Source organism: Anolis carolinensis, chromosome 2 (genome assembly GCF_035594765.1).
Source record: "Anolis carolinensis isolate JA03-04 chromosome 2, rAnoCar3.1.pri, whole genome shotgun sequence".
NCBI classification, from domain to species: Eukaryota; Metazoa; Chordata; class Lepidosauria; order Squamata; family Dactyloidae; genus Anolis; species Anolis carolinensis.
Genome location: NC_085842.1, coordinates 94,804,030 through 94,915,905, shown reverse-complemented (window position 1 = coordinate 94,915,905; position 111,876 = coordinate 94,804,030). Strand labels below are relative to the sequence as shown.

The following is a 111,876-nucleotide window of genomic DNA, read 5'->3' as shown; positions in this document are numbered from 1 at the left end:
TGTGGGCAATTGCAACAGGAAGGAGGAAACCATGAACATGAACAAAATCTGGCTACCAGTATTAAAAAAAACTCTAAAATCAGGACAATAAAGAACACTCTGAAAGCAGGTCAATTTCAGACATGAAACTATCAGAGCCAGCTAACACCTCATAACAAAGGATTCCCCTCGACAGGAAGCAACCAGGCCTTGAAGCTGCAAGGCTTTTCAATGCTAATCATGGTGATTATTAATTGCAACATTTACATTTGTCTCAGGCAGATAAGAGTTCTTTCTCCCACCCTGGACCTTCCACAGATATATAAACCTCCCTTGTCTAGTTTCTTACAGACCTCACAACCTCTGAGGATGCCTGCCATAGATGTGGGGAAAACGTCAGGAGAGAATGCTTCTGGAACATGGCCACACAGCCCGGAAAACTCACAGCAACCCAGGAATACTTTTTTGCAGTTATTTTCAAAACATTACACCCTCCACAAGCTGAGAGATGCCACTCATAGAGAAGTGTCTCTTGGAGAGAAACTTGGGAGCGAGAAACTGGCACCCACCCCCGTGCGTTCCTGCATCGAGCCTTACATAAAAGTCTCATTGGAGAGAAAAGGTGCAAGCCTGCTGATTGCTACCAACCATTGTCGACAAGCCCCCTAATAATCATACACACATACACACATAGGGATACACACATTTGAGAAGGGAAGGGGTCCCTTTGCGGGCACTTACGGGACATACAAAACACAAACAAAGCCAACCCCCTAAAAGCGCGTTACATAAAACTCGGGAGCCGCCCCGCGGGATGGAGTCGGAGAGCGCGGCGATTGGCTGCCGCCTCAAGCCCCGCCCCTGTTGCGAAACCGACGCTGCGGAGCGCGTTTCGTAACTCCAGGAAGACCCGGTGCGGGACTGAAAGGAAAGGGAGGCCGCTTCCCAGGAGACAGGGCAAAGGGCGAGGGGTTTGGTTGCCTTGCCTGCCCTGAGTCAGCCTTCCTCGCCTCTCCACCAAACAGCCCCGGCTCCCACTCCGAAGGCCCCTTCTGCACTGCCCTCTGAAATGCAGATTATCTGCGTTCGACTAGATTGTATGGCAGTGTAGAAGGGCCCTTTCCCACACACAGTATTAGGGCCTCCTTTTGGAGGGTGTGGCTGTATTGTAGAATTAATGCAGCTTGACACCTCTTTATGGGTGCATATACACAACAGAATTACTTCAGGGTTGCTGTCTGTCCATGTTCCAGAAGCATTCTCTCCTGACGTTTCACCCACATTTATGGCAGGCATTCTCAAAGGTTGTGAGGTTTGTTGGAAACTAGGCAAGTGGGGTTTATATATCTCTGGAAAGTCCAGGGTGGGAGAAAACTCATCTGAGGTAAGTGTGGATGTTGCAATTGGCCACCTTAGCATTGAATGAGGAGCTTTCAGATGATGTAGTGGACTAAGTGACTCGAAGGTTGGGTTGCTGACCTGAAAGCTGCCAGGTTCAAACCCCACCCAGGGAGAGTGCAGATGAGCTCCCTCTATCAGCTCCAGCTCCATGCGGGGACATGAGAGAAGCCTCCCACAAGGATGGAAAAACATCAAAACATCGGGGCGTCCCCTGGACAATGTCCTTGCAGACGGCCAATTCGCTCACTCCAGAAGCAACTCAAGTTGCTCCAGACATGGAAAAAAAGCATTGAATGGCCTTCCAGCTTCAAAGTCTGGCTGCTTCCTGCCTGGGTGAATCCTTTGTTGGGAGGTGTTATCTGGCCCTGATTGTTTCATGCCTGGAATTCCCGTTTTCTGAGTGTTTTGCTTCATTTACTGCCCTGATTTTAGAGTTTTTAAAAATTGGTAGCCAAATTTTGTTCATGTTCATGGTTTCCTCCTTTCTGTTGAAATTGTCCACATGCTTGTGGATTTCTATGGTTTCTCTGTGTAGTCTGACATGGTGGTTGTTAGGGTGATCCAGCATTTCTGTGTCCCCAAATAATATGCTGTGTCCAGGTTGGTTCATCTGCTCTGCTATGGCTGACGTCTGCACTGCCTTTCATGTTCCTTGATTCATCTCTGCGTCTCTCTAGACTTGTCCACAGCTGCACGGTATAGGGTAGACTCCTGCAGTGGTGAAAGGATCCCTCTTGTCCTTTGCTGAATGTAGCATTTGTTGGATTTTCTTAGTGGGTTTGTAGATAGTTGGACAACTGCAGAATTACTGCAGTTTGACACCACTTTAACTGCCATGACTCAATGCTGTGGAATTGTGGGAGTTGTAATTTAACAAGGCTCCTGACTGTCTCTGTCCAAGAGTGCTGGTGTCTCACCAAACTACAATTCTCAGAATTCCATAGCATTGAACCATAGCAGTTCAAGTGGTATCAAACTGCATCAATTCGAGAGTGCAAATGCAGCCTAGGGGCCTTTCTACACTTCCATATAATATAGAATATCAAGGCAGATAATCCATATTATCTGCTTTGAACTGTATTATCTGAATCAACACTGCCATATACAGTATTCCAGGTCAAAGCAAATAATCTGGATTTTATACAACTGCATAGAAGTGGTCTAAGGCTGGATCTACACTGGCCCTTTATCCCAGTATCTGATCCCATATTATCTGTATATCCCAGATTATCTGGCAGTGTAGACTCATATAATCCAGGGATCCGATCCTGGGATATAGGGCAATGTAGAAGGGACCTCTGTGTCATGGCTCAATGTTATGGAGTCCTGGGAGTTGTAGCTTTACAAGGTCTTTAACCTTTCTGCTGAAGAGTGCTCATGCCTCCCCAAACTATAAATACCAAGATACTATAGTATTAAGCCATGGCAGTTAGAATGGTGTCAAACTGCATTAATTCTACAGTGTAGGCACAGCCTCTATGTCATCTGTTAATGCAAGGATACACAGGACACTCACCCCCTCCCCACACACACAGAGCAGTGTCACACATACTCAAGTTCCTAGAGCAGTAAAAAGAATAGTACTTTGCTTTCTTATGCCTTGAGGGGTAGAACACCAAAGACTCCATGTGTTGTTGTTTTTAGCTTTAGGGTTTATTTGAAATTAGCCAGCAGATCAAACACAAACAGCTTCCATCCCTCTCTCCAGCAGCAAATCCAATGACCCACTTCAGATCCTGGGAGAATGAGAAAGTCTTCCCCACCTGCCCTCTGAGGAGTTTTGCTGGTTCAAGTTACTCTCGCTTTGCTTCTGTTAGTCTCCACAAGCAGTTCCTTTTCTGAGAAATGTGTGGAGGGCGAGGGAAAAGCAGGAGAAAGAGACTTTGAAAAACATTTCACAAAAATAGGGATGTCTAGATGATGTTTGTTTTTAGGGTCTCATTCTCTGATTAGGGATTCTGGGAGTTGCAGTCCAAAAAGTAACTATCTCATGCTTGGAGCAAAGGGGAGCATGAAAGATGGTTCACCTTCCCTGATTTCGTATGCTTTTGCCTTTCCTGCTTCCACCAGTTAGAGCATTCCAGAGAATCTAAGCAAGGAATAAACCATATTTTAGTCATCAGTTCCCATAAAAAGGCACCCGCTGACCATAAAGGAACATCAACCAGTCATTAACATTCTTTTGTTTGGTTATGTAAGGATATAATCGGGCTGGATGCCAAGGCCTGGCTGGCTTTCATAACCATATTCTTGATGATGGTAAAATTTGACAGGAAGATATTGGGAGTTGGCAACTAGCCACAATATCTGAAAGCGCGTCCCCCCCCCCCCCCCAATTGCATTTCATCCTCACAGCCATCCATCCGTCTTCAGTGTGCTGGCAGCCAGTTTACATGTTATCTGTAGCCATGCAGAGTCAACCCCTGGAAATGCTTTCTCAGATAATAATAATGTTGATTCAGCCTTTTGTTTTGTAAAAGGTCATCATTTAAAAAATTGAAATCTTCCCTATCCCCGTGGAACGTAAGGTTTACTTCTCCAGCTCAGCAGTGTGTTTTCAGGCAGATGTTTATTGCATGGAAGAGCTTCTCCTTTAACATCTAAAAGTTCCAAATATTGTTTATTTTATTCCGGAAGGGATTGTCAGATGCAGTTTCAAAGGGTACAATTGGAAGAGTTGGTTGACATGGCAACAGAGATTTACACATCACATTTTCATGTAGATCAGAGTTGCTGAGGCATTTGAAAATATTAAATGCCATAAAGGGGCTATTATACACATTCAGCAAGGTTCAGTAAATGCTAAACAGAAAACCCATTGACTGTAGGCTCCTAAGTTTTGGAACGGTTGATTTCACTTTTTTGTGTCTGCAGAGTATCATGTTTACGAATACGGCATTTGTAATTGTTGTAACTCAGCTGTGAGACTGCCTCCACAGGAGGATTAGATTACCACTATCTTTTCTGTGTTTCAAATTGATCATGCTTTTGTTCTACAAACTTTTAATGGCATTCTAAGGTTGCTTTCTCAGTGTAATTTTACTCTGCCTAATAATTATTGTTAATTGTTTATCATTATCAATTATGATGATGGCACTGAGAATTTTGCTCCTATGGTTTTGTGATCTTAAATTTTGCTATTATATGATCTGTGTATCACCTTAAGTGTTCATTAGGTGGAGTATTCATAATCTATTAGCACTCAGTTATATGGAGGCATTAAGTGATTTTTGGGGTATTTCCCAAAAAGTCCTAAAGAGTGTTTGGGAGATGTAGAAGAAAGAATATTCTGGCCAAAAGTAATCAGCATGATTTCTGTCGGCCCTCCACATTTGTGGGTTTTACTTTGCAGATGTGATTATTTGTGGATTTGATTAATATGTTCTCTCTAGGAATCTCTACAGCATTAGTCCATGGTCAATTTCTGGTGGATGTTGACCCTAGAGGTGCACTGGAGGGCCTAGATATTTCTAGAAACGTATTCCCTCAGTTTAAAAAATAGTGGTCTTTTTATTCATGATTTTTCCACTTTCACAGAAGTCGTGAACCTATAACCCCAGTCAGTGTGGAGGGCTCGCTGTGTTATGACTGTTCTTTCCAAGAGAAACTTGTTGTGCATCCCAAAACTTAAGAAGTGGAGGTAAACCCTGAAAAAGGACACCTGTATTTACAGGAACACCTAGGGTTAGTAATCTTGTGGAGTAACTTTCTACCGAAATAACAAAGCAGTGCCTGCTGATGGAACTGTTTCCAAATAAAAGAGCTATTGTTTGTGTTCACTGCTTCAGAGGCAGTCAGAGACCCTCACGTGGCCCTTGAAGACATATTTCCCACATACGCTGAACTGTTTGGGTTTCTTATTTTATCTACTGATCACTGAAGATGTAACTGGAGGCAGAGAGTATTTTTATTGATATCTTCTGTTGAAAGGTGCCAACAAAACAACTTCAGTAGTGAAAAATTGTCCTCACTATATTTGATATAAGTTGAAAATATGATGTCTAACCAACAGTGCTGCCACATTGTGACCAAGTTGAACTTCTCATGGGGTACAAGACTGTATGCTCAACTAAAAGTCTAATTTCAGAACATAGCATGGCAACATGTTTTACATGGCATATACTAGTGGAACAAGCATTTTGCTTTCTGCCTGGCCTTTATAATTAGTGAGATCTGTTCCCAGTGTATACAGGTTTTGTATCCGATATTTGAAATGTTTGTACCAGAAGTGTTTCGGATTTTGGAATACCTTTGTTTGAATAAAGGTACATTATCTTGGGGAAGGAACCCAGGTCTCAACATAAAAAATCATTTATGTTTCTTATACACCTTATACATGTAGCCTGAAGATAACTTTATACTATATTTAGAATCATAGAATCATAGAATAGTAGAGTTGGAAGAGACCTCATGGGCCATCCAGTCCAACCCCCTGCCAAGAAGCAGGAAATAGCATTCAAAGCACTCCTGACAGATGGCCATCCAGCCTCTGCTTAAAAGCCTCCAAATAAGGAGCCTCTACCACAGTCTGGGGCAGAGAGTTCCACTGCCGAACAGCCCTCACAGTGAGGAAGTTCTTCCTAATGTTCACATGGAATCTCCTTTCCTGTAATTTGAAGCCATTGTTCCACGTTCTAGTCTGCAGGGCAGCAGAAAACAAGCTTGCTCCCTCCTCCCTATGACTTCCCTTCACGTATTTGTACATGGTGTTGTCGACCGCGTTTTAGGGGATCGGGCCCTTAAGGAGAGACCCGATCCGGTCCTGAGAGAACGGACCTTGGCGGAGCCAATAGGAAAATATGAGCCGCAATACAACCTGAAGCCGAAATGAAGAAGGTCCGCCAAAGTTGAAGGAAAATCCGCCAAGGAGTCTTTATTGAGCAATTCAGCTGAAGAGGACTCTAGTAGCGATCATTCAGTCTACTAGGGTACCACATAATCAAAATAAAGCCATATTTATACAAAATTTCAGTCTGACAGCCCTTTGAATTTCCCGCCCCGCTCCCCCGCCCATCTGATCGTTGATAGGCTAGAAGGTTGAACAAGGCGGGCTTTCGTTTCCCGCCTTGCTCCGTTGGCCCAATAGGAAGCTACCTTTTGTCTCTACTCAGGCCAATCAGGAAAGAGAAGGCGGGAGTTATTGAAACAATGGGGTGACAGGGCAGGAACTGTCGGATTAAGACCTGCTAGACCGATTTCTAAAGGGATTAATGGCAGCAATCAAGGGTGTCCGGGTTTCTGTCACGTATACAGATTTCAGATATGCCTTGGGGTGTCAGAGATGGAAGCAAAGATGGGTGGTGATGAGCCATATTGACAGGCTCTGCAGGGCGCCTTCCTGAGGTGTCCTGGTTTTTCCTTTGGGTGAGATATGACAATGTTTGCCTTGGGGCGAATCACCTTTAGGTCAACACTCCGAATTCGGCGACTCAAGCCCTATATTGTCCATGCAATCTGAATTTGATTGGGTTTAGCGGTGGCAGATTATCCTTTTGTTTTTGGGAAGGGAAGCCTGGGTCATAGGAAATGGGATAGGTTCTGGGGTTCAGGTTGAGTTCAAAATATTTCCTATTTGATTTCATGACTTGGCAATTATATGAAATAAAATGAAAAATAAAATAAAGTTGGAATATAAACCCTGCTGGGAAAAATACATATTTTCCGGGGATCCCAAAGAGTACAAATACATATAGGCAGACAGATAGATTCCATGGAAATAAGGGAGAATCCATAAAAGTGAGTTACATTGCCTAAAGGGGAATCATGAATGATATAAACAATTGAAAATATTTGATAAGAACGAAGTTCATAACATCTGGAGAACCCAGCATGGAAATTCATAAAAGTGGAGTTTTAGCAGCATGATTTTACAATTCATGAAGTTGTTATCTCTTGCCTCAGAGTGCAGGGATAATCCACAGTAAACTCCAGTAAAAAGTCTCAATCACCTTCTACTATAAATATATGGAATATAGAACATAAAGTCTTGATTTTTGAACTATCTTTTACAAAGTCCTGGGGGGGGGGGTGGTCACCTCGATCACGGTCACCTCGATCACAATGGCTATCATGTCTCCTCTCAGCCTTCTCTTCTGCAGGCTAAACATGCCCAGTTCTTTAAGCCGCTCCTCATAGGGCTTGTTCTCCAGACCCTTGATCATTTTAGTTGCCCTCCTCTGGATGCTTTCCAGCTTGTCAACATCTCCCTTCAATTGCGGTGCCCAGAATTGGACACAGTATTCCAGGTGTGGTCTGACCAAGGCAGAATAGAGGGGGAGCATGACTTCCCTGGATCTAGATGCTATACCCCTATTTATCCAGGCCAGAATCCCATTGGCTTTTTTTGCTGCCACATCACATTGTTGGCTCATGTTTAACTTGTTGTCCATGAGGACTCCAAGATCTTTTTCACACGTACTGCTGTCGAACCAGACGTCCCCCATTCTGTATCTTTGCATTTCATTTTTTCTGCCTAAGTGGAGTATCTTGCACTTGTCCCTGTTGAACTTCATTTTGTTAGTTTCGGCCCATCTCTCTAGTCTGTTAAGATCGTTTTGAATTCTGCTCCTGTCTTCTGGAGTGTTGGCTATCTCTCCCAGTTTGGTGTCATCTGCAAACTTGATGATCATGCCTTCTAACCCTTCGTCTAAGTCGTTAATAAAGATGTTGAACAGAACTTGGCCCAGGACTGAACCCTGCGGCACTCCACTCATCACTTCTTTCCAAGATGAAGAAGACGCATTGGTGAGCACCCTTTGGGTTCGTTCGCTTAGCCAATTACAGATCCACCTAACCGTAGTCTAGCCTACATTTTATTAGTTTGTTTGCCAGAAGGTCGTGGGGGACTTTATCGAAGGCCTTACTGAAATCCAGGTAGACTACATCCACAGCGTTCCCTGTATCGACCCAACTCATAACTCCATCAAAAAAAGAGATCAGATTAGTGTGGTATGACTTGTTTTTGGTAAATCTGTGTTGGCTATTCGCAATGACCGCATTTGTTTCTAAATATTTGCAGACCACTTCCTTAATGATCTTTTCCAAAAACTTGCCTGGTATCGACGTGAGGCTGACCAAACGGTAATTGTTTGGGTCGTTCTTTTTTCCCTTCTTGAAGATAGGGACCACATTCGCCCTCCTCCAGTCTGCTGGGACTTCTCCTGTTCTCCAAGAACTCTCGAAGATAATTGCCAGTGGTTCTGAAATAACCTCATCTAGTTCCTTCAATTCCTTGGATGTAGCTAATCTGACCCTGGGGACTTGGGGATTTTTAAATAATTTTATGCACAAAAGAATTTCTGTATATTGAACCTCTAGAAAACGAAGGTATCCTCTCTCCTCTGCAGGAGTCTACCGTATACCATGCAGCTGTGGACAAGTCTACATAGGGACCACCAAACGCAGCGCCCAAATACGAGTCAAAGAACATGAAAGGCACTGCAGACTCACTCAACCAGAGAAATCAGCCATAGCAGAGCACTTGATGAACCAACCTGGACACAGTATGTTATTTGAGAACACAGAAATGCTTGACCACCCCAACAACTATCATGTCAGACTACATAGAGAAGCCATTGAAATTCACAAGTATGTGGACAACTTCAACAGAAAGGAGGAAACCATGAAAATGAACAAAACCTGGCTACCAATATTAAAAAGTATTTTAAAAAGTAGTAAAAAAGTATTTAAAAAGTATTCGACAACACAGTATTAAAAAAACTCCAAAATCAGAACAGTAAATAAAAGCAACACTCTGAAAACAGAGGATTTCCAGACATGAATCAACCAAGGGCAGTTAACGACTCTAAACAAAGGATGCCCCGGAGGCAGGAAGAAGACAGCAGATAAGCTTTTCAATGATAATTAAGGTGATTAACAACATTCACATTGGCCTCTCTCACCCTGGACTTTTCACAGATATATATCAACCTCTTTGCTTAGTTTTCTCCATACCTCACAACCTCTGAGGATGCCTGCCATAGATGTGGGCGAAATGCCAGGAGAGAATACTTCTGGAATATGGCCATACAGCCCGAAAAACATACAACAACCCTGAAAGGTATCACTACCTCAGGCACCCATGTGGACCATTCTAAACTATATCAGGAGTCCAGATAAAGGATACATAACCTGTAGCATGTTTGAAGTTCCTCAATATACATAGTCCACACATAGCAAAAGGCAACCAATTTAGCAATGCCTTCACTAGTGTGGAAGTTCAGGTACTTTCTGAATAGAGAACACAAGCATAATTTCCCATGGCTTCATTCCAGACTGGGGAAAATTAAATTGCACCTTGCCAAATTTCAAAATGTTAAAAACAGCAAGAGTGTGGTGAAACATCCAGTCACCTAGTTACAAATTATAGGACTGTAGTTGTTGTGGCTGCACATTAAGAATCACAATAAGACCTTATGCAATACAGACAAATTACATTACAACGTTATAACCATAAATAAGGAGACTTTGAAAATTGCTCCAAATCCTGATTCTTGATCATTTAAGATCATTTTCACTATTCTATGTGGATTGGTTGCCAGTTAGGTATTTGTAACATTCAGTTTCATGAACAGTCTCATCTAGGACTCGATTCTGTCCTGTTTGAGCAGATAAAGCACTGCCAAAGTAACACCGCAGAACAGCTCTTATTTTCAGGAAGTTCTTCTTAAATGGTGCACATTTTCAAGGCTGTGCTAAGAATTTTTGTGTGTTTTTGCTTTTGCTTTTTGGATCTCAGTAGAAATCCATTCAATACAACAGATCAAATGTTCGTTTCTTAATGGAATAGTAAATAGTAGTAAATAGTAATAGTAAATGTATGCATATGTTCATACTCAAATGTTTGGCTGTTTTTTCAGTGAGATTTGATTGAGGATGGAAAGCGCCCGAGAGCAATTTTTCTCAGCTCTGTTCCAAAAATGTATATAATCATTTGGATTTTTGGTTTTTAAAAAGTCTTCATGTATGTGAATGCAATTTTCCTGCTTCTTGGCAGGAGGTTGGACTGGATGGCCCATGAGGCCTCTTCCAACTCTATGATTCTATGACTCTATGTGAGCTAGAATAAAATAAACCTTTTTCTGACTAATGTTAATCATCAGTTATATAAATCTTATTGACCACTGGGAATAAACAATATAGCACTGAGCAAAAGGCAAAGCTGAGTCATGAAGCTGAGTTCAAAAAAAAAAGGGGGGGGGGAAAGAAAGACGGTTATAAAACATGCTTGCTGCCGTTTTCTCTGCTCCTATTTTAATTGCTTGAACTATTTTGTGAGTAGAAATGATGACATTTTCAGCATGGCGGTGTTGTATTAATACTGTAAGCATAAACTTCATCCATAAAAAAGAAAGTAGGAAACAAATGCTACACATACTGAATATTTTTGGCAATTTTATTAGCATCTGGAAGTTTTTGTCTTTTTTTTTTCCTTAGCAAGGAGTTGCTGAAAGCCTTCTGGCAGTGAGTCACTAAAACAGTCTCTAATCACCATGTATATCAGGTACAAATGAATAAGCAGCAGATGTTAAATCACAGAATCCGGGTTGGAAGTGACAACCCAGGTCAGCCTGATCCGACTGGCAATGAAGCTATGGATCAAAACATCTTCTTTTCCTTGACATCTTTCTTTTGCCTTCATTTCTTTTGGAAACTTATTTATCCTTCTCACAATCCCTCAATACTGTCAGCTCTATTCACAGCTTTATTTGCTTTCAGAATGTATATCTCTACCCATTGCCTTCTTAGTCCCTTGAAAAACAATATGTCCATGTGTTAGATAGCTCCATGAAAACCACAGTGTTTGGTGGACAAATTCCACTTTTAGCATAATCTGCAAACGACAGAAAAATAAAGTTGACACTTTCATACCACCTTTGTATAAACCCATAGTGTGACCACATCTTTTTAAAAAAACTACCAAGAGGAGCTGGTGAAATGATTGAAACAGTCAAGGGACATTTTATGGTCAAGGAACATTTCGCTTTTTTACTTTATGGACAAAACTACAACATACTCTCCAACATTTCATAGATGAAAGCCTGGACAAGTGTAAGCAGACAACAACAGAGTGTGGTCAACATGGCAAAAGCAATTAGCCAAGAAACAAGGATAGGAGAAGCTGCAGCAGTTTGTTTTTGTTAGAGCCAACTAGGATAGGCAAGATTCTGCCCTGTCATCTCGTAGAATCATAGAATCGGAAGAGACCACATGGACCATCTAGTCCAACCCTCTGACATGCAGAAAAAAACACAATTGAAGTATCCCTGAGAGATGGCCATCCAGCCTCTGTTTAAAAGCTTCCAAGGAAGGAGCTTCCACCACACTCTGAGGCAGAGAGTTCCACTGCTGAACAGCTCTTACAGTCAGAACACTTTTCCTAATGTTCAGGTAGAATTTCCTTTCCTGTAATTTGAACCCATTTCTCCAAGTCCTAGTTTCCAAGGCAGCAGAAAACAAGTCTGCTCCCTCTTCCTTATGACATCCTTTCACATAGTCACATATCTCCTCTCCTATCTTGTAGAGTTAAGTTCAAACTACTAGTTTTACACTTTGAATTTAGGGTCCACCCAAACAGGGCCCAAAATGTGTGAGCTCTCGCGCTTTTACTGGAGTTGTCCAAACGACGGCTCTGATAAAAATGAATTAATTCAAGCAAAGCAGGAAAACCTTGCATTTTGTCCTGAATTAATTAGATAGCCCATTAGATCTGAGTCTTCTCTACCCCACTGGGAAAGTGCTTTTTTTTGGAGGGGGGACTTAAACCCTCACTGAAGCAGGTTTCTTAAACCCTCTTTGTCATGGGTTTAATTGTAGTCTGGAAGCGCTCTTAGTTTGCACAAAGTAAAGTAAGTTGAAGAGGAGGAGGGAGGAGGACATTTCAAACTGGGACATTAAAAAACTTTTGAAGAAGTCGGATGACAGAGGATTAATTGAGATTCTGCTTGCCAAATTCAGTTGAAGGATATGTTATAATACTGGGGTTGCTTTGCTTAAAGAAAAAAATAAGTAGAAAGAGAAGCCCATATATACTGGCAGAGTAACAGAAAGCTGAAATCTGTGAAAAGGGCAAATGACCAGACCACGCAAGAGTGAACATGTTACCAGGAAGGCATACGCTTGAAAAACCTCATCCATAGGAAGGCAGAAACAGTTGTTTTAAAGGCTTTACAACCAGCACCTCATATTTGCTGGGGTTAGGGGTGCAAGATTCCTGTGCAAGAGGATCACACAAATAAAATCACTGCAATTTTTTTAACTTGAAAGAACACCTATCTAAGAATCTCTAGTTCCTGCAGCATGGCCCCTATGATCAATGATCTCTCTACAAACCTTTAGATCTTCCAGTGCAACATTTTAATCAAATACTCAAATAATCAAATTTGCAAATGTCCGACCTGCAAATATGAAGAGCCAACTACAACATTTACTAGTCCTGTACAATAACGAGGGTATAGGCTGACTAACCTTATTGGAAATTTTATGAATGGAAGCTGTCCAAAAGTGATGCTATTATTTGCCTTTACCAAAATAAAGTGAGACAATCCAAAGGGGGGGGGGGGGGGGGGAAGGGCTTGATTACATGGCCTGCATGCTCTGTTGCCATAAGCAAACACGTGCTCTTCTCTCTCGTTTATTGTTACTTTGATGCTTAGTTGCTAAGGATGAGACAATTTGATCTGCTGGAACTCTTCCTTGTATTAATAAAGCTGAGGTCACCTTATGAAACAGCAAGAAACTTACACAACCGTACCCTGCCAAAATGCTTTCTATGAATCTGAACAGCAGCTTATTAAGCTTATTATAACAGTACTGATCCAATTCATTATCTACTCTGAAGTAGGTTCTACACAGGGTTGACCACTTGGTTCTATTGGTTCTATTATATCTCTTTAATCTCAGAGACAAAATTTGATGATAGAACATTCCTGTCTTTTATCCTCTTTGCATACTGTTGACAGAACCAACACTTTAGTATCTCTTCAAATGAATCCAGATTGAGCTAGTATTTCTGTGGGATCTTTTACTCAAAGCCAATACTATCACTCCGAAAAGAAACCTGTGTGTGGAAACACTGTTATATAAACCTGTGGTTGCATGTAAACAAGATAATAAAGCAGGTTCTGGTGTAATGCTTCCCTCTCCCTTCCTCCACTATTTAGTATCTTATATAACATCCTTATCATGTGGTTTATTACCCTGATCCTTTTCTACAAAGGCTATACCCTATTTACTTTGCTGGGAAAGTGAGGGGGGGGGGTAGATTAATATGTATGTTATATTAACGTGTTAGCACTTGTGGATCCATCCACTGATATCGTGCTATGAAACTGCAGGCTGGGAAGACACTGGGAACAAAAAGCCAAGACACATTTGGGTGTTCTTTTATTCTGAATATACAGTGTAAACTCAAACTTCTTCTATCCTCTTCAAAGTGCACAAGCTCTTTAATAGTGTGAGAACAGGGATAACTAAATATTTTCTTTACTTATGGGCCTGGAGATAGAAATGGTTATAGTTTTTAGTAAAGTCAGCGGAAGCCAAGATGGGTATTTATCTTGATTGATTGCTCCCCAATGAAATTTCCCTTCAGTCCCCAAATTTATAGTATTGAATGTGAGCATTTAAAATACATGTCAGGCATACACACAAAAGGGCAGGTGGCGTTACTAAGGGAATTGAGGCATGGCAAATAAGAGAGAGTCTGAGTTGTGAATAATTGTCAGTGTTGGCAATTTGGGAAATGAAAGGAAATTTATTTGGCTGGGGCAGATATCTTATTTGGGGAGCAATGTCCTCATTCTTCCATCATAGCTACAACTTTGCTAGAAATCGATACCTGGCAACATGCAAACATACATATTCACATATTGACTGTTGTAAGAGAACTTTACTGAGTCTATCCCTGTACCTACAATACAATGTACCCCATCCAACACTGGCCCTTCATCCAACCACAAGGCTGATGCTGACAGTGGCTAAACCAAGACAAACTATGTGGCTTGAGTGAGATGAAGTAGACTGCTGACAGCTAGGGAAAAACACAATGCTCACATTACATTTCTAAATGGCCTGGTATGCCCTTAGCCATTTGCCCAACAATCCTGTGTGGGTTGAGTATTTTTTGCTCCTATTATATTCCTCTGGAATTACTAAAGGAAAAAATAAACTTGCATCAACAGAAAAGTGAAAAGCAGGCACTCCCAATTGAAATCGACAATCTGAATGAAAGAATTATATCACATGACTTCCCTCTCTCTGTCTGTCTCTGTCTCTCTCTCTGTCTCTCTCTCTCTCTCTCTCTCTCTCTCTATCCCTTCTGTTGCCTAGCCCAGGGCTCTAGGCTCCTTGTGTGTGTGCTCCTTCAAGTTGCTTGACTTATGGTGACCCCATGAATTTCCTAGAGTTTTCTTAGGCAAGGACTACAGGATCTTCATGACAAGGGTTGGACTGGATAGCCCCTGTAGTGTCTTTTAGCTCTATAATTGTATGGTTCTATAATTTAGCTCCCTCTTTCATACGCTGTGTACACTGAGGAAGGAGGAACAGTGAAGCTTCTGGCTAGGACTCCATATTTGCCTCCTTCTCTTGAACACCAAACAGATTTGGGTTCAGGAACAGAAACATAGGAAATATAACAGGAAAAGGCACATTTTTTCTCTATGAAGTCTATCAGGATTGGTGGACAACTTTTCACACCACCACAAGTGCAGCATTTTATTTTTCCGCATAGGAATGGATGACAACAATTAACTTCTCTGAGAGGTAAGCAAAGGTGCCATGTATTTGCTGCCACCCAATTCTTTGTCATGCTAAGAAGCAGAGGAACATTGGAAGAAAAGCATAATTTGCACCCTGGACAGAGAGGAATGAGAAACTTCTAGCCAACTATTATTTTCCTTGGATAGGAATTGAAGTACAACAGCAAAATAAAGTACACATTACTTAATCTGTATCAGAAGCTTAGCCTGCTGCTTCATGCACTGTGTAGTCAAGTATGGAAATTTATAAAAGCACAGCAATGAGGTAAGAACACTTAGATAACTTGTGTCACATTTGTGCTACCAGTAGATGGTACTACTGCCTCAGTTTTATATGCAAATTCAGTTTCTTAGGCTTTATTTGCAAAAATATGATAGTTTCAAGAGTTAATCAACCAAAACAGTTTTAATTTAATTATTGCAATATTTTAATAGGCATGGTCGGGAGACATTTCCATGTTCACATTTCTTAGAACATTCATGATAATTTTACAGTACACTGTCTAGTTATTGTACTACATAGGAGGACACAAGAGGGAAAACTCTATGAAGGATCATAGTAAAGATTATTCAGAATTTCTCAAAAATCTGCATGCCTGAAGCCACAAATTAAATGGGCCCTAAATACCCTAATGGTACCAGATCCTGTCTGATCTTGGGAAGCTTAGTAAATTGAACCTTGATTAGTATGTGCTGTAGGCTTTATTTCAGAAGGAACTGACAAGAATGACCTCTAGTATTCCTTGCCTAACTCTACCCCATGACATTTCTTGGGTCACTATAAGTCAACAGCAACTTGAAGGCACATGCACACATAGAAGCACAGTTCAGTTTCAATGCCTAGTACTTTCTTAGCCCAAATACTTTTATGCCTGTTCATGTGTTATTAATGCCACATAATATACAGGACAGAACATCTTTAACTGTTATTTAGAAGATGTGAGGTTGCAGTTTGGGTGTTAGAATACGGTTCTGGGAGACCAGGGTCCAGATCCCTCCTCAGCTATTTAGCCCCAATGGGTGACCTTGGGCAAGTCACATCCTCTCAGTCTTAGATAAAGGCAATGATGAATTGCCTCTTACCAAATTCTGCCAAGAAAATCATGTGGAAGAGTCTGCATAGGTCAGAGTGAATTTGAATGCACATAATAATAGAAGAGAAAGGTTCAGCAGGTACTAAATCTCTACTCACTTATAGTACCCAGTGCTGTACAATTATTAAACTGTAATAATTAAAGGCACAGGAATCCTGTTCTCCTTTTCACCTGGCACCTATGAGTTAGGTTTAGTGTATAGGGGTTATTTTCCTTCCTTTGGTTTTATGTAGAGGCCAGTAGCTCTGATGTCAATGTGACAGTGAACCTGTTCTGGATTTTGGTCTCAGTTTTAAGGGAGCCATCCAAAGAGTAGGGTAGCTCTTTAATGTAGAATAGCTACTCCTGCACAAGATATGGCCCTTTCCCTGCCTGCCTTCCTAGTCAGGCACAGAGGGGGAGAAAGTAGCCCATAGATTTTTTTTAAAAATACTGGCCCTTTATTATTAGCAAATTGTGCAGGCCTGGTGTAGACTAAAACTTGGAGTTGATTCATCACTCCACTGTTGTCAGCGTGAGACTTGATGGCTTTCAAACAAGATCAGATATATTTGTGGAACATAAGAACAGGCAGAACCTCTCATACAATTACATCTCCAACCCAAGCTGATCAAGCAAGGGAATTAGTGAAATTAGAAGAGCTCCCACTGCCAGCCACAAGCTGCCACCTTGCTAGACAGAGGTACCTATAGGCTCCCTGGAGCAGCCACTTGCCTGGTGCCTCAGAGGTGAAGGGTCCCCAGAGACTGTGGCTGTATAAAGTTATGAAAAGAAGTATCCCCTAGATAAGAAGCTGTTTGGAAATGGCAACAGGAATGGACATTTTGTCTGCAGCAAGCAGTCATTATTGTGTATGTATGTACCTTCCAGAAATCTGTTGACTTATGGTGAACTCAGGAATTTCCCAGGCTTTTTGTAGGCAAGTAATACAGTGCTCAAAGACATTTTTGCCATTTCCTTCCTCTGAAACAGCCAATAACGCCTGGTATTCATTGGTGGGTTCTCATCCAAAGACTTACAACAGCTGACTCTGCTTAGCTTCCAAGTTGAGACAGAATCTGATGCCTTTAAGTTTACTGCAAGATCAGACTTCCATTCGAAAACTATTAAAGGTAAAGTCTGGTCGTGTCTGACTCTGGGGGTTGGTGCTCATCTCCATTTCTAAGCCGAAGAGCCGGTGTTGTCCATAGACACCTCCAAGGTCGTGTGGCTGGCATGACTGCATGGAGCGCCATTACCTTCCCGCTGGAGCCATACCTATTGATCTACTCACTTTTGCATGTTTTCTAACTGCTAGGTTGGCAGAAGCTGGAGCTAACAGTGGGCGCTCACTCCGCTCCCAGGATTCGAACCGTGACCCTTCAGTCTGCAAGTTCAGGAGCTCAGTGCTTTAACACACTATGCCACCAGGGGCTCAAAAAAAAAACTATTTCATGACTGTAATTCCCAGCTCCCACTCCCCAATTATTAACAGCCTCATCACAAGCAACATTATCTTAGGCCTGCTGAGTACACATTTTTGCCATTGTCCATCACACACAGAACAAGAAAGAAAGCACTTAAAGAATCTTATTGTGTGTTTTGCAACATTGACTTCCTTGAAGTAACTGTCATTGGGCAAAAGACAGGGTGTTACTCTAAATCTTATGGTTAGTCATTATAATTAAAGTAGACTCACAGAATCAGTGGGATTTACCTACACAATATCTTAGTAGGAAATTCTACTCAGGGGAATCGAATAGGAATTTTTAAAAGTTAACTTATGTATTGCAGCCCCCAGATTGAGAGCAGAAAGGGGAAATGCAGCACACAAGGTGCCTGAAGGAATGAACCATGTTAAGGTATAGAAATGAACAGTGGGTCTTCAGAGTAGTATTGGTAGCAGATAGTGATATTTGTAAAAGCCCAGGGAGGTCACATAAATGAGTACACACACACACACATATTATATGGGAAATACCATATTTCATTGCTGGTAAAGCACACTTTTTCCCATTTAAGGAGCTTCAAAAATGGGTTGTGCCTTGCAATTACCCCTTTTTTTCTTGCACAACTGTTTTACCTCCAAGAGGGAAGAGAGGAAAGGCACCTGCCCAAATTGACTGTCATTGCATCACCATTTTGTCCTCAGCCAGAGGGCTATTTACCAGTATTTTTGCTAAATGTGGCTTCCTGCTTCTGCTGCCTTCCCAACAGACCCATAGACTTAATATTGTAAGACTCATGCAGACAAATGACTTCTGGGTTTCTTCACAATCCCGCCTCATCCCACTGAGAAGGTTGCACTACAAAGCGGCATTAAATTCTTTTTTTTTTTTTTTTTTTACAAAAGATGTATGTACAGAGGAAATTCTAAAAGGTAATCTAAGAATTTATTATATTTGATTGGCACCCTACAAGTTGGCACTATTTAAGGCACCAACTTATTCCAAGTATGCGAAGATCCTTGGAGCCTGTTAAAGCACTTCACAATGACCATGCCACCTCTGCTTCAGTCCAATCTGTTGTGAAAGAATGGGGTATCTCAGAATCCAGACTGCATTCAGAGAGGTAGATGGCTTAGTCTGTCACAGGAGAGCCAACAGTACTTTAAGGACGGACCCTTTCATTATCGCAGAAAGTTTCACAAACAAGTAATTAGTCATTTCTTAGCAGACCATGGCAAACCTTTTCCTATTAATCAGTTTCTCTTCCACCCTTTGATATGAGGAGCAAAATGAGTGTGGATGAAAGCAAGGAGAATCTGATGGATGGCACAAGAAATGAAAGATGTTCTGAACATAAAGCTTCATTGAAAGGCTGACAGTTGAAGATTGAGAGTGGGGGGGGGGGGGGAGAGAGAGAAGGAACAGACCAAGTTTTAATATAAACAAATTTAATACACATAATTTTGGGTAAATTAAATTCAGGCAGTTGATTCTTCTCTCCAAATGGCATGAGGATCTTAGCTAGTTTGGTCAATGTTTTTGCCTTTGCTAGTTTAAAGTTGCCTTGAAAGTTAATTCTTTTCTTTCTTTTCCTTCTTCTTCTTTTCCTTTTTGGCACCACTATGACCCTGCATGACAAGAGAAAAAATAAAATGGGACTTAAAAGAGAACATGTTTTTTCATCTCAAGGTGAACCACAAAAGAAAGTAAAGGCTTATTTTCTTTGCAAACTTCTTTTTTCCACTCTGATTCATCAGTTTTTTTTATGTCAACCCATTAGCCAAGCTGGTTGGGAATGATGGAGTTCAGCCCAACATATCTTCTTTAAATATTTATATCCCACCTTTTATGTAAAGATTTCATAGCGGCATACAATTAAATCAGTTGGATGTTTTCAGTTTATGAAAAATGATCTATAAGGACAGGCGCTGAGACAATCAGGGCAATTTTTACATATGTTGAAGCAGCCAATAGCAATCAGGTAGTATATGCTTAGAGTTTGTGTAATGTAGTGGTTTGAGTGTTGGTCTATAACTCTGGAGACCATGATTCAAATCCTCTCTTAGCCATGGAAACCCACTGGGTAACATTAAACAACTCATACTCTCAGCCTCAGAGGAAGTCTACGGTAAACAAATTCTGAACAAATCTTGCCAAAAAACCCTGTGATAGGTTCACCTCCAGGTCGTTACAAGCCAGAAATGATGTGAAGGCTCACAACAACAATATTGACATTGGCTCATATTCTATATCACCTTCTTTCTAAACTATTTTCCTAATGGAGAGCTTAGTATTGTGACTGTCGTTTCCACAGGGCTTTATTTTGGGCATCCTCAGATCTCAGGTTGGCAGCACGCATGTCTTCATTGATGGTGTCCATCCATCTTTTCTTTGGTTGTTCATGTGCAGCTGATTGGCCCTTCACTCTGACCAATCCCCAGTCACCATTCTCCCCATCAAGGGAATCCCCACCTGGAGGCAGCGACATCAGCAAAACCCTCAGCCAATCCCCAGTGTGCAGATCCTGACCAGCCTCCTTTCCAGCCAATCAGAGAAGGAAGTGGGAGGTTTGAATGGCTGTCAGAACTCTATAAGATGTCTCACATTTCTCTGTCTCTTTATGCTCATACATTTTGAAGCAAATTGTACATAAAGCTCTGTGGTTTGTCTTCAGCCTGGTTTGTTTCTCTGTCCTGGCCAATCTGGTTTAGCTTATGTTTGCCACGTACGCACAGATCCTCTTAATCGCAGTCCTAGTTGAAATCACAGCAAGATGGATTGGGCAAATTAAGTTTATTTGGCTTGTGATCATTGTGCAAGGAGGATGACATTTCCATCCTTCTCCCATGAGTAAGTGAGGCTGCAACAAATAATTGCAACAGGGGTCCTGCTTCTCATCCTGACTCATTGGTGGGGAGAATGGAACTGTTATCCTTCTGTATCCCGACTACAGCTGAACAGACATCTAGCTGCTTGTTATTAAGGTAGGTTTGGGAGGGCATTTAAACTTGTAGCAATAGTGCCACACGATCATGACTACATAATGTTAATGAATATGAATCAACTACAGTACTGGAACTGCAATATCAACCCCCAACCATCAGTGTTACTTGTTCTCTGCTTCTTTGAAATCTCTTACTGTAGGTGGCAAGTGAAAACCAAAAAAAGAAATTCTAATTGTCATCTTGCCAGAATGTTTCTGTAAGTCATTATGACTTCATTTTGGGAGTGGACAAACTAGAAAATGTAGAGCCTTGTCAAACACCACTCATCCCTGGCAAAGTAGCCTAGTTCACCAAGAGGGAGTCAACTAAATGAGGGCAGATATACAAATCAGGGGTGGGGGTGGGATAAGTCTACCAATGGCTGTGAGTCATGACAGTTACATTACCTCCATTATTGGAGACAGTTTACTTATGGGGACTGGGGGAGTGAGTGTTGAAAGAGACTGATTACAGTCTTCACAGGCATTAAAGAAACCCATGTAAAACATCCCATGCTTCTCTAAAACTATAAATTGTTAAATGTTTGAACTGACAGCACATTCCAATGTGAGAATTAAAACTAGAAGGAGAACAATTTCCCATTCTGCCAGTCACCCACTATATTACCTTTTCAGAATCACTGTCGGAGCTGCTGCTGCTGTCATCATCTTTTCCATCATGCTGGGAAGGGAGAAAAAAACAAACTGTTACTCCATTTGTGGCATCACAGAAGGCAGGGCATCTAAATCCTACTCAATCATGTACCTTTTCTGAAATCAAACTGTGTTTTCATGATAGTAAGAACAAGAATCCATGCTTTGCATGCAGAAGATCCTTGGACACACAGCTCTATTTTTCCAGGAAATCTGGCATCACTATCTGAACAATTTCTTTTCAAAAGAACAACTTACTAGCATCCCTGTTTGTTATTGTGTGACTTCACACAGTTTCTGACTAAGGCAGATCCAAAGTATACAAGCTAATCCTTGTACAGGATTAGGCTTCTGTCATGTATTATAACTATGGCTCTCATATTTGTTTCTTGTAGGAGCTCTTTTTGAATATATTATGTTCTGGAAAATGCAGTGGCCAAACACATTCTTGGCTCTGGAATGCCCTCCCTAAAGGTATTAGACTAGCCCCTAATCTTCAAGCTTTTTGAGTGAATTTAAAAACAAGGCTCTTCATACAGGCCTTTGACCCTGTGTAATCTATGGTCAGCTTGATGATCCACCGATTATGTCACTTCACACTTTGATTGTTACTGCAAATAGCCAGCTTTGCTCACAGGTTCTACTAAGTTTTAGGGAATTATATATATTTTTTACAGTTTTATTAGCTGGGATTTTATGTGCGTTGTTTTTATATTTTTGTCACGGTGTATATACTTCAGTATTGCTGTTTATATGCGGCACTTGGAGTGCTTCTGTAAGCTGCCCCAAGTCCTTTGGGGGAGATGGTGGTGGGGTATTATTATTATTATTATTATTATTATTATTATTATTAACCACAACTAATGCAAACGCATCATGCTTTCAGCTCTTTATCCAACTAGTAGAGGAAAAGGAAGAAGAAAAAGTGACAGATCACCCAAGACACATGGCAGATTTGATGGCTTGTCCTCTAAATTGGTGCCGAATGGAAGAAAAAGACTCTTGAGATTTTAAATACCCAGTATTTGTCATTGCTTACGTAAATGTGCAGATCTTACCTTGAAGGTGAATAACAGCATACAAAAGGATAAATTAACTGAAATCAGCCAGCTAGAACTGAACTAGCACACTTTCTCCACCTCTTCAAAGTCCACAAATTTTGGATTTTAAAAACATTTATTCTTACAACCAGGACAGCAACATTTGTTTTCTATATATCCATAAAACCTGACTCACTCTATGCTAGTAATGGTTTGTGATGAGGAAACAGGAAGGCAGATTCTAAAGGATAACTATCCTATTGCATCGTCCTTTCAGCTTGGAGGCTTATTCCTAATGTGCCCCTCAAGAAAGGTTACACACCTATGCTATTTTTCCTACTTTTTCCATGGAAAACTTCCTATCTCCCATGCCTAGTCCTGATTTGACTTTTTTCCCCATTATTATTTGCTTCAGTTATCCAAACTGGGCCAAGAGTGAGTCACACATGGAACAAGGAGGAAGCAGCCAACAAACTCAATGGTTTACGGAAGGTCTTAATCAAAGCACAAGTGTTGAGTCATGCCATAAGAGTAATTGTGGTGTCTCATAATGACATAAATTTGTACTATTCCATATTTTTCCTATTCAAACCTGAATGCAGAAAAATGACCCCCTCTTATTCAACATTGTTGTGTTTTCTTTCTTGAGTCCCCAAGACTCTGTACTAATTTGGAAGCTCATTTTTTAAATAAAAATATAAATAAAATCTTGGATATTTTCAGTATTCCAAGGGAGCCCCCAATGGTGCAGTGGGTTAAACCCTTGTGCTGGCAGGACTAAGGACTTGAAGGCTGGGTTGCTGACCTGAAGGTTGCCGGTTTGAATCCAACCTGGGGAGAGCACAGATGAGCTCCCTCTATCAGCTCCAGCTCCTCATGCAAGGACATGGGAGAAGCCTCCCACAAGGATGGTAAAAACATCAAAACATCCGGGCATCCCCTGGGCAACGTCTTTGCAGACAGCCAATTATCTCATGCCAGAAGCAACTTGCCGTTTCTCAAGTCGTTCCTGACACACACAAAAAAGTAATCCAAAAAGTTCATGGTCCTAATACCTCTCTTCTGTGTCTTCCTTCCTTCCCCTAATACCTCAAGCACACTTCATATCCATTTAAGTTTCAGCCTTCCTTAGGGAAACAGGAATCCAAATAAGAAGTTATAGCTGAGCAAAACCCAGCAATGTCAATTTGCTAATTAACTGGTATTTGCCATTGGCATAAATCTCCCCTCCTTCCTTCAGCCCCACCTTTACTCACTCCTAAAAACTGCTTCAGGGAAACCTCTCAATAGAAGGAGATGTTGCTGTTTACATGGAAAACTACTCCCACAAAGTTGATGTAATCTATGGCATGTATTTGTGTAATAAACTCATGTGGATATTTTTATTTGCATGTTCTCTTCATGGCTGACGAGAACAAGGAGATATTAGTAATTGTGCATGTTCACACATTTGCGTAATTAATATAGGCAAAGTGACATAGCCATTAGAGTTGCCTGGTTTTCAAAACAGCAATAATCATAGAGCTGGAAGAAACCACAAGGGTTAATGGCATCCAGTCCAAGCCCCTTCCATGCAGGAATATAGAACCAAAACATTCCCAACAGATGGCCATATCAATCAAAATGCCGGTAAAAGAGAGAATTAGAGAATGGAATAAAGAAACATGTCTGTCTTGTGACTTGAAAAATGTGGTGGTTTGTAAGGGATAGTTTCTTGACTATGAATTTGCCCTTAATTCGTGGGCTCTAGTCATTACCATCTATTCCAAGAATGACAGTCAGATGTTGTTGGACATCAACCCTAGCCAGCATAGCCAATGGTGAGGGATGCCTGGGGTTATGGTCCAATAACTTCTGTACAATTCCCACATATCATTTTGCTATGGAAACACAGTACAAAAAACCCACTAATCTCAGATTGTAGATTTTAAGAACATATTGTACATATTCCATATCTGCTCTTTGAACATCATCATATAAAGGACACCTCTTTTTCTGTACCTTTTTCTCCTTCTTTTTCTTGTCTTTTTTGTCTTCATCTTTCTTGTCTTTTTCCTTCTCCTTTTCCTTCTCCTTATCGTCTCTCCCAAACACTAACCATGATAGGAATAAATTAAAATCAATTAGGTCATAAATGAAAACCGATGCTGTAATGATTTTGCAACCTTATATTCCTTACTGATTGTTCTTTGGCAGATTTAGCATTACTGTAGACAGGGCTTATTAAAGCATTATATGTGAACCCACATGTTAGAAGTTTCTTATTTAGCAACTGTTTCCATACAGACTCAAAACTATCAGTTTACAGTAGAGGAATCAGCCCAATTCGGGGGGGGGGGGAGGGGGGAGTTTTAGTCAATAATTGGGTTGAAGAATCCAGGCACAGGCCTTGATGGAGATGCACCCTGCCTCAAGATGCCAGTCTGCATTGGGAACCCAACAAGGGAGTCAAAATTATTGTTAGCATAGAACTGTGAACTGTACAAGAACTGGGATGTAATCTTGTCTATAAATACTTTGGGAATGGAAAGAATATATTGCCCTTTAATGGCATAAAACAACCTAAGCAAAAATGGCATATTTCTCTGGGCACTCTCTAACGCAGTGGTTCTCAACCTATGGGTCCCCAGATGTTTTGGCCTATGACTCCCAGAAATCCCAGCCAGTTTACCAGCTGTCAGGATTTCTGGGAGTTGAGGGCCAAAACATCTGGGGATCCACAAGTTGAGAACCACTGCTCTAGGGCAATTTCTATGAAATGGAACCTGAAAAACTAAGTTAAGATACCTATACTTTGTGACCTGTTCAATAGGAATCTGTTATTTCCCATTTATAAATTACCTTCTTTCTGATAGAAACAATCACTATTCTTTTGTTGTAATGTTACGGTTTCATTATTAGAGTAGTTGGCAATTATTAAGAGTCTCCTCAGGTCTACTATTGAATAGTATAGGCGTGCTACATCATCAGCATAAAGAATTGAGATGGGTTGACTAGCCAATTTGGAAAGCTGGAAGCTGATACTCATTTAACTTTTAATCAGGGAGTTGATACAGAAGTTAAATAGGGTAGGTGCTAGGATGCAGCCCTGCTGAGTAGGGATGGAGAGAGAAAGGTGCCCCACATGACTGCATCTAATTGGAAGGTGAGTATTTTCATCCAGGTCATGATTATGCATTAGGACCTTTCTTCAATTGCCATATCCTCACATTTTCTAGTATTTCTATAAAATCATTGAAACATGTTGAAAGCATCCTCAGATGGGGATGCATATTTTTCAGCTACATGCTGAAGGATAAGACCCTCATCTACAGTTGAACATCCATATCTAAAAGCAGCTTGCTCATTACACAGTTTGCCTTCCTGTTCTAGCCAATCCAGTAATTTTGCATGCAAATAACTAGTATATAGTTTACTAATAATATTTAGCAAGCTGATTGGTCCATGCTTAGGTAGGTCTGCCTGTTCTCTTTCTTATGCAGAGGAATAATGATTGTCAACCCTTAGTCCTCGGGAAAGATAGCTGAACAGTCAATCCAAGTGAAAAGCTAAGGTAAAGCTGGGCTTAGCTTTAAGCAGTTATGATGGAATATTATTACACAAACACACAGATCTTTCCCTGGTTTTACCAGTAATATTAATTTGGACACCTCAGCATCAATTCAGGTAAATTACTGCTATCAATTGCTATAGAGCAAATAGTGTCTTGAACCATAGCATAGATTTGAAAGTAGGCTTCCCAAGAAGATGGTGGTATATTACTATCCAACCTGGGAATAAAGTTATGGAGAATCCTCTTCTATTATCCTCCAGAATGTAAATGCATCCCTTCGTGTCCCCTTTTTTCCTAAAACGAATCTAGCTTAGTTTGGGGAGGGATACAAAGGAAAAGCAGCTCACCTTTCAAGATGGAAGACATCCTTCAAGTATAATGCAGCTCTGGCAAAGAAATGTCAGATGTGTCAGTCTTTCTGCCTTCAATTCCTGGTTCGGTGTTGGTTTTGTCTAAAGGAAGAACATATTAAAAACATTTGATACACTGTTTTGCTGTTTGAAGGACAGAAAGTCAGAAGGTTGTTGCCTTGAGGCTGACCTAGAGCATTTGGAAAAAGATGCCTTCACAAAACCTGCTTTTGTAAGAGGAGATCCTCAGATTAGCCCATTTCCAAATAATTGCAAAAGAATCTGGTTTTGCCTGTTCACCACTAGGCCTCACCTCCTCTCAGTAGGATAACAAATACAGGCAGAAGACACAACTCTGTGCAAACAAACTATACATAACTCTGCAGTGCAATAAGGAAATTCATTAATGTTAATATTTATTACATGAAGTTCAGGCTTCTAGTCACTCACTTGAGGCTGAATCAAGAAGGAAGTCATCAACAAAATCAGCACAATCTGTTCTTAGAGCGCAGGTGAGCGGAGTGTGATCCTCCGGATACTATTGTACTGCAATTCTCAGCACCTCCTACCTGTAGGGCCAATTGTGAGGCACACTGGGAGTTGCCGCCCAACATAATATACTTTCCAATACTGCACAGGTGAAAACCAGGACACATGTGGCTTAACAGCATCAGAGTCTGGTAAAGAGGGCAACATTTGTGAAAAGCTAAGAGAGGCTGCAACAGATTGCTTTTGCCTGGGATGTAGACAAGGCTCCGGCTCTTCTTCTTCCCAATTTTCTGCGCAAATGAGTGTAAAACTATTTTTCTACAATTGACGTAAAATGAGAATGAAGGACGAAAGTGGGGAAAGGAGAAAGAAACTGGAATATTTCAAAAGCAGCTGGAAAAGTACAACAACGTGGTAATTGTGACTGTCCCTGTCAAATCATGATTGTTGGAGAATATGATACAGATCAGGGCTTCTTGAACCTTTCCACTCAGGACCCCCTTTTGGCCTGAATTTTTTTTTACGTGACCCTATGTTAAAATACAGGTATATAAAATAGGTATAAAAATCAAATATTTACTCATAACAAATCATTATTTGCAAGGCTTGAACAGGCTGATTTTTCTTTTCATCAAGTAAACTGAAGCCCCTTCTGCAGAGTCCACTATAAACACTGTACAACAGATTTGTGTAAATGTCTAAAACATCCACTAGATGACATTTAGAAATCTTTCACTGTTACCAAATTTTCAGGACTCCAACATTAAGCTATGGGACCCCATTTGGTGTCAGGGCCCACAGTTTAAGAGGCAATGGTCTTAAGGATCACATAATTCCTACCCCTCTTTGGAGTTCTGGTCTGAGATTTTGGAGGACTCATGTTCTAGTCCCCACTACAAAACCACATGCATCCCTTGAATCTGTGATGGAATATAAATGTAAGCGATACATCACTGCAGAGGAAATCAAGCACATAAAGCCAATGCAAATCCACCATTTTCCTTTCTCACACAAATTAGGCAAGCCTAACATTTATTTCTGTGATGGACATGCCTCTGGTGAAGACTGTTGATGAAACGGCAGCTCTCTTTCCCCTGAAAAACGGGGCAAGTTCCCTATGTCAAAGAATTGTGTCCAGTGTGCAAGTCCCATAAATCATCCATAAAGCAAACAGCTCAGAATCCCAGGGCAACATGGCCAATTAAGGTATTCTTCTCTACAGCAGTAACTTCAGTTCTCTCTGAAGGAAAAGGCATAAGAAAAAATAACCTCACCTAATGGGGAAGAAAGCCAGGTAGCCTCTCAGTCACTCTCTTCACTGGTGGTAATTCAGATCCTGTCTGCTGCCTTTATAATTTGCACTCCATCTCCGCCCCACTGTGTCCCGGAAGGGAATTAAAACAGGTTCCATCTAGCACAGTGTGCTATCAGGGAGTGTCCTCTGCACATATGCAACCATTGCCTCAAACAAACCTAATTCCTGCAATATCTCTACAAGAACATTCTAGTTCAAAGCAGGGAAGACAGGCCTGTGTTTCAGATGAGACATTTCTTTCCCCTATTTTTCTTACACCATGGATGGAAATGGGAATAGGCAAATCTGTGAAAAAGAGGCCCAGGGAGCATTGGAGAAATTTTATGTTGTGCCCATAGTCCCCCAAAACAGCCTTGAAAAACTGAAGATGACCCAAAATCATTGAAAAACCCCCACTGGATAAAAACCTGATATTTCAAAGACCTATTCCTTTTGGAGGTATTTGTACTAGTAAAACTGGCACCGCAATTGAAGAAGCAGAACTTCTGAAACACTGGCACTTGGCACAAAAGTAGTCAAGTACTTTGAAATTCTGTGTCGCTTGCAAGTTATTGTTGCTTGTTGAAAGGAGAAAAGAGGGCTGACCTTGGCTCAATTCACAACTGACTTAATATATTCTGGCTTCTACCACTTCTCTAACCTGGTAACTTCTAGAGGTGTTTTTTTAAAAAAAATTACAGGTGACATTTGTCGACTACAAGGAATAGAGATGCGTAACACTGAACAGATGTGATCATTCTTTCTCTGCACCATAAACCAATGTGGAAGAAAAGGACTATCAGGAGCAGTGCCTTAGCCGTTACCAGCTCCCTGGCCTCAGGAGGAAAGGAGAACCACCTGCTGGCCTGAATTAAGCCTTTCCAAAGGGTGTGGCAGGGAAGACAGCACCAACAAGCTCAGAAGGAGATCTGGAAAGAAGCTGCAGGACAGGAAATGGGCTGCAGCTATCTCCTGTGGACCTGAGTGCTGGTGGTGGGAAGGGTCTCAAGGAAAGACATGAGTATCACATGGAGAGAGGCTCTTCTGGGTTGCCTGACTGTGGAGGTGGAGGTTGAGGTTGAGAGAGAGGACTCCCAGTGAGAAGGCCTTATCAAGGAGCCACAATCACTTAACAAAATCTCACTGGGGCCTGTAGCCTGAAGATACTTCATTGGATCTGTGCTGCAGTCCTTTCACTTGACTGGGGATTTGTTTTGTTCAAATTAAGTCCCTTTTCTCTACCTGGAAAGCTCGGAGTATGTTTGAGAGGTCATGCAAATGGATGTGTTTGGTGTACCCTTTCCTATGAAGGGTAACCCTGAGACTCCCACCCACCATGATATAGTTCTTCTTACATATATTATATTCTTGTTCACACCTTCAGAGAAGTTCCTATATTCTGTAACACTTTTCTTAGGGAGGTCTAGGCTGGCTCACTCCTTGCTGTCTTTTTGTTATCAGGTGAAGACGTTTTGATTCCAGAAAACTTTTGTGAACTAATTATTTCAAATACAGTAGAGTCTCACTTATCCAACATAAACAGGCCGGCAGAACATTGAATAAGCAAAAATGTTGGATAATAAGGAGGGATTAAGGAAAAGCCTACTAAACATCAAATTATGTTATAATTTTACAAATTAAGCACCAAAACATCATGTTTTACAACACATGGACAGAAAAAGCAGATCAATACACAATAATGTTATGTAGTAATTATTGTATTTACGAATTTAGCAGCAAAATTTTGCTATGTATTGAAAAATTGACTACAAAAACATTGACTACTAAAAGGCAAACTGCGTTGGATAATACAGAACGTTGGATAAGCGAATGTTGGATAAGCAAGACTCTACTGTAATGGGCTTTCTGTTCTCATAATATACAGTTGACCTTTGATATTTTCTAGACCAGTGGTTCTCAACCTGTGGCTCCCCAGGTGTTTTTGGCCTAAAACCCCCAGAAATCCCAGCCAGTTTACCAGTTGTTAGGATTTCTGAGAGTTGAAGGCCAAAAACATCTGAAGACCCCCAGGTTGAGAACCACTGTGCTAGACCTTGGTTCTGGGATGCCCCCCCCCCCCCTGCTGCAGTCCCTCCAACTGGATATGAAGGGCTAAGAAACCCTCTATTCCCAGTTTTCAGGCAGGACAGAGTGAAGGAGAGAGAAAATAAAGTATCTTCCCTGCCACAACTACCAGCAAAATGGAGTTAGTCCTGTATATTTTATCTAGTTGATTCCCATCCAATTTTTCATCCAGGCTATGATTTACATGTGACACCAAGTCATAAAAATGTAGTTGCATCTGCCAAACATGCATGTCGATTCCCATTCCTAGAATTTGTCTTCCTCAGTTCTGAACATGTTTATTATTTACATTGTACAACATGCATTTATTAATGTTATTTTATATTTTCAGGTTACTCAATAAATTATCTAGGAGGTACGGACATGAAAGTATAAATCAAAAATTGCTGTAAAACATAATAGATAAAATCCAGATAAAGCCAGTCAAACAAAAACAAGATTACACAAGCCAGTCAAAACTAACATACCATAACACCAATAAGATAAAACAAGTCAAATAAGAATCAAAATAAAACAATCAGCAGCATGTTATCAACTCAAAAATAAAATCAGCTAATAGTTTTTTTAAAAGCACCAAAACAGTTCCCCAGATTCCTGGGAATATAGAAGTTCGAGGTAGTCTCCAAGCAATAGGATTCCAAATATGGAACATCACTCTTGTAGAAACTGGTCTGGCTTTTGGGATTAGTAGCCCGCTTTTTCCATCTCCTTTTATAGGTGCTGCAAAACACAAATAATAAATCTGCTAGTGCAACCTGAAATCAAGATACAAATGGTCAGCTTAAAAACCCCCAAAGAAGGAGACTCCTCAAAACTCAGAGGCAGCATATTCAACTGATGAATAGATCTTGCTGTTAGGAAGTTCTTCTCTGGATTCTCTGGAACGTTTTTTCCTGTAGTTTGTTTCCATTGCTCTGTGTCCCGTTCCCTGCACTGCTCTGTGTCCTGTTTCTTGAAGCAGCAGAAAAAATACTTGCTCCCTTCTCAATATGGCATCTTTTCATATACAGGGTGTTTGAAAAAGAACTCCCTAGTTTTAATGTATTTATATTTAAAACTACGGAGTTCTTTTTCAAACACCCTGTATTTAAACACGACTATCTTAACTTTTTCTCTCTCTAAGCTTAACATACTCAGCTCCCTAAGCATATCCTCATAAGGATTCATGGCTTCCAGACTTTTGCCATTTTTGTTACTCTCTCCAGACATGCACACAAAACATTTCACCTAAACATTATGAAGAATTTCCTGGCAGTAAGAGTTGTTCGGCAGTGCGGTGCACTGCTTTGGAGTGTGGTAGAGTCTCCTTCACTTGATGTTTGTAAGCAGATACTTGATGGCCATCTCTCAGGAGAGCTTTGATTGTGTAGTCCTGCATGGCAAGAGGTTAGACTTGGAAGCCCTTGTGGTTTCTTCCACTATATATTATTCCACAGCTAACTGGAACTCAGAAAAGTTAGGGTTTTGGTCAACAATCCTTGGAATTTTCCAGTTACTGTGAAAGTTTCCAGTTTTGCTAGTAGCACCATCATGTCACAGCCTGAAGCAAACAGAAAATATGCTATTTCACCTAACATATTTTGAGTAGAATGCTGGTGACCCTCCAGATATAACTGAACTGCTATGCCCAGCATTCCTCAACTTGGCTAGGTTGCCTAAGGCATCTAGGATTTGCCCAACAATATGTGGAAGGCTCATGAATCCACAAGAAAACAGGTCCTACCACCCACACATAGATTGCACAGATAACCATCTGCTGAACAGGACAAATGTTTGCTCGAAAAAGCTTAATTCTGGCCATTGTAGAAAACATTCCAGAGCAGTAACTACTGCCTACTCAGACTTAGTTGCTAAATTTTGTTTATTTCTCCTGCTGTAAGTGGAAGGGCCATTTCCTCCTCCGCTCCCTATGGTCAACCTGCTTCATTCGGTTGCTGCAGGAGCAACTCCCAAGGAGTCTAACTTCCTTTTCAACCTTTGCTTTCTCTAATGTGATTCCTTGCCAGTTCTTATCTTTTTAATTTTGATTTCATTATCATTTCATTTGAAATTATCAGTTTTAGAACGAATATCAAAGATTATGAAATAAAAAAACACTATAAAAAATAAAAGTGCACAATAGTCGGGTCCTGGGCTCCCTTTGGACCATCAGGCCGTGGTAATTTGTATTGCCCCTACACTAGTTGATCCTGCCGGTGTGCCCCATTCTGTTTTGAATTTATACTACCATTTGAGCATCCCAACTATAAGAAAATGCCAGTTTCTTTTTCACCAGATATATTGCTTCATATTTTCTAGTTATTTGCCCTAGCTGTCAGTAAGTGAAACCTTTTTGTATTAGGAATCAAGTTAAAAGAGGGGTTTTGCACTAGCAGCCAATGCTTGGAAGCAATTATAAATAACTAGCCTGTAATTTGCTTTCTAATTAAAAATTATAACAAATATTATAACCACAGCTTAATGAAGGATAATGTTGCTGCCTTCTGTATAATTAATATTAATTTGAGTCAAATTGGTTCCACCTAATGATGGCAGGGGAATGTTGCATGGTGTTGTTTTGTACTCTGTTGAAGGGGAAATAAGGTTACTGGGAAAGGTTTGGCTTGTATCACATGCTGATGGCTTGTAGATTCCTGCCCTATAGAGTTCTACAGGGTCCTTCTCTCTGTCCCATCACCTTCACAGGCCCATTCGGTGGGAAGAAGGCAAAAGGCCTTCTTGGTGTCGCCTCCAAGACTGTTGTGCTAGAGTTTAAACAAAACAACACCCAGGTTGTGCTTTATGAAAATGAAGAACTTCAACAGAGTCTTTTGAATAACCAACTACAAAACATACCATGCCATGGCTGGCATGGTAAAGCCAATTCCCAGGCTTCAAAGGCACTATCAAGGTTCCAAAATGACATAAAGTAAACAAGGCAAAACTGCTTTCCGAAGTATCAACAAACAAACCAGTTTTCCAGTCCAGGAATCCATTCACGAGCTTCAACTGAAATTCTTATACAAGGTTCCAGGGTTCACAGCCAGGCTTCAGGGTTCCTCAAGATACAACAGAGGACTTCATCCCGTCCTAGGACGCTGCTGAGATGCAGCCAGGACTGAGACTGACAGAGCCCATCACACGATGTAGAGCTACTTCCGATTGGGCTCCATCCTAGTTCCATAAATGCTCCATTTTGGCAGCATGGTAAGAAGCTGCCCTCAGGACATGGGTGACTACTCTTGTTCTTATAGACTAAGCTGCGGACAGTGCAGAACAAAGCCAGGGGCAGACGTGAAATAGTGTGGGATGGCAAAGGGGAAATGGGGGTGCAGCCCAATGGTTTCCCCGCTGTCCCCAGCTTACGGACCTCCATGGGGTGAGGTCCACAGGCTCTCTGGATCAGGTCTGGGCATCAGGATCCACCCCAGAGGAAAAACTAGCCAGGACACGCCCTAATATGCCGGATATTTTTTTTCTAAAGAAAAGTCCCCTGCAGAGCTTTTATGCAGCTAATCACAGCTGTAAACCAGATCAGTCCTTCCCAAATAATCTCTGCAGCTTGTGAACCATTACTTGTAAGGGAAGGTCAACTTGACCTCTAATTTCCGGAGGGAAATTAATCCTTTCCAAGCATTCCAGTGGCTACACTAAAACCACCAAACTGCTGGTCATGACAAAGAATTCGGAACCTCTTCCCTAAAGGCCAGGATGGCCCCGTACTTCCTTTCCTTCCATCAGCAAGGGAAAACATTGTTTATGTGATGAGTCCTTTAAAAACTGACTGAGGTGGGATTTTAATCCTGAGTGGTGCTGTTTAGACCCATGTTGCCTCACTGAGAAATTCTTGACTATGAGAGTAAGTTATCAGGAAGGGACAGGTTTTCTGTCGAGTGCCTTAGAACAGTGGCTCTCAATCTGTGGGTCCCCAGGTGTTTTGGCGTACAATGCCCAGAAAATCCCAGCCAGTTCACCAGCTGTTAGGATTTCTGGAAGTTGGAGGCTAAAAACATCTAGGGACCCCAAGTTGAGAACCACTGCCTTAGAATGTCTTGTGAATCTGCAGTGCTCCAAAAATGTTTGATCATCGGATGCTACTCAAATATATAACCTTGATGCAAAATCTGCCAATTTCTATAAATTTATCTAAGATGAACTCTGGAGAGAACCAAGTTGTGAAACGTTTGGATTCACACATCTCTTTATAATTTACTAGCTGTGCCCGGCCATGCGTTGCTGTGGCAAAGTCTGGTGGTATAGGAAATAAAGTATTGAGGAATTGGAGGTAGTTAAGGTAAAGGGTAAAGGTTTTTTCCTGATATTAAGTCCAGTCGTGTGTGAGTGTGTGGGTTGGTGATCATGTGTATTTGTAAGTCGAAGAGGTGGCATTGTTTGTAGAGTCCTTGGAGGTCATGTGGGTGGTATGACTGTATGAAGCGCTGTTAGTTTTGTGTCAGAGGAGTACTGATATTTGGTTGTTTATTTGGATGATATTGGATGTAGTGATATTTGGATGTTTTGGAACTGTTGGGTTGGGAGAAGGTGGGGTAATAGTGGGGGTTGACTCCATTTTTCGAATTCAAACGTGCGACGTTTCATTGGAGAAGTTGAGTAGGTTAGCGGTTGAAGATGCTGCGTCATTAGGGGATATTATTTCCTAAAGGTTGTGAATATACAATATTTGTGATTATTGGGTGTTTTTGTCTGTTGGAGGTAAGTATGAATGGTGTCTAAGAGATGTTGTAGGTGTTGTGAATGGGTATAGAGTACGTTATCATCGGTATATTAGATTTGTATAAGAGATGTTGGTGTTTTGAATGGGGATAGAGTACGTTATCATCGGTATATTAGAGTTGTATAAGAGATGTTGTAGGTGTTATCAATGGGTATAGAGTACGTTACCACCAGTATATTAGAGTTGGATAAGAGATGTTGTCGGTGTTGTGAATGGGTATAGAGTACGTTATCATCGGTATATTAGAGTTGTATAAGAGATGTTGGTGTTTTGAATGGGTATAGAGTACGTTATCATTGGTATATTAGAGTTGTATAAGAGATGTTGTAGTTGTTGTGAATGGGTATAGAGTACGTTATCATCGGTATATTGGAGTTGTATAAGAGATGATGTCGGTGTTGTGAATGGGTATAGAGTACGTTATCATCGGTATATTAGAGTTGTATAAGAGATGTTGTAGGTGTTGTGAATGGGTATAGAGTACGTTATCATCGGTATATTAGAGTTGTATAAGAGATGTTGTCGGTGTTGTGAATGGGTATAGACTACGTTATCATCGGTATATTAGAGTTGTATAAGAGATGTTGTAGGTGTTGTGAATGGGTGTAGAGTACGTTATCGGTATATTAGAGTTGTCTAAGAGATGTTGTAGGTGTTGTGAATGGGTATAGAGTACGTTATCGGGATATTAGAGTTGTATAAGAGATGTAGGTGTTGTGAATGGGTGTAGAGTACGTTATCATTGGTATATTAGAGTTGTATAAGAGATGTTGTAGGTGTTGTGATTGGGTATAGAGTACGTTATCATCGGTATATTAGAGTTGTATAAGAGATGTTGTAGGTGTTGTGAATGGGTGTAGAGTACGTTATCATCGGTATATTAGAGTTGTATAAGAGATGTTGTAGGTGTTGTGAATGGGTATAGAGTACGTTATCGGGATATTAGAGTTGTATAAGAGATGTTGTAGGTGTTCTGAATGGGTATAGAGTACGTTATCATCGGTATATTAGAGTTGTATAAGAGATGTTGTAGGTGTTGTGAATGGGTATAGAGTCCGTTATCATCGGTATATTAGAGTTGTATAAGAGATGTTATAGGTGTTGTGAATGGGTATAGAGTACGTTATCGGGATATTAGAGTTGTATAAGAGATGTAGGTGTTGTGAATGGGTATAGAGTACGTTATCATCGGTATATTAGAGTTGTATAAGAGATGTTGGTGTTTTGAATGGGGATAGAGTACGTTATCATCAGTATTTTAGAATTGTATAAGAGATGTTGTAGGTGTTGTGAATGGGTATAGAGTACGTTATCGGGATATTAGAGTTGTATAAGAGATGTAGGTGTTGTGAATGGGTATAGAGTACGTTATCATCGGTATATTAGAGTTGTATAAGAGATGTTGGTGTTTTGAATGGGGATAGAGTACGTTATCATCGGTATATTAGAGTTGTATAAGAGATGTTGTCGGTGTTGTGAATGGGTATAGAGTACGTTATCATCGGTATATTAGAGTTGTATAAGAGATGTTGTAGGTGTTGTGAATGGGTATAGAGTACGTTATCATCGGTATATTAGAGTTGTATAAGAGATGTTGGTGTTTTGAATGGGGATAGAGTACGTTATCATCGGTATATTAGAGTTGTATAAGAGATGTTGTAGGTGTTGTGAATGGGTATATAGTACGTTATCGGGATATTAGAGTTGTATAAGAGATGTAAGTGTTGTGAATGGGTATAGAGTACGTTATCATAGGAATATTGCAGTTGTGCAAGAGATGTTGTAGGTTTTTTTGTGAATGGGTAGAGTACGTTATCATCGGTATATTAGAGTTGTATAAGAGATGTTGTAGGTGTTGTGAATGGGTATAGAGTACGTTATCATCGGAATATTAGAGTTGTATAAGAGATGTTTTAGGTGTTTTGAATGGGTGTAGAGTACGTTATCATCGGTATATTAGAGTTGTATAAGAGATGTTGTAGGTGTTGTGAATGGGTATAGGGTACGTTATCGGTATATTAGAGTTGTATAAGAGATGTTGGTGTTTTGAATGGGGATAGAGTACGTTATCATCGGTATATTAGAGTTGTATAAGAGATGTTGGTGTTTTGAATGGGTATAGAGTATGTTATCATCGGTATATATTAGAGTTGTATAAGAGATGTTGTAGGTGTTATGAATGGGTATAGAGTACGTTATCGGGATATTAGAGTTGTATAAGAGATGTAGGTGTTGTGAATGGGTATAGAGTACGTTATCATCGGTATATTAGAGTTGTATAAGAGATGTTGGTGTTTTGAATGGGGATAGAGTACGTTATCATCGGTATATTAGAGTTGTATAAGAGATGTTGTAGGTGTTATCAATGGGTATAGAGTACGTTATCATCGGTATATTAGAGTTGTATAAGAGATGTTGTCGGTGTTGTGAATGGGTATAGAGTACGTTATCATCGGTATATTAGAGTTGTATAAGAGATGTTGGTGTTTTGAATGGGTATAGAGTACGTTATCATCGGTATATTAGAGTTGTATAAGAGATGTTGTAGTTGTTGTGAATGGGTATAGAGTACGTTATCATCGATATATTGGAGTTGTATAAGAGATGTTCTCGGTGTTGTGAATGGGTATAGAGTACGTTATCATCGGTATATTAGAGTTGTATAAGAGATGTTGGTGTTTTGAATGGGGATAGAGTACGTTATCATCGGTATATTAGAGTTGTATAAGAGATGTTGGTGTTTTGAATGGGTATAGAGTATGTTATCATCGGTATATATTAGAGTTGTATAAGAGATGTTGTAGGTGTTATGAATGGGTATAGAGTACGTTATCGGGATATTAGAGTTGTATAAGAGATGTAGGTGTTGTGAATGGGTATAGAGTACATTATCATAGGTATATTAGAGTTGTATAAGAGATGCTGTAGTTGTTGTGAATGGGTATAGAGTACGTTATCATCGGTATATTGGAGTTGTATAAGAGGTGTTGTCGGTGTTGTGAATGGGTATAGAGTACGTTATCATTGGTATATTAGAGTTGTATAAGAGATGTTGTAGGTGTTGTGAATGGGTATAGATGTGATGTCTCATGGGCCATGTAGTCCTGTTCCTAGTATTATTGTGGCAGATGAAGAGGAAAACTTGGATTTCCCACCGTTTCAGCTAGAAACGGAGCCCTTGCACCTGCAGGATATTTGTCCGCCAGAAGTCAGCCAAACAAGCCTTGAGCAGAAATCTCCCCCATTTTCTCGCCAAGATTATTATAATCAACAAAGAGGCGCTCGCGAGGCGACTCGCCGGAGCGCCAGGATAGCTGCCAGACAATTAGCTGATTAAGTCTGTTTCCCTTGGGAAACTTTGAGGAGTCAAACATCTGGACACAGAATGGCTTTCGTTTCTTGTTCCCCAGAGAAAGTGCTCTTTGGCGGGAAAACAGGATCCTATTTAGGTGTTTACTCTCGGAGGAAACCTTGCGGAGTCAATTCGTCAGCTCGTGGAGTGAGATCGTGTGTAGACTACGTACTCCAGTTCCCAGCTCCTGAATCAAGTTCCCAGCCCTGCCTTGTTCCACGGATTTCTATGGACTCAGATCTTGTTCCACGATTGCCTTGTTTCAAGTTGGACCTTGCCAAGTCTCAAGTCTTGCCTTGCCTTGCGTTTTAAACCACGGACCCTGCTTCTCGGATTCCAGCCTTGTTTTCCTTTCCTTCGGATTTACCTTAAGCCTCAAAGACTAAGGACAGTTCCCCACACTATTGCTTGCCAAATAGTGTGTGTTTCGGTGAAGTGGATTATAACTTTGGACTTTAATATCATATATTGGACATTGTTTTCCTGGACTATAATTGACCTTTCCTGAAAGGTCTACTTCTGAACTACATTCTACACTTGTTTTTATTGACTTTAAATATTTCTTTAATAAAGATATTAGATAGATTCTGGCCTCTGCGTATGGTTATTGGTGCTCTGCAGCCTGGGTCCTGACAGTTTGACTCCGCCACCTTAAGCACCAATTAACCTAGGCCAGAATGTCTACTGGAACCGGGGCGGAAGCCCAACCACTCAGCTACACCATCTCCAAGGATGTAGTGGACAGAATCCGTGATATGCTCCATACGCAGGAGGGAGAAATACGGGGTTTGAAGGAACGCGGAACCCGACTCCCTGCCCTGGCGTTACCAACCAAGTTTTCTGGAGAAGCTTCCAAGGTTCATGTTTTCCGTCGCCAATGCCAGGCATATCTAGAAGCCCGTCATGCCGAGTTTCCCCAAGAAGACATCAAGGTGGCGTGGATCTACAGTCTCCTAGACGGGCCAGCGGCCAATTGGGCGACGGCGCTATTTGATGAAGCCTCTCCACATCTAAGTTCCGCGCAAAACTTCCTGAATCACCTTAAGGCGACTTGGGGAATCGAGGACAATTTAGAGGCGGCCGGCCACAAACTCCGGCGCCTTTTCCAAGGGGACAGGCCTTTGTCCCAGTACATAGCCGAGTTCCGAGTGCTGGCCCAAAACACCGGCTGGAATGACATAGCCCTCAGGGGACAGTTTCGGGAGGGTCTCAACATTGAGATGTTGGAAGAAATCTCCAAGGTGGATCCTCCAAACTCTCTTGAGAGACTTATTGACCAATGTTTACGAGCCGAAGTCATGCTTGCCAACAGAAAACAGTGGCTCCGAGGCCAGAGTGGAAGAGCAGGAGTAAAACCTCCCGCTCCCGTCGGCATCCAACCACGTCCAATGTGGAGACCCCCGCCACCAGCCCCATACCCCAGAGGAAGCGAGGAGGAGCCGATGCAGTTGGGCAATGTGCGCCCCAGATTAGATGTTGCCGAGAAGGCCCGCCGCCAACGTTTAAACCTCTGTTGGTACTGCGGAAACGGGGGCCACTTTGCCAGAGAGTGTCCAGCCAAAAGAAAGCCCGCCACCCGTTTGGCGGCGGCGTCCTCCGTGGAGAAGGAGACGGCCGAGGCGGCAGGCGCAAAGCCGGCGGGGGAAGCCAGCGACCGGGCGTAGAGAGGCTCGCTAACCCGGTTAGAAACCCCACTCAAGAGCCGCCAACCGGGGTCCTATTTCTCCTAGTGGTCACCTTGTGGTCAGCGAAAAAAGGACCCGTCATGATCCATGCCATGATAGACTCAGGAGCAACAAACAATTTCATCGATAGAGAGTATGCCAACTCTCTGGGATTACAATATCACGATTTCAAGAACGCCCGGGTGGTGTAAGCCATAGATGGCCGCCCCCTAAAGACAGGTCCAGTAAGCCAATGGTCTGAACCCACCAGAATGTGGATAAGGGAACACATGGAAGAGATTTCCTTCTTTGTGACCGAGGTTCCTCACTTCCCTGTGATTTTGGGAATTCCATGGCTGACACTCCACGACCCAAACATCTCCTGGGCCAACAGAGAACTACAGTTTGCTTCTAAATATTGCCAAAACCATTGTCTTCTAGCCAAGGTCTGCCATGCCACAGACGCTGAACCTATCATCACCTTGCCCAAGAAATACTCGGACTTTTGGGATGTTTTCAATGAAAAGGAAGCCGAGAAACTACCCCTGCATAGGCCCTATGATTGTGCCATTGACTTGGTGGAGGGGGCCCCGATTCCGCGAGGACACCTCTACTCCCTGACTGAACCAGAGCAAGAAGCTCTCAGGGAGTTCATAGAGTCAAACCTCCGCAAGGGGTTCATCAGACCCTCTCAATCCCCAGCTGCTTCCCCAGTAATGTTTGTGAAAAAGAAGTCAGGGGACCTACGCTTGGTTGTGGACTATAGAGCAATGAACAATATCACTAAGCGGAACCGCTATCCCCTGCCTTTGATCTCGGACCTTTTAGACCGGCTTCGAGGGGCCAAGGTTTACACCAAGCTGGATCTTTGGGGGGCTTACAATCTAGTTCTCATCAGGGAGGGGGACGAGTGGAAAACCGCCTTCCAGACTAAATTCGGATTATTCGAGTCCCTAGTCATGAATTACGGTTTATGTGGAGCTCCCGCAACGTTCCAGCATTTTGTCAATGATATCTTTCAGGATTATCTAGATCGGTTCTTGATCATCTACTTGGACGATTTTTTGGTGTTTTCTAGATCACAATCAGAACATGAAAACCACATCAGAATGGTGTTACAACGATTGCGGGATCATGGACTATATGCCAAGTTGGAAAAATGCGCTTTTGATCTACAAGAGGTAGATTTCCTGGGATACCGTGTCTCGCCACTAGGGCTCTCCATGGACCCCGCAAAGGTTTCAGCAGTATTGGAATGGCGGGCGCCAACCAACAAGAAAGAGGTGCAGCGTTTCTTGGGGTTCGCGAACTACTACCGCAAGTTCATTCCAGACTTTGCCCGTTGGTCTGACTCAATCACCAGCTGCATCCGTGGAAAACAGCCCTTCCGCTGGACGGAGCAAGCAGAGGAAGGGTTCCAGCAACTAAAAAAGTTATTCACATCCCAGCCAATTCTACAGCACCCTGATCCTAAAACCCCTTTTGTTGTTCAGGCTGACGCCTCCGATGTGGCAATCGGGGCTATACTCATGCAACCAGTGGGAGAACATCTTCACCCTTGTGCCTTTTACTCCCGTCAACTAACAGCCCCAGAGAGAAATTACACTATTTGGGAAAAGGAACTTTTGGCCATAAAGGCAGCCTTTGAAAATTGGAGACATTGGTTAGAAGGGGCCAAATTTCCCATTGAAGTTCATACTGACCATCGTAATTTAGAACATCTAAGAACTGCCCGCAAGTTAAATCAAAGGCAGCAGCGCTGGGCTTTGTTTTTTGAGCGTTTTGACTTCCAGATCCATTATGTAACCCCTGCTCAGGCCAAGCAAGCAGATGCTCTTTCACGGAAACCAGAGTATGCTGCAGGGCGCAGAGAAACCTTCAAATCTCAATTGCTACAGCCTGAAAACTTTGCCACGCTCACAGTGGGAAACACCAAATCCACTACAGTTGAACCAACTCCCTCTACTCCAGGACCCTTTTGTGCTCAAGAAATTAGAGCCAGTCAATAAGCAGACGCCTGGGCTCAAGATCAAATTCGCCAAGGACTACGTTTCCCTTTCTCACTTAAGGATGGGTTATTATGCTACAGAAATCATGTCTACATCCCCCCAGGACCAGGTAGGGAAAAGGCACTTCGCCTGTGTCATGACTGCAAGCCAGCAGGGCATTTTGGACTATTTAAAACCATGCATTTCATCCTACGAGACTTTTGGTGGCCCAAAATCCGCAAGGATGTAGAGAAATATGTCAATACCTGCCCAGTATGTCAGCGTTCCAAGACAAGAAGAGAGAAACCCTCAGGACTATTGCATCCCCTTCCTACTCCATCTCGTCCATGGGAGATAATTTCCGCGGATTTTATCACTGATCTACCACCCTCCCTTGGATTCACCACGATCCTAGTGGTGGTGGACCTTTTTACCAAGTTGGCTCATTTCATTCCCTGCGATGGCCTCCCCACGGCCAAAGAGACTGCAGATTTATTTCTTCAGCATGTTTTCAGACTACATGGATTGCCCAAGAGTTTAGTCACAGACCGTGGATCTCAATTCACCTCTCGTTTCTGGAAGGCACTACAAAAACTATTGGGCATAGACTCTCATTTATCTTCAGCTCATCATCCCCAAACGGATGGGCAAACTGAGCGCACCAATGCCACTTTGGAACAATACCTTCGCTGTTATGTAAACTACCAGCAGGACAACTGGGCTTCCCTGTTACCTCTGTCAGAGTTTGCCTACAACAACGGTGTCCAGGCTTCAACCAAAGAAACCCCGTTCTTTGCAAACTACGGCTTCCACCCACGTTTCTTTCCTCCTGTCATTGAAACCTCAGAAGTCCCTGCAGCGGAGGACTGGCTGCAGGAACTCACAGCGGTGCAACAACTATTGCTCCAGCAACTGGACCAAGCCAAGGAGGACTATAAACGCCACGCTGACCGTCATCGCCAGCCGGGCCCCGAAATCAAGGTAGGAGATCGGGTTCTTCTGTCCACTCGCTTTTTGCCCGCCCACCGTCCCTGCCGGAAGCTAGATGCCCGTTTCATTGGTCCCTATCCAGTGGTGGCGCAACTTAACCCCGTGACTTTCAAACTCCAACTTCCGCGCTCTATGCGCATTCATCCAGTGTTTCATCGCTCCCTGCTCCTTCCGGCGGATGGTGTGCGCCCTGATGCAGACCGACCGGCCCCCACTCCTGTTTTGGTGGATGGGGAGGAGGAATTCGAGGTTCAGGACATTTTGGATTCTCGCTTCCACCGCCGCCGCCTTCAATATCTCATTGACTGGGTGGGTTTTGGGCCCGAAGAACGCTCTTGGGAAGACGCTTCCACAGTCCATGCTCCTGACCTAGTCCGCCGCTTCCATCAGGCCTACCCTGCCAAGCCGCGACCCCGCGACTCGAGGAGAGAGGCCATGTTTGAGGGGGGCCTTGAGGGCGGGGATAGTGTGATGTCTCATGGGCCATGTAGTCCTGTTCCTAGTATTATTGTGGCAGATGAAGAGGAAAACTTGGATTTCCCACCGTTTCAGCCAGAAATGGAGCCCTTGCACCTGCAGGATATTTGCCCTCCAGAAGTCAGCCAAACAAGCCTTGAGCAGAAATCTCCCCCATTTTCTCGCCGAGATTATTATAATCAACAAAGAGGCGCTCGCGAGGCGACTCGCCGGAGCGCCAGGATAGCTGCCAGACAATTAGCTGATTAAGTCTGTTTCCCTTGGGAAACTTTGAGGAGTCAAACATCTGGACACAGAATGGCTTTCGTTTCTTGTTCCCCAGAGAAAGTGCTCTTTGGCGGGAAAACAGGATCCTATTTAGGTGTTTACTCTCGGAGGAAACCTTGCGGAGTCAATTCGTCAGCTCGTGGAGTGAGATCGTGTGTAGACTACGTACTCCAGTTCCCAGCTCCTGAATCAAGTTCCCAGCCCTGCCTTGTTCCACGGATTTCTATGGACTCAGATCTTGTTCCACGATTGCCTTGTTTCAAGTTGGACCTTGCCAAGTCTCAAGTCTTGCCTTGCCTTGCGTTTTAAACCACGGACCCTGCTTCTCGGATTCCAGCCTTGTTTTCCTTTCCTTCGGATTTACCTTAAGCCTCAAAGACTAAGGACAGTTCCCCACACTATTGCTTGCCAAATAGTGTGTGTTTCGGTGAAGTGGATTATAACTTTGGACTTTAATATCATATATTGGACATTGTTTTCCTGGACTACAATTGACCTTTCCTGAAAGGTCTACTTCTGAACTACATTCTACACTTGTTTTTATTGACTTTAAATATTTCTTTAATAAAGATATTAGATAGATTCTGGCCTCTGCGTATGGTTATTGGTGCTCTGCAGCCTGGGTCCTGACAATAGAGTACGTTTACATCGGTATATTAGAGTTGTATAAGAGATGTTGTCGGTGTTGTGAATGGGTATAGAGTACGTTATCATCGGTATATTAGAGTTGTATAAGAGATGTTGTAGGTGTTGTGAATGGGTATAGAGTACGTTATCGGATATTAGAGTTGTATAAGAGATGTAGGTGTTGTGAATGGGTGTAGAGTACGTTATCATCGGTATATTAGAGTTGTATAAGAGATGTTGTAGGTGTTGTGAATGGGTATAGAGTACGTTATCATCGGAATATTAGAGTTGTATAAGAGATGTTTTAGGTGTTTTGAATGGGTGTAGAGTACGTTATCATCGGTATATTAGAGTTGTATAAGAGATGTTGTAGGTGTTGTGAATGGGTATAGGGTACGTTATCGGTATATTAGAGTTGTATAAGAGATGTTGGTGTTTTGAATGGGGATAGAGTACGTTATCATCGGTATATTAGAGTTGTATAAGAGATGTTGGTGTTTTGAATGGGTATAGAGTATGTTATCATCAGTATATATTAGAGTTGTATAAGAGATGTTGTAGGTGTTATGAATGGGTATAGAGTACGTTATCGGGATATTAGAGTTGTATAAGAGATGTAGGTGTTGTGAATGGGTATAGAGTACGTTATCATTGGTATATTAGAGTTGTATAAGAGATGTTGGTGTTTTGAATGGGGATAGAGTACGTTATCATTGGTATATTAGAGTTGTATAAGAGATGTTGTAGGTGTTGTGAATGGGTATAGAGTACATTATCGGGATATTAGAGTTGTATAAGAGATGTAGGTGTTGTGAATGGGTATAGAGTACGTTATCATCGGTATATCAGAGTTGTGAGAGATGTTGGTGTTTTGAATGGGGATAGAGTACGTTATCATCGGTATATTAGAGTTGTATAAGAGATGTTATAGGTGTTGTGAATGGGGATAGAGTACGTTATTGGGATATTAGAGTTGTATAAGAGATGTAGGTGTTGTGAATGGGTAAAGAGTACGTTATCATCGGTATATTAGAGTTGTATAAGAGATGTCGGTGTTTTGAATGGGGATAGAGTACGTTATCATCGGTATATTAGAGTTGTATAAGAGATGTTGGTGTTTTGAATGGGGATAGAGTACGTTATCATTGGTATATTAGAGTTGTATAAGAGATGTTTTAGGTGTTGTGAATGGGTATAGAGTACATTATCAGGATATTAGAGTTGTATAAGAGATGTAGGTGTTGTGAATGGGTATAGAGTACGTTATCATAGGGATATTGCAGTTGTGCAAGAGATGTTGTAGGTTTTTTTGTGAATGGGTAGAGTACGTTATCATCGGTATATTAGAGTTGTATAAGAGATGTTGTAGGTGTTGTGAATGGGTATAGAGTACGTTATCATAGGGATATTGCAGTTGTGCAAGAGATGTTGTAGGTTTTTTTGTGAATGGGTATAGAGTACGTTATCATCGGGATATTGTAGTTGTTTAAGAGATGTTGTAGGTTTTCTGAATGGGTATAGAGTACGTTATCATCGTATATTAGAAACATTAGGATTGTATGATGATGTTGTTGTTGTTGTTATTATTATTGAGAGGCTGGGTGGCCATCTGTTGGGAGTGCTTGGATTGTGTCCTGCATGGCAGATGGTGGGAGGTGTTAGCTGGCCGTGATTGTTTAGTGTCTGGCATTCCTGTGTTTTAAGAGTGTTGTTTTTTATTTGGTGTTGTGATTTTAAGCTTGTTAAAATATTAGGAGTCAGATTGTGTTGATTGTCATGGTTGATAGCATATATTTAAAATATTGAGTGTTAAAATGGGTTGGATATTGTAGAAGGGAGAGTATATGGAGAGAAATAATTCGGATGATGGGCGGGCGCTAGGACCCAGGGGACAGCTTTTTCCCATTGCCTGCCTTCCCTGTTGCCGGCGGCCATTATAGTTTCTGTTTCCCTCCCGGGCATGGCTACCGATGGGGCGTTGTGGGTTCCATGTGGAGCTGCGTGAAATGAGTTTGTGTTGTTTCAACCTTAAGGCATGGATGATGGGTTGCATCGTCAAATTTCGAGGTTGGGGGCCCTTTACTTTTGTTGTTTTGCTCGGTGCTCGAATTCCATCACTCTTTTATATATATAGATTTAATTTCTATCCATCTTTCTTGAACCCAAGGCAATTTATCATTATAACAAGTACAGTTAAATACCTAATATTAAAAGGTTGGAAACCATTTAAACACGCAATCACATTTAATATGTTAATTTAAATCTTTAAAACAATTTTAAAACATTATTTTAAAAGTGAAAACTACAACATGTTCCCATTAAAAGTTCTTGTCCCAACCAGTTAAAAACTGACAGTCATTTAAAATTTAAAAGGTGTTTGCCTATTGTCAAAAAGAGAAGAAACCCACAAAGCCACTTATTGGAGAATTCCACAGCCGAGGGGCAGCCACCAAAAAGGTTCTCTTCTACACCCCCAACAAATGAGCCTGTGAGAATGGCAACATATTATAGTAGGACTTCCAAACAATGAAAACACAAAATAGTTAAATCTGTAATTCTATGGTTCTATGGAGGATACATGAGAGGTCCACCACTGGAGATGATCTCACTGTTGTGGCTAGAGCCTCCAAGTAGCAATAAAGAAAGAAAAGCGCAAGCTGAAGATGGATCGAGAGAGAGAGAACCCTAGCCCCCACCATTCTTTCAGTATTAACCTTCCCACTTACAGGAACCCATGGAAGAGGAGAAACAAAGAAAGTCAAGTAGAGGGGTGGGGATATTTACATGCACACATCTTTCATCCAAGGCAGTATGAGTATGAATCCAACTGATCTTACAAATCACTTTTTTGTCACTCCCATAGGCTTGCTCTGCCTATTGGAAAACATAAGAATGCATTAACAGGGAAAACTGTAGAGCACAGTGACACAAGCAAACAATGACATCCTGGAGAACATCTATCCTACAGATAACAAGCAGCCTTGTATTATTGCAAAAATCCTTTTATTACATTACAGACCATTTATCATCATTATATAATATAGTGCAGATTTTACTCACAAATGTCATTTTTATTCAAAATATGAATATTTTGCTTTAAAAAATTATTTCCAAAAGATCTTCTATACATCAAAAGCTAAGGGATTTATTTTTTGTCCTGGTGTGCAACACTGAACAGGTTTGTTGCCAGATTTCAAATGTGATGTTCCAATACCGGTACTGCTTTTCTTAATAAAAGAGAGCTAAATGTAATTGCTAGAGTAAATTCACTAAATCAATGGAATTTGCTTCCTTAGCAAATTCCTAGTGGTGTAAGGCTCTACTCTAGGTGGTGCTAACAAATTAATTTAAGCTAGAGTATGGTAGTAAACAGATTTACCAATTGGAAGCCTTTAAAAAACAAAGCCTGAAAATCCAGGACAGTGCTAAAACACTGCAACAAACCCATCCTAATCAAAACAGTCACAAGCTCAATCTGTTCCAAAAAGTGGCAGTAACTTGCAATTCACCTTCGTCCAACTCTTCCTTCCATGCAAATATTCACACAACCCCATTCCATCATTAGTTTATACTTCTAACTCATGAAGGGAACCTGCGGCACTCCAGATGGTGATAAACTATTGCACTAATTTCTCTTTACCACTGGCTAAGCCTAGCTTGAGTTGATGGAACTGGATACCAACATCTGGAGGGCTACGCCTTTCCTGATCCTTGGAAACAAATGGGAAGAAGAAATCACACTTGCTGAAGCAAGTTGTTTAGTTTTTTAAATGATTCTAGAATTCCTTTTGAAAAAAAGTGGGACCACAAAAATGAGGGTTGAGGGAAACTCAATGATGCAAAGTGAAATTCTGAACAAGCGGGAAAATGTTTTCTGCAAACCTTATGAAGAATCAAATGTAAATCTGGGGATCCATTTTTAATACCTGAAATTGGACTAAGAAAAATAAAACACCATGTTAATTCTGTATTTTTGCTATGCTAGTTTTCTGTTTTTATAAACCCCTGAATCAATTATGTAAACATCGCTTGGGATACTTTTTGTTTATTGCTTGAGAGCTACACTGAAAATGCATTAGCCAGTTCAGGTCCAGCAGAGTGTCTGCTTTTTTTTTCCATCTTGGAAATACATTCATCTAAAGAGATTTAAGAATTCCAAATTTACCTGCAAGATTTCATTAATGAGCAGTCAGGCCAGCCAGGCTTTTAACTTAATCACCATAACTCTGCTTGGAAGTAAGTCACACTCTAGCTGATGAGGTTTATTCCCAGGTCACTATGCACGGGGCTGCAACCTTCACAATCGTCTTCCTTTCCTTGGCTCTATGGGTCAGTGAAGTATAGACACAACAAGAGCACTGCTCCATGCCTTTTTCATTACTGTAATTATCACTGTAGATTAGTTGATAATTAACTTTAGGTAACCTTTCTAAAAGCATATGGTTCATCTGATTACACAAGTATTATGTCTGTTGTATAATTCACCTAGATTCCATGAGTGTAGAAATATATGCATTGTTGCTCTTTATTTTAAAAAAATCTTCCCATCAAAGAGCTCAATGCCATATTTTCTCAACACAACACCAGAAGCAGTAATAGAAAAAACATGAGCATCCCACACTTCTAAGCTTGCTATATTGTCTGTATTTTATCTTCTTAAGATAGGCTATAGACATTTGCAATTTTGTTATTGGTCAGTGGGAACTAGAAATCAAAGTTTTTTCTTTATTACATGCTCCTTATTTTTGTGGAACCAGAGAATAATCATTCAAAAAGTCTAGGGGTGCTCCTCTAGTACAGTCAGAATTGTGTCAACTCTGTCCGACTCTGTATATGAGAGATCTGTAGAACTGGAAGGAGTAGCTGGAATGCATCTTGGATGTAAGAGGCGCTGTTTGAAGCCTATAAAGGAGAACAGAAAATAGTCATTCTGGAGTTTCCCTGTTGCATATGGAGTGCCTAGTAATCCTAAGAATTGTCATTTAATTAGTATCTCATAACTACTGTCAAAATTGATTATCTGAAGCAACTAATGGGGACTCATATAGTCATATCATCATAGGCTATCACTCGTGGCTGAGTATGATTGTCTTCCAAAAGTAGAGTCATGGCGGTCGGTCTGTAAATCACTAAAGACCTATTCTGGATCCACATGGTCTTTCAAATGAGAACAAAGATTTCCAGATGGAAGGCAGTCTCGACAAAGGTTTGCCTGATGCATCTTCCTCTTGACATGTTTCTCCCTTTCACCCTTTATTTGTGCCTCTTCAAAATCTATAGCACCGTTGGTGACAGGTGATCTCCAGTTACAATGCTCAAGTGCCAGGGCCTCCCAATTCTTGGTGTTCATGCCACATTTTTTAAGATTGTTTTTAATCCCATCTTTTGTCTAGGGTGCAGTCATATTGTATGCAGGGATCCACATACAGTATTAATTGAAATATGGCTCAACCCAACTACCAACCTTCTATTTCTGAGGAAGCTGCTACAACCTACAACCCATGGAAATTAGAAAAGACTGAGAAAGTCATAGGTTTCTACTTTTAACCTAAACTTAAAATTTGTAGGGCGATGTCATACAATCGGCATACTTCATCCAATCAACACAACATAGAATACAAGCTAGTAATCATTCAGGAAAGACAATATAAAGGTTTTCAAATATGTAATATGGTCAACATTCTGAAATCTCAAATCAAATTCTTTAATTTATCATTCCCTCTTCACACTCATGCATCATCCAGGGATCTCAGACAAAGCTGAAACTATTGAACATGTACATTATATATGGAAACTGACCTCCAAAAATACTCCAGTGATTAAAGGGTTAAGGACATCTGCCTTCTCTTCCATCTATAAAAAGATCAAAAAATTGTTTAGATTGCACTTAAAAACCGAGCACAAAACATCTTGTATGGAAGGTGACCTCCAGTCTTAAAAGTGATTCAATAATAGTTCCACTGGTTTTGATCAGTTCAGAATCCTTCTCATAGCATTTGAACACTGAACTCTAGAGAAACATTCTACGGCAAAAATGTACTGTACCTACTCTGGACTCAAAATCTCAGCCAAGATTTTAAAAAACAATAAAACAATAGTACATAAAATGCCAAATTATTATATAAGACATGGGCAGCATAAGCATGAAAAGGATAGAGAAAAAGGAAAAAAGGTAATCAGATTTATGCTCGGAAGGAAGGGAGAGGAATGTAAAAAAGTCAAGGAAGTAGCACAGGATTGGATATCCTTTCAGCCCACATGCCACACCTAAGTCACTCCCCAGTTTGCCCTCAAAGCTGAGAGGGCCTCCTTCTGCTTTCTGTACTGCTGACCTGAATAGTTGGTCTGTAGAAGAAAAGTGCTAAAGTTTGGATTTTGAAATCCCTTGATTTCCTGGGTGGGTGACAAGGATAAAGCCAAATGTAAAACCAAGGAATTCTGACTCCATGATTACGGTTTTCCCACCAGTGGAAATAAGAACAATAATGCATATATGCCGGTGGTCTTCTGATTCAGGATGCCATCCTTGAGACTAAGACAGCTGTACATCCTGTTGTACTGAGTCTAGCATAAAATACTCAAATCTTTTAAATATTTCCTACTGATTTTATTAAATAATAGCCTGCAAAAGAAGGATTTTTTCCTCTTTTAAAACACCAGAAAGAGCAAGTCAGAGAAAATGAGGTTTAGTCAAGATTCTGTTGGATATGTAATGTAGATGTTTTAATGTAGATGTTTACCAACTGTATGTTAATTTAAAGCAGTGGTTCTTAACCTGGGGTCCCCGGAAGTTGTTGTCCTACAACTCCCAGAAATCCCAGCCAGTTTACCAGCTGTTAGGACTTCTGGGAGCTGAAGGCCAAAAACATCTGGGGACCCCAGGTTGAGAACCACTGCTTTAAGGCATTGAAATGTTGCCAATGTGTGAGGCCACTCTGAGTCCCCCTCAGGGTTGAGAAAGGCAGAGTACAAATATGGCAAATAAATAAATAAATAAACTAGATAGAGGAACTAGTATACTAGAGGAACTGCAATACTTGTGGTAAAGAAACAAGAGTTATAAAAGGCTCCAGGTTCAGTGGATGAAAAGGGGAGGGAGATTCCTTTCAGTCATCATCATTATGCACTATTGATCATGTAGTTGCATTATCACAGGGCAAACCTTAAAAACCTTGACCTCTTACCCCTGCAGCTGTTAAACAGGTAGCAAAGTCCTTGGAAAGAGACGATAATTCTTTACATAGCACAATGGTCATTCTGGAAGAGAACAAACAAGGTGTAGTAAATAAAACTTACTAGAGTGGAGTTTCCTGTTCTTATTTAGTGCTTTTCAAAAAGCATTTTGATTTACTCAATGTTCTGTAAGAAAAAAAGTGAAAACATCTGTCACCTGAAACTCTATAAACCAAGACTTGGTACCGAGCTGCAGAGGTGGGAAATAGCAGCACAGAAAGCTGAAATTTCATTTTTTGGTTTCTTTGCCACATTCTTCTCTTTCTCTTCTTTTAAGAGAAAAAAGTGGGATATAAATAAATGTAATAATAATGTAACATAATAATAATGTGAGAACCCTGCAGTCCTCCATATATTATTGGGTCCCAGCATTACCTGTCATCAACTACAGCTATCAAGACTTGACATTTGGAGAGCTGCATGATTCAGGCCCTTGCACTTGGACATGGAAGTGCCAGTCTAGTGCCCCCATCTCCAGCACACAGTACTAAAAGCCACAGATAACCAAAGCTCTATAAAATTAGGAGTTTGGCATGCGTGGTGGTCATGCAAAAAAAAAAAAAAAACCCTGAGAAATATTGGTCTCAACTCAATTTGTTGGTTATGCAAATTGTTATGGTCGAATTTATGATGAAACCAGAGTTCTACTTGTTGGAGACGTTGGATGACCAGCTTAATAGAAAACATGGAAGAATAATATTGTACATGACTATGATAGCAAGAATTATCTATGCCCAGGATGGAAAGATCCAATCACTCCAACATATGAAGATTAGCTTACGAAGGTGTGTGAAGTAGCTGAAATGAACAAGCTAACAAAGTTGATTATTTATTTATTTATTTATTTCCAATATTTATATCCTGATTAAGGATATAAAGGATTAAGGAAAAATCCTTGATTAACTTTAAGAAAGACTGAGACTTATTTACTATTTTTTACACCAAAAATGGGGATAATTTTTACTATTAATTTTTTGAATTAGAAGAGTAATACTGATAGTCAGATGATGACATTAGTGATATATTATGAGTGTAAAAAATTAAAGACGTTAAAATCATCAGACAGAGGGTGTGAGGCCCATAGAGCAGGCACTTTTTATGTGTAGGAGTGGTAGGGGTGCATTAGTTGCAGTGAGGATGATTATTGTAGACTACATTGTATTAGTTGGAGTTACCTTTTATATCAAGAAAAAAAACTTATTTATATAGTTTTGTTTTTGTGGATGGGGATGAATCTATGATTGTTGCATTTTGTTTACCGTTTTACACATTTAGTTATTTGTAGATTTGTTTGTCTGCTTTTTGTTGAATAAGAATATCTTTTAAAAAACAAAACAAAATTAGGGGTTTGGAACTATTAATTTCTAGAACCTCCCCGCCCCCCCGCCCCCCCCCCCCCCGCCCCGCCCCCCCCCCCCCCCAGGATGCTAACTATAGTTTTCTTGGAATTCTAATCTTGACAGTAGCATTTCTAAGCTCTGCAGACAGCAAACTCATATCAACTTGTCATTATGTCATAGCTGAGACTAACCAGGGAGAAAGGGCACTATTTCAGTTCGATGTACTTAGATAGCAGTAGAGACAATGGGAAAGATCTCCAGATGTGGTTGGACTGCATCTTTTAGCATTGATTACCACTGACTATTCTGGAGAGAGCAGTTGCAAATTAACATTAGGATGGCGGCTGCATGATTCCCACTCTGAAGTAGGATATGGATAAAGTAGTATCTGCAATCCATTCACAACATGTTTGATAACAATATGAATTCACTACCATGACCCATTCAACAATGATCTAAAATAGCTTGGTTTTGAACCTTATGCCAAATACCAAAATGGTCAGGAATCAAACTACAGTACCTCTATTAAAAAGAGAACAGGAACAGTTTGAATAATCTGTATATGCTGTGCCTGGGATCGCATATGTGCCTACTCCAGAGGATCAGTCTCTCAATATTCACCATTTTGGGGAGTGAGAGAAGTAAGAAGCCTTGACAGTGGCATCAACAAAAAAGACAGCCCCCCCCCCCCCCAAAAGAGCTTCTAGAAGCGGATTTGAAGGCTGGGATAGGTAACCTCTTTCTTGCTGAATCCCCCATTGACTCACATGCAATGTGCTAGAGACTGCCTATTAGCAGTGCCTTTATCCCATCCCAATCTTCTGTCCAGACTGAGCAACCCTGACTAGACTTCCCCGAGTGGATACAAAGAGAGAATGACTTATCCATGACAGAACATCATATATGATGCGGCCTAAAAGTGTTTCTCTTGTTTATTCCAGAACTGTAAAAAGAAATTGTAGGGCTAGATCACAACTAGTACATAGATACAATTTACAATCCAACTCATGTATGGGAAAGCAGTCAAGAGTCATCAGCCTTACTGTGAAAGGGCTTTGGCTCGGTCTACGGCTAGCACCTCTTCTTTCTGACCATGAAGAAACAATTCAGCAGCTTTGTGGAATACTTCAATGGAATAGGCTGTCAATTCTGCCAAGCTTCTGATTGCAAGGGTATGAATATCCTGTAGAGTTTGAAAAAAAGATGTGAGTGTACAGGCTCAAGAAAACTACATTAGTTTTTTATCCAATTCTATCCCTGAAAGGCTTCATCTAAAGATCATCCCTGCAAGGACAAAACATGTTATGATTTCTTGGCACAGATTATGTAAGGGAATCCAGGTTAGACTGCACTTCCAACATTCTTTAAGCTACATTTATTACCTCAACTGATTTTTCATCCCCTTGTCCAGCATCTCCTGAGTCAACCTGTCCATCTCCTTCATCTGGTTTGTCTGCTTTTACAGTCTGGACTCTGAGGCTTTTAACCAATTCACAAGTAGAGTTCCTTGCCTGTATAAGGAGAAGCAGAAATATCAGTATATCAATGAAAAGGAAAGCAGAATGGTCCCACTTCCACTGCACACACAGAAGAGTTGGAGGCCTGCTGAATTTTGATTTAAAGCAAAGTTGGAAACCACATCCAAAGAAACAGTTAGGGAACAATACCTGATCATAGGAACAAACTTAGTACTCAAGAGCATACCTTTCTTCACATAATTAAAAAGGTAAAGGTTTCCCCTGACGTTAAAGTCCAGTCATGTCTGACTCTGGGGGTTGGTGCTCATCTCCATTTCTAAGCCAAAGAACCGGCGTTGTCCGTAGACACCTCCAAGGTCATGTGGCCAGCATGACTGCATGGAGCGCCATTACCTTCCCGCCAGAGTGGTACCTATTGATCTACTCACATTGGCATGTTTTCGAACTGCTAGGTTGGCAAGAGCTGGAGTTAACAGCAGCAGCTCACGCTGCTCCTGGGGTTTGAATCTGGGACCTTTCGGTCTGCAAGTTCAGCACTTTAACGCACTTTGCCACCGAAGTATATTTCCACAAATAGCCAGTCAATCCTTTCTGTGTCATTTGAAGAAGAAATGTGAAGGAATATACTCTCTTGAGTACATCTCCCTACCATCAGGTATTAAGCACTGTTTTATAATGCATTGCTCAGTTACAGACTTCTTGGTGATGCTAGTGGGGGAATAAAACATGTGAAGTACCTTGACCAAGTAAGACTGTTAATAAAATGTTGCTTCATCACTCATGTAGTGCTGCCTGTTCAGGGTTCCAGACAATCCATTCCTACTCTTCTCACCTGACTGACTGTTCTCTCTCCCCTTCCATTGACCAGTGAATGGCCTGTTTCTATTGGGTAAGATCCTTTTCACATTCAGGTTCCTCCTCTCCCCCCCTCCCCCCCAAATATCTCAGTATTCATGCAAGTCTAGTTGTCCTTATGAGAGCAGGTGATGCCATAAGAAAACACTGGAAACAGGAAATTGCAGGCTAAGGAACACCATCATTTGACTGGCCAGAGGAAAGTTGACGGGTTTGGAGGTTCAGCATAAGGCTGTTCTTACTGTGGTGCTATTTGAATTCAACTTTGTGTTATAGATCTTAATATTTTATTGTACATTTAGATTTTAATGTATGTTACCTGAAAAGAGTTTACCTGCAACTCATATTTATTCTGTGTGTATACACATAAATCCTTAGAACAGGATATGTGATAATATTTAATGGAAAAAAACACCTTTAGAAGTACAGTAGAGTCTCACTTATCCAACACTCACTTATCCAACGTTCTGGATTATCCAACGCATTTTTGTAGTCAATGTTTTCAATATATCATGATATTTTGGTGCTAAATTCATAAATACAGTAATTATTACATAGCATTACTGTGTATTGAACTATTTTTTCTGCCAAATTTGTTGTCTAACATGATGTTTTGGTGCTTAATTTGTAAAATCATAACCTAATTTGATGTTTAATACACTTTTCCTTAATGCCTCCTTATTATCCAACATATTCGCTTATCCAACATTCTGCTGGCCCGTTTATGTTGGATAAGTGAGACTCTACTGTATTTGTTGTTGACCTAAGCAACCTGAAAGATGTATTCGTTGTTGACCTAAGCAACCCGAAAGATAGTTGAATATATCAAGTAGGAAATTTAGGTACCGCTTATGCAGGGAGACTAATTTAACTAATTTACAACACCATAAAATTGTCCAGCAGCGTTTGGAATGAGGAAGTATCCATCAAGGACTCGGTGTCACAGTGGATGATGAAGCAGCTGCTCCCCCTGTGGCCGGAATCGAGCATACCCTCCGTGAGCTGAAAGCTGGAGAATGTTAAATGGCCTCTGTGTCTCTGTTTCTGTGTTCATATGGCACTGAATGTTTGCCATGTATGTGTACATTGTGATCTGCCCTGAGTCCCCTTCAGGGTGAGAAGGGCGGAGTATAAATGCTGTAAATAAATAAATAAATTCTCTTTTACACTGAACAACAAAATAAGAGCTGACTTCTTAAGTAAGAGGCATTTCCATCCTTTTTCAGGATATAGTGCCACTCAGTGGCTCTATCAAACATTGCAAGAGAACATGGAAATGGGGCTGATATACTGTACTAAGTTCAAACAGAAGAAACCAGCTCTACTTGATGCAGGGGTTCCCAACCTTTAAGAGACTGCGGACCATTTAGGCAAAATTGGATACATTGTGGACCATTGCGATCAATCCCTCTCCCACCACCCACACACACAAAAATTAAATCAGTTTTTAAATAACTAGAATTTATTAATCATCATAATAATATTTCCTTCCTTCCTTCCTTCCTTGGGTTTGAAGCTGCTGCTGCTGCCAGATCCCTATTTCCATGCCCATTTGTATACCGGGGGGGGGGGGGGGGTTGCTTGCAGGGGCCCCTTCCTCAAAAACCACACTACATTGCCTCAGGCTTCCTGTGACAGACCCCCCACAGAGCACTTTTCTTTTTCTTGCAGACTATCTGTGGTCCACAGACCCCTGGTTGGGAACCACTGACTTCATGAATGCACCCAGTCTATCTACCAGAGACAGCACACTCTTTTGGGTTTTGGTACATAGAACTTATGGTGTTATCAACCCATATGCCGAGAAATGAGATACAGAACTTACTGACTATGGCCCACTGTAACAGCATAATGGCACTAATATCTAAAAGGGCTGCTGATGACTGCAGCATATAGGTTTTTAAGAGTTGGAAAGTTCAAAGAACCAATCTTACAACTTTACAAATCCCTCTTATTGTTCTTTGAAAGGATGTGGCCTAGGTCAGGCCTGCACAACCTATGGCCCTCCAGGTGTTTGGGACTCCAGCTCCTAGCCAGCTTGTCCAATGGCCATCTTCCTTTCAAAGACACTAACCTCAACAGTCAAGAAATGATAGAAACTTACTTGGGTCAGTTTGGTTGGCTTTGTAGAGATGTGAAGTTCAAAAAACAAATCTGTTATTTCTTTTGTGAAGTCTTCCTCATCTGAAAGCAACAGGATAGACTCTGAATATTATATCTAATAAAGAAATGTTAGTTTATGGGAGGGTACACCTCCCTATTCTGATGCATATGTGGTCTAGTATGACCAAAAGACAAAATCAGCCACCATTAGCATCTCTCTATTCAAACTATGCCATATGAGGAAGGATCATAGTAAACTATCTATTAATACCCTATTAAACTGAATAAATTATTCATGAGTAATAAAGAAAATTAACACTTTAAGAGATGCACAGTATTTCAGTAGATTTTATGTGCTTCTCCTCTCATGCTTAGAGAGCACTCTCATTCCATAGTGGCACTGCTGCTTACATGTCCCTGTGATTATTACAGAGAAGTATCCGAAGGAAGGGGCTCCAGAATAATACATCATTTCATACCCTGACTACTATTCTATGAAGGTTTGAATGCATCCATAACTTTGGTATGGTTCCTGTATGACATTCGTACAATAAAATCTGGATTCACATATAAGTAAGTGTACAGAGCACAAAGGGTTGCTATAAAAATGTTAAAGGGCAACTCAGAGGGCTTAAAATTATTTGCTTATGGCTGCAACTTCAAATACCAAGGGCAGTTTTTCTTGGTCTCAGAAATAGCTTTTCTTATAAACAACCGCAACCCAAACCCATGCCCATGAATGAGGTGTGGAAGTAGCTACACAGGGATGCCTGGGACTGATGGGAGCTGGAGAATAAACAATATATGGGGAGTCACACATTCCTTACCCATCTTATTTTCTAACTTCACATTGACCATAACTGACTTCTTCCATGTGAGGAATGTTCAAGAACCCTCCTTTTATGATACTCTCTTACACAAGTCAATGGGACACCTCACATTATCATACCACAACTCCATTCACTTAAACTTAGGTTCACAGACTCATGTGTAGCTTCTAGAGATGACAGGAACTCAAAAAACAAAACCAGGCACAAGCTATAGGATCCAACGTAATACATACATTAAATTATTAAGTCTGGGTCAGAAAGCTCTAGGCTCCAATTCCCACTTGGAGCTCAGTAGGCTGCCCTGAGCCAGAGTGAATTACTCTTGCAGAATCTAATGCATTCTGTATGGTTCATGTAAAGGATATATATATATATATATATATGTGTGTGTGTGTGTGTGTGTATGTGTATGTGTATGTGTGTGTATGTATATATAGACACACACATACACACACATACATACAGTGGACTCTTGGAGTTTGGTTCTAACCTGTGGATAGCAAAATCCAAGGATGCTCAAGTCTCATTATATATATATAATAGCTAGTAAGTATTCCTAACATAAAATAACAAAAATCAAGATTTAATTTTTTGAATTTTGTTTGAATATTTTCAAGTTGAGGATGGTTGAATCTGCAGATAGAGAATTTGTGGATAAGGAAAGCCAACTGTTTTCTGCCCTCATTTTGTTGGAGGAGGGGTAGGATATAACTAATAATCAAATTTCTGAATTCTAGTAAACATTATCCGAAATACTGATGGCCTCAAAATCTTTTAACCTGAAAAAGTTGGTATTCCATAGAGTACTCAATTAGTGCTGAGTGCTGTCTTATACTTCATGCAGATTCCAGAGAATGAACCACTGTCAAGAGATGGAATAATGGGCGAATGGTCAGTTAATATGCCTTACAAGCACTTTTCTGTCCTGCCTGTGCAGCTAACTGCAGTACAAACCACAGAATTAGTTTGCCATTCAGGTATTTTAAAAGTCTGCTTTTTACCCTGAAAGCTAGAATTCTCATAATTACCTCTCTTTTCTTCCTCTTCATCATCACAAAATTCAGCTAAGGAAAATGCTTCTTTCAGCTGTTCCACCTCCACCTTTAAAATATTTAACTTCTCTCCAGAGAGTGAGCTCATAACTGACTTCACCTGATTGAAGGGAAGAAAGCCACAGAGAGAATTGTAAAGCCACTTGCATGTATTTGATGTGAAAAGCAAAGATGGCAGCATTAATGACAGGCTGCCTAGTAAAAGCAATCTTTTTCCTTTTTAAAAAGGAGTGATTGCATGCACTCTTTTCTCTCCAACAGGGAATAAGAACATTAAATTGTCATATTTCAGAATTCTGATTTATTTTAACCGCCATCAATTTCCTTGTGAGTTTGAACAACAAAGATTGAGAAAGCACTTTATTTAAAACAGAGTAGACTACACAAAAGAGAAAGAAACAGCAGGGAAAGGCAAGAGGCCATTTTCACTGCTTCTACATTGTTTTCATTTACTAGTGCTTGTGAAGAATCTATTAAAGGACTCGTCCCTCAGAGTTTATAGAGACATCTACTCTTGTTACTCCTTAATGTTTTTTATAAAGGCAAAAAGGAAGGGGAATTGCTAAAGGCCATTACCTTTGATTCACTCTCTCTTGAAAGCATCTCTAAGGCTTCCAAATGAGAAAGACCCTGAAACTCATCAAAGAATAGCCCATAATGGGCTTTTTTCTCTGTAGCCATGGAAACGTCTGTGGATATCTGTTGTTGTTCTTCTCTCTGTTTTGCCTCTCGCAAGATCTACAAATGGACAAAAACCAAGTATTAGTACTGATGAATGAAAAGAAAGTATGTTCAAAGGAAAAGGTTCAAGCCTAAAATATTTTGTGCCCTACTAGAAAACATACTACGCTATGGACTACATTGAGCAAATCCAGGAATAAACCATTCTCAATTGTATAGCATTCTTAAGAAAGCCAGTACCTGAGAAAGTGTAGAATTTCTATTCATTAGGCCTTTCGTTTTCTTGAACCCAGGGTCACCTTCAGCAATCACATCCATAGTCTTTTTCCCAATAAATTCTAATGCATCCAGACTTCCGCTAATAACTGTTTTCCCCTGCAAAATACATTTGCTCAATTTAGAAAAAGACAGTGAAATTCAGACCTCGCCTTGAAGAAGACATGAGCATACTACAGAAATATGACTGCCAGTGGTAAGCTCTGGAATTTAAGCATTCAAACTGTAGCACAAACTCTTCTCATTATGCTGAAGAAATAAAGACATTAGTAAAGACTATTTAAAAAGAGCATAGTTTTTCTCCTGCTAGCAAGACCAATAATGTAATCATGCTTTAAAATTTAGAAAATCTTCTGTTAACAACTAGATGTTTCCTTATTTTGCTTTCACAAGAACAGTAAGATCCAAGTAAATCTAAATGGTTTCAGATAAATATGAGTTAAGCAAAAATATGTTTTAAATTGAGATAGAGAAAAAAATGAACCATACAAGAATTCATGAATTCTCTAGCTCAGACAGGCAGACAGATAGATAGATACCTGAGCTGGAGGAAAGCTTGTTTAAAGCAAACATAACTTATTTGATGGTTGCAAGTTTCTTGTAGGAAATATTCCTTTATACCATACAAATTAAACAATAAATCTAGACTGAAGTATTCATATGGGATGGTGCCCAAGGCACAGAATATAGCATGAGATTCTCTAAAAAGGAATCACATCAGCCATTCTATATTTTCGATTTCAAGTGCAGAATATCTCATGCTACTCAGTCAACAGTCAAAAAAAGGTTACATGACATATGCCCACTTCTTAGGGATGAAACAAATATTCAAATATATCCGGAAAGTGGTCAAAACAGTTATTTCTGTCATTTTGCAGGCAAAGTTGCTCAGATACGCCGTGAGTTGGACTCCAGCTTAACTGTAGTTCCAGCGGAGGTAACCGAGGTACCTGTCTGTCCGATCTTGTGGGATTCTTTCCGGCTTGTTCTTCCTGATGACGTGGAGGGGATTCTTGGGTCTGTGATGGCGACCACTTGCGCTCTGGATCCTTGTCCTTCTTGGTTGGTTAAGCTGGCCAAAGATGGGTTGTTGGATTGGTTTGTGGCTATTATAAATGCCTCCTTGGGTCAGGGGTCAGTTCCATCCTGCTTTAAGCAGGCGGTAGTAAAACCATTACTAAAAAAGACCTCTTTAGACCCATCTGTATCTAACAACTACAGACCAATTTCCAACCTCCCATTTTTGGGCAAGGTTCTGGAGCGGGTGGTTGCCACACAGCTCCAGGAGTTCCTCGATGACACTGATTTTCTGGACCGCTCGCAGTCTGGCTTCAGGCCTGGGTACAGCACTGAGATGGCTTTGGTCGCCTTGGTGGATGACCTCCGCAGGGAGCTGGACAGGGGGAGTGTGACCCTGCTGGTTCTCTTGGACATCTCAGCGGCTTTCAATACCATCGACCATGGTATCCTTCTGGGGAGGCTCTCTGGGATGGGGCTTGATGGCACGGTTCTGCTGTGGCTTCAGTCCTTCCTAGAGGGTCGTTCCCAGATGGTGAAGCTGGGGGACACCTGCTCGGACCCCTGGCCATTGACCTGTGGGGTCCCGCAAGGGTCTATCCTATCCCCCATGCTATTTAACATCTACATGAAACCGCTGGGAGAGGTCATCCGGAGTTTTGGAGGGCGTTGCCATCTCTACGCAGATGACACGCAAATCCACTACTCGTTCCCATCTGACTCCAAGGAAGCCCCTCAGATGCTGAACCAGTGCCTGGCCGCTGTGGCGGACTGGATGAGGAGGAACAAACTGAGGATCAATCGTGACAAGACAGAGGCCCTCCTGGTCAGTCGCTCGTCGGATCGGGGTATTGGGTGGCAACCTGTGCTGGACGGGGTTGCACTCCCCCTGAAATCCCAGGTCCGCAGTTTGGGGGTCCTCCTGGACTCAGCGCTGACGCTTGAGGCGCAGGTGTCGGCGGTGGCCAGGAGGGCCTTCGCACAACTCAAGCTTGTGCGCCAACTGCGACCATACCTCGTGAAGTCTGACTTGACCACGGTGGTGCATGCCTTAGTTACCTCTAGACTGGACTACTGTAATGCGCTCTACGTGGGGCTTCCCTTGAAGACGGCCCAGAAACTACAATTGGTCCAGCGCTCGGCTGCCAGGTTAATTACGGGGGCGAGTTACAGGGAGAGATCTACTCCCCTGTTCAAGGAGCTCCACTAGCTGCCTTTTATTTTCCGGTCCCAATTCAAGGTGTATACCATCACATATAAAGCCCTAAACGGTTTGGGACCCACCTACCTTCGTGACCGTATCTCCTACCACAAGCCTACACGATCCCTTCGTTCATCAGGGGAAGCTTTCCTGTCCCCACTCCCGATATCCCAGACCCGCCTTGTAGGAACAAGGGAGAGGGCCTTCTCTGCTGTGGCCCCCCGATTGTGGAATTCTCTGCCCGCTGACATTAGGCAAGCCCCCACACTAGCAGCCTTCAAGAAAGACTTGAAAACATGGCTCTTTCGCTGTGCTTTTGGAGAGTAACCATTTTATATTTCTTTTCCGTTGCTCCCTCTAATATCTATCCTCCAGAATACCCCCACTCCCTTATGACCCTGTTCGCTGTGGTTTTTATTTTTATGTCTTTCTCACCCCGAGTTTTAACTTAATGTTCATGTGGTCTGCCCTTGTTTTCATTGTCTCCTTGTTTTATTTTGTAATGGATATTATTTATTGTATTGCTTATTGTATTGTGATGTGCTGTTTTTTATATGCTGTTTACATTGTATTGTTTTGGGCATGGCCCCATGTAAGCTGCCCCGAGTCCCCGTTGGGGAGATGGTGGCGGGGTATAAATAAAGTTTTATCATTTATTATTATTATAAATCATGATAGGAAGAATCCACGATGGAAGAGAATTTTCATTTTAATGCACATCGTTTTTCATGGAAAACACCTTTTTTTTGCATAGGAAACAGCATGTTTTAAGCAGTATCAATGTGCTAAAATATTGTTTTCTGTAAAGAATATGATGTTACCTTGCACAGAAAAAAGCCACATGTAAATATTGTTCAGAGAAAGCCTTGAACTGAAAATAACCCTTGGAAATGGCAGTTTTGGAAGACATTCACACCAGGAAATTGTAAAAACTACTTATTGATTCCTTTTAGAGGACAGCAGGGGCAGGGTGGGAGGGGATCACTGCAGATAGCAGAACAAGGTGAGGAAAGTGGCTGTTTTTACATCTCTGAAGGACTTCAGTTTTGAAAATAATCTCAACTGTCCACTAGTGCAATGGGGTTTTTTTCTATATATTTTTGCTTTCCTTAGGACACTTTGGGGAGAATTTGGGGGAAGAAGAAAATTGGTTGTTTTTTTTTTTTCAGGAGAGTTTTGGGATGTAGTCTTCTAATTCAGTCCACTAACATTCAACAATTGCACCCGCTACACTCTAGATACCATTAATGGTCATACATAGCACACATGACTAGATTAGTTATTTACTTGACTGTTTAATGAACCACCACTGATCAGCTTTAAAATAAAAAGTAGACCATGTAGTTCTCAAAACAAGACCAATCAGTAGTAATACAAGCCCATGGTCGCACTCACGGTATTCTGAACAGCAGCAGAAAGAGTAGAAAGCATTCCAAGTGCACCACTAATAGGCAACAGACTTTCAGCTTCTCCTTTGTGAGTGTTGCCTTCTTCAAAATGCTGGCTTTCTGAAAGGGAAAAGTCAACAAGAAATTGCATTACAATCTTCAGTCCTCCAACTAAATTCTCTGCAATATAAATTAAAGAAGCCTTTAATGTTGCAAGGTTGCTCACTCCCACTCCCCACAGATTTCCTATTCCAAACTTGACTACAGATCCTTTATACATGAAACGAGTAATGCAATACTCTAGGCTTCCAAAATACATTGTTGGAAGCACATACAATAAATTGACAGAGGTGGACAAGGTCATGTGGATTGATTTCAATCCCCATTTGTAGATTAGCATTAACAGCTATTTTGGCATATGGGAAACAGGCCAGTTGCAGAGAGATTCCCCATCATAATGCAGCAAAACTCTGGAGCAGGTGCTGATCCTTTAACCATTATTGATTTTATCACCGCTCTGTGCTGTTCAGGAGCTCCATTGGTGCCAAACTAGAGTTCTCCTGTTCTCCTCAAGGAGAAGGGATGGTGAACTACAGAATGGGTGCACTGCCACTCTCTACAGCTTTCATCCACCAGTCACCCCTGAAAGACTGAATGACTGTAAGACTGCATGAGCTTCATTTTGCTTAACCATGTGAAGAATTTCAATTCCCCTGGGGGGGCTGTGTGTACCATGATCAGACTCAAGGAGAAGGAGGAAGCTGCCACCTTTGTAAAAAAATCACATCCTGAAAGTAAAAGGATGTCACTATTTTCTGACAACGTACAACCAATCCCCTCAGATAACTAGCAATACCACTGACTTACCCTTTACAACAATAAAGGCAGAAAACTTTAAACAGTTATTTTATTTTTCCCATTAAAAAAAGCTCACCTTCTGTAGCATCTTTGGCCTCAGAATGTAATTCAGTAGAGTTTGGTATCCCAAGAGATGTCTCTGCCTTTTCAATGACATTTGAGATGCCATAACCTAAAGGCCAGAAAAGATATTACTTTAATTGTACAAAGATTTTAAAAAATTATTACACATAGCAAGTGCAAGCCAAATCAGTAAGATAGATCTGCTCAAATCACCAGTGTGCATTTGAAAAAGTACCTATAAATCTACAGTGCAATGCCTGGTTTATGTATTAAATTAAAATTAATTGGCATATATGTTGCTCCTTTCCCAACATGCATACATACATAAAGTTTATTACGGTCCATGGACCCACAGCTGTTAAGTGAATAACATACAAGAGTTTACAAAACAGTCAAACCAGTGAAATTGCTAAACAAACACAAACTACACAATGTCAGGTAATACCCTAATCGGAGATTAGGCTCTTTCTCAGCCTTGAGAGAAGGTACATGTTTAAAATGGCATTTGGACTCTACAGATCACGTGTTCTTTTTGTTTTGTTTTGTTATTTTTGATATGCTTCTGATTTATATAAAAGTAAGTGAAGAAGAAGAGGATGAAGATGAAGAAGATGACTGAAATCTGGAGCAGATCTTTACTGTAATATCGATGTCGACTGGAGTTTTAGAAAACCTTACCTACAGTAGCCACTGTAACTGAAGCAGTTGAGAGCAATGATTTTCCCCAACTACCCCAATAGTTCCATCCTGTTTGTGAACCATCAGATAAACTGGATTCCTGTAAAAGGAAAAAAAATAGGATATGACCCACCTTTTGGTTACATCTATCAAATTTCAACATCTTTGTTTATCAAAACTCAGTGCAAACCAGAAGAGTCAAACAAAAATGTTAATATCACATTTCTAATCTTAGAATTGCTTTGTGATACATATTTAATATACAGGATGAATCTCACTTTTTCTAAAATCCGCAATCTAAAATACTCCAAAACCAAAACATTTATTGCCAGCTGCTCACTACTACCTTTGGTGAAAGGGGGCTAGTCACACACCCGGTGCTCTGATCTTTTTTCTCATTGAGTTCCAATATGGCAGTATACTTTGTAACTTCTCAAATTTATAGTTACAATGGGTTACATTGTAAATCTATTTTTAATTAATGTGTTGGAGTGCAACTTTTCTCTTCCTTTCTAAAATGTCAATCACATTAAGAAGATCATGTTCCAAACATGTTTATATCAATTCATTTGGACTCGAGATTTCTAAGATAAAGCAGTGCACCTTGGAGCATTTGCTATTAAACTTGTGACCAATATCAAATCATTATATCAGTAACTATTCCAATAAAAGTCAGTAGTTTTCCCTTTGCTTGCATGGCCAAAATATGCTCTGGAGAGCTTGGGATTCTTATCTCTCTAAAGACCAGTAGCATACTTGGTGTACTCTATGGAAGTACAAAACACTCATAAAACACAGTTTCACAACGGTACACAACACATCACCAAATTCTGTGTGACTTTCTTGGCTCTCAAATCTTACTATGAAGATATATTTTTAAACATGTGAACACTGTAACATAAAAATAACATTTAGTGACAGATTTCTCACCAATATCTTTTCTTTGTGGCCCAGGGACTCTTGTGAAGCAACATGCTCAGAAGTTTTGGCTTCAGGTCTTTTCCGTGTCATAGCCACTGGCTCTGGTTCCACTCCATCAGGCTCAGAAGCTTCAGTTTCCTCTGTCTTCTGATCATTTTCATCAGGTTCACAAGCATCTTCTTTCAAAGATTCATTATCCTTTTGGGACATGACCAGAGCATATCCTAAATATACAAAGAATTATTGTTATAACTTCTATAAAGCATAGCACACCGTAAAATCTTCATCTTGTTTAATCTCAAAATTGTTTTGTAACTTAGGTCACAGCAATGTTGTTGTTTTTTCAAAAAGACTTGAATCAGAACAGAGAAAGGAAAAATCTCTTTTTAAATAAGAGATAAGTAGTCACATTGACCTGTGGTTTTGACTTGATATTTTGACTAAATTTTCTAGACTTATACATGAGTATATAGGTCATTTTAAATATATAACTAATAAATGCATTTGCTGTGAATATATGGCTATAGAAGAGCTGAGGCCCTGTGAAGCTTTGATCCTTTCCCTTCCAGCCAGTGGGTGAGGCGTGACATCCCTGCAAGACAGGATCACATGAAGATGACCTGATATAACCCATGGCATCCATGATTAGTCACGGGGAATTAATTATGGAGGCGTTAGTACTACCTCCTCAGCATCAGAAGCAAAGAGGAAGACTACGCACAGAAAGGCAATATAATTAGGGTTACACAGCCACTGCAAGCAAAATGTTAGGCCACTGTTCTGGCAACTAATCAAGACATCATTTTTAAATGTTACCGAAAAAACAAAAGGACTCCTAATGTAAAGGGGGGTCACAAAAAAAGCAAATACCTGAGAAAATTTGCTTTGTCACACAATTAACCTGTGCATGCAAGTCTTTTCATCTCTATTTTCAAGTTTCTGATATGCTTTTTAGGACACAGAGAAATATATTAAATGTGATGGGGAAGGACTCATAATATTTACTGTTTTGATATGTAGAATATTAGCACAAAAGATCACAGCGGTATCGCTATTTACTTCATACCACCATTTGTTCCTGACCTACAGAAATTGTCCTAGGGTATTTTTCTTCTGCTAAAATTATCAAGGAAGATAAATTTCTTCAACGGTCCCTTACTATTGTTTACTTACCATTCCAACACTCCTACACAATGACACCCTCAAACTATCCCCATTTACGGACAACGCTTCTTCTTCTAATACAAAATCTATCTAATTTCTCCCATCAAAATGATCACTGACCCTTGCTATTATGAAATGGCATCCATATCTGTACCAAATATATGCCCTTACAGAAAGAGCTGTTGTTGGACTTCATCTGTCCTTGTTAGAATAAGGCCCTTCACAGCACTGCAGCAATCAATGGCACTTAGGAAATAAAAAACAGCAATGTTTGAAACCCCAAATCAGCTGAATAAAAATTCAAGTTATTTCATTTGATGTAAAAGAACTGGCTAGTTGTTTTATTTAAAGAAACCTATCTTTCACCTCATGAGTACAATATACAGCATACGCAATTTTATTTCCTTCTGATGCTTAGCTACTCAAATACACCCCCTGTCCCCCCCTCGCACACACAAACACACAAGCAATTTACATTTTCCCCACTGAAGAGAAAGCCTAGATGAAACTCCTGAGATGAGCCCTTCTTCCTCCACCAACCAAGCATTGCTGCTACAACCACCAGAGAGGACACAGCAGGACTTCACTGCTTTTGAATCCAGCAAATTGGGGGCCGGGGGTTGGAAGAATATTGCATTTAGTACTTGTGTCTACCACCATAATCAACTCTGCTCTCCCAGTTGCTTTTACTTTGATGCTGTATATATTTTAGACTAAAAACTGTTTTGGAAGCCGTTGGGGATGGAAAACAGGGAAGCAATGCCTTAAACAAATGAACAGGATATTGAGACACACAACTCTCTGTGTGCGCCTTCAAGTCATTTGTTGACTTATGGTAGCCCCATAAATTTCATAGGATTTTCTGAGGCAAGGAGCTCTCAGAGGTGTTTTTGCCAGTCTCTTCCTTTGAAACATAGCTCATAGCACATGGGATTCATTGGCAGTGTACTATTCAAGTACTAACCAGGCCTGGTCCTGTTGAGCTTCCAAGATGAGACATGAAATTTACAAAATAGAGGTGAAAAGGACACATCATGAGCAGGTGAGATTAGCTGCTAGTGAAAAATGTATCAGTGCTAGATTTATTTATAAATATTGATAGTGCTTAGATCAGAAGATTTCAAAAGACTATATAACAATAATGCCTACAATAAACACAATATACAGAGTTAACCTCTAAGCTGTGGAACATGTTGACTGAAAAGTTTGCGATTTCGCAGAGCAGAGTGAGCTCCCATCATTAGCCCCAGCTTCTGCAAACCTAACAGTTCAAAAACATGCAAGTGTGAGTAGATCAATAGTTACCACTCTGGTGGTAAGGTAACGGCACTCCATGCAGTCATGCCGGCCACATTACCTAGGAGGCATCTACAGACAATGCCAGCTCTTCGGCTTAGAAATGGAGATGAGCACCATCCCCCAGAGTCAGACTCTACTAGACTTAATGTGGACAGTAACTGGGCTAAACAGGGCTGGAGTTCAGTTAAAATGTAAATCTCTATCCAAGTTGGATTATGACTGACAATGACAAACACAGCCCGAAAGACATACAACAACCCTGTGATCCCGGCCATGAAAGCCTTCGACAACACGACAAACACACTGCTTTTTCCTTCAATAACAAATATCATCACTTTTGATGGAATAGAGGGAATGGGGTGTAAAAAGGGAAAACCAACACGTTTTTATTCAGGCAGACTTTTAAAAATGAAGGTTTTTAAGATCAAGTCAGGAGGTGCTGTAGTTTTTAACTTTGAATATATTTAATGGTTTTTAACTGGAAATTTTTAAATGCTGTTTATATTTAATCCTATTTTAATGTTTGCATATTTGTATATTTTAAATTGTATGCTGATGCATTTATGTTAAGCCGCTTCGAGTCTCCTACAGGAGAGATAAAGTGGGATATAAATAAATATAAAAATAATATGAGGATTTAAAGATCGAATTGCAAAGCCTGTGGCACAAGCCAGTCAAGGTGGTCCCAGTGGTGATCGGCACACTGGGTGCAGTGCCTAAAGACCTTGGCCTGCACTTGAACACAATCGGCGCTGACAAAATTACCATCTGCCAGCTGCAGAAGGCCACCTTACTGGGATCTGCACGCATTATTCGCTGATACGTCACATAGCCCTAGACACGTGGGAAGTGTCCAGCGCGTGATCCAGTACAACAGCCAGCAGAGTGTCTGCTGTGGACTCATCTTGTTATGTTTCAAATAATAATAATAATGTAACAGGCCTTGCCCCCGATGGTGAAGCGGGTTAAACCACTGAGCTGCTGAACTTGCTGACCGAAAAGGCCGATTCAAATCTGGGGAGAGAGGTGAGCTTCTGCTATTAGCTTCTGCCAACCTAGCAGTTTGAAAACATGCAAATGTGAGATCAATAGGTACAGCTCCGGCAGGAAGGTAATGGTGCTCCATGCGTCTACAGACAACGCCGGCTCTTCGGCTTAGAAATGGAGATAAGCATCAACCCCAGTCAGACACGACCAGACTTAATGTCAGGGGAAAACTTTTACCTTTACCTAAGAGGCCTTGCAAAAGTGTGGGCATAAATGCTCCATGTACCAGAGGCTCCGGAGGTGGGCCAACCTGCTGGATGACTAGGAAGGGTGCTGGAGAGAAACCCAACTACAGCACCTTTCTAACCTAAGGGAGAACACTTCACCCAAGCCCATTTTAGAGGAAGGGGGCACATGTTTTAGGAACTCTTCCACTTGACTGCAATAATTCCTAGGCAAACAGTAGCAACTAAAGCTGCCTAAATACCTTAAATCGGTGGTTCTCCACTGTGGTCCCCACATGTTTTGACCTTCAACTTCCAGAAATCCTAATAGTTGGTAAACTGGGAGTTGTAGGCCAAAACACCTGGAGACCCACAGGTTGAGAACCACTGCTCTAAAGGCACCAGATCCCATCTGATACTGGAGGCTAAGCGGAAGCAGCCTTGGTTAGGACTTGGATGGAAGGCGAGCCCCAAATACCAAGCTGTACAGTACTTCTGAGAAAGAAACTGACAAAACCACTGACATGTATTCCTTGCCTAAGAGAATCCTATGAAATTGGTGGGGTTGCCTTTTTTTTTCCGTGTCAGGAGCAACTTGAGAAACTGCAAGTCACTTCTGGTGTGAGAGAATTGGTCGTTTGCAAGGACATTGCCCAGGGGACGCCTGGATATTTTGCTGTTTTTACCATCCTTATGGGAGGCTTCTCTCATGTCCCCGCATGAGCTGGAGCTGACAAAAGGAGCTCATCCACACTCTCTCCGGTTTCGAACCAGCCACCTTCAGTTTAGCAACCCAACCTTCTGGTTAGCAGTCGAGAAGCTTGAGCTGACAGAGGGAGCTCATCCACGCTCTCCCCGAATTCAAACCGGCCACCTTCCATTCAGCAACCCAACCTTCAGGCTAGCAGTCCAGTGGGCACAAAAGTTTTAACCCATTGCGCCACCAGGAGCTCCAAGTTACCATCAGTTGACAGGTGACTTGAAGGCACATAATTCAGAAAGAGAAAGAAAGAGAGCAGTGAAGCAAGCATACTTGGGACCTCATCAGACTAGAGCTTGGTTCTATTTTAAATCCACTTTAGGGAGGAGGCTTTAAACAGCTCAGCCAGGCAGGTCCTGGTCCTCACTAAACTACAAAACCCAGAATTCTGCAGGAGGCAGAAAGCGGATTTAAAGTGGATTCATGCTCTAGTGTGATGAGGAAGTTGGAATAACAGTAAGAGCCACATTAAAAATGGGTTGATTCAAGGGAGCTTGCAAGGCCTCAGTGGGACCTATAGTGGTCCCCGTTTATAAGTGTATATAACAGCAAAATACCCACAACAAATAGGAGGGAAACGCACATCTAATGGAAGCAACAGCAGCGGGACAAGGCTCGGGGCCAAATTCGCCGGCTCCGTCCAAGCGCCTCCACCTTCCCGTAGGAAGAATCTCCTCTCCGTCAGGCCACGTCCCTCCAGACGTCAACAGCACAGCCGAGTCAGCCAGACCATAGAGAAGGCCGGAAAGAGCGGGGCTGCCCCGGAAAAACGTCGCTCCGCGACGGAAGTGGCGTTCTCTCTCGCCCCCCCCCCCCCCCCGAATTGGGAGTTGTCGCGCCTGCGCAGAAGAGACACCGACTGGGAAGCAGCTGGTGTTGTTTGGGTCCGGCGCTCTTCCGCAGAGACCATTGGTAAAAGGACCTTGAGCCTGTGAGGCGAAGGGATGGGGGTGGAGGGTGTTTAGAAGGTGAGCCGTGACCTCACGCCCCGATACTTTACGATGTAGTACATTTATTTGGGGGAAAGAGGGGGGAAAGCGCTTTACTTGGTAGCAAAGGGCTCCCTGCTGGGGTGGGAGGTGCACAGTATTATGCAGTAGGCCTACTCAGGTTGAGAACCACTGTATTAGAATTAATACAGTTTGACCACTTTTCCTGCCGTGGAGTCATAGGATTTGTAGTGTTGTGAGGCAGGGAAGAGTAAGGGCCTTGTGAAACTCCAGCTCCCGGGATTCCACATCCTTGGGCCATGAGCATTAAAGTGGTCCCAAATTACATAGACACAGGGTTGCTGCGAGTTTTCCGGGCTGTATGACCATGTTCCAGAAGCATTCTCTCCTGACGTTTCGCCCACATCTACGGCAGGCATGAGAGGTTGTGAAGTCTGTTGAAAACTAGGCAAGAGGTGTTTATATATCTATCGAATGTCCAGGGTGGAAGAAATACTTCTGTTTGTTTGAGGAAAGTGTGAATGCTGCAGTAGATCATCTTGATTAGCCTTTAATAGCCTTGCAGATTCATAGCCTGGCTGCTTCTTGCCTGAGGGAATTCTTTGTTGGAAGGTATTAGTTGGGCCTGGTTTTTCTTGTCTGTAATTCCCCTGTCTTCTGAGTGTTGTTCTTTATTTACTGTTAAATAAATTTAAAATGTATGGTTTAAGGTTGACTGAGGAGACCTGCTGAAAGGGATGGGTCTTTAGTTGTGTTTTATATTCTGGCGGCTCATTTAGCTATAGGATCTCTTCTGGCAGATCATTCCACAGTGCTCTAATTGTGTATCTTGCATGCCAGCAGGTGGGACTACATCACCTTCATGGTCCTTTCCAACTCAAGATATTGTGACTCTAAATGTCAATTTTATCTGTATGCATACTTACATGGTTTTCAGAAATCTCTTCTACAAGTATAAGCAGACCTGACTTTGGATAGAATCAAATTACATTTCTTTTAGGAATATCCACAAAGAATCTCTTTCATTTCCAAAAGCCATTACAAAAATTGATGTTGGTATGTGTCTTTAAATTGGTTGTTGAATTATTGCAGCATCATGAAATCCATAGAGTTATCTTGGGCAAGAATATTCAAAGATGGTTTACTATAATCTTTCTCTGAAATATAGCCTACCTGGACCAGTTAAAAACTTGACAATATACAAATTGACCAGTGATTCTTATGGGGCATTTTATTACCAGGAAAGCAGAAAAAGAAATGACCATGCTGATCCAAAGATCTGTTTCTTAGGCATACAGCATGCTCCTATGTGAACGCATGATCTGGTTTTCACTGAAAAATAATTGAACAGATCTATTTTGATAGTAGGAGATTGTGAGCAGAGCTCCTCTTAGAATAGTTGTTCATACACTGTCATTGTGAAAACAAAAGCCTTTATAAAAGAAAATTTAATCCAGCAGTTTCACTAAACAGTAACTGATATGCTTGACTCCTGCTAGTCTTTGACCAGATTTTCATCTGTAGTCTGTTTTTCCTCTCCATTATCTCTTTATACAATAGTATTGTAGACTTTTAAAAATCTAATGACATTACTATAGAAACATAACAGTATGTTTTGTTTTGTTCTGTTTTGATAGCCCTGAATAAAAAATAGACCATACAGTAGAGTCTCACTTATCCAACATAAATGGGCCGGCAGAACATTGGATAAGCGAAAATGTTGGATAATAAGGAGGGATTAAGGAAAAGCCTATTAAACATCAAATTACATTATGATTTTACAAATTAAATACCAAACCATCATGTTTTACAACAAATAGACATAAAAAGCAGTTCAATACAGGGTAACGTTAGGTAGTAATCACTGTATTTACAAATTTGCACCAAAACATCGCAATGTATTGAAAACATTGACTTCAAAAACACTGACTACTAAAAGGCAGACTGCGTTGGATAATCCAGAACATTGGATAAATGATACTCTACTGTATTCACTTTTAACAATACAAATTTAAAGGTGGCATATGCTCTCATGTTGGATACATATGCTCAGAATTTTATATTTATGCAGTTACTGTATAGTCTTTAAGAAGTTCCATAACAATAAGCTGAGCCTTTGTAAATGTTCTGTTAAAATGGCAACCGTACAATATCCATGGCTTTGTGTAAGATAGCCAGACATTTCTTTATGTATTATCATCGCATAATATCAAATGGCTGCAGTTTTTCAGAGTCCTTAGTACTCTTATTGAAACTAGTGGTTTTGCAATCATACATACAGCTCTCTTGCTCACTTTAGACAAGGTAAATCAGGTGAAGGTGAGTCTACAATACAGTAGAGTCTCACTTATCCAACACTCGCTTATCCAACATTCTGGATTATCCAACACATTTTTGTAGTCAATATTTTCAATACATCGTGATATTTTGGTGCTAAATTCGTAAATACAGTAATTACTACATAGCATTACTGTGTATTGAATTACTTTTTCTGTCAAATTTGTTGTATAACATGATGTTTTGGTGCTTAATTTGTAAAATCATAACCTAATTTGATGTTTAATAGGCTTTTCCTTAATCTCTCCTTATTATCCAACATATTCACTTATCCAACATTCTGCCGGCCCGTTTACGTTGGATAAGCGAGACTCTACTGTACTTGTGGTACATTTGTTTGCACACTGTGGAATCCACTAACAGCTGTTTATGTCATATAATGTGACATTTTCACCCACTTCCACAACTCAGCAGTGAAATATCTCTGCTTAGGAGGGATGGATAAAGACTGAAGATTAGATGACAGTGGCTTACCAGAGCAATTGTTGCACATTATGCAAACTCTGTACTAGGGAGCATGTGCCATTATGTGAATTATTATCTAAAACTTTGGAAAGACAATGAACATGGATCTTTTCCAGTTGTAAAATGGCAGGTTTGATTTTCAGACCATCCCAAATGATACCAGTGGCATTGCTGGCTCATTGGATACCTTTCTGGGGACTGTGCCCTCCCCCCCCCCCCCCTGCTATCTTTCCGAAGGCAGGCTAAAATCTTTTTATTCAGACAGGCTTTTAAGGAAGAAGGTTTTTAAGATCAATTCAGGCAGTGCTGTGGTTTTTAATTTTGAATGTTTTAATGGTTTTAAACTGGGATTTTAAAAATACTGTTTATATTTAATCCTGCTTCAATGTTTGCATATTTGTATGTTTTAAATTGAATGCTAAAGCTTTTGTGCTAAGCAGCTTTTTGTCTCCTTTGGGAGAATCTTGTTATGTGACCGTATTTTATATTGGTGAAAATTACTAGTGAAAGTATGTAACATGTTGCATTTTTGTTCATAAACCAGACAGCAATGTATGTAGTTCTTACAACATTTTAAGAAATATAAAGTCATAGTATTAAGCATTTTACTTTCAACCCTTATGCCTGGTATCATGTTACATATAGAAATAAACTTATAATGTATAGCATTGTCACTTGTATACCTATAAGCAATTTTGTTAGATTTCAGCTACCTACCATTCACTTTTTTGAAACTACATCAGCTGGAACCAATAAATCACAACCATTTCCCCTTTAGTGGTGGCTCATTCATTTGTGAATATGGAAGCATCCTTTCCCTTGTTCATTTCAGATCTAGATAGCTGATATTTCATGAATATGCAGGTTTAAGCACCATAAAACTTTTGCATTATTAATCATATTTATCTTTTTATTTCAGTTGGATTGTTCATTTATTTGTTTTGAAAAATCATCTGTCAAGATCTTTTCATGGTGACCAGCAAAATGCAGACTGTTCTGACAACATTTCTCAGTTGTAAAATTTAATGAAAGGAGCACCGTATTATATGCTTCCATGAAGCTCAGTAGCTGCCTGTTGACTTTCTTCCTCAATTCTAGTGTTTTTGCACTAGAAAATGTGGCCCCCAACCTGACACTTTCGTCTGGCTCAAGGTCCCTGCCTCTCAACACATCATTGTTGCCCATTTTGCAAGCCTTGACAAGATCAACAGAACCTCTGGATATCATAGTGAAAGAGGGCAACTGTGCTTTCCTTGAATGTAAGCTGAACATTAGCCAGCATGATGCCATTCTTTGGTATAATTCAAAATGGCATCTGCTTGAAACCAGTGGAGAAGGTAAGTGACACCCATTTGGCTAGTTACAGTAGAGCTGATACTTTTCCTAGTAATCATATTCTTTAGAATGGACAAGCAAAAAACCCATTTCCCCTGAATATGTCGCCCCACTGCTTAAAAGATATCCACAGTACACTGTAATGTAGACCCATATGTTACAATGTTGAAATTTGTTTTCAGAAAGCTTATTGTGAAAATACTGGGTTATGTCTTCAGCAAGAACATTGTGAATATTTCTGTATTCTATTGGTTAGAACAGGCATGGTCAAATTTCAGCTCTCCAGGTGTTTTTGAAGTTCAGTTCCCAGAAATCCCAGCAATCCTATTGGATGTTAGGAATTGTGTGAATTAAAGTCCAAAACACTTGGAGGGCTGAAGTTTGCCCATGCCTGGGTTAGAGTAAGGTTGGGTAACTGTTGTGAGCTAGAGGGACTTGAATGCCCACACATAACAATTTTTAAAAAAGAAATCCCTTCCCTTCATAGAGAGAGATGCAAGGCAGCTCTTTCACATTGTTGAGACTCTGGGGACCCTTTTCTCCAACAGATCAACTTTGTGTTTCCTCCCTTTTACATAACTGCCTGGAGGGATGCCAAAAATGAGGCATATGAGCCTCCCCAACTCCATGGGGAATTTGTTTTAAAAATAATAATAGGGCTGGTGGCTATATATGTGGAGTTTGTTTCTAAAAGATACCAAATCCCCCCTCCCTCCCCAATTGACAAATGAGTTATAGGTGGCAGCATATTGTTGACTAGGAGTAGAATACTATTGTATGTACAGGTCAAACTATCAAAATGTGGCAAATTACTTTAGGAAATGGCTTGAAAAATTGCATTTTATAGCAAAAGGATGCATAACTTCAGCCTTTTTTTCTGATTACTGTAAAATGTGTTCATATGGATTTGTTACCTTTTCGAAACAAGCTCCACATATAGCATTCTCTTCCCATCCTTTGATAGACCAAGAAGCTTAGGGCAAATAGATTATTATTTACAGCAGGAGAGGGTTTGGTAAGTTCTGGGTGCTTGGGGATCCGCTTTCCAAACCTGTTTCTATCCATAAGCTACATGAATGTTTGTGAAAACAAGTGGGCAAGGGAGTCTGTCCTTTTTAAAAAAGAGATAGAGAGAAATGCCTTTGGGGGAATGAAAGAAAAAACAGAGAGAGCACACATGACCTGAACAACCTCCTGTTGCCGAACTCTGATTTACAGAAAGGGAATTTGAATGCTCTTGTATATACTTGCTCTAACCAGTGTTCTCATTCATTGCTACACCAATGTGATAACTGCTTGATTCTTCTCAAGGGATATTGTTCTGCTCAGCAAACCAAGACTAATATTCAGATTTAGTATAAGAAAATGAATTAGTTACGGGTGGCATGATCATCTCAGTGCAGTATGTCTGCTTATTAATGTGAGCCCATTGTATGCAATTTAACTTAAAATGCTAAGAGCTTTGCATACCTTAGAATTGTGCTGATGCCTAGAGAAGTGTTATTTCTAGGATTCCAGTTGCAATTCTGTGATCAACCTCTATCTAATGTAAATACAGTTGTGGAAAGTTTAATTAGCATTAGGTAAACATAAATGCAAAAAGTATAGAGACCGGAGGGGAGCACTGGCTTCTCCGCCACCCTTTAACTGAAATTTGCATCTTTCTTTTCTGCATTGACTCCATGCAGTCATGCCGGCCACATTACCTAGGAGGCATCTACAGACAATGCCAGCTCTTCGGCTTAGAAATGGAGATGAGAAACAACCTCCAGAGTCAGACACGACTGCACTTAATGTTAGGGGAAAACCTTTACCATTTACCTTAACTACCACCAATTCCTCAATACTTTATTTCCCATACCACCATACTTCGCCTCAGCAATGCGTGGCCGGGCACAGCTAGTATCTTATAGCTTAGATAAAGATTAATTAAAGTTATTCAACTGTTGATGGCAGATACTATTGGCCATCCCTGCAGTCATTCATTGCCTCCAACTTACCATGACATTTCATATAGTATGATCCATTTTGCAGTGACTGTTCTCCTGGGAAGTAGGATATGAATTCTTTAATAAGTATATGCTTATTATTATTAAAGAATTTATATCCCACTTCCCAGGAGAATAGTCTGCAAAATGGCTCATAATAAACACATGATATATAAGTCAGTGGAAGTTAACAGCCTTAAAACATTCAGCCAAGAAAACAGAGCAATAACAAATTTAAACTTCCTGGCCAGCATCAAGAATTACATTAAAATGAAAAGATCTTAAAAAACTTTTTAGAAGCAAGATATTTTGGGAGGGGGGTCACATAAAGATGAAACTGCCGCAGATATAATTTTGTGTCTTGTATTCACAAGTTATAAGAAAGCTATCAGCATAAATTGCAGTGGTGACACTGAATGTCTTTTGTATTTGTATCTTTAGGTGGAAGATGGTTGACCTCTGAAAGTGCCCTTAATATTACTAGAGTAACTTTTGGTGACCGGGGACGATACACTTGTGTTGCCACTAATGGAAATGGCACTTCTTATTACTCCATCACCCTTAGGGTGGTCTCCACCTCTGGGGACATGGGCATTTACTACATGATTGTCTGCTTGGTTGCCTTCACTATCATCATGATCTTAAATATAACACGCCTGTGCATGATGAGCAGTCACCTCCGCAAGACAGAGAAGGCCATCAATGAGTTCTTCAGAACAGAAGGGGCTGAGAAATTGCAGAAGGCCTTTGAAATCGCTAAACGGATTCCTATCATCACTTCTGCCAAAACGCTAGAGCTGGCCAAAGTAACTCAGTTCAAGACAATGGAATTTGCTCGTTACATTGAAGAGCTTGCCAGAAGCATCCCTCTTCCACCACTGATCCTTAACTGTAGGGCCTTTATGGAAGAGATCTTTGAAGCAGTGCACATTGATGACCCTGATGAAGTGGGAGAGGGAGTCAAACAGACCCAGGCCCTTAGTGCCCAAGAGAGACTTTACTCCTTGAATCCAGAAATGAAGCGGAGCAATTCGCCGGCAGGGGATTCGGATGATGGCTCTGTGAATGACCATGGGAAAGAAATAGCTGTGGAGGTATCTGTCCACCTTCAGTCAGAAGCCCAAAGCATTGACACTGTTTCCAGAGACAGCATCCCTTCCATACCTTCTGAAGATGATGCAAGCACTGAGTCTAAATAGAGCAACAGAAACGGAGGAATAAAGGCTGTATTGAATTTTCTGTAAGCTGAGAGGCAGGAAAAGAAGAAATGCAGCCATAGTCACAAATGCACAGGCCTCTATTATTTTTTAACTTCTTCAGAGACTGAGGTGCCAATACAGCAAGCATTTTTCTCATTGTGTATGTCAAAAGTTTATAATCCATTTTTGAAAAGTGGCTTAGATGAAGCTCTTTTAAAATTCACTTCAGTAGAGATTAAATAGACCTATTATCAGAAGTATTTTACAGAGGGTAAACCCTATTCTAGTAGGTGGTACATACTTACAGACAAAAAGAGTACACCAACGTGAACTGTTTTTGTTGTATCTGCAGGGAAGCCTAAATTCCTGAATGTATCCAGTGATGACTTTGTGGTGTTTGCTGGCATCATTTGCTAGGCCATGGAAGACTGCAGCCTATCTGAAGTTGTCAAGAGAGTTGATAAGTTAAAATAAAGACTATAGCAAGAGGACAGGAGTCAGTAAAATAACAAGAGCTATACAGTGCAATCCTTTAACTATGAAATGGAAATGCAAAATTGGTTATTTTAACATGCTGTTAAGTAGTTCAGCAGAGTGCTTTCTCTCATTTTTCAAGTGAAACTCATCCCATCAGCATTACAAGTACTTTCTTTCCTCTGGGATTAACAGGGCTGAAATGCCGAAGTGCTTTGGTGCCATCAGTACTGCTGTGGTGAAGGCAACATCTGTGTAAATGAAAATCTCAAAGTGCATTTAAAAGAAGAAGAAAAAACAACCTTTCACTTCCCCAAAAGTGTGTTTGTAAGCAATGTTAGCAAAGGAGGCCAATGTATAGAGATACCATCACTAGTTATTAACACAACAGATCTTCTAATGTGTGTGTTTAATGAAGAACGGCTGAAGAAGCTTATTTTGTGTGAATAGTTTCGGCATACAATTGGAAAAACAGATTGTAGGTATCTGTTACAAACATCTGCCATGCAATATTTTGTTTAGCCCTTAAATCTGGTGTATGCTTTAAAGCAGTGGTTCCCAATATGTGGGTCCCCAGATGTTTTGGCCTTCACCTCCCAGAAATCCTAACAGCTGGTAAACTGGCTGGGATTTCTGGGAGTTGTAGGCCAAAACACCTGGGGGCCCACAGGTTGAGAACAACTGCTTTAAAGAATCTGATACCAGGTTGAGTGATATCCCTCTAAGGCTGATATACAATTGCCTTTGGGGGATGGGGGGCAGCTGATAGTGTGACAGATTATTCCTCAGGTGAGGATTATTACACTTCAATGTTCTATGTTTTTTTTGAAAAAATTACAGATGCAGCAGGAAAATTCTAGCCTTGTCCATGGTTGTCTAATCTGGGTTGCTGTCTTATCTAGAGTTGTTGGTGGGGTTTTTTTAAAATTGCTTAGGAAAGTCAACCATTACATTGCTTCACTGTTCAGTTAGGTTTTTTAGATGGGAAGCACTACAGCCACAGTGCTCATTCTCCAGAGAATAACATGTAACCACGAGGATAGCAAAGAACCTGTTATAGTTATTTTTACTCTTTTAAATCTATATATTACCTTTCTCCCAGGGCAGCTTTTAAAAATGAATACATAGAAAAGTGTACAAAATGTTTCATTCTATCCTATCAATAGAATGAAAAGCAATTCAATAGCATCTCCATTAAAATAGCAAGCCTAAATACTATGTAGACACCTGATCCTGTCTGATTTAGAAAGCGTAGCAGGTTAGTCTTGGTTAATAGTTGGGAAAAAAGGAGTCCAGATGCTGTAAGAAGGCAACAACCTCTGAATATACCTTGCCAAGAAAAACTAAGGATGGGATTGCCATATGTTGGAGATAATATTTAAGCACGTAGCAACAATAAAAGTGGACTTTTTAGCCCATTATTAAATCCTCTTCAACAACCAGTTTCCAGAGGTCTAGCGAAATGAAAAGACTTACCAGGAGAATACAAGAGAGAGAGCCTCTCTGGCCACTTTAAGAAAAGAATTCTGCAGCCTTTTAAACATAGGTGACCTTTCCACAATGGATTCCCCCACTTTGAATATTGAAATGATGAAGTGCGTTTTACCATCTCATTCTGGTGGATATAGACTATTCAGCATGTTACTGGCGTATAACAGGATGCCAGTCTATCCCCATGCAGGTATAGTTGCCAAAAGCCACAGTAAAGTAGTGGCATAGTAACTGTCTCCAGTGTTATTAACTGGGCCAATTAATATTGAGTAGAATGTAAAAAATTGACTGCCTCAGAGGAAGTGAACACATCTGATTCTGAGTTTCATTTCTAGGAAGGATGTTCCCTGTCTCAATGTGGCCTATGACTATCTTACTTTCACACTGCCAAAGGCTAAACCAATGTCAGCCTAATGTTAAGACATGAAAATGCTTGTTAGCTGTTCCTCCCAAGTTTCCTGACAAATCAGTGCCGACTCCTGCTTTCACTATTTGGTGCTTTTTTTTTAATTTTACATGTTGAAAGTGTATTATTGTATTTGCATTTTATGTTTAGTTCAGGTTCAATATATATATAAGGCTTTTTTGCATTCTGCAAATTACTTCTTTCAGATTACTGAAGCAATGTCATAACTTCAACAGCATGTCAACAAGAGCTCCACTTAATTTCCAACTGCTCTCCTGCCATTTTACTCATGGAATGCCCATTTGAGCTCCAGTCACTGAAGGAAAATAGGCACTCTTTTCAAGCAGATTAATGTTACATTTATAGCAGTAGTAGAAGTGGATGACAAATAGCAACAGTAATGATACCTTAGAGATTGGAGGCTCTGGCAATGACACCTTGCTGTGCAACAGACAGTTTGAATAATATCCAGCTCATAGTAGCTTGAATTTGTTTGCATGAAGAGATTTATGCATCTCCATTTTTCATAAAATAGAAATGATAAAAAGTGATAACATGGCAGGAGGGGTACTTCCAAAAGGCAATGCTGTATATTTCTTAGGAACTTGAATTGTCAGCTTCCGACCCCAAGATGTAGCATTCCGCTTTCATTGCTACAGGCAATAAAACGTTATATAGAAACAATAACTCATGGCTAATGCTCCAGTCACGTATTTTCCTAAACTTTGTTGCTGTGAATCCCAGTTGGAGCATATGGCTTATTGCTGTGTCCAGTTAAGATATGTTGGTCATGCATAATGTCTTACTACCATAGCATTTTTCAAGAAAACAGGCACAGTAGCCATGTAGGCCACATTCAGTTCTGTTCCTATGGTGCACCTATTTTCTACAAAGAAAGAAACTGCATATAGAAAGAAACTATGTATTAGAAAGATAAAATCCATATAATGGTTTCACTTGTGTCAGCTAATTTAGCAGCACCAAGTTCAGGGAGGTTACTTTGGTGATCCTGGCTGATAAATATTCTCAGAAATATGTATTGTCTTATCATGGATCAACAGAATAAGCCAGTTAATTTCAAGAATCTCTTTCCTATAAAGGATCTGCTAGATATGAAGAAAACTGCAGCAGAGTATTAATGCAACCCTTTGTTTTGCTGGATGCTGTCGAGCTGATTTTTCACAGCAACATTCATTGAGTTAATTGTTCAAATATTTAATTACACACTTTGCTGTTTTGTATTGAGAGAAAATGGTGCTCAGTGTGTTCTGAGAGCAAAACGTCTAATGCTAGAAAAAAGGGATTTGAATGTTTTTAATCATGTGAATGAATGTATGGTCTCAGTTATGATCCACAGTGGCAAATTCTTTAAGGCAGTTCATGTTTTATTGCTTGGCATAATAGTGACTGTTCACATTGCCAGGTGGATCTGTAGGCCAAAGCACATCAGATTATCATGTGTCCTTTTGTACCTTGAAGTCTGTATGTGAGGCAAATAAAATTTCCTGAGATTAATATCAAGGCACAACTGGCAAACCCAGGTTTCTTTCATGGTGCTACCAACCCAGCAGACCTAAGATAACACTGTATGACATTCTCCTAAAAAACCACTGAGTGGCTTTCAAATAATCAGATGATATTGGGGAAGTCATTTAAAGACCACCTTCTTTTTAATTATTTATGTATATGAAAAAATACATGTATGGGAAAATTTACCTTCTGAAATATATTGATAATACAATGCAGAAAATTTCTGTCAAGAAGTAATCCAGGAAATAACTGCAACATTTTCTGGAGTGTGGTGACAATCCCTCTTTCCAGTGGACCCTATGTTTGTTTTAATTGTTTATGTCTTCTAGATTTTCTGTATGTACTATGCATTTATGATATGAAAAAGATGTAGAATTCTGTCTTGCGTATAGTTGTTACAACAAAAGCCAAGATTCAGATATACATATATATTCATGGTGTAAGCCGAAATGTGTTGTCAAAATTGAAAGCATGGTTAAAATGTTGTGCTAGGTGACTAGTTTTCTGGTATCCTTATAAATCCTGTAATGCTATTTACATGGAAAATGTTGGTGATGTTTGCAGTTAATTGATGCAGCTAAGTAAATAATGATGTAAAATTACTCAGTCAACATGCTATTTCTGTTAATGATAAGTTTCTCATGAGGTTTCCATTGCAGAATGTTCAGTCACCCACAAAAATAGACATTCCTCTATCTTTTTTCAGACCAATGTTACCTATCTGTTGCAAATTTTTGTCTTATTTCTGTAGCCTCTGGCTTTCTTAGATACCAATAAAATGTGCTTTAACTGAACTATTGCTTTAAACATCGAAGTAATGCTTGAGTTTGTAATGTTGGTTTCCTGTAACAGCACAGGGCTTCATACTTTCATATAAAATGAGGTGGTGCTGTTTTTCCAGAATAAAATATACTATCATAAACTGTGTTTTCAGTTTTACATTTCTTCTTGTCAGAAAATGACAGACATATGAACTGAACAATTGACTGCCAGGAAAACTTTCATGGGATTCAATAAAATGTGTTCCTTGCATGACAGTCCATATAGTATTCTTATATGCACTTAAAGCTCTTGGTCTTCTCTAACAGTCCAGCCTAGATCCAGAAACAATTTCCTGTATAATCAATGAGGTTGATTTCCAGCAGAAATATTCCCAACTTTATAATGCCACTTGTCTTGATTTGTTGAACACATGTAAGTCCAATTTTTTAAATTCTGTTCTGTGGCACAAGAATAGGTTGTGTTTTTCTTTAACAAAAAGAAATAATGAGCTTTCAGCAAGTTTATACAACTCCTGAGAGGCGAGGAAAGCAAAGCAACAGAATTACTTGGAAACAGGATATCAAAGAGGGAAGATTCTTAAACATTTCCCTAAGGGTAAACTGGGCTCTTAAACCCTAACTGTCAAACCCTGTGTATTTTGAGCCCGTTTAATTTAAATGGTGAATAAGGAGTTCTTTTTCAAATACCCTGTATTTCACTTGTTCCTCCTCCATTTTATAATTCAACAGCACCACATAGTTTTTAGCAGTCATATGCTCATCAGCTGAATCCAATAAGATTTCAAACTCTGAATTAACTGTTTAAAATCCTTTGGTGTGTCTATTTTATTCAGTTACTTGTCTGTAGGTAAACCATTGCATTGAGTAACCCACCACCATTAACTCCTCTCTAGTCTCAACCTCTGTTTATCGTTATAATAGAATCAGGTACTAACAATCCTTATAGGTCAATTGATTTCTTCCTGGAACTCTCATTTCATTCTATGTTGTGGAGAAAGGGGGAAAGGAAAAGTGCAGGTTGTCTTGTTCTTTTAAGAACCAATTATCTGTAGTCATTTGTCAAATTTAAGATATGCGAGAACATTGGTGCAGACACTTGGTTTCTGTTTATACCGTAATTGCACTTCAAATTACACTGCAGCCTCCTCGAACAAATTAGCGAATGGAACTTAAAATACGTACTCAGCTGTAAAATCAGATGTACAATTGCTTGGAAAAAAACATTACAATATATGAGTAGTTTCAAATTGATGGTTTAAACCAGGGGTCCCCAAACTTTTTAAGCCGAGGGCCAGTCCACAATCCTTCAGACTGTTGAGGGGCCGGATTATCATTTGAAAAAAACAAATTCCGATGCACACTGCACATGTCATATTTGTAGTGCAAAAACAACAAGAAGAAGAAAAATGAAAGAACAATACAATATTTAAAAATAAAAACAATTTTAACCGACATACATTGATCAGGATTTCAATGGGAAGTGTGGTCCTGCTTCTGGCCAATGAGATAGTCAAGTTAATTAGGATTGTTGTTGTTGTTGTTGTTGTTGTTGTGTGCCTTCAAGTCATTTCAGACTTTGGGCGAGCCTAAGTCTAAAATTTATTTATTTATTATTTATTTATTTACTGCATTTATTTACTACACTTGTTTCACACCCTTCTGACCCCAAAGGGGACTCAGAGTGGCTTACAAATTATATGTACATACAATATATTATATTATTAGCATAGCACAGTATTAGCATTATATATTACTATATTGAACTATACCACTATACTGTAGTATTATTAGTAATATCATATGTAATATAGAACATATAATTAATATTATTATATGGTATTATTAGTGTTATATTGTATTACATTATAATATTATTATCAATATTATATGTATATACAATATATTATATTATAAAACTGAGGGCGGGGGCCAGGTAAATGACCTCAGAGGGCCACATCCGGCCCCCGGGCCTTAGTTTGGGGACCCCTGGTTTAAACAATTGATTATGGGTTTGCTTTAACCCCTAACCGATCAGAATTTCAAAAACATTTGATATACAGTATATGTATATGTGTATGTGTACTTTTTATTATTGAAACCAATGCTAATTAACTATTTGAAAACTACATATTATTACATACAGTACATGTGTTTCTAAATATTATCATTTTTAACAAAATACAACAATACTAATGTATGTCATTGGTATTATCATATTATTTGTATTATTTGTTTATGTCTTGCAATTCTCAACTATTAGAAGTTTATAATATAGTCATTATGTTAAGCAAATTTAACCACCCCTGCTATAAAGGAACACCTGTACCGAGGGTCAGGGAATGAGAGAGATACTTAAATATAAGTGGTTTAGACTTGGACTAATACTCCAGATACCCTTTATCATCTCAGAGCATTGGCCATGCTGGGTGGTTGATGGTCTATATCAGGGATTGGCAGTATTTTTGCCCACAAGTATCTCAAAACAGCAATAGGCAGTGACTCCATCCAAGTGCATATTAGTAAACCCATTATCTTCTCCCCTCACATCTCCACAATGATGCAGAGGATGGAATTCTCACGGCATACAATGTTTTGTCCTGTTTTCATGCCAACTGTTTGGGAAGTAAGGGAGATACACTGTTTATATAGGAAGAAAAAAGGGAGAAAAAGGTATGTGGAGGCATTTGGGAGTGTTACAGTTTTAAATGGAGGAAGGTAGTGCTCTGGGATGCGTTTGTGTAATCTTCCCCAACAAAAATGCAACAGTGGTTGCAGAGGAAAGGGGAATCAATGGTGAGATGGCATCTGAGGTGACATCATAAATAAATGCCCTTATTGGCCAAAACTACATATCTAGCTTTTATAGACCTATTCAAAATTAAGTCCAGACTAAAGCAATCAATGACTTTGGAATGCACCTGATTAATGATGTTCTTATCTTTAGAAAGTTTGACTAGAAGCAATCAGATGGCACCCACAATGTGTTGAGAATTTCGGTTTATTCTGAATGAAGCTGTGAAAGTAACAGGAACACATTGCCTTGATAATGAATGTTCAGTCTTTTCAATTGTATAATGTCAAGCACAAAATGTTGCTGCTTTTATTTCACACTAGATTACATTTCTGAATTACTGTTCTGAAATAATGAAAATGTGCTCATTACAAAATCTGCACTATGGACAGGCACATATTTCTGAGCATATTTATTCAGACTGCTCTCATGTCCCTACGTTTCCCGATGAAGGTCTTTAATTAAAGGTGAAATGTTCATTTACAATGGGGGATCACAACCTTTAAGAGGCTTTATGGTTTGGTAAAGATGTTGTGGCAGAATGAATAGCTTTGTAGTCTTTAGAATCAAGCCATTGTAGAACTGATTAGTTTTGAGCCAACACAAGATTTTCCCCCTTTGCTTTACAAAAAGGTTAGGATGCTCATAGATTGGTCCTTGATTCATACAGAGCAATGATATAGAGTAACTCAAATTCAGATTTATTTTAAGGCAAATTATTTTCATATAGATAATTAAGTTAGATATGTCTGTCCATCTGCCTAAAACCTTGTGATTATATTCAGAGATTATTCTTCTTGTTAAATAAATCACTAAATACATCACTAAGAGTGTTTCAGTGGTAATAACTATACAACAATGCATCCGTAATGTGTGACATTCCTCAAGTGGAAACATTTTGTTAATTGCCACCAGGTCAACTTCAACTGATAGTGACTTTATGTGTGAGAGATCTCCAAAACACCCTGTTGTTAACAGTTCTGCAGACTCACGGCTGTAGCTTGACTGGGTCTTCCTAGAATACTGTCTTCCTCTTTTCCTACTGCCTTCCATCTTATTGGGTATTATCATTTATTTCTAAAGAACCATGTTAATGATCTATTCAAAGGCACTATCACCTCAGTTTAGTAACATGGTTTCTTGAGAGAGTTCAGGCTTGAATTGCCCTTGGAGTCATTTGTTTGTCTTTCTGGCAGTCTAGATCATCCATAGAACTTTATAAGCTGACTCTTCTGTCGATCACTGCTACTCAAAATGATGCTCTGTGGATGGGTGCCCATACACACTATGGTTCCATTAAATAAAAAAACAGTTGCAGCCAATGGGCATAAATGTTATCAGAAACATGGTTCTGAAATATTAGAAGAGGGAAAAACCCTGTTCACCATATCAGTTTAAGAAAACACTGTTCTACATGATAGCTCATGGAGACCGACCAATGAAAGGAGTTCTATCTAGTTACTGCTATATATCAAGAACCTCAGCTGCAACTTCTTTGTTTTGTACAGGATCTTATACACTGCAGAAGCTCAACAAAATGTAAGTAACATAAACAATGACAAGAATTCCACCAGTGAAAAGTGAAAGTTATTGGCTTTCCTTCCCTGGAAATCAATGCAGGAACTCCATTTTACTAAAGCACATATGAGATCATTGGGCCCAGTGATCTCATCTATGGGGTGTTGGAAAAAATGGCAAGGGAAATGTCCAATAAATTAAGTAGATATACTCCCAATAGAGTTCTTAAGACAATAAAAAGGAACAAATATTTGGCGAAGTGATAAATTTAAAACAGAATGGAAAAAGATAAGAAACCTTCTAAACCCAGATGGGACAAATAAAGAATGGGAGATGATAAAGGATAACTTTGATCAAGCTAACTGGCTTTTATGGAATGGGTTGAAACAAAAGATTATAGACTGCAGGAAAAAGAAGGTCCAGAAACAGATCACTGATTTTGGTGAGGCTTAAATTCATCAGTTAGTAGGAATTTTATTCACTGTGTTGTGATGGAACAACTGGATGTTTAATCAGAATGTGTTAGAAAACATGTTGATCTACTGTTCAGATTCCCTAATAAACAAGGGATTTTTCCAAACTGCTATTATATGCATTTAACACTAGAGGCAGCTGTTGTTTTGAACATGGAGAAAATAAAAGGTCAGAAGAAACAAGGGGAAATGCCAGTACTTTGAACAGCCTAGATTTGGGTGTGTAGACAGGCAGAGCTACCATTCAAGTTGTAATATCTTAATATATTTTTACTACATTTTACTGTATGTTTGAAATAATAGTATTTGGATTTGTCCCCCTGTGGCACCACTTTTCCATGGTGGAGGGATGGTATGCTCTCCACCATGCTATGCTGACAATATCAGTGTGGTCTCCCATGTCAGACAAGCTTTTGTCAGACAAAAGATTCCAAACAACTACCATGCTGAAGTTGTAGAGGGGGATGGCATTGACAGAAGCTCTCTCAGAGACAACAGCAAAGGCACCAAAGTTGCACAACAGATATACGGACATGGAATGTGAGAAACCTGAATCAGGAGAAGCTAGACATAGTAAAACAAGAAAATGAATGTATAAATATTTCAGTACTTGGGATGCGCAAACTAAAGTGGTCAGGAATGGGACATTTTGAGTCAGATAATTGTACAGTGTTTTATTCGGGAAAACGAATCTAAGAAGTGTGGTGGCATTAATAATTAAGACATATGTATTAAAAGTAGTCCAAGAATATAATGCAAAGTCTGACCAAATAATTTCCCACCTTGGCACCATGAAGAGTGGGCTTGAAATCTAGCTGCAGCATTGTGGTGCCAAGGTGGGAAAGGGAGGGATGGGTTGGTGCTTCTGGCAGGGCAGGAGGTGGAGAGGAGAAGGGTGGGAAGGAAGAGGGGGAGAAAGTCGGGCCAGTTAAACAGCAGCTACAGAATTCCAAATAATCAAACAGTTAAAGCGTCATGATGCCAAGATGGGAAAGGGAGGTTCAGATCAAAGCTGTTGGTGGGAGAGGAGCCGAGCATGCATAAGGGGCAGATTATGATATTCAGTTTTTCCACTTTCATGAGAATTCTCCACTCCACCAATGTGGACACCATTTCATTTCCTTTTCTGGCAAAGTTCCTGACTTTGAGCAAGCAGCGTGACACACATAAATTCAGAAGCTATTACCTTTCCAGCAATGAGATTATTTTTGCATGTCAGGCAGCTGTTAAAAGCACAAGGGCCAGGAAAAAGTTGGCAACCCTTCTGGACCTCCTTTATTAGCTGAGATTCCAGCTGGAAATGGCTGGCTTATTACACTATGAAACAAAATTTGAAAAAAAGTTCCTGGTTTGAACGTGTTATTTCCTGTTTAATTGTCCAGTAAGTACTTTGAAAGTAATTGTTATACTCCAAAAACTTCATTTTTGTGGCTGAGGGTAGTACTAAAATTTCCTTCAGTCTAGGCACTTCATTTGAAATTTTCCTTAATTAAAATATGTCATTTTAACCTTTTGTGCAGACCGCAAAAAAACAAAGCTTTTGCAGTTTAATAAACTTTTTCCATGTTTTTATGAGAGAAGCAGTTAGGAAAATGATATTTATAACCCAGGAACAAAAACCATGTTACATTGTATGATTATTTAAAACAATGTAAAACTAGAGGTTACACTATCATCCTCTAGAGCAGTGGTTCTCAACTTGTGGGTCCTCAGGTGTTTTTAGCCTACAACTCCCAGAAATCCTAACAGCTGGTAAACTGGCTGGGATTTTTGGGAGTTGTAGGCCAAAACAGCTGGGGACTCACAGGTTAAGAACCACTGGTCTAGACAGATTTTTTCTCTTGAGAAAATACACAAGGAGGCCCATTTATACTCCACTGGCATCCTGACTGGGGTCCATTTTTGAGGTAGTGTTTATTTTCTGGATGCAACACTGCAACTGTTTGAGGGTCATAGATACAGCATCTTACAACAGAACTCCACTGATTGAAATGTAATACATGAATACTTCACAGCTACTATCAGAACAGACATTAGGAGCCATTATTTATTGCCAATCTATATCTATATCCATATATATCCATCCATATCCATATCCATCCATATCCATAATAAAAATGAAAACCCATATGTGTGTATGTGGCACAGGTGTCTGCTCACACAGACAGCCTCCAGCCTTCACAAACAGGCTACAGTTCCCAGTGCTAGGGAGCCACCAAGTCACTCTTCTCCACTGACATTGCGGTTACAGCGAGCTCCATGAACATGTAGCCCAAACCCTGCCAATATCCTTCCAAACACTACGGCCCACCACCCAAGCAATGCTTTCGTTTGGGGGGCATTTCATCCTAGATTTTGCATTTTCCTCCACCACAGGCAGGCATCCCAGGGTTCTCCATTGGTGTGAAATTTGCATGACCCCACCTTCTGCCCTTCCTTTTCAAATCTGTCTCTATAACAAACACAGCAGAACTGAGCAGCAACTAAACTTACTGGAAGAGTTTGGGGGATTGACTCCACATGGTGGAAGTTATAGTTCACCCTGCATCAGGTCACAGCACTGTGACTCCTACTGGGGAATTTAGAGGAGTTGTAGTTCACCTACACCCAGAATGCTATGAACCCAAATAATGATGGGTCTGGATTAAACTTGCCATGCATACCCGATATGCCCAGATTTGAATACTGGTGGGTTTTGAGGGGAATTGGCCTGAACATTTGGGAGTCGTAGGTACTGGGATTTATAGTTCACCTGCAATGAGTGAGCACTCTGAACCCCTCTGATGATGGACCAGGACCAAACTTGGCACACAGAGCCCCCATAACCAAAAGAATATATTGGACAAATTTGGGGGAAATGGAGTTATAGTTCACCTGTATCCAGAGAAACAGTGGACCCCACCAACAATGGACCGGGACCAAACTTTGCACAGAGAAGCCTCATGACCAACTGAACATACTGCAGGGGTCTGTGGGAATGGAGCTTGATTTTGGGAGTTGTAGTTCACATGCATCCAAGGAGCACTGAACCCAGCCAACGATGGATCTGGACCAAACTTGGCACACAGACTCAACATAGCTTGCTGTGGATACTGACAGATGTTTTGGGACTATTGCCCCTGGAATCTGGGAGTTGTAGCAGTTCACCCCCATCCAGAGAGCACTGCAGCCAGGCGATGACCAGCCAACGACAGATCTGGACCACACTTGGTACACAGACCCAAAATGGCCAACTTTGAATACTGGCAGGGTTTGGGGAGGATTGACCCATGATTCTGGGAATTGTAGTTCACCCACTCCAAACTGAGAATACCTAACATTCAAAGACAAATACCGTGTATACTCGAGTATAAGCCGACCCGAGTATAAGCCGAGGCACCTAATTTTACCACAAAAAACTGGGATAACTTATTGACTCAAGTATAAGCCGAGGGTTGGAAATGCAATAGCTATGGGTAAATTTCAAAATAAAAATAGATACCAATAAAATTTCATTAATCAAGGCATCAGTAAATGTTAAATGTTTTTGAAGATTTACCGTATTTCAAAGAAAAACAAACTAGCTGTATAAGTGGAAAAGTAGGGGCAACAAAAACAATATGGTATCAACAATTTAATAATAATAATAATAATAATAATAATAATAATAATAATAATAATAATAATAAAAACTTCAATTGGATCCCACCCTATCTCCCAATGGGGACTCAGGCCGGCTTCCAACATAGTAACAGGCAAATATTCAATGCTTATATAAACAATGCAGAGCTAGATATAGATCTATAATTATAGATACTAATTTCACATATGCATTTCCCCCTGAAACGTTTGCAAATCCCCTGTGTGTGTGTGTGTGTGCATGCATTTCCCCTACAATATTTGTAAGCCCTACACACACACACACACACATATCTATCTAGACATGTCTATATATATTTGTGTGTTCATTTCTCCTGTGTAATATTTGCAAGCCCTATATATAGGTAGGTAAGAATATATTCATATCTATCCAGACATCTTTCTTTATATAGATATTTGCAGAGACTTGCAAACATATGAGGGTAAATTCATATATAAAAATAATGTATATGTATGGCTACAGATACACAGGTACATGGATCTATATGTATAAAGGATTTGCAAAGACCTGGAAACATATGAGGGGAAATTCATATATAAAATTAATGCATATAGATAGATACACATATAAAGGTACATAGAGATGGCAAAAGCTTGCAAGGGGTTAATGCCTATATATCTGTAGGAGAGTTTAACAAATTTCAGGGGAAAATGCACCTCACAACCTCTGAGGATGCCTGCCATAGATGTGGGCGAAACGTCAGGAGAGAATGCTTCTGGAACATGGCCACACAGCCCGAAAGACATACAACAACCCTTAATGAATATATATTTTTCTTCTTCCTGACTTGCAAGGGTGTCTTTCTGTTTTCAAAACATTCCCTTGATTAAGAGGAGGGAGGCTTTGCAAAAGAAAACACACTGATAAGGGAGGAGGAGAGAGAAATAGATCACATATTGCAAGCAATAGCCTGCAGGCTCTGTTGCTGGCCTTGACCTTGATTCGATTATAAGCCGAGGGAGGCTTTTTCAGCTCATAAATAAGGGCTGAAAAACTCGGCTTATCTTCGAGTATACGGTAATGCTTTTTTCAAATAACCCGGGCATTGCCGGGTTCCCAAGCTAGTCAGTAATATACTTCACACACCCAGTGCTTAGGAAAGCTACTTTTGTCTTCTTTTTTTTAAAAAGGCCATTGTCTTGTCTGTGGCATTCTTTGTTGTGTTATATATAGTTCTGCTCATTCCAGTTCCTCAGTCACACCTGGGGGATCAGTTTTAGGCATTCTTCCGAACAGCAAACTGTTTCAGATGAAAAAGAAAGAAACAGATACAGCTAGGGATTGTTGTTTAGAATGACAGGCCCCAAAGAGAAATTGAGAAACATCACTTGCCAGCTAAAAATGCTATGAGGCAAACCATTGTGGATCCTGGACAATTATATTTCTTTCAGATGGGTCTTGAGTTGGCAGACCTTCTGTTGCTTAGAAACAGACTATTAATCCAACCTGTAACCGTGGATTGAATAATAGAGACTAGTCCAGGAATAAAGATCTCCTATATTACACAACTCTAGCATTTTGATATCAGTTTAATAGATGGAATCCTGTGATTTGCGGTGTTGTGGGGTATTTAGAATTCCTTTCCAGAGGCCTCTGATGCTTCAATTTAGGTAAGTACACTACTGAAATTTGAGTTCTTTGGTAAATTTCAAATCCTCAAATTGTGTAGTTAGTGATGTTAAACTGCTATAATTGCACAATCTGGATGCATGGAGAGTCAGGCCTCATTTCATGAATCCTTGGTCCTTCTTTCTGTCATCTTCTGATTTTCCTCCTTTTCCCCAACTTATTTTAGTGTCTGCAAACTGCATTCAAAATGCAGTTGTTTCATTTAGTTAAGGATGAAGAGGAGAGTACTGGAATGAATCTTGAGCTTCCCAATAGGTTCAAACAAAAGAAAACTATTTAATTCTCTCCTAGCCTCTCCTATGAGCCTATTAGAATGTTAAGATCGCCTGGGGAGGCCCTGCTCTCGGGCCCATTTGCCTCGCAAGTGCAGCTGGTGGGGACGAGAGCAGGGCCTTCTCAGTGGTGGCTCCTCAGCTGTGAAACACCCTCCCCAGTGACAACCGGCAGGCTCCATCCCTTCTGGGTTTTAGAAAGAAACTGGCAATTGTTACAATAAGTCGTAACAGGATCAAGTATGTGTGTGTGTGTGTGTGTGTTAAAGAAAACCTTATGATGTTAATTATTATGTGCAGCTGCTGATGTAGGTCAGCCAGCAAGTTTGGACCATACCCGGTGGGGTATAATTGTATGGATGTTAGAATACAGTTTAGAGATGCTGAATTAACAATGTCCTAACAGCGATGCTTTTTCTGTGGTGGAATAACTATTTGTTTTATATTCTACTCTCACATTTGGATGAAGAAGCCTTATTCTGTGCTACTTACAAGGACTATGTAAGTTTGTTGGACTGTTTGATATTGTATGCAATACTGCAAATTTATATTTTAACTCTGCTGACAAGAGTAAGTTTTTCTGTTCCTTTTCCTCTTGCTAGTGTGTCTTTTGCATTGGACCTGACTGAAATCTGCTTAGGCACAACAGCTATGTGCCCAAGAGTTTAACAAATAAGTTTTGTCTGGATTAAGGATTATGTGCAAGGTCTTTGGACGAATGGAATTATGCATGTCATATGTGTTAAGTTTTGTATACTGTCTCTTGTGTTTTAATGCTTAATGTAAATTGATTTTAAATGCTTTATGTTTTATTGGATTGTATTGTTGTTTTATCGGCACTGAATTTTTGCCAGGTCTGTAAGCCGCCTTGAGTCCCTTCAGGTGAGAAAGGCGGGATAGAAATGATGTAAATAAATAAATAATAGTTCATATTCAATTACCTGAGAAGGAGGGAGAATGCATGAGGGGATGGAGTCTAACCTTTTCCCTGAGACTTAGGCAAAAGCAGACTGCTGCAGCCTCTTCTAGCTTACATGTTCTTCCTCATGAATAAGGTTTGCTAGTTTGGACCATACTCTGATGTGACAGGCCACATGTGTTCCGATTTTCTTCTGCAAAATGCTGAAGGATGTGCAATCACTGGATCACTTGTTTCAGCAGGATCAAACCTAAACAAGTGTAAATAATAGCAAAATTGTCCTGTGCACCTTTACTTCCTCATTTCTCACTAGAGACCTCATCACATTGGTAAGATCCAGAGTTCCAATTTACCAACCTCCTTGGTGAATTGGGAGGCAGTGGGGAAATCCTGGCACCCTACACCCTGTTTCACCACCATCTGATAATTCCTATCACACATAGGGAAACATTGCCACATGGCTTCCTTGTTCCAAATATTGGTGGTATGGTGCCCTATGATGCCTCTGCCCCAGTTGACCCATGGAGCCCCACCGGAAGTGAGGTTGCGCTGTGTGGTGAGCAGTGTGGGGCTCCGTGGGCCAACTGGGGTACAAACATTCGAGGACATTGAATTTCCATTGTGTGATGAGGTTGTAGGCCTGAAAGTAATGAATAGCACAAGTAATGTAACACATTACTCTTTGCAAAATTTACATGTGTACCAATGGGTAAATTTAAAAAAATGGGATAAATTACTTTTTAAAAGTAATGTTTCCAAGCTGTGCTTATAACATTAGTCAGCATCATTAAGAGCTTAGTAACCAAGCCTCCAATATGATAGGGAGTGTAGACCACTACTTGCTTCCAACACTTTTCTTCTTTTCCTCTACAGCAAAGATGTCAGTTAATATGCAACAGAACAAATGAGGAAATCTGGCATCACCTAAACAATTATCCTATAAGATTCAATAGTTGCTATTTCTTACATATTTTTTTCTTGACATATTGATCTTAAGAGTTAGCTTTTCACAAAAATTTTGTTTTGTATGCAGCTGCTGCATTTACTCTGTGATAATAAATGTAGCATTTATTCCCATGCCCATTTACGTCCTGGATAAATGTGCAGTCTGTTTTTCCCATTTATTCCAGCCATTTATATAACCTTTAATTCATAAATCTGACTATTTCAGTCTAGCTTTGGCCCATTTGAAACAAAATGAAATGTCTTGTTCACTATAATTTTCTTCTGTTCATGATGTTTAAACTGGAGAACAGGTATTATATACCACTCTATAGAAATATGACATTTTCCCCAGTGATACCATTATGAGTGGATTGTGAGTGGTGTTACCTGGAGTGATGCACAGTCCCTAAATACTGCAGCTTTGGGTGAGTGTGCATTTACACTGTAGAATAATGCAGTTTGACACCACTTTTACTTCCATGGATCAATGCTATGGAATCTAGGGAGCTGGAGTTTGACAACATTTTTAGCCTTCTCCTCCAAAGAGTGCTGGTGTCTCACCAAACTATCAATCCTAGGATGCTATAGCATTGAGTAATTCTGTTAAGAGTGGTGTCAAACTACATTGTATACAGTGTAGATGCACCCAGAGAGAGGGATTAATCTAAGGGACCTTTCACACAGCCAGAATATCAAAGCAGACAACCCACAATATCTGCTTTGAACTGGTTATCTGAGTCCACACTGCCATATAATCTAGTTCAATGTGGATTTTATACAGCTGTGTGGAAGGGGCTAACTTGACTATACTGGCTCAAAATTGTCTGTTGTAGAACCTTTCCCGGTGTTGACATCAAGCTGATTGTTAATAGATGCCTACTCCCCCACCCCAGTCAGGAGGGATGTCCTCTGTTTTCCAAGAATTCTCAATCATAGAGGTTTTGAGATTACATCTATACATTCCTTTCACATCTCTGGATATAGTTAATCCAGCCCTAGAGGCTTGAACAGACCTCAAGTAACTAGATGTTTATGCACCATAACTTCACCAATGCACCAATGGACTGCTGCCTCCTCACTACATTGTTTATTCTGTTTCTACCAGCTAGAGCAATTTTTCCCTTTTGGAAGAGGGAAGAGGAAATGTAGGCATTGTCATCCATTAGCATTTCTTCATCCATCTTCTCTAAGCAGCACACTTCACTCTTCCTTGGTTTTGCCCTGAAACATAGCTCCACCACAAACATTCTTTTTATTATTGCTTTACCTCTTTTTCAAGCCTAAGATCATTCTGGCCTTTAGCCTTCCTTGACCTTCTCTCTACAGATATTGACTACTCATTTGTACACTTCCTTGGTGATTTGCTCCTTCTATTTCAGGCACTCAATAAATGACCTTTTTAAGTCTCAGGTCATCCAAAAGCCCCATATGCTTCCACCTGGTTTCTTTTCTTTCTCATTGGAGGTCTTACAATTTTACCTTTAATATCTCACTTTTTAAAAACCCCTGTGAAAAAATAATTTCTCTTGACTATTTGTGATCATGGAATGATTCCCTTTGTTGAATTCTTAAAGTCTAGAATGAATACACTTGGCTTTCCCTTTCTTCTGCATAGTTAACCCAGGAGGACCTGTTCTTTTCTGTCCATGGTTTCCCCTGTTTCCACATCACTGATCATTTCTTCTCTATTAATGAAAAATTAGATTATTTCTTACTACAGTATTAGTCATGTTGGCTAGGCTTATGAAAATTGCATTCTGGAAGGCAACAGGTCCCTTATTCTTTCTCTCCTTTGTAGAGAGAAAAAGTGGGGTATAAATAAACAATATAACAATAGAACAATGTATTAAATAAATCAATACAGTTTTACCAAAAATATGGTGCACCGACAAGAAGTGTGTGTATGCAGCAGTTAGCTATTACTAATGGGGAGCAATGCCATCTTTGGCTACATTAAAGTTTTATCATAGGAAATGTATTTATTTATTTACAGCATTTATATTCCATCTTTACCATCCCAAAGGGGACTCAGGGCGTATCACAGAACATACATACATGACGAACATTCAATGCCGTTTATACACATACAAGACAGACAATTGTACATAGAAGGAGGTATATATAAACTTTTCCTCATCCTCGGCATCTTGGAGGCTTGTGCTCAGTTCCGGCCGGTGGGGGAAGGGGCTGTCGCTCCATCTCCCTGCCAATAAAGTTCCTCCCTTTTTGGTCAAATCACCGGCATTTTCTGGCATTTTTCTTTTAGGAGTGTCTTTAAAATACCTCCCCCACTTTTATTCAGTACCTATTTATCCACATTTTTTGCTTTGGAACCGTTAGGTTGGCGGAAACTGAGATAAAGGCCAGGAGCTCAGCCTGACCCGGGCTTCGAACTGTCAACCCTGGATTGAAACGATTTACTGCATCTTAGGATAGCAAAACTCTTATAAGGTGCTAGATGGAGAGTCCATCTACACCAGGGGTCCCCAAACTAAGGCCCGGGGGCCGGATGCGGCCCTCCAAGGTCATTTACCTGGCCCCCGCCCTCATTTATAATATATTTTTATATCAGTTTTAATAATATAATATATTGTATACACAAATGATATTGATAATATTATCATTTTATACAATATAATACTAATAATACCATATAGTAATATTAATTATATGTTATATATTACATATAATATTACAGTATAATGGTATAGTTCAATATAGTAATACATAATGCTAATATTGTGCTATGCTAATAATATAATATATTGTATGTACATACAGCTGCTCTGACTCCCCTTCAGGGTGAGAAGGGCAGGATATAAATGTAGTAAATAAATGTAGTAAATGAATAAATAAATAATTTTAGACTTAGGCTCGCCCAGAGTCTGAAATGACTTAAAGGCACACAACAACAACAACAATCCTAATTAACTTGACTATCTCATTGGCCAGAAGCAGGCCCACACTTCCCGTTGAAATCCTGATAGGTTTATGTTGGTTAAAATTATTTTCATTTTTTAAATATTGTATTGTTCTTTCATTGTTGTTTTGTTGTTGTTGTTGTTTTGCACTACAAATAAGACATGTGCAGTGTGCATAGGAATTTGTTCGTTTTTTTTTTTTTCAAATAATAATTCGGCCCCTCAACAGTCTGAAGGATTGTGGACTGGCCCTCTGCTTTGAAAGTTTGGGGACCCCTGATCTACACCTTAGAATTAATGCAGTATGGCACTAGTTTAATTGCCATGGTTCATTATGTGCACTAGGAATGCTATTTTGTCATATTTTGCTGTTCCAACATTATATCATTATGCAGCCTTTCTCAAGGATTGATGAAAACTGTTTTCAAGGGCCTTGTCACACTACACAATTCAAATACTATATTCCACTTTAGCTGCCATGGCAACATTCTATGGCATTCTCAGCCATAGGGCTCTAGTACTTCACTTTAATGCAAAGCCCAGGATTCCATAGGATGTTGCCATGGCAGCTAAAGTGGAATGCAGGGCTATATTTGTGTAGTGTGAATGGATCCCAGGTATGAGAGCTCAAATAATATGAAGGCAGCAGCATCAGGAAGGCTCACAAGACATGTAAGACCTTTAAACCTGCCCCTGATCCCATAACTTCCATTCCTTTTGGTAGTTGAACTGAGTGTTGTAATGTATGAGTCATAACAATATGCTATGGATCATCTCAGGGAAGAATATACATGACTATTTCTATCAAAAGGCAGCCTTGAGTGGCAAATGAACCCGTACACCACGGATAAACCCCTGTGGGTGTCCTCATCATGAGAATTTCCCCCCATTGCACTTGATCAATGGAGTTCAGTAAAGGGATGAACACAACCTCCCTTACAAGTGTTCTAAGCCACTATCATCTCATTATAACAAGCTAAATCAAGTCACCGGGCTTCTCCCTCCTTTTTTTTACAACCTTCCACCTTCAAGAGACAGAATCCCATATGGATGATTCACCAGCAAAGTGAATCACTGGGGAGCTTCAATTGCTCCTTGCTTTATCCCTCTCACTGCCTTTATTGTGTGTGATATCCCTTTATGTGCCACAGAGAGGTTTTGTCGGTGGGCTGCTGCTCATTAATTTGATCACAGGTCATGGATGGGAAATGTTATTCAACTGACTAAAATGATCTGAAGAATTGTTCTGGTTGGCTTTTCCTTTTGTAATCTCCAGTTCATGCCTTTGAATTCATTAGCTATGGAGATGGGAAACTTTTCTCTTTCTCTCACTCTATCCCATGCACACAACTGGCAAGAGCGGGTAGACAAATATATCTGCCTGGAAAGAGATTGCCTTGCTTTTCAGTCTCCAAAGATGTGGCTGGTAAAGGAAGGAAATGATATCCTCTGTACAATCCTGAAGATAACAAGCTTGTATAACTGAGCTGTATGTAGTCAATGTGTGATCGAGGTGACCACCCTCCCCCCCCCAGGACTTTGTAAAAGATAGTTCAAAAGTCAAGACTTTATATTCTATATTCCATATATTTATAGTAGAAGGTGATTGAGACTTTTTTACTGGAGTTTACTGTGGATTATCCCTGCACTCTGAGGCAAGAGATAACAACTTCATGAATTGTAAAATCATGCTGCTAAAACTCCACTTTTATGAATTTCCATATTGGGTTCCCCAGATGTTATGAACTTCGTTCTTATCAGATATTTTCAATTGTTTATATCATTCATGATTCCCCTTTATGCAATGTAACTCACTTTTATGGATTCTCCCTTATTTCCATGAAATCTATCTATCTGCCTATATGTATTTGTACTCTTTAGGATCCCCGGAAAATATGTATTTTTCCCAGCAGGGTTTATATTTCAACTTTATTTTATTTTTCATTTTATTTCATATAATTGTCAAGTCATGAAATCAAATAGGGAATATTTTGAACTCAACCTGAACCCCAGAACCTATCCCCATTTCCTATAACCCAGGCTTCCCTTCCCAAAAACAAAAGGATAATCTGCCACCGCTTAACCCAATCTAATTCAGATTGCATGGACAATATAAGGCTTGAGTTGCCGAATTCGGAGTGTTGTCCTAAAGGTGATTCGCCCCCAAGGCAAACATTGTCATATCTCATCCAAAGGAAATTCCAGGACACCTCAGGAAGGCGCCCTGCGGAGCCTGTCAATTATGGCTCATCACCACCCATCACTACTTCCACCCCTGACACCCCAAGGCATATCTAAAATCTGTATACGTGACAGAAACCCGGACATTCCTTGATTGCTGCCATTAATCCCTTTAGAAATCGGCCTGGCAGGAATTAATCCGATCTTTTCCTGCTCTGTCACTTCATTGTTTCAATAACTCCCGCCTTCTCCTTCCTGATTGGCTCGAGTAGAGACAAAAAGCAGCTTCCTATTGGGCCAACAGAGCAAGGCGGGAAACGAAAGCCCGCCTCGTTCAACCTTCTAGCCTATCAACGATCAGGAGGGCGGGGGAGCGGGGCGGGAAATTCAAGGGGCTGTCAGACTGAAACTTTGTATAAATATGGCTTTATTTTGATTATATGGTACCCTAGTAGACTGAATGATCACTACTAGAGTCCTTTTCAGCTGAATCGCTCAATAAAGACTCCTTGGCGGAATTTTCCTTCAACTTTGGCGGACCTTCTTCATTTCGGCTTCAGGTTGTATTGCGGCTCATATTTTCCTATTGGCTCCGCCAAGGTCCGTTCTCTCAGGACCAGATCGGGTCTCTCCTTAAGGGCCCGATCCCCTAAAACGCGGTCGACAACATAATTTGGCTTTACCACGAAGGGACTTGCTTGGAAGTTCCAAAAAATCAATTTTTAGGCTAAAATTCCAAGCGGCGACCTTGGTCCAGATATTCTGGAACAGGTTGGGGAGAGAAACGGCTGCAAAGAGGGCCCTCCGACCAACAATTTGACCTCATTTCACATCCAAATTTCTCTGGCAGTCCCTTTCTCTCTCTAGATCTGATTCAGGGTACTGAACAAAGGAGCCAGATAGGAGGAAGCAGATTTTTAGCTCCTCGAAGGAAAGGCGCCAACGTGAAACAGGGGACGCCCTGAAAAGGAACCGGTTCCGTTGTTAAGACCCAGGTGGGAGGAGCTCTGGAGGTATTGCACTTCGGATCAGGGCTCGGTAACAAATTCCTGGTGAAACGCGGGAACATCTGGCACCTGAAAGCATGTGAGAGCAGTCTAGCTTGCAGATTGCAGGTTCAAGGATCGTAGGGTAGGGGAACGGTTGTGCTCCCAGGTCACCTGCGGATTCCACGAACGCTAGCCATTCAGCCTTAGTGGAGGGAACTCTTGAAAGGACGAGCTGCATCCTACCGGTTGGGTGAGTCGTTACTCCATTAACTGTCGGTGTAGGCAGGGGCTGAGCTAAGGATGGGTGTTTGTTCAGCATGTCTAGGGTGTCCCACCCCAGCAGACATCCCCAGGGATTCTCCATTGGGTAAGATCCTGGCCAATTGGGGTGGGCTTGCATCGAAAAACATGGTGCAGGCCAGGTTGGGCTAACTCAGCGCGCATAAGTGGCCCTTGAAGGGGGAACAGCTTGCCCCCCCCCCCGCTTGAGTCGCCGAATTCGGAGTGTTGACCTAAAGGTGACTCGCCATGGGGAGGGCAGGTGGTTCCAGCTTGCTTATGCCGCAATGTTCATGGCCCTAAGCCAGGGAGAGAATTGGAGGGGGGGAGGGGGTCCACGTCTTCCCATGCAGAGATTTGGGCTCCAAAAACAACCCCCCAAAGATTCCTCTCTAGACCCTTTCCCCTTACCCCCTCCTCCAGAGGATTCTTCTGGACACATTTGCTTGCCTCCCCCTCCCCCACCCCATCAGCCCAGGCCCTCTGCCCCATCCCTATCCCTACTTTTTCTCCTCACCCTGAGTCCTACACTGTTCCAGGACTCCCAAATTGGCCTTCCAAGGGAACCCTTACTTCAGGGATCCCCCCCCCAAGAAATTCCCCTCCAGAGAGTTCAGCCCAGTCTAACGTGGAGGAGGGCTCCCAGCCCCCTCCCCTCTCACCCCAAAACACACCTGATCCAAAACACTGTTCCTCTTCTCAAGTCACACTCTCTCAGCCCCCATCCCAGCCGTTCCTTTGAAGCCTGATGCCCCCCCCCCCAATATTGTATCTGCCCCTGCCACTCAACTCCTGCTACATTCTGAGTTTTCCTCAGATGGGAAGAATCACCCCACCATCCCCCCTCCTTCTCTTGCCCCCACCAGGCTCACTCTCTCTCTCTCTGCGCTCATTCCTCTCTTGGAGAGAGAGGAGAAGGAGGGGCCGCGGGGAGATTGTGCAAAGAGGACACTTTTTTTCTCTTCCTGTTTTTGGAGGGGCAAAGGGGGGAGGGGGGCATTCCTTTAGCCGCTTCTGTTTCTTAATTTCCCCTTTTCTTTCTCTCCCATCTGGGAAGCATGGCAAAGGATTTGGGTGGGGGAGGGGGACTCCCAGAAAAGTGTTGATTAAATTTTGTGTGTTTATGTAATGTGTGGGCTATAAACTCTTCTCTACTCATCCCTTTGCCTTAAAAGCCACCAGTGATATATAGTCTTCTGGGAAGGAGGGCTGGAATGGACTAGCTTAGTGCTATGCTCTCTCTCTCCCTTTTCTTCTGTGCCATCTCACCTCCCTATTTTCAAAGGTTCAAGCCCTAATATTTTGTGAGACCCCCCCCCCCCCCAGAGAAATCCTGCTGCTTCTGTGGTTTTAACTTTTTCTTGTCTCTCTCTCCTCAAACCTCCCTTATCTTAGGGAGAAAAGGGGGGGGATGGAAGAATTGATGTATTTTTCTATATGTGAGTTTTTTCTCTCTCTCTCTCTTCCACTTCATGTTTTCCTAGGCCAAAATGCACTTCAACATTCTCCTTTTTCAAAGCTTTCTCCCCCCCCCCCCTTCCTTCCCAGCATCCCCATTTCTCCTTATAAACATACAGTCAAAATCCTGGTTTACTTTTATAGTAAAGGCACTCTTTCACTCTCCACAGTTCCCCAACAATCTCCTTTCTTCCTTTCGAGTCCTTCTCCCTCCTTTTCCCTGAGTGCATGCGTGTGAATGTTTTAAAAATCCCTCTAACTGCCTTTAAATATGAGGAGGGCATTACTGCGTCCAGGGGACCTTCCAGGCACAGCTGAAGAGATCCAGAGGACCGGACCCAACCACCTGACTGAGGACATCAGACCAGACTGCAAGACCCATAATCCATACCTGCCACCATGAACAGTTCTAAGACCTGGGTAGGGGCTCTCGGAGTGCGCTGTGGATTTCATGCAGCAGCTAGAACCCGGAGCCCATTGGAGATGGTCCTGTGAGGGTAAGCCCGGACCCCCAGTCACCCAGAAGAGACAGCCCCACCTGTGGCTGATCTGAGACCCCTACGGGGGAAGCAGCCCTATCTGCCTGGCTCAGGGGCTAGAGACTAAGACACTGCTGAAAGGATTCTTGCACATGGCAGGCTTTTATGGCCAGACCACCGTATGGTGCCCTCCAGCTGGCCTGGTTCTGCCCTGGCAAAGGGCTACTGAGTGCAGGTCTGCCTTTGACGCTGCCAAGGAGGCCCTCATGACATCACCAGGGGACAGAATTGGCCGCCATGGCAGAAGATGTCCCAGAAGAAGTGAACAGGATTCTACCAGTGACCACCATGAGGGAAGGATGTTCCACTCTCACCAGAGCTGTGCCAAAGAAGGACCCCAGGACTGCTGGAGCCCTCACAAGGTATGAGTGACTTCCCTGACTAACCCCACCACGGGAGGGAGGGGGGCTTATAATCTGTCCTTAGTTTCCCTAGGCACTCTCTCCTTTCCGTCTCCTCTGTTGGGGTGCTGGACCTGCCTGCAGTCGCCAGGAGGCGCCGTGCTGTGAGGTGCAGAAGCTGTGCCCAGTTGCCCCCAGCTGCCAACTACAAAGGGGGGCCCAAGCTGCAGCCAAGAAAAGGCAGCCAAATGGGAGTACTGCATCACAGCCTCCATCATCCCCAGCCCTCACCACCTCCACCTTCATGCTCCATTTCCCATGACTCCAGACCAAGGGACATCTGCTTCAACACCATAGGATCACCCACCACTGACTGAACCTCAGCTTTCACCTCTTCAAGCTCCTGCCCTCCAACAAAAAGGCACAATCTGATCTACCAAGGCAGAGGCCCTGCATGCAGTGAGATGTCGGGGCTTTGGGAAATGTTCATAGCCATTTCCAAGCCCCGAAGGGGGGGAAATGTGATCGAGGTGACCACCCTCCCCCCCCAGGACTTTGTAAAAGATAGTTCAAAAGTCAAGACTTTATATTCTATATTCCATATATTTATAGTAGAAGGTGATTGAGACTTTTTTACTGGAGTTTACTGTGGATTATCCCTGCACTCTGAGGCAAGAGATAACAACTTCATGAATTGTAAAATCATGCTGCTAAAACTCCACTTTTATGAATTTCCATATTGGGTTCCCCAGATGTTATGAACTTCGTTCTTATCAGATATTTTCAATTGTTTATATCATTCATGATTCCCCTTTATGCAATGTAACTCACTTTTATGGATTCTCCCTTATTTCCATGAAATCTATCTATCTGCCTATATGTATTTGTACTCTTTAGGATCCCCGGAAAATATGTATTTTTCCCAGCAGGGTTTATATTTCAACTTTATTTTATTTTTCATTTTATTTCATATAATTGTCAAGTCATGAAATCAAATAGGGAATATTTTGAACTCAACCTGAACCCCAGAACCTATCCCCATTTCCTATAACCCAGGCTTCCCTTCCCAAAAACAAAAGGATAATCTGCCACCGCTTAACCCAATCTAATTCAGATTGCATGGACAATATAAGGCTTGAGTTGCCGAATTCGGAGTGTTGTCCTAAAGGTGATTCGCCCCCAAGGCAAACATTGTCATATCTCATCCAAAGGAAATTCCAGGACACCTCAGGAAGGCGCCCTGCGGAGCCTGTCAATTATGGCTCATCACCACCCATCACTACTTCCACCCCTGACACCCCAAGGCATATCTAAAATCTGTATACGTGACAGAAACCCGGACATTCCTTGATTGCTGCCATTAATCCCTTTAGAAATCGGCCTGGCAGGAATTAATCCGATCTTTTCCTGCTCTGTCACTTCATTGTTTCAATAACTCCCGCCTTCTCCTTCCTGATTGGCTCGAGTAGAGACAAAAAGCAGCTTCCTATTGGGCCAACAGAGCAAGGCGGGAAACGAAAGCCCGCCTCGTTCAACCTTCTAGCCTATCAACGATCAGGAGGGCGGGGGAGCGGGGCGGGAAATTCAAGGGGCTGTCAGACTGAAACTTTGTATAAATATGGCTTTATTTTGATTATATGGTACCCTAGTAGACTGAATGATCACTACTAGAGTCCTTTTCAGCTGAATCGCTCAATAAAGACTCCTTGGCGGAATTTTCCTTCAACTTTGGCGGACCTTCTTCATTTCGGCTTCAGGTTGTATTGCGGCTCATATTTTCCTATTGGCTCCGCCAAGGTCCGTTCTCTCAGGACCAGATCGGGTCTCTCCTTAAGGGCCCGATCCCCTAAAACGCGGTCGACAACAAATGTAATCAATAAGGGTAGAATTGTGGTTAAGGATAGGCAGCTTTAAGGTCAGGGAGGAACACACATTTTGTTGCTCTACCAATTTGTGCATCAGAGCAAAAAAACAAAAAACACTCTATGCTATGAGTTTTAACTATACATCTAAAGTGTAAGCTAAATTGCAATTCCAGGGTGAGAAACAAAGCATCCACTTTTGTTATGTTGTTTTGTTATTTTACCTTTCCACCAAAGAAAACTGCACTTTAAAACACAGAAACTTCATTGTCTTTCTTCTGGTTGCCTCAAGCTGCCTCCTGAAAGATGGGTGACCTCACTATTGAAAGATGTTAGTCAAGTGTCTGGAACACATGGCTGCTTGAAAAGCTCTCCTACTACACCAGCTCATCTTCTGGAGGCAAGAACCCACATCTCTTCTATGGGGACTGGCCAACTTTCGACTATGTAGCAAATGTGATCTGAAATTAACAGTTAGAAAGCCATCTGTTCCAAACCCCTGCCATGCAGAAAAATACAATGAAAGCACCCCCAACAGATGGCCATTCAGCCTCTACTTAAAAACCTCCAGAAAAGGAGACATATGGAAATATGAAAGGTGATGTATGGAAATATGTCTTTAATGACCCTGACTACACTGCCATATAATCCAAGCTATCAAAGCAGACAATCGACATTATCTGATTTGAAGTGGATTATTTTAGTCTACACTGCCATATAATCCAGTTTAAAGCAGATAATGTCGATTTTATACAGCTGTGTAGAAGGGGCCTCAGAGAGCTATGTGTTCCTTTTGACTAAAAAAACTAGACCTTTTATTTCATGTTGCTTGTTTGAATCTGTTATTTAAATTCAAATAAGTACTTTAAAAAAAACTAAACACTTCATATACCTTATTTTGAAGATAAAAAGCATTCTATGGTGGCACATTGGTAAACCCAACAGGAATATATATATTAAAAAATCAGGAATCCAGTTGTGGTTGAGAAGACATGTGTGGTTCAATCTTGCCATATGGAGGGAGAAGGATATCCAAACCCATGCCTGAATGTTTCATGGAGTTCTAAATCCTAAACAAAGTCTTGTTTAGTGCAACCCCTTGATCAAAATAATGCCCATGACAATCCCTATCAAATGTACTGACACGTAAATATTGAAATATTACGGCTTCTGTGTGGATTGCCTTTTAATTTAATTTATTTCATTTATTATTCTCACATCTAGACAGCTTTTCAAAATAATAGTTTCTTTAAAGGGCTTACATAACAGAGCAAAAATGAAAACACACTACAGTAGAGTTCCGGTCAACCGAGTTCCAGTTAACTGAAACTCCGTATTATTCGAGGCACCGCTAGGGGCGCCCCTCCCTCTTCCTCCCCTTCTCTTGAACTCGAACATTTTTGTTTTGGCAAGACTTATTATTGCTTATTGCTCATGGAGGAAAGCTTTCCAGAGTGTGCTGAACTGTTCAGTTGTTATCACCTTCTTAATTTTCTTGCTTGTAATTCTATTGTTAGTTTAATTCTGTTTTTGACATTTTTATGATGTGAATTTCAAATGTGTATCTCCTTTAACCTTTGTAAACTGACTGGAGTCAAACTGGGGAAAAGACAGAATATAAATCAATTGGAAGGGAGGAGAAAGAGAAGGGAGGGGAGGAAGAGAATGAACCCCAAAGCATAGGAGGGCAATGTTGTCAGAGTAGCCCGGGGAAAACTGTATATGTTCAGTAAGTACTAAGTACCAGTAGCCACAGAATACTGAAAGTCTATGGGAAAAGCTAGGGGGGGGGGGGATAGGAGTGAAATGGAGGGGCTGAAATCCCAAATCTGACAAAATACTGGTGCAGTTTCCATAATCTAAATCAGCCATTACTTTGCTTTATGAAGGGAAGCATTCATTCCTGCTGTTTGTATAGTCCAGCCAGAAAACGAACAACTGTAATTACACATAGCTGAAAGTGTATTAAGATTCTAGACACAGATTCCTCCAAAGCTTTATGTCTGAGCAATCAGATTTGCAAGTCCATGTTTTCTTTTTGGTTACCAATCACAAAAGAAAGAGAGCTAATTTGCAAGTTACAAGAGGTGCGCAAAACCCCTGTTGTGACAAACAAACATCTTTCAGGCCTTAGGGAATTTCTGCTTTGAATGACATCTGTAACATATAGTTTGAACCTCCAGGGACACTTTTAGTTACACCCACTTGCATTTTCCTGCTCAGTGATTATAGCTGTAGCTTCCTGAACTGCCTATGTGAATCCAATCTATGACACGTGCATCACGAAACATCAATTTAGGGGATTATTATATAGTTAAGTAAAATATCAGAGTGCTTATTCCAAATCAGTGATCTGGAACATTTCTGAGAGTATGGAGAAAAGTCTTGGATCGTATTCAAAAACGAAAATTAAGTGGGAGTAGTTGGACGTAAAAGATCCTCCGGGAAGAAATGGTAGTGTATGAGAGCTACGGTGCCAGAAAGCATTAGTTGTCCAGTGCTAAAAAGGTTAGTGATGAAAAAAGTTACAAGACAATTCCACTATCAGGCTAAGTGAGACAATACCAGTAGATGTTTGTCACGTTGGAGAATTTTTACAGCATCATAAGATAATCAATAAGATTTTATAATGGAGTAGACTGTAAGTTCCAGAAACTATCAGCCACTATGGCCTGATGTGCTGCTGGGAGATTCTTAGAGTTATAACTTTTTTTAAAAAAAGATACAATTTCCTAGTATTGGAACAGGACACTTGTTACAGGTACAAGAATGGGTGGTAATAACAGAGAAAGGATGGGTGGAAATATTTACAATGTCATACTCCAGCAGTTCCTTCAGCTACCCACCTACTCTCCTCACCCACAGAAAATGTTTCAAGAGGCTCCGGGTGGAACGAAACTCTGGTGAGGAGAGTGCTCTTATATAACTGGGAGGAAGCAAAGAGTAGCATCCTGTCTCCATCTCGTATGTGCTGGAGGCAGAAGCAGCTGATCCCCCTTTTAAAAAATTGAATTGCTGGCATGCTCCCACCCACAGCTACTGTGGCTCATTTTATACAGTCTTTCAGACCTTGAGACTGCTGACACATAGGGAAAAATAAACCACAAAATGTCTGGAAACGTTGAAAAGAGAGAAACGTGCTGTGTTCCAAGGTTGAACTCAAGAAAGGCACAGGATAGAAATGTTGTGTTAGCAAACCCTAAAGGCACCAGGTCCTCCCTGATCTTGGGAAGCTAAGCAGGGCCAGCCCTAGTCAGTGCTTGGATGGGAGACTGCCAATGAATCCCAGAGCTGTAGCCTGTATTTCACAGGCAGAAACCGTCAAAACCACCTCTGAATATTTCCTGCCAAAAAAAACCCTGTGAAATTGATGAGGTTGCTATAAGTCAAGAAGTGACTTGAAGACATACATATACATGCACCGCATACACACAGTCAGCCATCTGAAAACACAGTTGGCGTGTAGAGATTCAAAATGTTTTAAAATCACCCTGGATTTAATCAGCAACCCCTTGCAAGTTATTACCCAGAAAGCAGAAACCTGTTATTGGCTCTCTTGTTTCAGGGTAAGGCAATGGAATGACTGAGCGTGCACATGGCTTTGGCATTCCTACTTAATGTGTCATTTCCCCAGGAGCGATTGAGATTATTTTGTTAGCTTAAACTAATTGATGGTTGTTATTATTTGCAATGGCCCCTTCATTCTTGCTAGAATCTTGGCTAGAGTTTTGAGAAAGCATAGGCTTTGCTTTCCTCCGCATGGGACTGGAGCCAAACTGCCTTTCTAAAATGAGCAGGATCTGCAAAGCATTAGGATTAATGTATTCCCTTTGGCTGCAGTCCTGCGCCCAGTCGTGTGCTCTTCTACCCATCTATTTCAACTGTCTTTAAGTGTACAGAACTGGAGCAGCTGAATTAGGAATTAATAGAGTCATTCCATACATTAGGTGGGGAGTGGTGGGAAGGGAGGGAATCTGGTGTCACCACTGAGTACGTTCAACAGGGAGCTGCAGCCTATCACTGTTCCCTGACAAGTATGCTCATACAATATGCAGTGGGATGGAGAAACCTTCACCCAAGAGGTCTGCATTTCCTCTGGGGAAGGATGCTGAGGAGTGGTTTAATTGGGGCTTTGCATTGGAGCTGGAGAAAGAATTAGAAGTGGCCCAAACCCATCCCCACCAGAAAGTGAGCTCAATCACAGCTGAATTTTTGATTTAAAATTTTCCACTGCTATTTTTTAAAGGAATGTGGACACTGATAATCCAGATCAGTATATTCATATGATAGTATTAGTGCACCTCCTCATAACAGGGTGACTAAAGAGGACCTAGGTGGGAATACATAACGGTATATTTGCTTGCATAATGGAGGAAAGGTGAAGCAGCCTCTGCTGTATGACCATCACTAGTGCTATTGGGTTTTCATAACCAATTTCACATCATGATGAGTTTGCACAGGGGATACGTGTGGCAGTTTAAGCCAAAATCACCATGATGTGATTGCTACACATAATGCTAACAAGTCAAAGTGAAGTCCATGTGGATTTGGCAAATATGGGAAGCATAAGACAGGTCTTGAACATGTCAATGGAAGGACAAGGAGGGGACTATTCTGGGAAAGTAGTTCCAGAGGCAGCCACTGAGAAGGCCATCTCTTAAGAACGCATTGGTGGAATTTCTTTAACATGATCTCCAAACCATGTTTTTTATCCACGCCAAAAATAAATTCTGTCAACTAATATATAGAAAAAGAGTAAGCCATAGTGTATATTTAACATTATAGCTGAAATATATCTCATATATGAAAAGTGTTTAGAAAGCACACCAGCCATGAAATACACTAAATACACAGAAAACTGGGAATCATTTCAAAACATCTCAGTTTGCTAATTAGACAAAATATACCACATTTCAATAGAACTTCGGCTGTCTAATGGTTACAGAATGTAAGAAGTCATAATCTTAAAGTATAGAAGGTTATAAGAACACTCCTATGATATGAGCCTGTCAAGACAATACTTAATTAATAGCATATTTGTTATTATTCATTAGTATCAGTACTAATAAGTCTGAAAATCTTAAATGAGACTTGCCTTGGTGTCAGAATGCTCAAGGGTTACATTATTAAAATATGAAATGGTGTCTGCGCTCTGTGAAAAAAGATTAATTTTACATTTTTTCTACTCTGAAAACATGTCATAAATTCCTGTGGCATGGTAAACCTGGTAAATAAATACAGATATCTGCAGCATTATACTTAGTTATATCTTTTTCCTCATCTCTACTGAGTTTTCATATGTAAAAAAGAATGCTTTGTATTATTTTTTACTGCCATAAAGTAAAGGAATATATATTCCTATAAAGTCTCCTGTTTAAATATGTTTACAATTTCTTTGTGCCTATACTTTTATGAAGAGCAACATCCTATCACAGGTGGTGTTACCTGAAGGGAAATTGAGTCAGGAGGCACTCTAGTGTTGGCTAAAGACAGAGGCTTGTCTTATAAGATATCTAAATTAGATATGCCTGTCTCAGTATAGCTTTGAAATATCTGGAGTGGTTCT

General features: G+C 40.7%; 2 protein-coding genes and 2 long non-coding RNA genes across 10 annotated transcripts; 2 read left to right on the top strand and 2 right to left on the bottom strand.

Annotated features, from left to right (window-relative positions):
- Positions 1–19,092: 19,092 nt before the first annotated feature.
- Positions 19,093–33,558, bottom strand: LOC100560275 (uncharacterized). Of its 5 annotated transcripts, XR_010002699.1 has the most exons (6): positions 33,061–33,434; positions 28,005–30,829; positions 26,239–26,343; positions 24,340–24,431; positions 21,273–21,326; positions 19,093–19,289 (listed from the first exon to the last, which is right to left on the bottom strand). It is a non-coding gene; the product is annotated as an uncharacterized LOC100560275 (long non-coding RNA). The 5 variants fall into 5 exon arrangements; XR_010002701.1 differs by lacking the exons at positions 28,005–30,829; positions 33,061–33,434 and adding an exon at positions 33,459–33,558; XR_010002703.1 differs by lacking the exon at positions 28,005–30,829 and having other exon boundaries at positions 33,061–33,079.
- A 1,918-nt stretch (positions 33,559–35,476) lies between these two features.
- On the top strand, positions 35,477–37,724 carry LOC134296129 (uncharacterized). The gene is made up of 3 exons (XR_010002704.1): positions 35,477–36,805; positions 37,053–37,179; positions 37,628–37,724. It is a non-coding gene; the product is annotated as an uncharacterized LOC134296129 (long non-coding RNA).
- Positions 37,725–47,169: 9,445 nt separating this feature from the next.
- Positions 47,170–71,358, bottom strand: fam114a2 (family with sequence similarity 114 member A2). Of its 2 annotated transcripts, none has more exons than XM_008114774.3 (14): positions 71,158–71,358; positions 66,172–66,386; positions 65,242–65,341; positions 64,577–64,672; positions 63,650–63,762; positions 60,001–60,135; positions 59,656–59,817; positions 59,056–59,179; positions 57,199–57,278; positions 54,144–54,272; positions 53,805–53,944; positions 51,373–51,445; positions 49,988–50,041; positions 47,170–49,090 (listed from the first exon to the last, which is right to left on the bottom strand). In XM_008114774.3, the coding sequence occupies exons 2-14, from the start codon at positions 66,370–66,372 to the stop codon at positions 48,989–48,991; spliced, it is 1,509 nt and encodes a 502-aa protein (XP_008112981.2). In that variant the 5' UTR covers positions 66,373–66,386; positions 71,158–71,358; the 3' UTR covers positions 47,170–48,988. The 2 variants fall into 2 exon arrangements, with proteins under 2 accessions (XP_008112981.2, XP_008112980.2); XM_008114773.3 differs by having other exon boundaries at positions 71,180–71,358.
- A 60-nt stretch (positions 71,359–71,418) lies between these two features.
- On the top strand, positions 71,419–83,693 carry mfap3 (microfibril associated protein 3). 2 transcript variants are annotated; one of them, XM_003223455.4, is made up of 3 exons: positions 71,419–71,508; positions 75,268–75,685; positions 78,113–83,693. In XM_003223455.4, the coding sequence occupies exons 2-3, from the start codon at positions 75,403–75,405 to the stop codon at positions 78,868–78,870; spliced, it is 1,041 nt and encodes a 346-aa protein (XP_003223503.1). In that variant the 5' UTR covers positions 71,419–71,508; positions 75,268–75,402; the 3' UTR covers positions 78,871–83,693. The 2 variants fall into 2 exon arrangements, with proteins under 2 accessions (XP_003223503.1, XP_008112983.1); XM_008114776.3 differs by having other exon boundaries at positions 71,437–71,564.
- Positions 83,694–111,876: the final 28,183 nt, after the last annotated feature.

Bases quoted from the DNA above. Each gene is read 5' to 3' on its own strand.
- fam114a2 (XM_008114774.3), bottom strand. From the start codon at position 66,372: ATGTCCCAAAAGGATAATGAATCTTTGAAAGAAGATGCTTGTGAACCT. The intron at 59,180-59,655 runs GTAATGGCCTTT...CCCTTCAATCAG, and splicing joins CAAGAGAGAGTGAATCAAAG to GTGAAGTCAGTTATGAGCTC. The intron at 57,279-59,055 runs GTAATTATGAGA...TGTTGCTTTCAG, and splicing joins TGAAGAGGAAGAAAAGAGAG to ATGAGGAAGACTTCACAAAA.
- mfap3 (XM_003223455.4), top strand. From the start codon at position 75,403: ATGAAGCTCAGTAGCTGCCTGTTGACTTTCTTCCTCAATTCTAGTGTT. The intron at 75,686-78,112 runs GTAAGTGACACC...TTGTATCTTTAG, and splicing joins GCTTGAAACCAGTGGAGAAG to GTGGAAGATGGTTGACCTCT.